The 144,179-nt window shown below is 41.8% G+C and overlaps 1 long non-coding RNA gene and 1 other non-coding gene across 2 annotated transcripts; both read right to left on the reverse strand.

Annotated features, from left to right (window-relative positions):
* Positions 1-15,517: 15,517 nt before the first annotated feature.
* Positions 15,518-105,299, reverse strand: LOC114811115. Its single transcript, XR_003758818.2, has 3 exons — positions 105,197-105,299; positions 55,032-55,107; positions 15,518-15,636 (listed from the first exon to the last, which is right to left on the reverse strand). It is a non-coding gene; the product is annotated as an uncharacterized LOC114811115 (long non-coding RNA).
* On the reverse strand, positions 84,253-84,390 carry LOC114811742. The gene has a single exon (XR_003759438.1). It is a non-coding gene; the product is annotated as a small nucleolar RNA SNORA7 (small nucleolar RNA).
* Positions 105,300-144,179: the final 38,880 nt, after the last annotated feature.

Genomic DNA, 144,179 nt, shown 5'->3' on the forward strand with positions numbered 1-144,179 from the left:
ACCACTTATCTGCTGTGTGACCTTGGGCAAACCACTTAACAGTTACTTTACCTGTAAAATGAGGATTAAGACTGTGTTCCCTATTTGGAACAAGGACTGTTTCTGATCCAATTATATTGTATCTACCCTAATGCTTAGTACACTGACTGGCACACTTTAAGCACTTTAAAAATACCATAAAAAAGAGCTGCAGATAGGCTGGGGGGAGGTTTCTGTAGCTCTGTATATTGAATGCGCCCCCCCCCCCCACCCAGAACCTATCCCTCCTGACTGGGGGCAATCAAAAGCTCAGTTCCTAGTTCTTATCTTCTCTATTTTCACCTCTCTGTTTAGAGTTGCCTTCCTTGGGAATCCTTTATGGACCTGGCCTACCTGGTTTTTCAGGACATCCTCCATAATAATTGGTGTAGGTATTAGTTAAGCACTTACTATGTGCCAAGCACTCTACTAAGAACTAAAATAGATACACAACAATCAGGTTAGACAAAGACCCTTTTCCACATGGGCCTCACAGTCTAAATAGGAGGGATCAGTATTCAATGCCCATTTTACAGATGAGGTAACTGAGTTCAAAAAAATTAGGTGAATTTTCAAAGGAAACACAGCAGACAAATGGCTGATCTGGGATTAGAACCCAGGTCCTTTGACTCCCAGATGCTTGCACTTTCCACTATGCAATGCTGCTTCTTATTGAGGAAATGACTTCCATATTAAGGAGGTCATTTATATGAACAACCATCCATTTGCTGTCCAACCACCTACCAGTAAATGCATGGTATAAAACTGAAAAGAGAGCTTCTTTGGGAAACCCACACAGCAGGTCTGAGGTGGTTCAGACATCAGTTACCCTAGCAGTGAACACAGAATTTATTATTATAATTAATTTTCATGCATCCTTCCCCCTTCTAGGTTGCAATCTGCCCTTGGGCAGGGATCATGAATACTAACTACTGAACTTCACTCTCCCAAGCACTTAGTATAGTGCTCTACACACAGAAAGCACTCAATAACTACAAATGATTCAACGCCTGCAAAAAATATAGTTTCATTCTTGGAAATGAATACTTGTCAGAGCTGAAAAGGCACTGTATTAAACACTGTATTAAGTACTTGGGAGAATAAAATAGTGACATCATCCCTGTAATCAAGGAGTTTATGACCTTGCAGGGGAGATAGACACTTTAATACATTTCAGGTAGGAAGAAACTAGAGAAGCAGCGTGGCTCAGTGGAAACAGCCTGGGCTTGGGAATCAGAGGTCATGGGTTCAAATCCCGGCTCAGCTTTTTGTCAGCTGTGTGACTTTGGGCAAGTCACTTGACTTCTCTGGGCCTCAGTTACCTCATCTGTAAAAAGGGGATTAAGACTGTGAGCCCCATGTGGGACAACCTGATCACCTTGTATCTTCTCCAGCGCTTAGAACAGTGCTTTGCACATAATAAGTGCTTAACAAATGCCATTATTATTATTATTATTATTATTATTAAGAAACAATATAAGAGATATGTAGATAGTGCTATGGGGAGGACCCAAGTGCCAGAGTCCCTAGGCAAAGCACAAGATCTGAGATGGTGTTTGGGGGAAATAGAATGGGAAGATTAAAGATCAACCTGGAAGGTCTCTAGAAGGAGATGTGATTTCAGAAAGGCACTGAAGGTGGGGCGAGCATAAGTCTTTCATCTTTGAAGGGAATAGGTTGCAGACAGAAGTGAAGGACAGTTGGATTAGGATTAGGCAAGATTAGGCACAGGCTGTGATATACACCCTCTCCCCCAGGGACATTGGATTTAGTGTTATCTGGAAGAAAAGGATGTCCAAAAAAAAAATCTCAAGCCTCTGGTGTTTTCCTACTTTCCTAACCCAGAGCCCTGCCAATAGAAGGGACAGTAACCTAGTCTGAAAAAGCTGACAGGAAGCAAAGGGAGCTCTCCTCACTTTTCCATAACCTCCATCCCCACTCCATCCTCACTTCCACAGCGGGGCCCAGGCAAAGTGGCGGCATAACAAAAAACAAAAACAAAAAGGCGGCAAACTCCAGCACTTAGTACAATGTCTGGACATAGTAAGCCCTTAACAAATAACACCAAAAATAGGAGCCAGTTAAAAGGTAGATTAAAAAAGACTTCATTTTCCTACATTCTTCAAGAAAAGATGAGGAGTTCCCTATAGCCCATAGGGAAAAGGGCTAGTACCTCATGGCTCCTAGAAGAAAGATATCAGTATCCAGTAGCACCCTGAAAATAGGTGTCAGTGTTCTGAATTGCACATGTCCTGAACAGGAGAAGTGTCAAGCAGCCTTGAAAAATAAATTTTCTTCCGACAAAATTTTAATATAGGTTGGATCCATTAAAATATTTCTACCCTACTCAGATTGTTCCTTCACATTGGAAGAATGAGTAGAGGAAAGGACCAACCATCCTGTCCAATTGTTGGGATTTGCCTCACACCGAATCTGCCAAGAGCAATGACAATTAGTGCCAATCACCTCAAGGAAGAAAGGAAACTCAAAGGCAGAGGCAACTGTAGAGTTGAACAAGCAGGATGAATTAGTAAGTCAAGGCCAGCTCCTAGTCGACAGATTTCCACTCACTCACATCATTAAAACCCATTCACAAACTATGGAGAGGTTGCATGACTATTGTGCTGTATAATTTTAGAGTCTGTATTATGAAAATTCAGTAGTTTCTGAAGCAGAGTAAAGCCAGTCCTAATCATTCCAAACAACAAAAGAAACATTGGAGAACGGAGAGTAAAGCAGAAACAAGAGAAGTTTGAGAGGGAGTAATATCCTTAACTCCATTTTTTGGTAAATTTGGTAAATTTGAAGTTTCTTTTGGACATTTTTTGCAAAGAGCTCCTGCATCAGATAAACATTCCAAGCACTTAGTACAGTGATCTGCACACAGTAAGTGCTCAATAAATACTATTGAATGAATGAATGAATGAATGAATGAACTCCTTGGGAAAATTCCTAAAGAAAAAACTGATTTAATCCAAAAAGACAGACATTAATATGAATACATGAATTGCATATATGTATTCATTCAATAGTATTTATTGAGCGCTTACTATGTGCAGACCACTGTACTAAGTGCTTGGAATGTACAATTGGACAACAGATAGAGACAATTCCAGCCTACTGACAGGTTTAAAGTCTGATCGGGGGAGATAGACAAAAACAAGACAACTTAATCATGATAAATAGAATCAAGGGGATGTACACCTCATTAACAAAATAAATAGGGTAATAAAAATATATACAAATGAGCACAATGCTGAGAGGAGGGGAAGGGAGAGGGGGAGGAGCAGAAGGAAAGGGGGGAAAAGGGGCTTAGCTGAGGGGAAGTGAAGGGGGAGCAGAGAGGGAACAGAGGGAGTAGAGAGAAAATGGGAAGCTCAGTCTGGGAAGGCCTCTTGGAGGAGGTGAGCTCTCAGTAGGGCTTTGAAGAAGGGAAGAGAGTTTGGCGGAGGTGAGGAGGGAGGGCATTCCAGGACAACGGGAGGACGTGGGCCAGGGGTCGACGGTGTGATAGGCGAGAATAGGGGATGGTGAGGGGGTGGGCGGCAGAGGAGCGGAGCGTTCAGGGTGAGCAGTAGAAAGAGAGAAGGGAGGAGAAGTAGGAGGGGGCAAGGGGATGGAGAGCCTTGAAGCCCAGAGTGAGAAGTTTTTGTTTCATGCAGAGGTTGATGGGCAACCACTGGAGGATTTTAAGGAAGGGAGTGACATGTCCAGAGCGTTTTTGCAGGAAGATGATCTGGGCAGCGGAATGAAGAATAGACTGGAGTGGGGAGAGACAGGAGGAAGGGAGTTCAGAGACAAGGCCGACACAATAATCCAGTCGGGATATATATGAGAGCTTGTACCAGTAAGGTAGCCGTTAGGGTGGGGAGGAAAGGGCGGATCTTGGTGATATTGTAAAGGTGAGACCGGCAGGCACTGGTGATGGATTGGATGTGTGGGGTGAATGAGAGAGCTGAGTCAAAGATGACACCAAGGTTTCAGGCTTGAGAGACCGGAAGGATGGTCGTACCATCCACAGTGACAGAGAAGTCAGGAAGAGGACAGGGCTTGGGAGGGAAGATTAGGAGTTCAGTTCTGGACATGTTGAGTTTTAGGTGGCAGGCAGACATCCAGGGGGAGACGTCCTGGAGGCAGGAGGAGATACAAGCCTGAAGGGAGGGGGAGAGAACAAGGGAGAAGATGTAGATTTCGCTGTGGGAGCGAATGAGTTCACCAAGGGAGTGAGTGTAGTTGGAGAACAGAAGAGGGTCAAGAACTGACCCTTGAGGAACCCCAACAGTTAAAGGATGGGAGGGTGAGGAGGAGCCCGTGAAGGAGACCAAGAATGAACAGCCAGAAAGATAAGAGGAGAACCAGGAGAGGACGGAGTCCGTGAAGCCAAGGTGAGATAAGGTGTGGAGGAGAAGGGGATGGTCGACAATGTCAAAGGCAGCTGAGAGGTTGAGAAGGATTAGGATAGAGTAGGAGCCATTGGATTTGGGAAGAAGGAGATCATGGGTGACTTTTGAGAGAGCAGTCTTGGTAGACTGGAGGGGAAGGAAGCCAGATTGGAGGGGGTCCAGGAGAGAGTTGGAATTGAGGAATTCAAGGCAGCAAGTGTAGACGACTCGTTCTAGGAGTTTGGAAAGGAAGAGTAGGAGAGATAGGATGATAGCTGGAAGGGGAAGTGTGGTCGAGAGAGGGGTTTTTTAGGATGGGGGAGGTATATGTATGTAAGTGCTGAGGAAATGAGGTGGGGTGAATAAATGGTGCAAATCTAGGTATAAGGGCAAAGGAGTAGGAGAAGAGAAAATGAGGCCTCAAGATGGGGAGGCCTCTTGGAGGAGATGTGCTTTGACTAAGACTTTGAGGGTGGGAATAGTGACCGTCTATCGGATACGAAGGGGGAGGAAGTTCCAGGCCAAAGGCTGGATATAGGCGAGGGATCAGTGGAGAGAAAGACTAAATTAAGGCACAGTGAGTGGGTTGGCTTTAAAGGAGTAAAGTGTGCTGGCTGGGTTGTAGTAGGATATCATCCCAGCTTGTACACTGTGCCCCTCTAGGTCAAGTTTACTCACTGTGGCCCAATCTCATCCGTCTCACCACTTACACTTTTCGCATGTCCTCCCTCTAGCCTGGAACTCCCTCCCTCCCAATATAAATGTCCTCCCTCTAGCCTGGAACTCCCTCCTTCTCCATATAAACCAGACCACAATGCTCCCAACTTTCAAAGCTTTATTAATGACACCTCCTCCAGGAGGCCTTCCCAGATTAAACCTCTCTTTCTCAGCTCCCTCTCCCTTCTACATCATTTATGCACTTAGAACGGTGACATTTGCACAATTTGATATTCACCCTACCCTCAGCCCCACAGCACAGATGTATATATCTATAATAATATAAATCATTTATTTAATTAATGTCCATCTCACCCTCTAGATTGTATCTCATCTGAGCAAGTAACTTTTCTATGAGCTGTGTTTTTGTGCTGTTTTTGTTTTTGTAAATGTTGTTTATTAATTTCTTACTATGTGCCAGGCACTGTACTATGTGTAAGGTAGGTAAAAGATAATTATGTTGGACACAATCCACTTTTTACATGGCGCACACAGTCTTAATCTCCACTTTTCAGATGATGTAACTGAGGAACAAAGAAATTAAGTCACTTGCCCAAGTTCACACAGTAGACAAAAGTAAGAGATGGGATTACAATGCAGGTTCTCTGCCTCCCAGGACTATATTCTTTCTACTAGGTCTTGCAGTTTGTTTTATTATGCTCTAAGTGATTTGCACACAGTAAGCACTAAATAAACACAAATGATGATGATGATGAAGAAATCACAGAGGTAAGGTAGGAGGGGGCAAGGTGATTGAGTGTTTTAAAGCCAATGGTAAGAAGTTTCTGTTTGACGTGGAAATAAATGGGCAACCAGTGAAGGTTCTTGAGAAGTGTGCAAACTTGGACTGAACCCTTTTGTAGAAAAATGACCCAGGCAGCAAAGTGAAATATGGACTGAAGTGGAGAAAGACAGGAAGCAAGGAGGTCAGCAAGGAGGCTGATGTAGTAGTCAAGGTGGTATGGGATAAGTGCTTAGATTAATGTGGAAGCAGTTTGAATAGAGAGTAAAGGGTGGAGTTTCACAACATTGTGAAGGTTGACTGGGCAGGATTTGGTGACAGATTAAATATGTTCATTGAATGAAAGAGATGGATCGAGGCTAGTGCCAAGGTTATGGGCTTGTGAGACAGGGTGGTGGTGTGTACAGTAATGGGAAAGTCAAGGGGAGGGCAGGGTTTGTGTGGAAAGATGAGGAGTACTATTTTGGACATGTTAAGTTTGGGGTGCTGGGGAGAACATCCAAATAGAGATGACCTGTATGCAGAAGGAAATGCAAGACTGTGGAGAAAGAGAAAGGTCAGGATTGGAGATGTAGATTTGGAAATCATCCATATTGAGATGGAAGTTGAAGCCATGGGAGCATATGAATTATCTAAGAGATTGGGTGTAGAGGGCGAATAGGTGGAAACTCTAAATTGGGCCTCGAGAGTCTTCCACCTTTCTGGGGGGCAGGAGACCGAGGAGGAGCCTGTGAAAGTACCTGAGAGTGAGTGGCCAGGCAGATAGTGGGAGAACCAGATTAGGACAGTGTAAGTGAAGACAAGACCATTGGATTTGACAAGAAGGAGGTAATTGGTGACCTCTGAGAGGGCAGTTTTGGTGAAGCGAAGGGGGCAGAAGTCAGATTGGAGAGGTCAAGGGGATAACTGGAGAGTGGAAGTGGAGAGAGTGGGTGTACACAACTCACTTGAGGAGTTATGGAAAGGAATGGTAGGAGGGAGATGGGGTGATAACTGGAGGGAATCTCGAGGTCAAGGAAGGGTATTTTTTTAAGGATAGATGATACATGAGCTGGTTTGAAAGCGATGGGCAAGGAGCCATTGGAGAGTGAATAGCTGAAGATGGCAGTCAGGGAGGGAAGAAGCGAGGGAGCAAGTGTGACCCTCTTTCCACTAGACAATGTGGCTTCTCAGGGTTCCAATAAACCCTAGGGATGAGAGTTCAGTAATAATAATAATAATAATGATTTTACGAGATGTTCTTCCCCTTGACGCTGTTTAGTGCCATTGTTCTTGTCTGTCCGTCTCCCCCGATTAGACTGTAAGCCCGTCAAACGGCAGGGACTGTCTCTATCTGTTGCCGACTTGTTCATCCCAAGCGCTTAGTACAGTGCTCTGCACATAGTAAGCACTCAATAAATACTATTGAATGAATGAATAATGATGGTACTTGTTAAACACTACTATGTGTTAGGCGCTGTACTAAATGCTGAGGTTTAGTCCCTGTCCCATGTGGGGCTCACAGTCTCAACCCCATTTCACAGATAAGGAAACAGAGGCACAGAGAAGTAAAGTGACTTGCCTAAAGTCATACAGCAGATAAGTGGCAGAGCTGGGATTGGAACTCATAACATTCTGACTCCCAGGCCTGTGCCCTATCCACTATGCCATGATCTCAAGACACCCGGGATAGCAGTTTGGCCAGGTGGAAAGAACACACAAACATGGGAGCCAGAGAAACAGGCTTTTAATCTTGACTCCTCCACTTACTTGATGCATGACCTTGGGTGACTCACTTAACTTCTCTGTGCCTCAGTTTTTTCAAATGTAAAATGGGGATTCCAGGCACATTCTCATTCCTACTTAGGCCATGAGCCCAGCTCAGGCTTGGCTGGAAACTTCAGTCCTGGTCCACTGGCTCAGGGCCTAGAGACCCAGAGTTAGGAGCTCTCCTACCTCACCTCCCTACTTTCCTACTACAACCCAACCCGCAACTCGCCCCTCTGGAGGACAGAGAGGGGACATTTGGATGGGGCACAAAAAGTGTCATATCACCACTGCTCTGGAGGACAGGAACGAGATTGGGAGGTGGGGACTGAGCTGTTGGGGAAGAAGAAGGAGGAGGGGCAATCATGGAATGACTTTCCTTCCTCTTCCATGCCTCCACCACCCTTGTTGTTTTATTTAGGCAATGGAGGACGTCACAAGATAAAAAGGCTGCTTATTGGTGGGAGGCTAGGTGCAGACCCTCCCCCAGCACTGGGGCTCCCGGTGGGCACGGGTCACTGAGCTCAGAGTGCCCTGACACAGCAGTGGACTGAGGTCACCCATCCAGAACAGGAGGAAAGAGGGGCCCTAGGAGAAGGGCGCCCCAGCCTTCTGTTGGCTCTAGAAGACTTGGCTTCTAAACCCGGCTCTGCCACTTGTCTGCTGTGTGACCTTGGGCAAGACATTTCACTTCTCTGGGCCTCAGTTACCTCATCTGTAAAATGGGGATTAAGAATATGAGCTGCATCTGAGACAGGGACTGTGTTCAACCTGATTACCTTGGATCTACCCCAGTGCTTAGAACAGTGCTTGGCATGTAGTAAGCACTTAACAAATACCTTCATCATTATTATTATTATTAGATCATCTGGAAGGAATTTACCTGATAGTCTGCAGTTCAAAATGATGCTTCTTGGAATTAACCCCAACTGTTTTTGATTACTTTTGGATCACAGAGTTTATTTAATTTCCTCTTGGAAAGTGAAGAGGAGTGCTTATATAATTGGATCCTCCAAATGGAAGACTATCTGTCTCTACTCCTGTGGAGCCATGGACAGCAAGGATCTGGCCAGCTCCAGCAACAGCAGAGGACAGATGCAACCATAAGGGTCTCCAAGCCTGGAGATGGAGGTGATGGCTACCTTATTTGAACATGGTTCTTTATTAAAGCTAGGTCAATTCTGGCCAGTTAGAATCAAGCCATTTCCTTCCTCCATATCCAGGAGGCACACTGTGGCAATCTTGGAAGGAAATACAGTAGAACAAGACCAACCAAAATTTTGCCTTCCTGACCCCTAGTTTTCTTCAGGGAATTGGGTGGTCTTTTTTGACCTAGCCAAATTTGCAGATATTCTATAAATGGCCACCCAGCTTGTGGGAGTAACATTTTTTAATCAATGGACCATGTCTCTGAATTTAAAATAGAAAAGTACTCTCTTTTTAGAGTAGGGTTTAGTCAACAGGGCAATATTGAAATTACTCTCTAGATGATGACCAGTTAATTGTCACTGTCAAGGTCTACATCCAAAAATAAGTGGGAGCTTTTAAAATACAGACTCTTATTGTCAGAGCTATTGCAACCATTCCAAATGGCCTCAGAATTCATTTCTTTATCGGGATAATGAAATCTTGTGCTGGAGAATTCAAACTTAGAATAAATGTCCTAAAGGAAAATTCCAGATTTGAAGATTAAATCTCAAAAACAAACAAAACCTCATTTACGAAATATAATAATAACCATGAACAATTTATTAGTCATTCTTTTCTTGCTGTCTTGTAGAGGACAACTGATTCTACTATCCCTGGAGTCATTAGACTGTAAGCAGATGAAATAAACCTTTAAGTTTCTTTAAAGAAACAGTATCACACATTTTGCCAAGGATTTTGCACAACTTGTTTATAATGGATGATACACACACACACACACACACACAAAATGGTTATTGTAGTTTCTTTGAGAAAGAGACATAATTTATGATAGTGGATTCTTTTTAACTTTTTAACAATTCCAGAAACATAACTTCCTGGTTGGGTGTTTCAAATTACTTCAGCCCCAAGACACTCAGAGATGCTAATGGAAAGTACCAGTACTTTCTGGCCTAGTTATTCCTCTGTTATCTAGGAAAGGTACCCAGAAGGGCCATAAAATAATCAGGTGGGAGGTGGGATGTGAAAAATGTGACCTCTTCAGTCTGGAAGGGAGTGAGGGCAACAAGATTGGAGTTTATGGTGAAATGAAGACTGAGATCAGGATAAACACCAAATTTTTATGTCCCTAATCCCATAACAGTGGGGTAAGGGGCATCCATTAAAGTTTGAAGGTGGTAGGTTCAAAACAAACAAAAAGGAAATTATTAAGTATAGAAAATGAATAACCACCAAACGTTGGGCGGGCAGTAAGTATAACTGTTACAGACTGAAAACTCTTCTGGTTGTAATAGTACTACTAGTAGGAGTATTAATTAAGTGCTTACTCTTTGCAGAGCACTGTACTAAATGTTGGGAATAAATATACAGCTGGAAATCAAACATGTCCCTCTTCCTCATGGGGTTCACAGTCAGAGTTTAAGTGGGATAAAATGATTGGAGACAGACACAAAAGGAGTGATGAAATGTTAAAACACAATACAAAGATGTAGACAAAATAAGCCCCACGTCTGGAAGGAATTTGAGAGTAAGAGGGTACAAGCCAGGAGCAGGGATTCTTCTGGACAAGAATAGTGCCTATTAATTCTGTTGTATTGTGATTTCCCAAATGTGTGGTACAGTGCATTGCACCCAGTCAGTGCTCAATAAATATGATTGATTGAGGTGAACAGATTCAAGGAGAGTTTGGAAAAAAAAAATGGGTGAAACATCTTTAACACACTTCCTCTGAGCTGTCCGTGGCTAGTCAGAGACTGAAGGATGAGCAGGGAGGACATACGGTGTGAGCCAGTAATAACACTGCTTATGCTTTTATGGATGACAGTCTAAGCATCTGCAACCCTAAAGTCGTGGACCCAAGACACTCTCTCCCCTTTTAGGGGTAAACTATCTCCCTGAAATTTGGCAAGTGCTGCATGGAGTCATATGTCTCATATCCTTCAGGTGTAGCCACTACCTGGATCAAGTTTCTGTGAGAAGTCTCAATCTCTGGGCCCTTCAAACCCACCAGCTAAAGACTCCAAAATGGGCAGAGTCAGGATTATCAAAGGTATAATATTTGTACCTCACTAGGAAACAACAAGGTGTAGTGGATAGAGAACGAGCCTGAGAGTCAGAAGGTTGTGGGTTCTAATCCTGCTTCCTCCACTTGCCTGCTGTGTGACCTTGGCTAAGTCACTTCACTTCTCTATGCCTCAGTTACTTCATCTATAAAATGGGGATTAAGACTGTGAGTCCCATGTGGGACATGGACTGAATCTAACCCGATTTGCTTATATCCACCCTAGTGCTTAGTAGAGTGTCTGCACACAGTAAGCATTTAACAAAACCAGAATTATTATTATTACTATTAGTTTTTGTTCATGTTTATTATCTCAGTATCATCTTTACAAGATCCCTATGAGTTAGGGAGAGGCAGATATCATTATATATGAGTAAACTGAGGACTGGAGAAGTTAAAGAACTTCCTTCCTTATGGGACTCCAGGAGTAGTGTGGTGTTGAGAACCCAGACTTCCTAATTTGAAGAGGTGTGGTCTTTCCACTTCGCCACACTGCATGATTGGGGCAGTTATACATGCTTATGTGGGTGGCTCCTACCAATTTTCCCATGGCCATTTCCCTAAATGGCATTCCAAGCCACACATTGGAACTTCATGTATAGGTGTGTATATGACTAACCAGGGAGTCCCCTCTCAGGATCACATCTGGAGAGTTTCCAGTACTCTACCAGTCTCAGCTACGGGAGGGAGAGTCAAACAGAGGCATACCCATTCCATTTCTAGCTTGGGCAGTGGCTAGTGAGTGGAAGGCTATAATGATAGTATTTGTTAAGCACTTACTATGTGTGAAGCATTGTTCTAAGCACTGGGTGGGGATACAAGGTGTTCGGGTGTTCAGGTGTTCAGGTGTTCCCCTTGACGCTGTTTAGTGCCATTGTTCTTGTCTGTCCGTCTCCCCCGATTAGACTGTAAGCCCGTCAAACGGCAGGGACTGTCTCTATCTGTTGCCGACTTGTTCATCCCAAGCGCTTAGTACAGTGCTCTGCACATAGTAAGCGCTCAATAAATACTATTGAATGAAAGGTTGTCCCACAGGGGGCTCAAAGTCTTAATCCCCATTTTGCAGAATAGGTAACTGAGACACAGAGAAGTTAAGTGACTTGCCTAAAGTCACACAGCTGATAAAGCAGCGTGGCTCAGTGGAAAGAGCCTGGGCTAGGGAGTCAGAGGTCACGGGTTCGAATCCCGGCTCAGCCACTTGTCAGCTGTGTGACAGTGGGCAAGTCACTTAACTTTTCTGTGCCTCAGTTACCTCATCTGTAAAATGGGGATTAAGACTGTGAGCCCTATGTGGGACAACCTGATTACCCTGTATCTACCCCAGCACTTAGAACAGTGCTCTGTATGTAGTAAGCGCTTACCAAATACCAACATTATTAAGTGGCGGAGCCAGGATGAGAACTCATGACCTCTGACTCCCAAGTCTGTGCTCTTTCTACTGAACCATGCTGCTACAAATCAAAACTCACCTGTGCTGGGTGGCAGTAGCATCGGAGAGAGTCACGGGCAAAAACTCAAGTTAACTGTATGGAAGAAGACAAGGATAAACCACTTCTGTATTTTTACCAAGAAAACTCAAGGGATACACAACCAGAACGACTGCAGATAAAGTTGGGGACATTCTGGGAGAGATGTGTCCCTGGAGTCTTTATGGGTCAGAAACAATTCTATGGCATAAGTCAACCAAGGAGGAAAGAAATAACGATATCCTTCCACAAGCCATTTAAGTGTGATTAAAATGGTAGAATCCCGAAGGCAGCCTCCCCAAGTATGAGTTGCCCTTCTGAAACAAATAAAAAGACACAAGAATAACAGGCTCTATACTTGGACATGGTCCCACACTGGTAGTTCTGTCTGTGCAAGGATTTAACAGCTTTAGTTTGGCCAAATATAAAGAACATTTAAACCTTGTAATACCAAGAGTGGGGAAATAGGCTCAATTGCTGAACCCAGGCAAAGTCAAAGATTAGGGCTCAGATCTGGCTTTTAACATTGGTCATTCCAGACATCTGTTCCAGATTGTACTCTAGCCATTTTTTTCCTGAAAAGCAATGAGCTTTTTTGCTTAGAATCCCCTGTGATTTAAATATTTGAAGATTTATGTAGTTAATTGCATTGAGTACTACTAATAACAATTACTATATAAGTTAGCATTTGGAATATCAGATGTAGTAGTTAAAATCCATATCTGCATCATTAAGAGAATTATACAAGGCCAAATTTTAGCTTAAAAGTGCTTTCTTACTCAATTCCCTTAAGCATATTTAGGTAACAGCAATGATAGCCGGTATCAGTACAAATGGAAATTTGAAATGTTCCCAATTTACATTTTCCTAAATAGGGGATGATAACCTGGGATTTTACCATTTAAATGTGTTTCAATTTTTTAAAGTGAGATTCCTAATTCTAATGATATGAATACTTGCTGTAACTGTGACCCTGAACCAGCATCCTTTTGCATTAAGCAGAAACTCCTGATCACTGGCTTTAAGGCACTCAATCAGCTCTCTCCCTCCTACTTATCCTCATTGCTCTGCCACTACAAGCTAGATTGCTTGCTTCACTCCTTTCCAGCCAAGCTACTTACTGTGCCTAGTTCTCATCTCTTGTACCAAAAACCTTTTGCTCTCACCCTTCCCTTTGCCTGGAATTCCTTCTCCCTTCACATCTGGGAGGCTGCTGCATTTTTCCATCTTCAAGATCCTTAGAAGATGCTGCCTTGGGATCTGGGTGAAACTTAAGTGACCCTTCTAAGATTCAATAAACCTTCCTTATCTAACATTCACAAGTAGGCTTTTCTGGTGAACTGTCCCAGGGTCGATTGTTATTCCAGATTTCTGGAGTGAGGGCTCAAGCTATGAACTGAGAGGACCCTATAGAGGTAGGGGTCAGTCCTTCCCAGGAGTCAATGAGATGGAAAAAGAGTAATCGATAAATTAAAGATGATTAATGACAAGTAATGTATTATTCTCGAGAGGGGAAGTAGTAATAGCATTTATTAAGTGTTTACTATGTGCATAGCACTGTAGTAATCACTGGGAGAGAATACAGGTGAAAATCAGACATGGTTCTCTTGTCACATAGGGGGCCTCATAATCTAAGAGGATTCACAAGGTACTTCATCACACTCTTTTCAGTGGGTGACAGTAGAGGTGAGTGAAAATCAAATGGAAATGAAAGCCAGCCGGTTTGGATTCCAGTACTGTCTATGCTACCATCCTACTATGTGATCTTGGGTAGGGTGTTTTAGCCTCTTTGTTTCTCAGGTTCCTTTATTGTAAAGCAAGGATATAAATGTCTGTCCCTTCCTCACTGGGATGTTGTAAGCATAAAATGAGAGATTTTGCAGGAGAGTGCTTTGGAAAAATAAAAGTGCTCTACAAATTCAAGATATTATTATAACTACCCGAGGAGGTTTCATGTTGTCATGGGAATTAATCGTGGTAAATGCTTTCAAGGCTAGAACTTTGACATGATATTTTATAAGCTAGTCAGAAGCCAGAGTTGCGGAGACCCTGACTGTGTCCCCAACAGCTGGCTTATTTTGATAGATGATTGACAGATAGATATTATTGTAAGTAATGCTTTAAACTACCACTTTTTGTTTATGAAAATTGATTCAAGCCAAATGAATTCCAGTTATAGTTAACCTTTTGATCTCACCTCTCTGTGAAGGAAACCTCTTTATAAATAAGATTAGCAAAAGTTAATTTAATAATTTCACAGTAGCTTAAATTTAATACTGGCAGTATGGATGAGCAAACCAATTTTAAAACAAGCATGCAGGTCAACACAGCACATTCTGCTCTAATAACTGTTATTAGTAGAAATGGTTTTTATGTATTTTAGAACTTTCAAAACCACCGATCTATTTTACTCTCTGTGGGGTCACCTACTCTGTAAACCCCTGTTAACACATTTAAAGTTGTTTGCCTGCACAGAATCTTAAAATAGGTTTTAGCCTAGGCAATCTGGACCATCCCGACCTCCAAGAGACCAGAGATTGCCCCATTTCATACTTATTAAGGTTCAGACATTGGTCATGGACACATAAAAGAAGATTTCCCACCCAGTAATCTCAGAGAATTCTGAAAATGTATCCATTTGTGTCTGAGGAGCTCTGTTGACTTGGCAAGTCACAACCTTGCTGGGCCTCAATTCCTCAGCAATTGGAAGTGTTCTGCGATTTGAAATGGGGATAATAATACTTGATACTGCTTCCCTCCCAAGGATGCTATGAGGATAAAATGAAACTGCAGCTCTGAAAATTATTTGGAAAAAAGTGCTATAGCAATATAATCTGCCATCCCCATTACAGTGTAAACTCCTTATCCGGGGTCTGTGATTTGCATAAGAAACATTTGATTGGATTGCGAATGTGACTAGGCATCCTATCAAATCTACTGATCCCTTGCATAAGGGGTTGAACTATGACCTGACATGGTGTCACATCCCCTGTGATTGACATCTGCCAGTCATATGATCAATCGATGGTCTTTATTGACTTACAGTGTGCAGAGCACTTGAGAAATTACAATAAAAAACACAACAGAGTTGGTGCAGTCTGATGCCAGCCTGGCACCCACCATCCACCCACATCTCCTGCAACCAGCTCACTCCCCAGCTATTCTGGAGACTCCACCCACTCCCCCCCGACCCCGACCTGGCATAGTGACTTCTTTGACCCCCTCCAACCACACAGCCCCTCCCAGATTTGGAGCATCTCCTCGGTCAGCTCCCCACACATGTCCCTGGCGGGCAGTCTACTCCCCAGTCATGTTCCGGTGATGCTCTATCCTCTGGTCCAGCCAGAAGAAAGGGACCTAGGAGAGAGAAGAAAGGCATAATCAAAAGGGCAGAGGATTCCCATTAATTAATTCCTAAACAATGGAAAATGGGAGAAGAACCTAATTCCAGTATTCTTAAATTATCTTCCCAGCCCATCCTTCCTCCCCCTACTCCATCTTTATTTCAGTGTGGGACCACCCCTGAGCAGCACATCCAATATGGAGGGAGGTCTCCTGGTTTCCCAGTTGGCCTGGGTTCCTTCCTCTGGAGCAGAAAGTCCCACCTCCCTCTTCCTCAGTGCCTCCCCTAGACTGGAAGATCAGGTAACCACGTAATTTAAAGTATGATGACAACTGATGAAAAGATGATATAAACTACTTATTTATCACCTAATCTCAAAGGATTTTGCCCAATTAACATGTTATAACACAAAATGTACCAATCTATTGTAGAACCCTTGGGGGAAAGGAATGTCACTCCTAGTTCTATAATTCCAAAGCATCTAGGACAGGACATTGCATCAAGTGGGTACTCAATAAATTCTTATTCATTCAATTGTATTTATTGAGCACTTACTGTGTGCAGAGCACTGTACTAAGCTCTAGGAAAGAACAAGGGAAGAGCAATAATAATAATAACTGAAGCAGTAACAATCACAAGTCTTCCTTGAGCAGTAATTGAAGGGTGCAGTTTGCACCTTGTGTAAAAAACTTGTTAAACTTAATGTCCTTCTGCATATATATCGCTTCTTGTGATCCAACCAGCAAGACAGATAGGCTGTTCGAAAAGAGCAAATATTGACACACCAGCAGGGGCCCCAGGCAAGACATTTCCTAAGAACTGAACACAAAGGAACTGTAATTGATAGTTTAGGATAATTATGCTGAAGAAGCTCAATGTAAAGTCAACAAGTAAAGTCAACAAGTACAGTATAAAGGCTGGGGGAAATTGCCTGTTGCTGCTGCTTGCCCTTATTCCAAGGGATGACAGAGACAGCTAGGGCTGGGGGAGACCTTTACACCTAGGATCTCTGCTCTGATCTGGGCCCATACTCTGACTGGTGACCTTATTAAGAAGTCACACTGCTTCTTAAATTTGCCACTGCTTCTCCCATCAAATGTGGAAATTCAAATGAACCAAATAGAGCCAATTATTATCTCAGCAAGAAAAGTGATCCACACGCACAGACAGACATGTATACACCCAACACACACACACACGCAGGTGCACAAACGTGAACATAGTCAGTCAATCATATTTATTGAGTACTTACTATGTGCAGAACACTGTACCAAGTGTTTGGGAAAGTATGGTACAACAATAACTGAAACATTCCCTGCCCACAATGAGTTTACAGTATAGAGGATAGATAGATTATCTACTGATAGTGAAAGTGGCTGAAAAGCATCCTCCTTTGTTGTTAAGTAATGATAGATACTTAGTGCATCTGTGGCTTTATCTCATGTTGAGCCTGTTTTGGTTTCTGACTCTGTCTGTTTGCATCTTGAGGCTTTTCTCCCGAAGAGCTATTTCTCTCCTAATTTCTGCCCTTCCCCTTTGTCTGTTGTTATAATTATCATGCAGCAGATGGGTTGTGAGGTGGTTTGTGAGGTGGTTTTGTCAGAGGCTATGCTTCACCATGCCCTTGTATTCTTTTCTGCCCTCCAGATTGGGTATACATCTTTCATGTCCACATACAGCACCTAGTTCATCATCCTGTTGTCATCTGTTCCCCTCATGTCCACCCCAGGCAAGTTGTATTGCTGGCTGCCTTTTTTCTAATACTGGTGCATCTCAGGACCTCGTTGTTGGTAATCTGGTCCTGCCATTGAATGGTGATGATGATTCATAAATGACACTAATGAAATTGATCCAGGAGCTGGCACTATCTCCTGTAGTTGGCCTAAGTCTCACAGTCATATAGAAGTTAGACCCCAACACAGCCTCGTAGACCGTTGGTTTGTATGGAATTTGATGCCACACTTGCTGGCTCACCCCCAGCTCAAATACCCTCATCCACTTTTGTTAAAAGAACTACTTCTTCTTAAATAAGGACCCCCATAACCTCCTCCAAATCATCTTCTATCAATTGGTGGTATTTGTTGAGCACCTACTGTGTATGGAGCATTGTAATACACTTGAAAGAGAAATTGGAGTTTGTAGAAAGGATTCTTGCCTTCAAGGAGTTTACAGTCTAGTGGGAAAGACAGACACAAGTAAAAAATGGCTTGGGAGTCAGAGGACAGGAGTTCTAATCCCAGCTCTGCCACTTATCTGCTGTGTTACCTTGGATAAGTCACTTACCTTTTCTGTGCCTCAGTTACCTTATCTGTAAAATGGGGATTAAGACCGTGAGCTCCACGTAGGACAACCTGATTACCTTGTATCTACCCCAGTGCTTAGAATGGTGCTTGGCACATAGTAAGTACATAACAAATACTATAATCATTATTATTATTATTATTAAATTTGGGGTAGAGCAAAGTAATTTACATAATGCACTTATGTATATAGGTGCTACAGGTGGGTTGTGTGTGCATAAGTCCACTGTACACTGGTAAGGAGGAGAAACCATCCAGGAAGCACCTCTTTTTTATGTTATTTGTTAATGACTTACCATGTGCCAGGCACTGTTCTAAGTGCTGGGCAGGTACAAGGTAATCAGGTTGGAAAAAGTCCGTGTTCCACATGGGGCTCAACTCTTAATCCCCATTTTACAGATGAGTTAACTGAAGCACAGAGATGAGAAGGTACTTGCCCAAGGCCACCCAGCAGGCAAGTGGCAGAGCCGGGCTTAGAACCTATGTCCTTCTGACTCCCAGGCCCATGCTCTATTCACTAAGCCACACTGCTTCTCTTGGGCTAGAAAGATTAATATGGAAAGAGGAAGGTTTTAAGCAGCCACAGCAGCTGCAGCCATCAAGCAATCAGTCAGTCAGTCAAACATATTTATTGAGTGTTTACTGTGTGCGGAGCACAGAGAGCTATAGGGAGCCCTGCTGATGGTCAATTAGTCAATCATATTTACTGAGTGCTTAGTGTGTGCAGAGCACTGTACTAAGCACTTGGGAGAGTACAGTATAACAATATAACAGACAATATAACAGATAAACAGGAGAAGTAGCATGGCTCAGTGGAAAGAGCAGGGGCTTTGGAGTCAGAGGTCATGAGTTCGAATCCCAGCTCTGCCACTTGTCAGCTGTGTGACTGTGGGCAAGTCACTTAACTTCTCTGGGCCTCAATTACCTCATCTGTAAAATGGGGATTAAGACTGTGAGCCCCATGTGGGACAACCTGATTCCCCTATGTCTACCCCAGCGCTTAGAACAGTGCTGTGCACATAGTAAGCGCTTAAGAAATACCAACATTATTATTATTATTATTAAATCCTCTGCCCAGGGAAGTCCAAAAACCCAGACTCACTCAAAAAGTAGCTGTCCCTCTGCTAACAATTGAAGACTCCACAGAGATATAGAATCAAGCAATATTTAAGCACCTGAATTATAAGATGTTTAGACTGAAAGCTCCTCTCTGTCAGGGATCAAGTATACCAACTGTATTGTATCCTCAAGTACTGAGTACAGTGATCTGCACAAGAAGATGATTAATAAATATGACTGATTGTGTGTTGTGAAGTTACACTAATACTTGCAGGGAAGAACATAGACATTGAGGAGAATCTGTGTTATCACATATCATTTGAAGAACAATTCTACACCACTAAGAAAGAAGTTTAGTTAGAATTCCTCACAGTATTAAAAACTTCACTGGTAAGTCAAATTTACTAAAACAGTATACATTTCAATATTTCAAATATTTTAATAGTAGTTTTTATTTCAATAGCACCTACACAGAGGACATGCATCACTGTTCTGTATTTCCCTGGTTTTTTGCTTGAAAATAACCTGTGAACAAAAAAGAAATCCCTCATTATTTTCACTATTCTCCTCTATACTCTTGTTGGGCTGTAGCCATTTATCAAAAATAAAATTTAGAAGAAGCAAGAAACAAAAAAAAATGATCCTTGTCATGTTCTTCAGAAAGGTAAAACATAGCTTTTGGTTCTACATGTACATGGTTCCCAAAGCATCTAAAATATATTGTGTATGTTCAAAGTTAGCCAACCACTGCAGCTTCTGACTAGGAAATGGGTAGAGGCTGATGAAAGTGGCTTCATTTCACTTCCCTAGAATCCACTAGAGTATATGCTCCTTGAGGACAGAGAACATTTTTCTTAGGTCTCTCGAGAATTTAATGCAATGCTTCATATTAAGGACACGGTCTAAATGCCATTTATTGAGTTTTTCCTACACCTACTGGGTTTGGATCAGAAATGGCTGGTCTGGGCTTTCTATGGGAAGGAATTCCAGGATCACTCAAAGGGTCTGGTCATCACTGACTCCAGAGGGTGAATAACCAATGTCTGCCCAGCAGTGGTGATTTTTCAGGACTTTTTTTTAAAATGGCATTTACTAAGATATTACTATGTGTCAAACACTCTTCTTAACTCTGGGGTAGGTGGGGTTAATTAGGTTGGACATATCCCTGAACCACGTGGGGCTCACAGTCTGAGTAGGAGGGAGAACAGGAGTCCCTATTTTGTTGTCCAGGAACCTAAGGCAAGGAGTTAAGTTACCTGCCCAAGGTCTCACAGCAAGCAATTGGCAGAGATGGGATTAGAATTCAGGTCCTTCTGAATTCCAGGCTTGAGCTCTTTCCACCAGGCCACGCTGCTAATAATGCATTGCTCAAACAAAACTATTCTAAGCTTCCTAACTACACCTTTTTCACTGAATATAAATCATTTTAATCAATGAATCACTTAATCAGTGGCATTTATTGAGCACTTACTGAGCACAGAGCTCTGTACTAAGCGCTTGGGAGAGTTCACTACAACATAGTCTGTAGACAAGCTCTCTTCCTACAAGGAGCTCACAGGCTTGTGAAAAGTTGTAGAAGGAGAGGTAAAGAGGGTAATGAGGATAATGACCCTGTGACTAAGTTTAAAATGTGTTTACTTTTTTGGAGAGTAGTTGGGAAGTTCTTGCTTCTATTAATCTGATTCATGTGTGCAGAGCCAGAAGGGATAAAAATGTAACAAACTTTGACTCAGGTTATGGAACCCTTTACAAAATTATTCTCATCTGCCAACAAAAACATTGCAACAGAGGTTTTCTGAGCCACAGTGTAAATTTTGTGTCTGAATTCAGTAAATTAAGTCTGAAAAAATTTGGCCACAGCCACCAGAAGCTCGCTTCTGTGAAAGCTGCAAGGGATAAGAGGAAACAATACATTAATGGGAAGGAGGGAGGGAACTATGGAGTACAGGTATGAGTCCCAGAGATCCCAAAGGCAGGTTTGAGGATAATCAGTAGGAAAAATAGAGCAGTACAGATTCTAGAGAGTCAGGCCTAAATTTAACATCCTGACAAACACACCCTCCTCCTCATATATAGAGGAAGACACCCTCTGTGCAGTATTGTAGTAAAACAGCATTTAAAAATAACACATCTGGTGTTCAAACTAATTTAGGCTGGTTATGCCTATTTCAACTCAATTTAGTGAAGTTTTATTAATTATTCACTGACTGAGAATAATAGGATATAAAGGACATCAAGCTTCATCCCATGGTGTTACCGTTTTTCAATTCAGACTCAAGGTTTCATGTGGTTATTTAAATACTGCTTCAAGAATCTTCTCCCTTGTTTGAGAGTGACACTACAATATCCTGCCTCACCATCAAACTATCTTATCTGCCTTACTCTTCTCCCTTCTCTCAGCCCTTCTCCTCTCTGCCTACATCTCTGCAGCGTGGCTCAGTGAAAGAGCATGGGCTTGGGAGTCTGAGGTCGTGGGTTCTAATCCTGGCTCCACCGCTTGTCAGCTGTATGACTTTGGGCAAGTCACTTAACTTCTCTGTGCCTCAGTTACCTCATCTGTAAAATGGGGATTAAGACTTGAGCCCTGTGTGGGACAACCTGATCACCTTGTATCCGCCCCAGCGCAGAACAGTGCTTCACACATAGTAAGCGCTTAACAAATGCCATCATTAATCATCAGTTAATCTCTGAATTTTTCTATTGGTCTATTGGTCTGTAGACTATAAACTCTTTTTGGGCAGGAATCAACTCTACCAACTTTATAACACTGCACTCTCCCAAGAGCTTAGTGCTGTTTTCTGCACACAGTAAGCACTCAATAAATACCATTGTTTGTTTGATTGATTATAGTTTCCCCCTTCTGTTTCACTGTCTCTCCTATTATTGTTCTTCATCTGTTTGTCCTACTCTGTCCCTCTCCCTTTTAGTTAGTTTTGGTATGTTTTAAGCATTTACTATGTTCCAAGCACTGTGTTAAGTACCCTGGGGTTTATACAGGATAATCAGGCCAGATTACTACTACTAATAATAATGATTGTGGTATTAATCAGACCAGATGTAGTACATTTCCCAGAATAGAATCACAATTTAAGAGATGGAATGAGCAGGCACTATCTCCCCATTTTACAGATGAGGCACATAAGAATGAAGCAACTCGGCCAAGGTCCCACAGCAGGCCAATAATACATTATAGACCTGAAACCTGGTCTCATAGCTCTTTGTTCCAATCATTTCTCACTAGAGCACAATTCTTTACAATCCAGTTTCCTCCCACTTGCACTCCACTGAGACCTCCTTCTCCAAGGTCACCAAATACCACCTCCTTACCAATCATAGGGACTCTACCATGTCCTAATCCTCCTCAACCTCCTGGTTGATTTAGACCACATGGACCACTCCCTTCTCCTGGAAACAAGTTCTCATGCTGGTTTTTCTGGCCCAGCCCTCTCCTGGTTCTCCTCTGACCCCTAGTCATGTCCTTCACAGTCATTTTCTCTGCCTCCTCTGCCTCCCACTCCCAACTGTGGGAGTCCTTCCAAGCACACTCTTTTATTCACTATCTATATCCATTTTTTCGGGGAGTTCATATCTCTCTCCTGTTCCCCTCCATGGGGAAAGGGATTTTTTGAAATTTTTCTCAAAGGCTTAATCTTAATGTTCTGAAAGCAGCCTGTGAAATTAAGGCTGAAATGACTGCAGTGAAGTTGACAACGGGATAGTGGGCAGCACTATCAGCAAGTAGCTGTCAGCTACCTTATGAGAATAGAAATGTGTGCAGGTATCGCCTCTTTTCAGTAGCATTTTGGATGCAGAAGCAGTTCTGCTGGAATCAGGGCAGCAGCATCAAACAGAAAAGAAGAGATTAATTTGGGCTGGGAGGGAGTTTGAACACTCCTCTAATCATGCTAACCACTACTCAGGCTTGGATCTGGTAACTTAGTCATCTATTCCAAGCCCACCTTCTTGTTTTCTTTTTAGAGGTATCTGCCAGATACATATTCTTAACTTTGGCTCCAGACTCTAAGGCTTCCAGTCAGATGCAGTATTGCTTTGCATTAATATATGCATGTTCATGCTGCATTTTTAATCTCTGTAGGCTTGTTAACTATTTCCCCATGTCCTTCACTGCCACTTTAGTAACTGAAAAAAATGAGGAAAACCATCAGGAAACTGGAATCCAGGAATGGAGATGGAGATGAAATCTATATGCTCAGCAATACTTTTAAGTCTTGAAATTGAATTTCCTGGAAAGTAGCTCTGCAGCAGTCCAATACATTAAGGTATTTTCACTGTAAAATTCTGAACTTCCATACTTGGTTTGTAAAATAGACTAGTCTTAGTTTTGGAATTGAAGTATTATAATCTACTCACTGTGCCTCACTCATCTCTTACTCTACCATCCTCTTCCTGGGGCTATCTTTATATTCTGTTGTTCATTCTATTTTAAATAATGGTCTATTATGCAAAGTACAGAATATCATATATAGGTTGTAATAATTCATTCATTGATAGATTAATTTGTTAACAATTTACTATGTGCCAAGCACTTTTCTAAGCACTGGGATAGATAATCAGGTTGGACACAGTGCCTGTTCTATAAGGGGCTCAAAGAGGTAGGTAGGAATATCCATTTTATAGATGAGGAAATTGAGGCACAGAGAAGTTAAGTGACTTGTCTAGGGTCACATGGCAGGTAAGTGCATATATTAAAATGTATGTACGCATTATATATAATCTTATACACTATTCATTAGTTTAGACATACCTGGATAGTCTATCACTTCGTCTTTCCTGAAATTCATTTTAAAATTTGCCTCCATGATTGTATTGTCGGCTCCTCAAGGGTAGAGAACAAATTTATCAATCTTACTTTATTCTCCATTGCTTACTACAGTGTTAATATATAGAGAATATTCAGAATATTTGTCAAAAGAGGGAAGAAAAGGATTTAGCCAATCTCATATTCACTGCACAGTGCTTCTACAAAGGCCAAATGATAGTTGAAAATACTTCTATTTAGTTGCTTAGGTCATTAACAAAAATGAGTACCTGTGTAGAATCCTAACCACTAATGATTGCTTCTCCTTTTTCATAAAACTTTCTGAGGTCTTCCAGATATAGCCACTGCTTTCAACTGAGCCACTGAGGTCCTCTGACAGCACTGCCACTTGAAGCACCTTCCGCTTTGTGGCAACTCATTCATTCTCAAAATAATTCACTTATCTACAACGTGATAGCATGCTTTTTTTCTCATTCATATTCTATTAATTATTCTAGTCTTTGAAAATAGGTATTTTGATATTTTTAATTTGGAAAGATTTAGAAATTAATCTGTCTCCATTTAAAATACCTGAATTTTTTCAAGAACTATTGCCACTATCAATCAGTCGGTGTGGGCAGGGCACTATACTAAGCACTGGGAAAGGGCAATACAACAGAATTAGTAGATATAGTCTTTTCCCTCAAAGACTTCGGGGACTATGGACTAATTGCAAGGTACTAATTTTATAATAATATTTATGGTATTAATTAAGCACTCATTATGTGTCAGGCATTGCTCTAAGCACTAGATACAAGTTAATCAGATTGGACACAGTCCCTATCCCATAAGGGGCTTACATACCAATTAGAAGGGAGAGCAGATATTGAATCCTGGTTTTACAGTGAAGAAATGGAGGCACAGAAAAATTAAATCATTTGCCCAAGGTTACAGAGCAGACACGTGATGGAGCCAGGATTAGAATCCAGGTCCTCTGACCCCAAGGACAGTGCTCTTTCCACGAGGTCATGCTGTTTCCCAATTATAGAAAGTCATACCTTATGGCTTTTAGTAGCAATAGCAATAACATTTATTGAGCAACCACTTGGTGCAGTGCACTGAACTAGGTGCTTGGGAAGCACAGAATAAATATATGACAAACTCCCTGTCCACAAGGAGTTTATACTTTAATAATAATGATAGTATTTGTTATGCACTTAATATGTGTCAAGCACTGTTCTAAGTGCTTGGGTAGATACAAGCTAAAAAGGTTGGACACAGTCCATGTCCCACAGTCTTTATCTCCATTTTATAGATGAGGTAACTGAGGCACAGAGAATTCAAGTGACTTGCCCAAGGTCACACAGCAGTCAAGTGGCAGAACTAGAATTAGAATCCAGGTCCTTCTGACTCCCAGGCCTGTTCTCTGTTCCACTTGGACACACTGGAGATACACATAAAAGCACTTACAGCTAGATGACTCAAAGTAAATATAATAAATTAATTAAGCAGTCCTATACGCATGAGTGCTAAGCAGGGTATGAATAGTCCTAAAGTTTGCTGAATTGATCGTATGGCTTAAGTGTTGAGAAATTAATAGGGGAAAACTTGAGAGAGAAAGGATTTGAAGGTGGGACTTTTTTCCAAACAATATTTGAAATTCTATAGATTCACATATTTCTTTGAAACTACTTAAATTTCTTTTCATGCAATACTGCTCTTATTACGCCACTCATAAAGCATAAAATATTACATGGATCAAGATCTTGGAGATTAGTATGGTAAAATCTGGGAATGTTACTTAAAGAATAACTGTCTATTGAAGGGTAGGGAGAGTGTTGGAAAACACTCAAGGAGAAAAATTTAAAACTCACAAAATGAAATTAATTAGTTAACTTAGTTAAATAATTTCCAAGCTTCCATTCTATTAGAGTAACCTCTTTTTCTAATTTCAGTATACTTATCTGGTCAGTGTTCTGCTCCCATAAGTCTACCAACTCTGCTGAATTGAACTCCCCCAAGGATTTAGTACAGTGCTCTGCACTCACTCATTCATTCATTCAATCATATATATTGATCACTTACTGTGTGCAGTAAGCGTACATTGTAAGTGCTCAATAAATACCATTTATCCCATCACTATAAACAACATTTCTTTGCCTAACAGGTCCATAACCTTGGCCTTGTCCTTGACTCATCTCTCTCATTCAACCCACATATTTGATGTCATCAAATTCTGTCAGTTCATCATTCAAAACATCGCTAAAATCACCCTTTCGTCTCTATCCTAACTGTTATCATATTAATCCAAGCACTTATCCTATCCCACCTTGATTACTGCTTCAGCCTCCTCATTGACCTCTCTTCCTCCTGTCTCTTCTCACTTCAGCCATAACTCTTCTACCTGGATCATTTATCTACAAAACCACTCTGTCCACATTTCCCTGTTCCTCTAGAACTTCCTGTGATTACCTTTCCACCTCTACATCAAACAGAAACTGGTTTTAAAGAACTCAATCACCTTGCCCCCTCCTACCGTATCTCCCTGCTTTCTTACTACAACCAAACCTGTACACTTCACTCCTCTAATACTAAGCTAAAGACTGTACCTCTATCTCATCTATCTCAGCACTGACCTCTAGTCTTCATCCTACCTCTGGCATGGGACAGCCCTCCTCTTCACAACCAACAAACATTCACTTTCCACATTTGAAACATTATTAAAAGCACATCTACTCCAAGAGGCCTTCCCCGACTAACCCCTCAATGTCCCCTTCTCCCACTCCCTTCAGCACTGCCCTTGCACTTGGATTTGCATCCTTTATTCTCTCCTCCCTGAGCCCCACATCATCTATGTACATATCTATAATTTATTCATTTATATTAACATCTGTCTCACCCTCTAGAATGTAAACTTGTCTACCAACTCTGTTATATTGTATTCTCCCAAGTGCTTAGTACAGTTCTCTGCACACAGTAAGTGCTCAATAAATACCATTGATTGATAGTTTCATTTTATCTTTAAAAGGTTTCTTCTTTTTAACCTGGTCATGGTTTTCCTAGTTCAACTCATTTTAAAGCAGCTATCTGGGTTAATCATTTTGAAAAACAGTGTTGCCTAGTGGAAAGACCACAGGGCCTGGAAGCCAGAAGTCCTGTGTTCTAATCCCAGCTCTGCTACTTGCTTGCTATGTGACTTTGGGCAAGTCACAACTTGTTGGTGCCTCAGTTTCCTCACCTGTAGGATGGGGCTTAAATACCTATTCTTCTTCCTAGCTAGACTGTGAGCCCCACTTGGGACAGGAACCATGTCCAGCCTGATTATCTTGTATCTAACTAAGGCTGGGCACATGGCAAGAGCTTGACAAATGATGTGTTTATGATTTTCCTTCCATATCCTACCCAGTGAAGGAGTGATCATCTCTTGTGACCGTGTAGTGTCATGAATGGCATTAATGAAATCACTCATGGGAGATAGAGTCCCCTTCTAAGTGTCCAACTCTCATAGCCATAAACTATGTTGAACACTACCACTGTAGTATAGACATCCCTTTTCCCTATTCATCCTCCCTTCCCAGCCCCACAGCACTTATGTACATATCTGTAATTCATTCGTATTAATGTCTGCCTGCCTCTCTAGACTGTAAGCTCACTGTGGGAAGGGAATCTGTCTGGTTATTGTTATACTGTTCTCACCCAAACTCTTAATACTGTGCTCTGCACACAATAAGCGCTCAGTAAATACAAATGGCTGACTGACTGAACCTTGTTGTCATGTTGATGTCACATTCTGCCTGTCAGTCCCCAAAGAGCCATATTAATCCTCTTGATTTTGGTTTTATACCTCTCCCTCTATCGCTGTGCTACCGAGCAGCATGCTACTGAAGTACTGGGATTCAGAGACATAATTCTGCTCCATGTCACCAATAGAACTTTCTGGTTATATGGTTTTCCATATGGAGATTGCAACATCGACTTTGAGTTTTTTCCCCAGGTTTATTATCACTCCTGTGGTAAGTGTCCAATACACACAGCCATGGAAAATTCACCTGAATTGTATTGATGGTATTTGTTAAGTGCTTATTATGAGCCAAGCACGGTTCTAAGCACTGAGCACTGTTCTGAGCACTGGCACTGTTCTAAGCACTGATATCTTCTTGGGTCTCACCAAGCATTCTGTTTTCTGGTGTTTGAATATCATTTCCAGTGATGAGAAAGCACTGAAAGCTATTTTCATGGAGGATACAAGTGAGGAACAGAATATTGTGTTTGATTGGTCAATATTTGTTTCATTTGCTCCCAAAAGCCACGTTGTAGTTTCACCATTTTGAAGCATTGATGTTACCCAAAATGTACCATTTTGAACTCTTCCTGGTTTGGGAAAAAAATCAAGAAATATCAATGTTTCCTCCACCTGGGTAAGACTCAAACACACTTGCTGTCATTTTTTGTTTCACATAGCATTATGCTGAATTAGTTATAAATTAATCAAGTATACCTTTTAAACCACTCCCATCATATGACCCAGATTATAGTCTTATTGCAAGATGCTTTCATTGTTTTTCCTGCTGCCTGGATCATTTTTCTCAAAATCCGTCAGTCCATGTCTCCCTACACCTTGAGAAGATCAGTGATTGCCTATCCACCTCCGTATCCTTACCATCCATTTTTAAGCACTCAATCCAGCTCACCCCATCCTTCTTCACCTCACTGATCTTCTACTACAGACCAGCTGGCACACTTTGCATCCCTAGTGCCAACTTGCTCACTGTACCTCAATCTCATCTATCTTGTCACAGACTCCCTGCCCACAACCTCCCACTGACCTGAAACTCCTTCCCCATCCACATAAAACAGACCACCACTCTGTCCACCTTAAAATCACCTTTCATTCAATCATATTTATTAAGTACTTGATGTGTGCAGAGAACTGTACTAAGTGCTTGGGAAGGTACGATACAGCAATAAACAGTGGCAATCCCTGACCACAAAGAGCGCACAGTCTAGAGGTCTATTCTTGATTAAACTCTATTTTCCACTAATAATTGTAATAATAATAATGATAATGTTGGTATTTGTTAAGTGCTTACTATGTGCCGAGCACTGTTCTAAGTGCTGGACGGGGATTCAAGGTGATCAGGTTGTCCCACGTGAGGCTCACAGTCTTAATCCCCATTTTACAGATGAGGTCACTGAGGAACCGAGAAGTGAAGTGACTTTCCCAAGGTCACCCAGTTGACAGGTGGCGGAGCCGGAATTAGAACCCACGACCTCTGACTCCTAAGCCCAGGCTCTTTCCAATGAGCCATGCTGCTTCTCCACTCCCTCTCCCTTCTGCATCACCTAACCCCTTGAATCTGTACCCTTTAAACACTTGATATTCACCCCATCCTCAGCTCTATAACACTTATGTACATACACATCCATAATTAATTTATTTATATTTATGTCTGTCTCCCCCTCTAGGCTGTAAGCTTGTTGTGGGCTGGGAACATATATACCAACTCTGTTGAAATGTACTGTACCAAGTGCTTAGCACAGTACTCTGTGCATGGTAAGTGTTCAGTAGATACGACTGATTTGCCGATTGATTAATCAGTAACATTTCCAGACCCAGATAACGTCTGAGGGGAGTTGCTGTAACTTCTCCCAGATGGATGCAGCAGAACACACCGGCTCTTTAAAAAAAAAAATCAAATATAGCTATGAAGATTATGTCTTCTGAATGGAATTTTGATAATTGGGTTTGCCATATTGATTATATTCCTGAAACTCTGAAATTTCCTGACAGCCTTTGATTACAGTGTTATCTATTTAAGAACATAATCAAATTACAGGCAGGTAGTCTCTCGGAATATACGTTTAGAGGAATATTGAGTAATGAAAAAACCCATCTGAGTCTCTAGGCAGTTAAAACTAGTTTCCCTTGTCAGTTGTAAAGAGATATTGTTCTGTGGCACTGAGACCATTAAGAGCCATTAAGGCTAACGACTTCAGTCACCATTTGGAGAAAAATCCTTGTGGTGAAATTGCTTCCAAATTAAAAAATCCACCTACTGTAAATGTACTGATAATGTGCAGCTACATACAAAAGGTATCTGAAGTAATTAGCAGCTCAACTTTCAGCTAGTTTAAAATGGAGGGTTAAAATGACCGAATTTAAGATTGTTATCAAATGGCATTTAATCTGGCCCAGTTCTGTAAATGCCACTAAGGAGAAGGGGATCCTTCGTCATGTGCAGGCACAGCATACTAATTAACTTGAAACTGGAGTCTGGTACAGGCAGAGTAAGAAACTCAGAAACAACCATTTGTTCGTATGTCATCTATGGAAACACTGAAAAAAAGGCACGGTGCCTTTTGAAAGATCAAAAGGCTAAAAATCTTCACTCCAGCATCTGAAATGACTCCAAAGTAAGAATCAATAGAATAAAAAAAATGGATTGAAGCCCTTGGAACAGAAAAGGGATGGGTAAAATGGGATTTTATTCTTGGACCAAATATTTATGCCCTTTCAAGAGTTATCAAATAAATATGTTCTGTGGTAGGAGATCAAACCGCAGAGTCAGTGACAATGTGACATACAAGAATTATTTTTCCCATTCCTCATTTCTAAAGAAATTACAAAACTGAATATAAAAATCATTCTGAGACCTCTGAAAGCAAAGTTCAGAGCTTCTAGAGGGAAAACTATGGCTGTGAAAGTAACTTTTTTACAGCCTATGTCAAGACTGTACCAGGCCACTGCCTCTGGCTCTGCCCATGTCTTTACCTGTATCTGTGCCAAGGCCTGTATCTGTGCTTTATCTACTTAATAAATTATGAGGAGGGTATCTAGTCTATGAATATACCAACAACAGTGATGGCGAAGGAAGAAAAGGAAGTAATTTCTCCTGGCTAAAATTATCTATTTAGTGTGGCTTAGTGGAGAGAACATAGGCCTGGGAGTCAGAGGATCTCTGTTCTAATTCTGGCTCTGCCATTTGCCTGCTGTGTGACCTTGGGGAAGTCACTTAACTTCTCTGCCTCAATTTCCTCACCTGTAAAAGAAGGATTCAATACCTATCCTCCTTCCTACTTAAAATGTGTGTCCATTTGGGATAACCTGATTAACTTGTATCAACCTCAGAACTTAGAACAGTGCTTGACACATAGGAGGCACTTAAATACCACAATTATTTTCTATTGAACCTTGACAACCATTATCCTCATATTACGTCACATTAAGTATGTGTTATATTGATGGTGAAACTATCTTCAATACTGTTTCTTAAACAACTATCAGTGCTTAATTATTTGTTTAGTGCACAAACCACCAACACTTCTCAGTTCTTCTGCACAAGTTCTCAAATCCTGAAGTATCAGTACTGAGGCTCATTTGTTGTTTACAAAGGTAGACTCTATTTTTATATTCCATATTAAGAAAATAATTACTGAGCATCTACTGTATGCAGTCCCTCTCAGAGTCACACCTGGAGAGTGTCCAGTGTTCTACCAGTCTCAGCGATGAGACAGAGAGTCAAGCAGAGGCCTAACCATTCCATTCCTAGCTTGGGCAGTGGCTAGCGAGTAGAAGGCAATCTGCTACAAGTCTAAACTCATCCATGCTTGGCAGCAGCGGTATGGGAGAGAGTCAAGGGTGGAGAGTTTACTGCGCATAAAGAGGCAGTGGTCAACCACTTCCATATTTTTACCAAGAAAACTCTATAAATACACTACCAGAACAGATGCAGAGGGAGAGTAGGGCGTCCTGGGAGAGATGTATCCGTGGTGTCGTACGAGTTGGAAAAGACTCAATGTCATAAGACAAGACTATACGCAGAATACTATTCCAGGGATTTGGATTACTAAAATATAAAACCTCTTTTTTTTCTACTGTGATCAAGAGATCATTGGTATTTACTGAGCACTTATTCTGTACAGAACACTCTACTCAGTGCTTGGGAAGCACTTGATCCCTGCCCTCAAAAGAGCTTAAAATTTTATTCTGCAAAGCAGATACTAAAAATAAGTAACAGGGATGGGGAAACAATATTTAGAGTCTTCAAATATTGAGGGCAATTGGCACTCAATATATGCTGTTGATGACAAACTGGTTATTTTCTATTCTTCCCACATAGTATCATCACAGCATTGATTTTGTGTCTTCTCTATGCTGATTAGTATACTTGGGGAACTTAAGTGAAAGAAACAGCATGACCTAGTGAATCGATCACAGGCCTGGGAGCCAAAAGATCTACTTTCTAATTGCAGCTCCACCACTTGTCTGCTGTGTGACCTTGGACAAGTTACCTAACTTCTCTGTGCCTCAGTTACTTCATCTGAGGATTAAGACTGAGACCCCCATGGGGGATATGGTTTGTGTCCAACCTGATTAGCTTGTATCTACTGCAGTGCTTAGTACATTGCCTGGCACATAGTAAGTGCTTAACAAATCTCATTTTTTTAAAAAAAGTAAAAGGCCGTGAATCCCAAGTTCTTAGAACAGTACTCTGAACATAGTAAATGGTTAATAAATACTGATGGTGATGATGATGATGAAGATGAAGAATCTATCTTGCAAATAGATCTTGTCTCTATGATTCTGTATGCCTAATTTGTACAAGAGGGATAAGATGATACCTACTTGCCCTTGCCACTTAGATATAAGTCCCATGTCTAAATTATCTGTATCCCTGCATTTAGCACTGTGCTTTAGCCCAAAGGAAGTACTTAATGATACCAAAATTATTATAGTTGAAATCAGGCCAGTATTTTAAATCTTGCAAACCCTTAATCTGTCAGAATATTGAACTAGATTTGGAAGAAATATGCCAAATCTGGCAGGTGTAATGATGACCTAAAGCATAGGAAGATACATCATTTATTACTTTCAATTGTATTAGAGATTTGTTTTGTCTCAAAAAGCTGCTTCTGACACAGACTGTCCTTCGAGGAACGTGACTAAATTAGTTAATTTCAAGATGTGTGGAGTAATTTCTGAATCGACAGAGGAACACATTTAAAATGATTAAGAATATCATCCATTCATCCAGTCAGTTTTAATTCTGTATTTATATATTGACAATACCTGATTTTTGTATTTTTTTTCTTGAAAATTTAAAATGAGGGTCAACAGTAATATATTGAACTCCTTATCTTCTCATCAAAACATTGTCCTCCCCCTGTCTTTCCCATCACCATAGACAATACCACTATCCTCCCTATCTCCCAAGTTTGTAACCTTGGCATTGTCCTCGACTCATTCCATCCACATATTCAATCTGTCATCAAATTCTGTCAGTTCTATCTTTACAACATTGCTAAAATCCAACCTTTCCTCTCCATCCAAACAGCTACCACACTGATCCAAGCACTTATCCTATCCTGCCTTGACTACTGCATTTGCCTTTTCACTGACCTTTCTGTCTCTTGTCTCTTCCGACTCCAATCTGCACTTTACTCTGTTGCATGGATCATTTTTCTAAAAAAAATTCACTCCATGGCTCCCCACTCCTCAAGAACCTCCAATGGTTGCCGTCTGCATCGGATAGAAAATCTTTACCATTGGCTTTAAAATACTCAGTCATCTTGCCTCTTCCTACCTTACCTCCCTGATTTCTTACTTCAACCTAGCATGCACACTTAACACTCCTAGAACCAGATTACTCAGTGTGCCCTGATCTTGTCTACCTTGCTACTGACACCCTTCCCACATCATCCCCCTAGTCTGGAATTCCCTCCCTCTCCATATGTGCCAGCTCAGCACTCTTCTCATCTTCAAAGCATGACTATCATCACATCTTCTCCCAATGGTCTTCTCTGATTAAGCACTCTTTTCCCCAGTTCCTTCTCCCTTCCGCATTGTCCGTGAACTTGGAATATTTTTTATGGTATTTGTAAGTGCTTACTATGTGCCAGACACTGTACTAAGCTTTACAGTAGGTTGGACCCAGTCCATGTACCATGTGGGCCTCCTAGTCTTAATCCCCATTTTACAGATGAGGTAACTGAGACACAGAAAAGTTAAGTGGTGACCAAGAACACACAGTTGATAAGTGGCAAAGCCAGGATTAGAATTCATGTCCTTCTGACTTCAAGGCCCATGCTCTATCCACTAGGCCACATTGCTTATCTCTTTGTGACCTTTGGACATTTGATATTTGCCCCACCTTCAGTCCCACACCACTAATGTACATATCTTTAAATTTAAAATTGCATATTATAATTCATTTATATTAATATTTGTCTCCCCCTCTGGACTGTAAGCTTCTTATAGGCAGGGAACATGTCTGCCATCTCTGCTATATTTTACTCTCCCAAGTGCTGTGCTCTGCACAAAGTTAGTGCTCCATAAATGCTTATACATGCACATATATACATATTTATATATTTACATATTTACTTACTATGTGTCTCATATAATATATATGTATATAGATATACAAATATCTATATGTATATATGCTGTGGTGGGTGAAATACACTCTGTTCTTCTCTTGAACGAGTGAATAAATAGGCAGGGCTGCTATGATTAAGAAAGAATGGTTTCATATGCCACAGTCAGCTTCTGCATGCTAGGTGAGGACACAGGAAATTGATTAATCATTTCTCCTTACTGCTGATGAATAAAATTCATTTTTTAAAAATCATCTACAGTCTTCCTTGCGAGATAAAATATTTGCAACTGTCTTTTAACTGGACATTCAAATCGTTCTTTATTTTGAGGTTAAAAAACTAGCCCCTCAAATTTTCTATTTATTTATAGAATATGCATGAGACAACCAAAGGGCAGTTCTTATACCCAAAATTAGGGAAGTTTGGTTAATCATTTCAACCTTCTCAACAACCACTGCTTAAGAAATTGCTGAGGGAAAGCAGAGGAACAGCTGTACAATGGGAAGTATACATTTAGGAGAGGAAAAGCTTAGTAATTCTCTGTGAATAAATATGTTTACAAAGTCAGATCAAACAATCAATCACATTGAATGAGCGCTTACTTCATGCAGAGAACTGTACTAAACACTTGAAGAGTATAGTATATTTCATTCATTCATTCAATAGTATTTATTGAGCGCTAACTATGTGCATAGCACTGTACGAAGCACTTAGAATGTACAATTCGGCAACAGATAGACATAATCCCTGCCCAATGACGAGCTCACAGTCTAAACAGGGAAGACAGACAACAAAGCTAAACAGTACAAAACAAAAACAAGACAACATCATCAAGATAAATAGAATCAAGGAGATATACACCTCATTAACAAAATAAATAGGTTAATAAATAATATATTCAAATGAGCACAGTGTTGAGGGGAGGAGAAGAGGGAAGAGTGGGGAATGGGGGAAGGGGATTTGATAGACACAATCGCTGCCCTCAAAACAGGTCCTCCCTATGATCTGGAACCCCTTCCCTGTTCAAGTCCAACAGACCACCACTCTCCCCACCTGCAAAACTCTGCTGAAATCATCTCTCTTTCAAGAGGATTTTTCTAACTGGGCCCCATTTGTCCTATTCACTCTCCCTTCTATGGTGCTTATCGTTTGGATCTGTATCTCTCAAGCACTTGATTCTATGCACTGGAATCTGTATCTCTCAAGCATTTGATTCCAACTTTACCACCAGCATCACAGCACATAACGTTCACATCCTATACTCTACCATTCCCCTATTTGTAAATTACTTTAATGTCTATCTTCCCCTGGAGACTGTGAGCTTCCTGACTGCAGGGAACAGTCTCCCCTCCCCTCAGCACTGTGCTCGACCACTCAATTGTATATATTTTCATTACTCTATTTATTTTGTTAATGAGATGTACATCACCTGGATTCTACTTATTGCTATTGTTTTAATGAGATGTTCATCCCCTTGATTCTATTTATTGCTATTGTTTTTGTCTGTCTGTTCCCCCGATTAGACTGTAAGCCCGTCAAAGGGCAGGGACTGTATCTGTGGCCAATTTGTACATTCCAAGTGCTTAGTACAATGCTCTGCACATAGTAAGCGCTCAATAAATACGAATGAATGAATGAATGAATGAATGAATGAATGAATGAATGAACAAGTCTACCAATTCTACTGATTTGTTCTCTTCCAAATAGTAGTACAGTGCTGGGAGCACACTAAGTACTCAGTAAATACCACTGATTGAAGACACGACTGATTGCGATGTTTATTAAAAACCCAGTTTCATTTTCTGTTTCTTCAATTTTAGTTTAAATTACGCAAACAGGAGAAGCAGTGTTGACGACACCCAGTTATATCCATCTGGGACCAAAATATTTAATCCCTGTCCACTGAGAGGGAGGCAGACCTTCCAATAAATAGCTATTGTCTTCTCCATACAAACATCTTCTCATGCCAGTTTGATTGGAAATTGGACTGTCGGCAATTTAAATTAGTTGAGTTGATGAACTATGTTTTACTAAGATTAAATATGAGATTAGGTTATGGACCGTGTTGCTGAAATATCTGCTGGATGGCAATGATTCGCACCACTGATGCAATTAAAGTAGCTAAGCCCAAGGCTTTGTAACCCACAGTATACATTCATTTTCACGTCTATGATAGATTGGGAGACAGACATCTATGCTGCCAGAGTCTAAAGTCACAGTTCGAGAGAGTTAAGGAAAAGAGAATAATGGCACTGTGTGGTCATTTAGGCTATGACATTTCATTTCCTAGTTATTTTGTTCACCTGATGATTAAGATTCGGTGACCCCAGGATTAGGAGAGTAAAATGAGGAGAAACATTCAAATTCTACCTATATTATGAACCAACATAAGGGTGATAACAAGCTATTCTGCATTTGGATCTCCTATTTTCAATTACATTGTGTTTTCATAAATCCATCTCAAGAATTTACATTTGCAAGGGACTTAAAACAAACCCCAACTGCCACTGTATTGTCATGACTGAGTAGTGACAGTATTCTTAGGATGTAATTGCATATGGTGATTATTTGATTGACTTGTGCTAATGAGGCTGATAAAACCAATGGATGGTCACACACCTTTCTACATATTGTGCATGTAAAGAAAATCAATTAATCCAGCCATCCATCAATAGCATTTATTGAATGCTTATTCTTTGCAGCCACTGTACTAACTACTTGGGAAAGCACAATATAACAGAGTCGGTAGACATGTTCCCTGCCCACAAGAAGCTTACAGTCTAGAACATCCTTTCTTCGATGGAGTTCTTGATACTGGGTCAGGTATCATTTTGTCTCTTTCTTGAGGTCATGACCCTTAAGCAAACCTTGTTAACGTTATCACTCCGTTTCTAATTTATATGTACCAGAGTAATCTGTCTTCTTCTGACTTTTCTCATTTGTCTGTGGCTATGCCATTTCATTTGAAGTACTTACATAACTATTTATCAGAGTTGGGAGTGGACTAATGTAACCTCATGACCACATTAAAGATATTAACAACTTCTTACTAACTAACTTGGGAAGATATGGTATGGGACAAATATCCATCTCAAGAATTTACATTTGCAAGGGGCTTAAAACAAACCCAAATTGCCACTGTACTGCCATGACTAAGTAGTGACAGTATGAAAGATCTTTATCCATTACACTGTTATACTATCATTAATGAGGTCATCCCACGTCAATAAATGTAGGCGTAAAGCCAATCATAATTAATACTCATTATTTCATTAAGTAGGTGCCTATTATGTGTTAAGTAATAGGGTATATATGAAAAAAATTAGATCAGACCCATTGTCTACTACACATGGAGGTCACAATCTACGAAGTAGAGAGGAGAGTAGGTATTTTATCTCCATTGCATAGGTAAAGGGAATTGAGGTACACAGAGGATAAACATAATAAGTTTGATAATGATAATAATGATATTTATCAAATGCTTACTATATACCATACACTGACCAAGGCCTGGGGTAGATATAAGATATTCACATCAGACACAGTCCCAGTCCCACATGGTGCTTACAATCTAAGGGCGTAGGAAAACAGCTTTTAATTCCTATTTTCTTGATGAGGAAACTGAGGCACAGATAATCAGGCCAGACTCTGTTCCTACTTTACATGGGGATTTCTTGCTTTTGGCAGCCACATTCATTAGCTCACTAAACTTTTATGTAGCTTGAAACATTGAAACAGTGACAACTTTGAAGCTCAGGTGACTCCCCTTAAATTTCCTGATCATCTGGAAGGGTGCAGGGAAAATGATGATTGGAAATAAAAATGTGGGGGAGCTCGAAGCTCATGGAGTAAGGATGTACAGGGTTTCCTGTCACCATTGCTTAGATTTTACCTTTGATCCCCCATGGGGATACCTATCATGAGCCTGGGGTAGGAACTGGGTCATTCAGGATATATAATACTGGCCATTTTACAAGGAAAGCATTATCTATCCCTATTCATTCATTCAGTTGTATTTATTGAGAGCTTACTGTGAGCAGAACACTGTACTAAGTACTTGGAAAGTAGAATTTGGCAACAAATAAAGACAATTCCTACCCAACAATGGTCCTATGAACACTAATAATACTAATAATGTTAATGATGGTATTTGTTAAGCATTTGCTATGTGGCAAGCACTGTTCTATGCACTGGGGTAGATACAAGTTAATCAGGTTGGACACAGTCCCTGTCCCACAAGGGGTTCACAGCCTTAATCCCCATTTTACACTTCAGAACAATTAGTTCCAACAACCTGGCCATTTAAGCTCTGTTTCATTCCTGACCAGTTCTTATTTAGCAATTGTTTTCATCCCAGGTGAGTTGTTCCTCTTCTAGCAAAACTGAATGGAGAGTTGAGGATATCGTAGAGTACCAAAGTCCTGATGGGCAGGGAATGTCCTTCTATTGTATCTTTCCGAGTGTTGAGTATAATGCATTGTATTCAGAATGTGCTCCAAAAAACCCTACAATTACTACTATTCTGTAGCATTTCAGAGAAACAGTATGGCCTACTGGAAAAAGCATGGGGGGAGGGGTGGTGGGCATCGGAGGACTTGGATTCTAATCCAACTCCTTCATTTGCCTCTATGTGACCCTGGGAAAGTCACTTCACTTCTCCATGCCCCAGTTTCCTCATTTGTATAATTGGGATTCAATACCGAATCTTACCTACTGAGACTGTGAGCCCCATGTGGGACAATGACTTGGCTCCAAAATGATTAACTTGTATCTACCCCAGGACTTAGAACAGTGCTTTAAATATAGTAGGCACTTAAGAAATGCCAACATTATTACTTCAGGATTTTTTAAATGCTAATAATTCTTAATCTGAATGAATCCCAGTCACTGGGGAAATGCCCATACTTCCACTTTATTTTGTCTGATGCAGTTGAATTCTAAATTGTGTGTAAATTCTCATTTCTCATTAGGGTTGGTCTGCAGTCTCTCTATCAATGGAACTTTGAACACGGGGTTATTATTCATTTCATTTCCCTGCCAGATGGAAACATATTAATTTTGCTCTTTCTACAACATCTTAGCTTTCTGGTTGAAACTAAATATTAATATTTCATAGCCTATTGGTTGACACTTCCCAGGCGAGAGAAATCAATTATTTCATCAAGCTTTACTGATAGTTTGTATAATACACTCCTTCCTGGGGAAGCATAAAAATGGACTCTCTGCTTCACCTAGGAATGGATGTGCCCTCAGATAGGATGCTTCAAATTGGCATATTTTACCAGAAAATTAGATAATATACTGTATCGAGTATAAATATCCTACAAGATTCTACTGATGTCAGGTAAGGTTTAAATAGTATTTTATTGCTACAGCTTCAAGCTACATTGCACGTGTACAGTATAAATAGAATGTAAAATGCCACTGATGTCAGGGGAGGTTTAAATTGTAAGTTTTATTTTATTTCAAGATACATTACATATATGGAATGTGACCAGCATGAAGAATCCTGACCCAATTCTATGGCAGCCACCAACTCTATAAAATACCAAAAGTGTGGGGAAACTTCTTTCCAAGCAACTGTCTGAGGAGGAGTTTAAAATCTTGGAAGTTTGTTGAATTCAGATTTAACTGGTGCCTTCTCAACATCACCATATTAGAGTAACAGGAAGGGGGAGTATCTCAGCTGCTCTGGGATTTACTTTTCACCTTTATAGAGAGACTACGGGAACCACTTAGCCTTTTTCTTACATTCTCAGCTTTGCTTTTTCTTCTCTATCTCCTCTTAGTTTTCTTGTCACATCCACCCAAAAAACCACCTCTAGTTCTTATGTACATATTTATAGCCATCCTCAATACTGGTATATACAGATCTTCCATTGTAAATTCGATAATTCCAATTCCACACTTCATTTTATTTCTTTCCCATTAGAGCATGAACGTCTTGTGAATGGGGAATATGTCTTATGTTTCTGCTTTTATTTCCTGAGTGCTTAGTATGGTCTGTTGCACACAGTGAAAGCTCAAAGAAATACCAACTACTACTATTAATAATAATAATTAATAATTGAGGTACTGGTTAAGCACTTGTTGTGTGCCAGACACTGTACTAAGCACTGGGTTGGATACAACCAAATCAGGTTGGACACAGTCCCTGAGTCCCATGGAGCTCAAAGTCCCATTCCCCCTTTTATAAATGAGGGAACTTAGGCACAGAGCATTGAAGTGATTTGCCCAAGGTCACACAGTATACAAGTGGTGGAGTCAGGATTAGAACACACAGCCATCTGATTCCCAGGCCTGTGCTCTATCCACTATGCCATGCTGCTCCATTACTGTTACTACTACTACTTGTCTGGTTCCCCATCAGGCCTACCTCACTCTCCAGTCTATGCTATAGGCGTATGCTGCCCAGAAGACTCATAAGAAGACAGAAAGGGACTGTTAAAATCCCCAGACTGTCTATCTCTGCCTTCACCCTTCTTCCACTCCTCCTCTGAATACCTCATCCCCTCTCCACTCTGCTCAAGAACTGACATGCTCCTCTCAGAGCCAAGCAGACCAACATGATTAATCACAGAGAAAATGGACAGAAAGGAAACGAGATACTTCCCCACAAACAGTTGAGCAACACTCAACAGTGAAAATCAATGAAGTGAAAATTGTCTGACCAAATAGACCGTGAGGGGAATTGGGCAAGAAGAATCAGAGATGGGCAAAAATCCCATTAAACTGAACAATGTTGATAGCCCAAAACTTGCTCTTCTAGGACTTTCCAGATCTGTCCACTTCCCTTTGCTCGTGTAGTTTCCACCTAAACAGACTAACTTAGTGTGCAGTTTTTGAGTAGTTAGGTCATCAACAATAGCATGTCCATCATCCCAGACCCACAGACCCAGGATGCAAAACAAAAGAACTGGAGGAGGAAAAGCAGAAATCATACTGGTTTTTCATTACAATTAAAAACAGAATCCATAATGCTGGAACGGTAATCCTTACAGGCCCTTGACTCTCCCCACCTTGCTGTCTCTAGAAGAGTGGTAAAATGTGGTGAGGATGGACCAGATTAGGATCCAATGTTGCAGGTTAACAGGTGTTCAGGCCCTTTCCCCTCAAGACTGGTTCACTCTTGGACAGCTTCACTCTCTGGCAGCTTAGTGAAGTGCAGATGATAAATGTAGTTCACGCGGTATCCAAGGGGAAAGAGGGTCTTCTGTTTCTCTTGTCAGGAGTAGATCCCAAGTGCACTGTGATTCATTTCCTTGTACACAATAAATGGTGGATAGTCAGTGGCATCGCCTGCCACTGCAGCCGGAAGTGTTGTTCGATGCGTAGTGGTTCCGGATGCTGATCCATCACCGCTCCCCGGCAGCAGAGCGTTTACTCAGAGCACGCTTAATGAAAGGGCTCACGATAATGCGGAAGATAAGGCATTTTGCTACCACCAATTGATCCTTGCTCTCACCGGTGATTTGTCTTCAGCTGGGTTTATGGCACTTTTCCCAGCTGCAGGCTAAAATGTCAAGAGATTTTCGTTTTCTGCTTAGAAGGTCTGGGGTGTAATGACTAGCCGTTTAGAGACGGTCTCATCTGAAAATATTCGTGGATGATTTCATTGTGTTCCAAGAGAAATTTAAGATGGCATCAGTCCTCAAAGCAAAGAAATGAGGTAGATGCGGTAAATATTTCTTTATTAAGTAAGATTTTCCAATTAGTAGCGTCATCAGCAGGATCATGCGCTCACTGATAATTGTCTATTTCTACCTCATATCATCTGTTAGACAGGGCAGCTGCAAGCCAGTTGGAGAAATAAAAATCTGGGCGGTTACCACTGTAGAGATCATCTCTAGCAATCCCAGCCTCATTTTCCAACCCAGCAGGGAACACTCAGCTATGTCTGCGGTGATAAGTCAGCAGGGCTGCCTTGAAGCTTCCCTCTGCTGTCTCCTGACCATCCCAATAATCCACATGATTAATGACTCCTGGCCAGTGAAGTTGGAGGCCCTGCCCTCCCCCTGCCCTCCACCGCTTGCCGGCCTTGCCCCGAGGGACTACCCTGACATCATCCCCATCCCCTGGCCCCACAGTAGGATAAGGAGGCCAAGCTGGCAGGGAATTAAATTCCTGGAGATTCTCTCCATCAATTAGGTCAGCGTGCTGAATTCAGGCTTCTGGGGACGGACTCAGACAGAAGAAATGGAACTTGGATCCTCTGTCACCTACTGCAGCTGCACAGTCAAGGCCAGGGGGCTTATACTTGGAATGATTGAGGCAAAAATGGAGAATTTTACTGAAACCTTTGGCTAGGAAAACCAGGACTGTCATATGAAGGTATGATTTGCTGGAAACACAGATGTTCAACTCTCAGACTAACTCAAACCATTCGGAGGAAATCAGAGATGGGCAAATATCCCATTAATTTGATCATTTTTTTAGCCAAGAACTTGCTAGCCTAAAAGCTTCTGAATTTGCCCCCTAGTGACACTAAACCCACCCCTGAAATAAAAGCAGTTGCCTATTGTCTCTAACATATGTGCTTCCATAGCCACAACCTGGCACATAGTACTTAAAAAATACTGTAATTATTAATTATTTTACAGATGAGGGAACTGAGGTATGGAGAAGTGAAGTGACTTGCTCAAGGTCACAGAGCAGACAAGTGGCAGAGCCAGGGTTAGAACCAAGGTCTTTCTTGTTCCCAGGCCCATGTTCTATCCACTATGCCAAAAAGGAAACTTCTATAAAGGTTTAGATAGACATATCACAGGAGTGCCCACATCAGTCAAGCTGACTGTCATGGAGATTTCAAAATTTGAGTTGGATGCAATGCCCAAACATCACTGGATTGGCAAAATAAATAGCAGTGGTCCACAGCATGGCCTAGTGGATAGAGCACAGGAAATCAAATGGACCTGAGTTCTAATTCCAACTCTGCTACTTCTCTGCCCTGTGACCTTGGGTAAATCGCTTCACTTCTCTGTGCCTCCATGATTTCATCTGCAAAATGGGGATTTATTCTGTGAGCCCCAGGTGTCCAACCTGATTGTCTGTATCTACCCTAGTTCTTAGTACAGTGCCTAGCACATAGTAAATGCTTAACAAATACTATAAACAATTAAACTTTACTCAATGATATTTTGGCAATATTGTGATTACCAAACATTAGCTTCCACCTAACAAATAAAATCCATCCTGGAGGCAACCAGAACCTGAGCGGGGACCTCTGCTTGCAGATCTACTATTCGCAAGCACAGAGGACAAGATCATGACAGTATGTCAAGTATGAGAGGAGTAAAGAGAGCAGCCCCAAGACATCTATATAGTTTTATCAGCTATCAACTATCTTCACTAAGGCATGTCAGACAAATTCCCAATGCCAGCCTAATGCAAGGCTTCATAGTAGGTCCTGCCCTGTTCAGTTAATTCTAAAAAACCTTTCCAGACCAACAGATTCCAGCCATCATTAAAATTCCTCAAGTGACTGAAGTAGGGTTTTGCTGAATTCATAAGGCCTTCAGTCACTCCATTTCAGCTCACCATTCGGCAGTTGTTGGAATATCTTACTGTCTTCCATTCTACTCTCACACCACATTGAGGCAACTTCAATATTAGTGGACTATTCCAGGAGTTCATGGTTTTCATCTTGCCCCTTGCCCTTTGAATGTTCTCAGCTTCACATCCCAAGCCCCCTGCCCTGCCCCCAACCTCCTCCAGGAAGAAATGTGGAATTAAGCCTCCTTCTTCCTCACCAGATTCCTTCAGATATTTAATACCACGCATGTCCCTGTTTTTCATTTACTGTTGATGAATTTATCCACTGGATTCAGAATTTATAACTACTCTCACATACTAACTATTGTGAACTCATTAGATCAAGTCCCTCTGCCTTCCCCTTTAGATTGCAAACCCTCCACGGACAAGGATCAGACCCTATATTTTTGTAAGACTCCCAAGGGATTTAGCATTCAGTCAATTTGCCTGGAGTTGATGGTGAAAGAAATACTGTAAACTTCAGTCTATGATATATCAAAAAGCAGTGTGTGGCCATAAAGAGGCAAGAAACAGACTGACTAGCCAATAAACCGCACCCAAGGGTTTTACTCAAATAAATTCACAATCATTCTTTTGTGGGCAAAAATTGATCACCAGTGAATAGTATAGTTCATTTCAGCACCTCTCCTTGGTCTCCTCATCTCCAGAGGAAGCTAAAGCATATATTGATTTATTTACCCTGATGGTAAAAAAAAAACCAAAAAACAACAAATTGACTTTTGTTACTCATTTGGAAGGAATTGAATAGCAAAAGATGACAGTCCTGGGCAGTTCTAATATGAATTATCATCCTCATGTTCTAGGTTGGGAAATGATTATTTTCCTGTGAACCAATTGGAAAAATGCCCAAATGAGAGGGTTGCTCTTTTTAAGCAATGGCCTGCATTTCCTGGTAGATTGTCTCATCATCATCTGAAATAGGATGTTTTCAAGGGTGAACAAATAACATCTGAAACATAACCTAATTCAGTGAGGTTTCATAGGGCGGGTCTCTTACTTGTTCTGAGCTCTACCAGTCTAAAAAAAACCAAACAGTTTAACCCAAAATGAAATACATTTTTAACATAACAGTGCTGCATTGATTATTCTGCTCAGATCAACAAACATGCAGCTGCGAGGAATCTAATTAAAATTTGATAAATAGAATTATTGAAAGCAGCTGAAATCCTGCTCTGCCTCTCACTTCATATGTGCAGAGTCTTATTACTCATTGTTGTGGCTGGTATTTCTCATGTCACAAACTAAGTGGATAAAGGTCCGTAGAAAACCAATAGCTGCTATATTAATCAAGTAAGGCTATTAGTTGGCTATCTGAGCATGAATCAGAGGTTTCTTGGGAATCCACAACAGTGACAGAAGGGTTGGAAGAAGCGAGGCAAGGGGAAGCACAGAGGTGAGAGAATATGCAGGTGACGCCCCCTCAATGCCTGAGTGAGTCCATAGTTTGCACACCTCCCACTAATTAGTCAATCAATTAACTAATTAATAATGTTGTTATTTGTTAAGCGCTTACTATGTGCAGAGCACTGTTCTAAGTGCTGAGGTAGATACAGGGTAATCAGGTTGTCCCACGTGAGACTCACAGTTGATCCCCATCTTACAGATGAGGGAACTGAGGCACAGAGAAGTTAAGTGACTTGCCCACAGTCACACAGCTGACAGGTGGCAGAGTCGGGATTCGAACCCATGAACTCTGACTCCCAAGCCCGGGCTCTTTCCACTGAGCCACGCTGCTTCTCTCTCTATATGATTAATCAGTCATATATATTGCGCACTTATTGTGTGCATAGCACTGTACTGAACGCTTGGTAAAGTAAAATATAACAGTATTGGTAGACATATTCTCTGCCCACAATAAGCTTACAATCTAGAGTGTCCAGAGCATGGGCCTGGGAGTCAGAAGGACTTGGGTTCTAATCCTGACTCTGACACTTGTCTGCTGTGTGACCTTGGGCAAGTCATATAACTTCTCTGTGCCTCAGCTACCTCATCTGTAATGGGGATTAAGACTGTGAGCTCCATGTAGGACAGAGACTGTGTCCAACATGATGAACTTGCACCTACCCCAGCACTTAGAATCGTGCATGATACCTAGTAGGCACTCAACAAATACCATCATTTTTATTATCATTATTATAAAGTGTCAAATAAAGGAGGACTGGTCACTCTCTGTAGAAGAAACAGTTAGGTGGAAGTTGTACAGGAATGTCCAGAAGCATTTTACAGAAATAAGTAAAAGTCTGAGTAGTACATCTAAAGGGACCTAAACTGCCATGATGTTGTAGACACATGCAATCAGATTCATGACTGTCAAAGCAAACTGTAACAGAAGGAAGAAGTCAGACCATGTGATGGAAAACAATGGGAGGGTTATAACCAAAGCAAAGGAGAAACTTGGAGATTTGCCTTGGAGAAAACGCATCAACACCCTGTGAGAATCACATTAGAAAACAATGATAATAGCAACTCTGGTATCTGTTAAGCCCTTACAATGTGCCAAGCCCTCTCCTAACCACTGGGGTAGAAACAAGAAAATCAGGACTGACACAGTACATGCTCCACATGAGGCTCACAGTCTAAGAGGGAGAGAGAACAGGTAATGGATTCCCATTTAATAGATGAGGAAACTGAGATACAGAGGAATTCACTTTCTTGCCCAAGGTCAAACACCAGGCATGTGGCAAAACAGGGTTAAGAATTCAAGTCTTGTGACCCACAAACACATTATCTTCTCACTAAGACTTGCCGTTTCTCAAAATTAGCATGACCTAGAGGACCCAGAATCAGGAGATCTGGGTTATAACCTCAGTCAAGCCGTAAACCTGCTGGTGACCTTGGGCAGTCGCTTATCCTCTCTGTGGCCTCAGTTTTCTCAACTGTCAAATGTGGAGAAGATGCCAGCTTTCCCTCCTTAGACAGTGAGTCCCATGCAGTGTAGGGACTGGTTGCAATCTGACCATCTCATATATAAATAACCTATATCTAGCTAATATGGACTATTATTTATAGCTATCTATATCTATGTATATATCCTAGAACATCTCATTGTACTTAATACCTAGTAAGCAAATATTGAATTATTATTAATGGCTCTATGAGGATGCTTAGACTTTGTAATGTAAAAGCCATAAGAACAATAGATTTTTTGCCCCCTTTTTTCAACCCTCCCTCTGCCCTACAGTATTAATATGATTATTATTTACCTATGTCTTGTCTTATGCTGTCAGGTTGTCTCTGACCCTTAGTGACTCTGTGGACACATCTCCCAGAACACCCCACCTCCATCTGCGATTTTTCTGGTAGTATATCCATAGAATTTTCTTCATAAAAAACTCTCCAGAAACAACCCTGAGAGGGTAGTACTTATGAACATATTCATAATTTGTTCTTATCAATGTCTGTCTCCCCCTCTAGACTGTAAGCTTATTGTGAGCAGGGAACTTTTCTACCAAATCTGTCAGACTATACTCTCCCAAGTACTTAGTACAGTGGTTTGCAGACAGTAAACACTCAATAAATAGGATTGATTAATAGAGCTCAGTATTTGTTTTCAAGTGTTGAAGTTTTGAGTTGTTAGCTATCATTGAGGCACTTGAGTTATCTTTCCCCTCAAGGTAGCTATTATGTTTTGGGATGGTTAAGGTTTAAAAAGCTCAACTGTGGATCTGGTCAGGAACTCCAACAGTTCCAGCTAGCTGGATTAGTATCTGATATCGGTCATTCTCAAAGGGAGAAAGTGGCCAATAAAGTGATCACTAAAATGTCCTAGATAAGTGTTATAGAGAGTCTGGGACTCTGGCCAGTAAAGTTTGGACTCAGACCCAAGTATGTTTGGGCATGCGGCCACCTAAGTGCTAAATTACTCATTATCATCATGGGTTTTTTCCAGCAGGCCCTCTCCCTTCTAGGGACTTCTTGATGCTTTACCTTGTCTCTTGGGCACCATTTGGCTGAGAGAAAGAGAGTTCTAGGCAGAAGAATCTTAGAGCTGAAAGAGAAACCCAGGTCCTTCCTCCACTTCTTCTGTGCCCCATTTCTCCTCTCCAAATCCACTTTTTGATACTTTGGAATCTATTAAGGAGATGAAAAAACCTGTTTCTACTACAGTGGAGAGCATAACATCATGGAGTAATCTTGGGTGATCTTAAAGCACGCCTAAGGATTAGGTCATTTTTAGTCCATTCTTTCATTCATTCATTCAATCATATTTATTAAGCACTTACTATGTGCATAGCACTGAACTAAGTGCTTGGAATGTAAAATTTGGCAACAGATAGAGACAATCCCTGCCCAACAACAGGCTCACAGTCTAAAAGGGGGAGACAGACAACAAAACAAAAAAGTAGTCAGGCATCAATAGCATCAAGATAAACAGAAGCATAGATATATACACATTGTTAATAAAATAGAGTAATAAATAATATATACAAATAGGCACAAGTGCTGTGGGGAGGGGAAGGGGGAAGAGCAGAGGGAGCGAGTAGGGGGAATGGGGAGGGGAGGAGGGGCAGAGGGAAAGGGAGGGCTCAGTCTGGGAAGGCCTCCTGGAGGAGGTGAGCTCTCAGTAGGGCTTTAAAGAGGGTAAGAGAGTTAGTTTGGCAGATATGAGGAGGGAGGGCATTCTAGGTCAGTGGTAGGATGTGGGCCAGGGATTGATGGCGAGACAGGCAAGAACGAGGCACCATGAGGGGGTTAGCGGCAGAGGAGCAGAGCGCATAGGGTGGACTGTAAAAGGAGAGAGGGAAGAGGAGGTAGAAGGAGGCCAGCTCATTCTTTGCAGCCTTCTTTGTGAATGCTCAAGGAACCTGGAAGTTGCTGACAGAAGATGATTCTGATGTTCCAGGAAATACCTGCAGGAGCTCAACTGGCTAAAACATCAACAAAAATCCTTGAATTACTTCTAGAAACACTATCTAACCTTAGATTTTTCTGAAATGATTCTATTCTGGTTCTCCTCCTAACCAAATATTCTCAGTCTCTTTAGCTAGCTCTTCTTCTGCCTCTTACACCCTCACTAGCAGGATCCTTCAAGGCTCAGGTCTGAGTTCCCTTCTCTTCTCAATTAACAGCCACTACCTTGGGGAGATCATCTGTTCCTACAACTTGAACTTTCACATTATGCAGATGACTCCCATATCTACCTTGCTAGACCAACCCCCCCCATCTCAAGATCACACCTGGAGAGTCTCCATTTCATTCATTCAGTAGTATTTATTGAGCGCTTACTATGTGCAGAGCACTGTACTAAGTGCTTGGAATGAACAAGTCGGCAACAGATAGAGACAGTCCCTGCCGTTTGACGAGCTTACAGTCTAATCGGGGGAGACGGACAGACAAGAACAATGGCAATAAATAGAGTCAAGGGGAAGAACATCTCATAAAAACAATGGCAACTAAATAGAATCAAGGCGATGTACATTTCATTAACAAAATAAATAGGGTAATGAAAATATATACAGTTGAGCAGACGAGTACAGTGCTGAGGGGGTGGGGAGGGCGGGGGGAGGAGCAGAGGGAAAGGGGGAAAAGAGGGTTTAGCTGCGGAGAGGTGAAGGGGGGGTGGTAGAGGGAGTAGAGGGAGAAGAGGAGCTCAGTCTGGGAACGCCTCTTGGAGGAGGTGAGTTTTAAGTAGGGTTTTGAAGAGGGGAAGAGAATCAGTTTGGCACAGGTGAGGAGGGAGGGCGTTCCAGGGCCGTGGGAGGACGTGGCCCAGGGGTCTATGGCGGGATAGGTGAGACCGAGGGACGGTGAGGAGGTGGGCGGCAGAGGAGCGGAGAGCGTGGGGTGGGCGGTAGAAAGAGAGAAGGGAGGAGAGGTAAGAAGGGGCAAGGTGATGGAGAGCCTCGAAGCCTAGAGTGAGGAGTTTTTGTTTGGAGCGGAGGTTGATAGGCAACCACTGGAGTTGTTTAAGAAGGGGAGTGACATGCCCAGATCGTTTCTGCAGGAAGATGAGCCGGGCAGCGGAGTGAAGAATAGACTGGAGCGGGGCAAGAGAGGAGGAAGGGAGGTCAGAGAGAAGGCTGACACAGTAGTCTAGCCGGGATATAATGAGAGCCCGTAGCAGTAAGGTAGCCATTTGGGTGGAGAGGAAAGGGCGGATCTTGGCGATATTGTAAAGGTGAAACCGGCAGGTCTTGGTAACGGATAGGATGTGTGGGGTGAATGAGAGAGACGAGTCAAGGATGACACCGAGATTGCGGGCCTGAGAGACGGGGAAGATGGTCGTGCCATCCACGGTGATAGAGAAGTCTGGGAGAGGACCGGGTTTGGGAGGGAAAATGAGGAGCTCAGTCTTGCTCATGTTGAGTTTTAGGTGGCGGGCCAACATCCAGGTGCAGACATCCTGGAGGCAGGAGGAGCTGCGAGCCTGAAGGGAGGGGGAGAGGACAGGGGCGGAGATGTAGATCTGCGTGTCATCTGCGTAGAGATGGTAGTCAAAGCCGTGAGACCGAATGAGTTCACCAAGGGAGTGAGTGTAAATGGAGAACAGAAGAGGGCCAAGAACTGACCCTTGAGGAACTCCAACAGTTAAAGGATGGGAGGGGGAGGAGGCGCCAGCGAAGGAGACCGAGAATGACTGGCCAGAGAGGTAAGAGGAGAACCAGGAGGGGACGGAGTCCGTGAAGCCAAGGTGAGATAAGGTATGGAGGAGGAGGGGATGGTCGCCAATACTGTACCAAACTCCTCTCCTGGAGGGAGAGTCAAGCAGAGGCATATCCATTCCATTCCTAGCTTGGGCAGTGGCTAGCGAGTGGAAGGCAATCTGCTACAAATCAAAACTTACCTGTGCTGGGCAGCAGCAGCATGGAAAAGAGTTGCAGGCAGAGATTCAAATTTACTGAGCAGAAGAAGGCAATGGTATACCATTTCTGCATTTTTACCAAGGAAACCCTATGGATATACTACCAGAATGATTGTAGATGGAGGGTGGGGCATTCAGGGAGAGATGTGTCCATGAAGTCTCTATGGGTCGGAGACAACTCGATAGCATAAGACAAGACAACAAACTCAAACTCTCTCCTCCTCTATTACCTTACATTTAGTGCTCTGCACCTAGTAAGTACTCAATAAATTCCATTTCTTGATTTCCACCTAACTCCAGGACATAACTATTTTGATATGTCACTGGTACCTCAAACTCAATATGTTGAAAGCTGAACTCACCATCTTCCTCCTCGAAACGCCTCCTCCACCTCATTTTCCTGTCACAGTTGATATCATCATCCTCCCCATATCACAAACCCAAAAATTTGGCTTTATTTTTTTACTTGCCCCTTTTTTGAAGCCCATAGTCAACCTTGTCTCCAAATCCTCCAGTAGTTTCTTTACAATATTTCCAAAATCTATCCCTTCTGATCCATCCAAACTGTTACCACAGTCTTTTAGGTATTTGTCACATCCTCCATCTACTACCTCATCAACTTCTTCGCTGACTTCCCTGCCTCCAGCTACCTAGCTCACTTTCCTAAAACTCACTTTCCTAAAATGTTCATCTGCACACTTCTTCTACCCTTCAGAAACCTCCAATGGTTCCCTAACCATTTCTGCATCAAGCAGAAACATCTGACTATCAGATACAATAATAATAATAATAATCATAATGGTACTTGTTAAGTGCTTAGTATGTGCCAAGCTCTGTTCTAAGCACTGGAATAGATATAAGTTGGATAATTGGTATGAAGGAAACAAAAGTTATGTACTACTCTAAACCTGAAAAACTCTGAAAAATCCTATTCTCAAAGATCTCCATGAATGACACCAGGCTGGAGGATGTCACTGAATTCTGTTACCTAGGCAGCCCGTTGCCCAGGAGAGTAGAGACGGTATAGCATCAGCTTGGCATCAAGCTTCTGCTCACTCTGTAGATCTACAGAACAATTGTAAAGTAATTGCAGAAGTTATCATAGAATCTCACTACTGTCCATTGTTGGTAGATTACAAGAACACATGTTTAACAGTGTTCTTCAGAGTTCAGTCCAGAAAGTCTGGCTTCAACTTTTCATAGCAACTGAATTGTTTAAATTCTTATCAGAGAACTGATGTCATATCTTTCAGACAGCATCAGATAACAATTGGCCACAGAAGACATGATCTCTGCTGAACATCAAATACAAGAGCAGTGCAGAAAACAAAATCAAGAATTTTGAACACAAAATATTGTGTTCAAAGACCTTACGGACATTAGACCCAATGGGGAGACCTGCTCACTGTCAAATAGAAAAACAATTCAATAACTCTGAAAAATACCCCACTCTGTCGTGGCTGGAAAGAAATTGGAGGAAATGTGTCTCATTCTTTCCAAGAATGGAATCTCTTTCCATTCAATTATTTCCCTTCTTGTATTAAGTTCTGATCTTGCTTCAGTGGAAAGATCACTGGACTCCAGGCTGAGTTCAGCCTATTGGGGCCAGACCATCAACACTGAAGGATCAGGACAGAAGAATCCACTAAGCCACATGGCAAGGGGCCACCAGAAATCCTGAGAAGTAATTCTGTTATTGTCAACAGAAGACCTCCTATTAGCATTTTCGTTAGATGGATGAAAAGGCTTGGAAGAAAAAAAAAATTAATCTCTCTTTACAAGTTGTGCCCAAGTTACAGTCAAGATGTAGGTAACTGTCTTAGAAGGTGTAGTTTAACAGTAAAAACCATGAGTGCTGCATTTCTCAACATTTGGCAGAAACATGACAAGTCTATAGCAAAAAAAAGATAAAAATGTCAATAACAAAAATGCCAGGAATAAGAAATGGTTGTATCTCCTCCATACTTCCTTAAATATGTAGACATGAATTATATATGGACACACGCATGTATGCCTATCCTTTTTAAAGATGATTCTACTGTCAGTGAAATTCTATCTATGTAAATGGATGGATGGAAAAATTCTAGTTCACACTGCAGGATGTAAATAATGCTCTTCACATCACTGATGATTTGCTGCTTGCAGAACCTATTACTATTTTCAAATCTGCCTCCGGGACTCCTGATCTGCCCAAAGTCTCTGATCCTCTCTCCTGATTTAGAGTAATCACATGTGCTTCATTAGGAGGGATAGTCATCTGCAAATCAATCAATCCATAGTAGTTACTGAGCATTTACTTTGTGAAGAGCAATGTACTAAGGCTTGGAAAAGTGCATTATAAGGATAGTCAGATTCCCTGCCCACAGTAAGCTTACAGTCTAGAGGGGGAGGCAGACATTGATATAAATTATTGATAGGTACATAAATGCTGTGGGGGTAAAGGGGTGGTGAATAAAGGGAGCAAAAGAGGATGACAGAAGGGAGTGGAAGAAAAGGGAATGAGGGCTTAGACAAGTAAAGTGTATTGGAGGAGATGTGCCATAAATAAGACTTTGAAGGTGGGGAGACTAATTTTCCATTGCATATGAAGAGGTAGGGTGTTCAAGGCTAGAGGCAGGACATGGGCAAGTGGTCAGCGACAAGATAGATGAGATTGAGGTACAGTGGGTAGGTTGGCAATAGAGGAGCAAAATGTGTGGGGTGGGAGAGTAACTATGAAAGGTAAAAAGGGGCGAGGTTATTGAATGTTTTACAGTTGATGGTAAGGAGTTTCTGTTTGATGTAAAGGTAGATGGGAAACTCCTGGAGGTATTTGAGCAGTGGGGAAACTTGGATGGAATATATTTGTAGAAAAATAATCCAGGCAGCAGAGTGAAATATGGACTGGAGTGGGGAGAGACAAGAGGCAAGGAGGTCAGCAAAGAAACTGATATAATAATCAAGGTGGGTAGGTTGAGGGCTTGGATTAACTTGATAACAGTTTGGATAGGGAGGAAAGGGTGGATTTCAGCAATAATGTGATGGTAAAACCAACAGGATTTAGTGGTAGACTGAGTATGTGGGTTGAATGAGAAGGGAGTCAAGGATAATGCCAAGGCGACAGGCTTGTGAGGAAGGAAGGGTAGTGGTGTTGTCTAAAATGATAGCAAAGTCAGGGGGAGGACAAGGTTTGGGTGGAAAGATAAGAACTTCCGTTCTGGACATGTTAAGCTTGAGGTGATGGCAAGACATCCAAGTAGAGGTATCTTGAAGACAGGATGAACTGTGAGACTGCAGAGAGGGAGAGAAATCAGGGCTGGAGAAGTAGATTTGGGAATCAACCACATAAAGATGGTAGTTGAAGCCATGGGACTTAATGAGTTCTCCAAGGGTGTGGGTATAGATGGAAAATAGAAGGGGACCCAAAACTGAACTTTGAGGGACACCCACATTTAGGGGGAGGGAGACAGAGGAGTAGTCCGTGAAAAGGACTGAGAATGAGTGGCCAGAGGGACAGAAGGAGAGCCAGCAGAGGACAGTGTCAGTGAATCCATGGTTGGATAATGTTTCCAGGACAAGGGGTTGGAAAATAGTGTCAAAGGCAACTGAGAGGTCAAGGAGAATAGAATGGAGTAGTGGCCATTGGATTTTGCAAGAAGGAGATCAGTGGTGACTTTTGAGAGGGCAGTTTCTGTGGAATAAAGGGGATGGAAGCCAGATTGGAGGGAAACAAGGAGCTAATTTGAGGAGAGGAACATGGGATAGCAGACACAGACAATTTTCTCAAGGAGTTTGGAGAGGAATTTTAGGAGGAAGATAGGGTGATAATTAGAGGGAGCTATCGGGCCAAGGGAGGGTTTTTTTTTAAGATTGGAGAAAAATGAACATGTTTGAAAGCAGTGGGAAAGAAGCCATTAGAGAGGGAAGAGTTGAAGATGGCCATCAGAGAGGGAAGAAGGTGAGGGGGCAGGTACTTTGATAAAGTGTGAAGGGCTAGGATCAGATGCACAGGTGGAGGGAATGGATTAGGACCGGGAGCCCTATATAGGACTGGGCTTGTGTCTGACCTGATTACCTTGTAACTATCCTGGCGCTTAGTACAGTGCCTGGCACATAGCAAGCATTTAACAAATACCACAGTTATTATTAATATTGTTAATCCCAGCTCTGCCCCTTGCCTGCCGTGCAAACTTGGGCAGATCATTTGGCTTCTCTGTGCCTCAGTTGCATCATCAACAAACAGGGAGTCAATACTTGTTCTCCCTCCCCCTTAGCCTGGGACCCCCATGTGGGACGAGGACTGGGACTGCATTATATCAACCCCAGTGCTTGGCACACAGTCAGTGGTCATAATAATAATGTGGTTGCCCAGTGCCACAGTGCGTTCATTCATTCATTCTCTTCCCTTTTTCCTCTCAACTTTCCTCCCTCCAGAAGTCAGAAATCTGGCTAAAGCCACAGCACAACTTTATTCTCTCTTCCTCCCCGATACGCTCCGCACTGATTGGGAGGATAAGGGGCTCGAGAGAAGATACAATCCCAGGAGCTGAGGGCCAGAGAGTCATGTCAGAGGATGAGTACCTGGTGGGATGGGCTGCTCAGCTCGGATCTTGCCCAGAAAGGTTCCATCCTTCAGCTGATCGTTCCAACGCTGCACCTGCAGGGACAATGAGAAATGAAGGAGCTCACGTACCTCTCTCTATTTAATATGTATCAAGCACTGTTCTAGCGCTGAGGTAGATGCAACGTAATCAGGTTGTCCCATATAGGGCTCACAGTCTTCATCCCCAATTTGCAGATGAGGTAACTGAGGCACAGAGAACTTAAAGTGACTTGCCCAGGGTCACACAGCTGACAAGCGGCAGATCCAAGATTTATTGAGCACTTCCTATGTTTAGGGCCCTGTACTAAGCACTTGGGAGACTACAATATAGCAGACATGTTCCCTGCCCACTAAGAGCTTAGAGTCTAGAGGGGGAGACTGCATTGTATTCACTCTTGCCAAACTAACTTTCCTCCCCTCTTCAAAGCCCTACTAAGAGCTCACCTCCTCCAAGAGGCCTTCCCAGACTGAGCCCCCCTTTCCCTCTGCTCCCCCTCCCTCCCACCCTCTGCTCTTCCCCCTTCCCCTCAGCACTGTGCTCATTTGTATATATTATTTACTACCCTATTTATTTTGTTAATGAGGAGTATATCTCCTTGAGTCTATTTATCTTGATGATGTTGTCTTGTTTTGTTTTGTTCTGTTTTGCTTTGCTGTCTGTCTCCCCGGTTTAGACTGTGAGCCCGTCATTGGGCAGGGATTGCCTCTATCTGTTGCCGAATTGTACATTCCAAGTGCTTAGTACAGTGCTCTGCACATAGTAAGCACTCAATAAATACTAGAATGAATGAATGAATGAATGAATTTTGAGTGAAGGCAGAAGGTCTCTGCTTGCTGGGAAAGATTGGAAAGTTGAAGAAGGGGCAGGAAAAGGCAGGGACTGGAGAGGAGCAGGAGAGATTTTAGGGATATCACACTTAATAGTTTCAATTTTCTCAATAAAGTAGGTAATCAGTTTACTGGGGGCAAGCGATGGGGGAGGCAAGGGGACGGAGGTTTGAGGAGGAAGTTAAACATCTGGAACAACTGGTGAGGTCAATGGGCTAAGGGTGTCAATAAGGATGGACAAATAATTTTGTGGAAAAGAGGAAAGGGCAGAATTTAAACATGCAAGGATGAGTTTGAGGTAAACAAAGTTGGCCTGATATCTACATTTCCAACAGCAGTACTCTGTATCTTGTGCACAGGAGTGAAGGAAACAAAATGTGGAGTTGATCCAGGGTTGTGTGTTAGTGGTATGAGATTGACCAAGGGATGGTGGAAGGGGTAGTCATCATAAATTAGGGACAGGAGGAGTGGTGCACACCTCTTGAGAGTTTTCTGGCAGGAATCACAGGGCCCCACCTTTAGCAGCCCTCTAAAAGCCCCTGGAGTGGTGGTAATAGCTTGAAGGTATGGTTGAAGAAGAGTAGAAAAGTCTTCTGCTCCTCCTCTTTGGCGGTGGTATCAGCAGGCACCATTGTTGCCACTGACAGAATCACTCAAGCAGAATTTTTCCACCATGGCCTGCCACTTAAAAGATATAGTATGGACAAAATGATGCACATCTCGTCCTGGAAACTTCTATGACTTTTTTTCTAATGGCATTTCTTAAGCACCTACTTTATTCCAGGCACTGTATTAAGCAGTGGGATAGATATAAGCTAATCAGGTTGGACACAGTCCATACCCCACATGGGGCTCAAAGTTTTCATCCTCATTTTACAGATGATGTAACTGCGGCACAGAGGAAGTGAAGTGACTTGCCCATGGTCACACAGGAGACAAGTGGTGGATCTGGGATTAGAACCCAGGTCCACTGATTCCTGGGCCCGTGATCTTTTCACTAGGCCATGCTGTTTCTCATGATGATCAGGATGGGCCAGTTAACTCAGGACAATAACTACTGCTCGTGTCTCTACCACCACCTGTGATCACTGCTGCTTTCAGTTCTAGGAATACTTCCACCACCACCACCACCATTAACAGTGGATAGAGGTGGAAAGTAGAAGTGGATGGCAGCAGAGAGATTACAATGATCTTATTTGGCTCCATGGACTGGAACCAACATGATATCATATTGCTCCAGCTACATGCGTTCTCAGTCTTCTTTTCATTTTTAGTCCAGTAATGAATCCAGTGTTGGGTCTATACCAACACTGAGAGAAGCAGCGTGGCTCAGTGGAAAGAGCCCGGGCTTTGGAGTCAGAGGTCATGAGTTCAAATCCCGGCTCTGCCGCTTGCCAGCTGTGTGACTGTGGTCAAGTCGCTTCACTTCTCTGTGCCTCAGTTACCTCATCTGTAAAATGGGGATGAAGTCTGTGAGCCCCACGTGGGACAACCTGATTCCCCTGTGTCTACCCCAGCGCTTAGAACAGTGCTCTGCACATAGTAAGCGCTTAACAAGTACCATCATTATTATTATTATTATTACCATTGGAACTGGCACCTTGCAGTTTTCCAGAAACCAAAACAAGTACTGAGGTAAGTACAAACAGTTTTTCTATAGCAGAAGAATCACATTCCTTCTCCAGTGAGCATTTAGAGAAACGTATCTTAATGTTCAGCTGGTCTGACATCTTGGGCATGTCTAAAGACAGTTTATTTGATAATGCTGTATGCCAAGCACAAAGCACAAACTGGCTCACGTCACAAGACCAATCCCTATTTCCCCAGTCACGTTCTAGCCATGAAAGTGGGCAGTGAAAACATGTTTCACAGTAGAACTGAATGTGCCTACATTTAAACTATGAGGATATTCAACTCCGTTTTGAGCATGGTTAGGCTATAAGGCCTGTCTTGCCCTCTTCCTTCTAGTTATTTCTGCTTCCACATATTTCCCCCACTATCACGACCAAGCAAAGCATTTGTGGTAACCACCTCCTTCCCTCCTGCCATCAAGAGGGTCTGTTCCCAGCATGCTCTGTGCTTGTCAGGCTGGGGATAAAAGCTGCTGACACACTCTGGTCATCCCCCAAATCAGACAGCATGCCATGTTGCCTTCCTGAGAACAGCACCAGATCTATTCCACGTCACTGAGAAGACTCCATCCTAGCCTGCCTCCCTCCACCCCAGCAGGAAAGAGAAAAACACCAGCAGCTTAGGCATTCATGAGACCTCGGGAAAGCTAGCAACTACAGGATCAATTTACTGCAGCAATGTGTACGCCATGGACTCCGGGCTACAAGGACCCTGAAATTTTCCTTGAGCCACAGCACCCTATCTGTTTTGTTTTATTATTTGTATTTGTCTTTGTGTTGTGTTTTAGTGTTTCATTACTCCTTATGTGTTTGTCTCCAGTCTCTTCTCCTTACTTATACTCTTAGACAATGAGCCATCCAAGGGACAGGGACCATATCTAATTTCTACTGTTCCAACTCCTAGTACAGTGATCTGCACACACTACGTACTTAACAAATACTACTACTACTATTCCTCCGAAGCTCCTTATTGTCCTTGATTAAAACTTCAGAAACACATTCCTGGTCTCTTTTCCAATTCCCTCTTCCTCTTTCCCTCATATGAGACTACAACTTCCTGTTCTTGATATGGCAAGTCAGCTAATATGCTTTTCTAAGCAAGAGCATGAATTTAATAAAACCCATTCGCATTCTCTTACATTAAAATCATTCTTTCTGTTTGAGAGTTGTTCGCTACTAGAATTGATATCGATCATTGTTACAGAAGTCTAGATACAGCAGTGTTAAAGGTGTTAATATCATCACCCATTTTAGTCTTCCCATTATACCTCATATTTTAGGAGGAAAAGTCTCACCTGAATGCTGATTGTTTAAACTTTTTATTCCTCACCATACAATATATGTTTCTACCAATACAACTATTACTCCCCCTTACTCTTCCTTCAAAAATTATACTGAATTGACTGTGTTTTACACAGTATGTTTTACAATTACAATAGGATCTCAATCTAACCACTGAAATAATTTCTTTCAACTTTATGTCTACTCCATTTCTCTACCAATAAAATTTAGCATTCTATTCGCTTTCATATCAGCTGGGTGTTTGATTGAAAGCTCTAAGGATTTTTCTAAAATGCATTCCTAATCTCTTCCTGGGTAACATTCTAAACAATCTGTCTACTGCTCAGTCACTTTGTGCATTTCATTTTTACCTCTGAGACTTGCTATTGTGCTGTATCTTATTTGAACTAAGTTTATCCTTTGTTCATTCAGGTTCTTCAATGTTGTAAAAGCTTCAGTAAACACAGGCAAGCACAGCACACACACTGACACCTTTCTTTTCACACCGTATCTACAGTGAGAGAAGATCTTTGTTCTGTTAAATAGGAATCAGGAAAATCTCTTTCATTTCATCTTAGACCAGTTCTAGCCCTATTCCTTGTGGGTTTAATATACCAGACCCCCTGCTTTTTTGTAAATAGACAACAAAAATAGTTCTTTTTTTAAAGCTTAAGCTTATAACTAGAAAATGTGGACATCTATTTTGTTTTAGAAGCATGTATCCAGCTCCTTCCAGTGGCCCTGGACTCAGAGCAGAGAGTGAACTAAAACTGTCCTCCCCTTATTAACACTGTTCTGGCCTTCCTCAAAATGGTCTCTTCCTTTCATATAGCCTCACCTCTGGGAAAACTGCCTTGTCCATTGCTCTGGAATATTCAGCAAAAAAATGACTAATAAGGAAGAGAAAGCATTCATATTATACTTCACTAAACTTCCTTACTACTATTATTACTATTAATAATAATGTTGGTATTTGTTAAGCGCTTACTATGTGCAGAGCACTGTTCTAAGCGCTGGGGTAAACACAGGGGAATCAGGTTGTCCCACGCGGGGCTCACAGTCTTAATCCCCATTTTACAGATGAGGGAACTGAGGCACAGAGAAGTTAAGTGACTTGCCCACAGTCACACAGCTGACAAGTGGCAGAGCTTGTGAGTGGCAGAGTGGCAGAGCAGTACTATTACTACCACCACCAATTCCACCACTACTTCTAATACTATTAATCAGTCAATCAATCAATCAATCACTGGTATTTATTGAGTGCCTACTGTGAACTGAGCACTGTACTAAGCACTTGGGACAGTAAAATGCAACAGAGTTTGTAGACATGTTACCTGCTCACCATACTACTACTAATAGTGATAATGCTAAACATAATTGCGGTATTTGTTCAACGCTTGCTGGTGCCAGGATCTTTTCTAAGCACAGGAATAGATACAGGATAATCAGGGCACAATCAGATCCTGTCCCACATAGGGATCCCAGTCTGTGATAACAATGAATAACGATTGTGATATTTTTAAAGTGGTTACTATATGTCAAGCATTGTTCTAGAGACTGGGGAAGGTACAAGATAACCAGGTCAGACACATTCCCTGTACCCCATAGGTCTCTCAATCCAAGTAGGAGCACCCATTTTACAGATGAGGTACCTGAGGCAGAGAGAAGTGAAGGGACTTTTCCAAGGTCACACAACATACAAGTGGCAGAGTCAGAATTAGAACCCAGTTCCTTCTGAATCCCAGGCACCTGCTCTATCCACAAGGCCGTGCTGCTACACCTGGACAGGAGCTATTCGGAGGTAGATCACAGATCCATTAGGCAGAACATCAGGTATGCAGCCTCAAAATCTCAGGCATTACCTTACATTTTTCACCCCCAAAGCAAAAAGTAGCCACTTCCTTTGGAATTCACTGACTAGAAATCCAGAAGTCACCCCCCGGTGACAGACTTCGTGGAAAGAGCAGGGGCCTGGGAGTCAGAGGATATGGGTTCTAATCCTGACCTCACCACTTGCCTGCTGTGTGATCTTGGGCAAGTGACTTAACTTCTCTGTGCCTCAATTACCTCATCTGTAAAATGGGGATTAAGACTGCGAGCCCCACATGGGACAACCTGATTACTTTGTTTCTACCCCAGCGCTTAGGACAGTGCTTGGCACACAGTAAGTGCTTAACAAATACCATAATTATTATAGAGAAGGAATGTGGCTTCCTGGAAAAAGCACAGGCTTGGGAGTCAGAGGTCATGGACTCTAATCCTGGCTCTGGTACTTGTCAGCTCTGTGACTTTGGGTAAGTCACTTGGCTTCTCTGTGCCTCAGTTACCTCATCTGTAAAATGGGGATTAAGACTGTGAACCCCATGTGGTATACCTAATTAACTGGTATCTACCCCAGAGCTAAGAACAGTGCTTGGCACATAGTAAAACCTTAACGAATACCATAATTATTATTATTATTACCAGCACCATTAAAATATAGGCAGCATTTATACAAATAGTTTTTCCTCATGTAAAATGAAACAGCATGGCATAGTGGATAGAGTACGGGCCTGGGAGTCAGAAGGTCATGGGTTCTATAATCCTGCTCCGCCACTTGTCTGTTGTGTGTCCTTGGGCAATTCTCTTAACTTCTCTGTACCTCAGTTACCTCATCTGTAAAATGGAGACTGAGACTATGAGCCACGTGGGACAGGGACTGTTTCCAAGTCGATTTGCTTGTGTCCACCCCAGTACTTGGTACAGTGCCTTGCATATAGTAAGCACTTAACAAATATCATAATTATTATTTTTATGGAAACCTAAGTGCTTGTAAACCTTACCAATGAAAGGAGCACAGGCCTGGGAGTCAGAAGAGCTGTGTTCTAATGCCAACTGTGCTTCAATCATCATTCACATTTACTGAGCATTTACAGAGTACAGAGCATCTTCCTTTTGTATAAGGGTGATATTTAACTTACCATTCTTGATCACATAGTCTCTCGGCTCATAGGACATTAGCACTGAGACATGTGACATGCATATCTAGAATCCCTGTGTATATGCACAGTTCTATGTTATATTGTATTCTCCGAAGCTCTTGGTATAGCGCTCTGCCCAATAGGTGACCAATAAATACCCTTGATTGATTTATCAATCTGCGCCCATGACCTCCTTATAGCCAGTCCTATTCCTCCTCAATCTGTCCGCTACTTTTTATATTATGGAGCATTCTCTTCTCTTTGAAACACTCTCAGGACTCACTTTTGCTGATACAGTAGTAACCTGGTTCTCCTACCTCTCTGACTGCTCCTTCTCAGTCTTATTTGCTGGCTCCTCCACTGTCTCTCATCCTCTTGGTGTGGGCATTCCCCAGGGCTCTGGCCAGTGTCTTCTACTTTTCTCACTCTGCACCCTCTCATTCAATCACATGACTTAAGCTAGCAATCCTTTGCAGTGATTCCCAAATTTATCTCCTCAGCCCACTTATCTGTCTTGATATCCTAAATCTCCTCTCATTTCCAGGACACCTCCTCTTGGATGTTCTGTCAGCACCTCAACATGTCTAAAGCAAAACTCCTCATCATTCTCTCTAAATTGATTCCTCCCCCTAACTTTCCTATATCAGCTAACAACAGTACACTACTTACTTTCTGCCTCAGAAGCCTGAAACCTTGTTGTTTTCCTGACTCTTCACTCTCGCTCAGTTCTTACAGCCAATTATTGCCAGCCAATCAGTGGCATTTATTTAATGCTTACTGTGTGCAGAGTACTGTACTAAGAGCTTGGAAGAATAGACTATAACAGCTGGTAGATGGGTTTCCTGACCACAATGAGTTTGCAGTATAGCCAGAGCCTGACATTTTTTTTCCCCTGAAACATGCTCTGGATGCCCACGTCCTCTCTATCCAAACTGCTCCTAGCCTGCCACAAGCTCCAGTCTTACCATGGCTAAACTCTGATGGTGTAAAAGCTTCCAACCTGCCCCTGCAACCAATATTACATGCTGTTGCAAGGAAATCTTCCTGAAGCTTTGCTCGGACCATATCACTCCACTCCTCAAAATTCCCCACTGGTTTCCTGCGTCAGTTCATGTCAAACAAAACCTCCTCCTAAGTGACTTCATGGGCTCTGCCATACTACCCCACTTTACCTATCTGCTCCCTTCACACAGTATTTCCAAACTCACTGTCTTCATTCCTCCTAAGCCGATCTTCCAGCACTTCCTCACACTTGACACTCCTGCCTCTATCCCCTTGCTCACTCTACTCCTCTATTTGGAATTCTGTCTCACCCCGTATCCGATAGACTTCAGCTCTCCCCACATTCAAATTCTTCCTAAAAATTTCACCTCCTCCATCAAGCTTTCCCTGTTTTATTTCACAGCATCCTGATCCATATCCTAACATATCAAAAGAGAAGCAGTGTGGCTTAATGGACAGAGCATGGGTCTAGAAGTCAGAAAGATCTGGGTTCTAATCTTGCCTCTGCCACATGTCTGGTGTGTGACCTTGAGCAAATCACTTCATTTTCTCTGTGTTTCAGTTACCTCATCTGTAAAGTGGTGATTGAGGCTGTGATCCCCATGTGGAACAGAGACTGTGACCAACCTCATTTGCTCGTAGCCACCCCAGGGGTTTAGTACAGTGCATGGAATTTAATACATTCTTAGCAAATACCACAATTATTATTATCATTATTATTATTATTCTCTGGGCCTCATTTACCTTATCTGTAAAATGGGGATTAAGTCTGAGCCCTATGTGGGACAGGGACTGTGTCTGAGCTGACTGACTCATATCTACCCCAGTACATAGAACAGTGCTTGGCACATAGTAAACGCTTAACAGGTACCATAATTATTACTTTTATTATCTTCATCCTGCTCTAACACTGTCCTGAATTTCTCCCTTTATTCATCCCACCTCCCAGCCCCACAGCACTTATGTACAGATCTGTAATTTATTCATTTATATTTTTCATATTATGCCTGTATCCCCCTCTATACTGTAAGCTCATTGTGGGGAGGGAATGTGTCTATGGTTATAGTGTACTCTCCCAAGTGCTGATTCGAATGCTCTGCACATAGTAAGCACTCAATAAATATGATTAAAAAATGAATGGATATTTACAAACTTACATCCTCCTTAGCACTAACGTGCAGATATTCGCTCAATTAATTTACTGTGGCCGCTCACCACTGTGGTGAATAGTTTTAGTTTACCTCTTCCATTAGAGTATAAACTATTCATCTTCAAGGGAAATGTCACTTTGTTATTTTGTATTCCACAAAGATCTACTACAGTGTATCACATCAAGTGAATGCTCAAAAAATGCTATTACTACTGTTACTACTATTACATTCTATTTGGAATTCTATTTGGACTATTCAGATTGATTTGCATGACTACTGTTATCTTCTTTTGTCAGTTTCATCTTCCATCAGTCTTCTTCAGGAGCAAATTTGACGAGTGGGAAAATTCATGTTTCTTTCACTTTCCCTCTCCTTGAAGCCCATATCACCCACCTCTACCACCCACTGCAGTGTCTATTACAGTCATCTACCATCCCCAAGCCCTTCTCCACCTTTCTGAATCCTTTTGATCCTTTTTCCACAATTCTTCTCTCTTTCTTCACCCCTACAGTGATCCTTGGGGACTTCAATATCCACATGGACATCCCCAAAAACCCTTCCACTGCCTGCTTCCTCTCACTCCTCAACTCCACTGACCACCTGCTCCACCTCAAATCACCCACTCACCAATCTGAACACATAAGTGATCTCATCATTTCTAGTCAATCTCTACCCTCATCAACTCAAAAATCCTTCTATTTGATCACAACCTCCTCACCTGCCTTCTCTCCTACTTGCTTCCATCCCTCAAATTAGTCCTGATCCAAAATAGAGATATCTCATCTTTTGACCCCTTATAATTTTCTAAAGTCATCACATCCCATTTGGTCTCCAAACCCAAGTAACCTTCTTTTAATACATAAATTGTTGCCTTCAACCTTATCCTCTCCACTGAATTCAACTCTCTTACTCTCCTGTCCCTAGGTCATGGGTTCTAATCCCAGCTCCACCACTTGTCAGCTGTATGACTTTGGGCAAGTCATTTAACTTCTCTGTGCCTCAGTTCCCTCATCTGTAAAATGGGGATTATGACTGTGAGCCCCACGTGGGACAACCTGATCACCTTGTATCCCCCCAGTGCTTAGAACAGTGCTTTGCACATAGTAAGGACTTAAGAAATACCATTATCATTATTATTATTATTATACCAACAACTTGCAACCCTGGATCAACTCTACAGAATGCTTCCTTTGTTCCTGTGTGTGAGCTGCAGAAAGCTGCTAATAGAAATCAAGACACTTGGCTGACCTCGTCCATCTCAACTTTATTCTCACTTGCTCTCTCCTTCACTCTGCAATATGACTTCTCCATCCTTATTGCCTTCCATGACCATTGCATGTGCCAGTTGTTTCAGACACATAACTCCCTCTTCAAAACTCATCCTCCCACAATCTCTTGCCTCTAATGACCAAGCCACGTACCTTACTGATGAAACTGAACCCATCAGATCTGATCTCCCTAAAATCTCCCTTGCTCCTTTCCAGTCCTTCCCTCCTCCTGACCCTTCTTCACCTCTCCCATCTTTTCCAACAGTATCTCAAGGAGATCTCCCGCCTCCTCTCAAAATCTCACCTCAACCTGCACCTCCAACCCCAATCTTTCTCACTTTATCCAAACTCTTGCCTCTTTCCATTTTCCCTCGACTGCCATCTTCGACCATTCACTTTCCAATGGCTTGTTCCCCATTGCTTTCAAACTTGTTCATGTATACCCTACCCTAAAAATAATCCTCCTTTGACTCGACAGCCCTCTCCAGTTATCACCCCACCTCCCTCCTCCCATTCCTCTTGAAACTCCTTGAGGAAGTTGTCTACACTTGCCCCACTGCCTCCACTTCCTCTCCAACTCTCTTCTTGACCCCCTCCAATCTGGCTTCTGCCCCCTTCATTTCATAGAAACTGCCTTCTTAATGGTTACCAATGTTCTCTTTCTTGGCAAATCCAATGTCCAGACTTCCATCCTAATCCTCCTTGACTTCTCTGTTGCCTGTGACACTGTCAACCAGGGCCTTTTCCTGGAAACATTAACCAAACTCAGCTTCACTGACATTCTCCTCCTATCTTTCTGGCCACTCTTTTTCAGTCTCTAACAATAATAATAATAATAGTAATGTTGGTATTTGTTAAGTGCTTACTATGTGCCGAGCACTGTTCTAAGCGCTGGGGTAGACACGGGCAATCAGATTGTCCCACGTGGGGCTCACAGTCTTAATCCCCATTTCACAGATGAGGCAACTGAGGCACAGAGAAGTTAAGTGACTTGCCCACAGTCACACAGCTGACAGGTGGCCGAGCAGGGATTCGAACCCATGACCTCTGACTCCAAAGCCCGTGCTCTTTCCACTGAGCCACGCTGCTTCTCCAGTATTTGTTAAGCACTTACTATGTGCAGAGCACTGTTCTAAGTGCTGGGGTAGACATAGGGGAATCAAGTTGTCCCACGTGGGGCTCACAGTTTTAATCCCCATTTTACAGATGAGGTAACTGAGGCACAGAGAAGGGAAGTGACTTGCCCACAATCACACATCTGACAAGCGGCAGAGCTGGGATTCGAACTCATGACCCCTGACTCGAAACCCCGTGCTCTTTCCACTGAGCCACGGTATTTCCTCTGCTTCACACCCTCTACCTTTGGGTGTCCCTCAGAGTTCAGTTCTGGATCCTTTCTATTCTACATCTACACCCACTGCCTTGGAGAACTTATTTGCTCCCCTGTCTTCACCTATCATCTCTACATGGGTGACTCCTTTTCTACCTATCTTTTATCTGCTGCTACCACATCAACATCTCTAGCTTTGACCTCAGTCCTTCTGTGCAGTCTCTCACATTCTCCAATCTTTAGGACATCTCTACTTGAATGTCCCACTAGCACTTCACATCTAACATGCCCAAAACAATACTCCTCATCTTCCCACCCAAACTCTCTCCTCCCCATGTCTTTCCCATCACTATGGACAACATTATCCTTCCTCTCTCACATTCCCAGAACCATAATATTAACCTCGATTCATCTATCTAATTCAACTCATATATTCAATATGTCACCAAATTATTTAAGCTGAATCCTCACAACGTCATTAAAATCACCCTTTCTTCTATATCCATAATGCTACCACACTGATCCAAGCAATGATCATATCCTTCCTTGACTTTCCATCAGCCTCCTCACTGACCTCCCTGCCTCCGGTTTCTCTGCACTCCAGTAATTTTTTCTACCTGGTGTCTGGATCATTTTTCTAAAAAAGAAAAAAATTCAGGTCTCCCCACTCCTCAAAAATGTCCAATGGTTTCCCATGCACCTCTACATCAAATAGAAACTCCTTACCATTGGCTTCAAAGCACTCAAACAGCTTTCCCCTCCATATCTCTCCATGCTGATTTCCTACTACATCCCACCCCACACACTCTGTTCCTCTAGTGCCAACCTATTCATTGTACCTTGACCCTTATTGTCTCACCATTGACCCATTACCCACATTCTCCCTTTGACCTGGAACTCCCACCCACTTCCTATCTGATAGACCACCACTCTCCCCACCTTCAAAGCCCTTTTAAAATCACATTTCCCCCAAGAGGACTTCCCAGACTAATACCTCATTTTCTCTACTCCCTCTCCCTCTAAGTTCCCTATGGATTTGGATCTGTACTTTTTTATTATTTGATATTCACATTATACTGATCCCCACAGCACTTATGTGCATGTCCATAATTTATTTAAACATCTGTCTCCTGCTTTAAACTGAAAGCTCCTCATGAACAGGGAATGTGTCTAACAACTCTGTTTTATTGAATGTTCCTCAATGCTAAGTACAGTGCTCTGCCTGCAGGAAGCCCTCAGTAAATACCATTTATTGACTGTTTCTGCCAATATTTTTACATGTGGAATTTTCAAATAACTGAACAACAACTATGTCAGGCATTTCATACATTACATATACTCTAAGCAATTGTTCCCTTTGGATAGCTGTCTCATTGGCTTATAATAATGATGGTGTTTGTTAAGTGCTTACTATGTGCCAAGCACTGTTCTAGGCTTATTAATGCTGTCACTCAACAACACTAATGTACAGTACTCAGGTCCTGTTTTTTTATCCAATCTGGACCAGTTTTATAATTGAAAGTGCAACACCATATAAGATGATGCAGGAAGTGCAAAAGAAGCAGAGTGAATTTGTAATCATAAGAAATTATGAAAACAAAAATGTCATCCAGAATGGATCTTTAGAGAACTATTGATCTCTGCCCATAAGGAGCTTCACATATAGATGTGTAGTACGGATGTAGAGAAAAAAAGTTGAGGTGTGACATGGTACATTTCAAACATGAGGTTTGATGGCACTTGGTATTCAATCCATCCTCAGCCCCACTCCACTTAAGTATATATCCCTAATTTATTTCTTTACATTAATGTTTGTCCCTCATTCTGGGCTCTGAGCTCCATCTGGGCAGGGAATATGTCTAGCACCACTGTTGTATTGTACTCCCCCTGAGAGCTTAGTTTAATGCTCTGCACACAAGTGAATGCTTAATAAATACCCCTGATTGAGTAACTGATGCTGAAGAGGGCAACCATCACAAGGTTCATTTAAGTTTCCTGTTGCCCCTGTTGGGGACAGAATACTGTCCATTGACCACTGACATGACCCAGGAACAGTACTGCTTGTAGTCCTGTTCTCTTATGTAAGATGGCACAAATGTTCAGAAAGAAGCCCTTCTGGTGGTTGGCATTGATAGTATTGCCAGTATGCTTGATTTCTATAATTTCAAAGATGCTCTCTCAGCTATCTCAAAGCTTTCTTAAAAGACTTACTGAAAGCACATCTCCTCCTCGAGGCCTTCCCTGATTAAGCCCTCATTTCCTCTTAATAATAACAATAATTATGGTACTTGTTAAGTGTTTACTGTGTGCCAAGCTCTGTTCTAAGCACTGGGATAGGTACAAGTTAATCAGATTGGATACAGTCCCTGTTCCACATGGAGGTCACACTCTTTTACATTTTCTAGATGAGGTAACTGAGGTAAAGAGAAATTAAATGACTTGCCCAAGGTGACATAGCAGACAGGTGGCAGAGCTGGGATTAGAATCCAGGTTCTTCTGACTCCTAGGCCCATGCTTTATCCAATAGCAGCATGGCTCAGTGGAAAAGAACATGGGCTTGGGAGTCAGAGGTCATGGGTTTGAATCCCAGCTCTGCCACTTGTCAGCTGTGTGACTTTGGGCAAGTCACTTAACTTCTCTGTGCTTCAGTTACCTCATCTAGAAAATGGGGATTAAGACTGTGTGCCTCACGTGGGGCAACCTGATTACCCTGTATCTACCTTAGCGCTTAGAATGGTGCTCTGCACATAGTAAATGCTTAACAAATACCAACATTATTATTATTATTATTAATAGGGCATGCTGATTTTCTTCACCCACTCCTTTCTGTGTTATCTTTGCACTTGGATTTGCACCCTTTATTCATCCCCTCTCCCAGCCCCACAGCTCTTATGTACACATCTGTAATTTATTTGTTTAGTTTAATGTCTGTCTCCCCCTCTAGACTGAAAGATCCTTATGGCCAGGGAAATTGTTTACCAAGTCTATTATATTGTATGTACTCTTCCAAGCCCTTAGTATAGTACTCTGCACAGAGTAAGTACTCAATAAATATCATTGAATGATTTCTCTTTTGTTTTGTTGAGGGACGAGGGAGAGGGATGGAAGGGGCAAAATGTCTTTTTTCAGTTGAATCGGATTAAGTCAGTATCAAAGAAAGCCAGCCAGAAGATGGCAAGCTTTTTTTTTAGATAGTGCAATTAAGTGAATTTCTGTCATTATCATTACATAAAACTCAGAACCGTTAAGTCCAGATTTCATTTAGGCAAAGCCACTCTGACTTTATAGTGTGGCTGGGAACCAACCAGAACTGGCTTCTTGCTACAACAAAGACTATACTTACTTACTTGGACAATGAGCCCCCACGTGGGACAGGAACTGTGTCCAACCTCATTAACTTGTATCTACCCCAGCAATGGCATGGCCTAGTGGACAGAGCATGGGCCTAGGAGACAGAGGAGCTGGGTTCTAAGCCCAGCTCTGTCACTTATTTGATGCGTGACTTTGGGCAAGTCACTTAACTTCTCTGTGCCTCGGTTACCTCATCTGCAAAATGGGGATTAGGACTGAGTCCTATGTAGGACATGGACATGGATCCTGGGTCTACCCCAGTGCTTAATTCAGTGCCTGGCACAAAAGAAGCACTTAGAAAATGTCAGTTAAGAAAGTACCATAATTATTATTATTATTACAACCAAATCAACTAGATTTCCTGGGTCCCAGGCTGGAAGCCACCTAGCATCTCACAGCTGGGTTTTTTGCCCATCAGTGTCAGCAGCCATATCAGGAGATAGTGAAGGCAGGCAACCAGGGGAATCTTTAAGCTTTCATATACTGCTAAAACTTATTTTTAAATACAATTAACTTCCTACGTAAACTCTGCATCATCTCTCATTATATAACTAAGTCTAAAAGTTTCCTTATATATTTCCTTAGTTTACACTGATAAGCACTGATTTCACTTTTTCCTGCTAATATCACTATCGGTACTTCATATACACCGAAAATGATATCTCCCCTAGCTATCCGTTTGTCAGAGCCATCCAAAGAGGGATGGGCAAGAGGAAGATATTTCCAAATGATCTAGGAAACAGACATTAATTCATCCTGGTTGGATTTAAATCTGCCCTACTAGTAAAGGTACAATGGTACACTGGAGAGAATTACTTTGACTGAAGTCAGACCAGAACTCAAATCCCATTCTGAACTCTGCCACGGCTCTTTGAAGTACCTGGGGCAAGCTACTTATGTGTAGAAAAGTTCATTATCCTCTCTAGAAATGAGGGTAATTCAGCAGGTCCCCTGCCCCCTGCACAGTGAAGGGAGGAGGATTAATGAGCGAGCCCAGCATGGTGAGGGCCTTGGAGAATAGCAGGAGGGAAAGCAAAGTGTTGAATTTAACTTGGGCCGAGGGCAAGTCTCAGCAACTCGATGTCTCTGCTTCCTCACCTGTAAAATGGGGGCATCTGGATCATTTGTCTTTTATGGTTGACCTATTCCATGTGTCATTCTGTTGCCTGGATAATTTTTCTAAATATGAGTTCTGCACACATCTCCTCACTCCTCACAAAACTCCAGTGGATGCTCAGCCATCTCCGCATTAAATGGAAACTCTTCTCCATCAGTGTTAAAGCACTTAATTAGCTCTCTCCCTCCTACCCAACAGCACTAATCTCCTACTAACACTGCACCCCACACATTTTACTCACACTTCGCTCTTCTAACACCAACCTACTAATCTCAATCTTATCTCTCTCACCACCAACCTTAGCTCATGTCCTTCTTCTTGCCTGGAACTCCCTCCCCCATCTTAACAGGCAGACCACCATCCTCCCCTCTTCAAAACTCTACTAAAATCATATCATAAATCCAGGAAGCCTTCCCTTACTAACTCCTCATCTCCCCACCCTATTCTCTCTCCTTTCTGTGTCACCTATGCATTTAGGTTCTACCCACTAAGCACCATGTACTGTACTGTACAGTATGCCCGCTACCCTGTATTGTACTTTCCAAGCGCTTAGTACAGTGCTCTGCACAAAGTAAAATTAAGTTACTCATCCAATTCCAAAACACTTATGTCCTTATACTCTGTTACTTCCCCTATCTGTAATTTATCTTAAAGTTTGTTTCCTCCACTAGGCTGCTTCCCAAGCTTTGCACACAGTAAGTACTCAATAAATACCATTGACTGAATAATTGAATGGTTGCCCAAGTACCCAAGTACCGTATAGAGTATTATTATGCAAATTCTTTTGTAGACTTGTAAATCCACAGCAGAACCCTGAATTGTGTGAGGAAACCATCAAGGCATAGCTATCCAATGAATTTACTCATATTCATCCTCAAATGACTGTGACTTAGGATGTCATATTGCAGATGTATTCTGGGATGTATAGTCAGATGATGGTTACCATAGTAATATGAATTCCATTTCAGAGAGTATGAAGGGAGGCAGATGGAGAATGGCTAGTTTGGGTCATTACTATGGAATTTTCTAAAAGCAAACTGAAAACTACCAAGATGACACTGTATTCAGAATATCAGAAGCCAGGTCTTTGTTTTTTTCCCAGCCTAGGCTACTAATTACATAGCAACCTGGAATCAAAAATAGTTATGGAAAATTTAGGTATTTCAGGGCTGAAATATATAAAACAATCCTTGCCCCCACCCCTTCTCCCTATAAAATATTAAATTTCTCTAGATTTCAGGTTTTCCAGTGACCTGTGAAAACATCATTTCAGTGGTAACAAGACATTTATTTTAAGATATTGGTGAACCTCTGAACTTCTAAGAATGGCCATCTTGTCCTAAGTGCTGATAATGATATCATTCTATTGATAGACACTTACTCTAGGTGTCTCAGGTATGTCTGTTTTTCTCAAAATGTAAGAATAATAGAGTGGATGTAGCACCCAGTAGACTCCTAGGAGCACTAAAATTTGTCTCAGGGGAACCCAGAGGCATGTAACAAAGACACATTGGGTAATGATGAATTCAAATAAAATATTGACTATTAATTTTTGAGTAAAGTTTCCAGAGTTATGTATTCTTACTACGTTTAAAAAATTCACATACGGACCTTGGCTTAATATACATTTTGTTTACCTATCAACCTCTGCAATCTTTGGCTTCTGCCAATTTCTTGTTAACATACTGCCAAATCCGGGAATATACTTAGAGGGCATGGGATTTGCTACTCAGAAATAACTCCCAATAGGTGTCCTCTTGTTTCAATACAATTATACAATTCCACAGCAACCTAATTGCATTCCAGTGGCTTCACAAAACACATTGACGTCCTCCTTTCCCTTTTCTTAAAGCCAAATTGACTCAGCAATGAAACAAGGGCACTCGGCAGGGAGACCTTAATGTTCTTTCATTATTCCTAAGTTTCTTTTTACCTGAAAGTAAAAGAAAGTTAACCTGGGGTGAAAAGCCAGAACCCTATTTTCCCTTCTCTGTCTCCCTCAGCACCTGACAGCTGACTTTGAAAGCAGGTCTGAGGATGAAAGGCAAGACAGGAATCAGTCCCTAAGACGTCAAAGAAGCAAAAACCTCAGTAATCAATCAATCATATTTACTGAGCATTTACTTTGTACAGAGCTTTCCCTCAGCCCTCCCCAACCCAGCTCCTTCCATCCCAAAGCAGACCAAAAAGTTGTTCTTTCCTCTGTCTGGCAACAATACTTCTCCAGCAATCAATCATTGGTATTTACTAAGCATTTATTGTGTGCAGAGCACTGTACTAAGTACTTGGGAGAGTACAGTACAACAGAGTTAGTAGACACATTCCCTCCCCACAAGAGGCTTTCAAACTAGAAGGAGGAGAATGACATTAAAATAATTATATATATATATATATATATATATATATATATATATATATATATATATATATATACAGAAGTGCTGTGGGGTTGAGGATGGTCTAAATAAAGGGTAAAATCAATTGATCATATTTATTAAGTGTTTACTGTGTACAGGCCACTGTACTAAGAGTCTAGGAGCTTACAAAATAATTTAACACACACATTTTCTGCCCACAATGACCTTACAGTCTAGAGGTGGAGATAGACATTAATATGAATAAACAATTTATGGAGAGTACCTAAGTGCTGTGGGGCTGGGTCGGGGGTGGTGAATAGAGAGAGCAAGTCAGGGTGACCCAGAAGGGCAGGAGGAAGTGGAAGAAAAGGAAAAGAGAGCTTAATCAGGGAAGACCTCTTGGAGGAGATGTGCCTTCAATAAGGCTTTGAACTAGGGAAGAGTAATTGTCTGACAGATAAAAGAAGGAGGGTATTCCAAGCAAGAAGCCAGGTATAAATCCAAATGTAATCCAAGGTAGTCTCTCATTTATTTTAAAATGGTTTATAAAATAATTATCTAGGTATCAATGGTGGAGAACAAAGAAGCGAAAGCTGCTTTGTGATCTTCTGAAATTTAATTCCTTAATGCTCCAGATTCTCAAGATACTTTTTTCTCTCTCAATCTAACTCACAGTGGAATGCTCCTTTTCACATTACCACACTTACTACCTTCAGTATCTGGCACCGTTCTTATTTCTCTTCTTTAGTGAAGTGATCTTCCCGAAATCTTAGTTCTAAGGGAGCCTCCCCATTTCTAATTGCCCTCTGCCAGATTGGTCTATCTTTGCCCGCTGTCTCCCCACCTGCATTTGATTCTACTAGATAATTTCAGGTTTAAAATCCTCATATCTTTTCGGCCTCTCTTCAGTCCACTCTGTTTAGAGTTTTCCCCAGTTCAACTCACAATATAGCCTTTGTTTGGATATCCTGCTGTCATCCATTCTCTTCACACAACCTGACCAGTGAAGGTGGATACATTAAGCAGGGCTTTGATGCTGGTGGACTGACCACATCCCAGCATCCCTTGGTGAGCCTGTCTTGCCAATTCATTTTAAATTTGTGGATCCTCTAAACCATAAGCTCATTTTGGACATGGATCATGTCTACCAACTCTGTTATATAGTTATATTGTACTCTCCCAAGCACTTAATGATAATAATGATAATAGTGGTATTTGTTAAAACGCATACTATGTACCAAGCACTGTTCTAAGCACTGGGGTATATACAAGGTAATCAGTTTGTCCTATGTGGGGCTCACAGTCTTAATTCCCATTTGACGATGAGGTAACTGAGGCACATAGAAGTTAGGTGGCTTGTCCAAGGTCATAAAGCAGACAAGTGGTGCAGCCTGGGATTAGAACCCATGTCCTCTGACTCCCAAGCCTGTGCTCTTGCCACTAAGACACACTGTTAATACAGTGTTCTGCACACAGTAAGCACTCAATACATTAATTCATTGTCAGTCATATTTATTGAGCACTTACTGTGTGCAGAGCACTGTACTAAATGCTTGGAAAGTACAATTTGGCAACACATAGAGACAATTCCTACCCAACAACAGGCTCACAGTCTAGAAACAGGGAGACAGTTAACAAAACAAGGAGACAGACATCAATAGCAACAAAATAAATGGAATTATAGATATATACACATCATTAATGAAATAAATAGAATAATAAATATATACTAATATACATTAGTGTTGTGGGGTGGGGAAGGGGGTAGAGCAGAGGGAGGGAGTAGGGGCAATGGGGAGGGGAGGAGAGGCAGAGGAAAAGGGAGGCTCAGTCTGGGAAGGCCTCCTGGAGAAAGTGAGCTCTCAGTAGGACTTTTAAAGGGGGAAGAGAGATAGTTTGGTGGATGTGAGGAGGGCGGGCATTCCAGGCCAGAGATAGGACATGGGCCAGGGGTCAACGGGGGATAGGCAAGAATGAGGCACATTAAGGAGGTTAGCGGCAGAGGAGTGGAATGTGCGGGCTGGGCTGTAGAAGGAGAGAAGGGAGATGAGGAGGAGGGGGCAAGGGGATGGACAGCTTTGAAGCCAAGCATGAGGAGTTTTTGCTTCATGTGAAGGTTGATAGGCAACCACTGGAGATTTTTGAGAAGGGGGGTGACATGCCCTGAGTGTTTCTGTAGAATACATACCACTCATTGATTGCTCTGGAAGTCAGTTACCACATGGTGCCTGAGATGAGTGGTAAAGAAGGCTAATGACTTGGAGAGTTGATCAGACCAGATATTCATTGCTGTTACTGAAAAACAAGCCAAGATTCTACCTTGGAAAAGTGAACTTTCCTTTTCAGCTTTTGTGACAGTGGAACAATCTCCTGATGTATTAGTATTTCCTCAGGATACAAATTTATTTTATGGTTTTAAGTCATGTTCTCCTGTCACTCAGGCTGGCGGCAATAAGCTCCTAATGGTAAAGTTGAATGATAGTCATCAATGAACAACCATAACATGAATTTTCCCTCATTCTTTTCTTTTGTCTATTCCATTCTGAGCTGCCATGATTTCAGTACCCAAGTCTAAAGAGGTCCAATTTACTCCTAAGGCATACTGATTCACTATTGTAATATATGATTTACATAATTTAGATGATAAGTGATACAAATCTACTATTGGGCTAAAATTTCCAGAAGGAAAACGGCAAGTAAAGCAAAATCATTCCCACTATCTTTTGAACATATAAACTTTCTAACCAGACCTACATTTGCTACTGAGAACAACATTCTAAAAGAGGAATTTTAGGCCTCATTGAAAAATATTTTTTTCTTAACTCTTACTTCTTCCTCAAATACAAGATATGTAAAAACTGAAAGTTTGATATATTTTGAATGCTCAAAATAAAAATGACACTTATTTTAAATCTTTGTTTTTCTCTCATTTGCATATACAATTTGAAAGCTGAATATTACATATGTTTAATAAAGATAAAAACAATAAAAACTGCACTCTTCACTGACTTATAGCTGTTTATTTTCTCTAAATAGAGCTGAAGATGCAAATATGTTTAAAATCTAAAAGAAATCATTGTTTTAGACAATATATTTTAACTGCTAACTGAAGAGATAAAACAATCAGTCTGTGTGTTGACTCACCCTCTAGTAATTTCTATATTTTCATATCCAATCTGGGTGACAGAAACCAGAAAGGAATAACAAATGTTTTATGGAGAGAACAAATGAAATGAAAAGTCAACTCTAAAAAAACAAACAGGGAAATTGAATGGGTGGGGGCACAGCCACTCTAATCAGGCAAAAGTTTTCAAATTTGAAAGAAAAAAATCATATTTTTAAAATGAAAATTGCTAACCATCTGTTAGTCATGGTGTCTAATTAAGCTGACCTGCAGGTATCTCAGTGATGTTGCATTACAACCCTTTTGCACTGAAGTAAGCAGTATAAATGAGCTTTTATACATGACTTTGCCAGTAAAATCTCCAGGGGGTGAGTGCTTTGGGAGTCTGTGGCAGCTGTCACTGTCAGAGCAGCATAAAAGAGCAAAGGGAGTAGGAGGTAAGCGTGGGAACAGGGGAAAGAAACCCTGAAATTTTCTAGCAAGTGCCTTAAGGGTTGTTGTTTAAATTTAGAGGAAAAAAAACCTAAAAAACTATGACTCCAAATCTCAACTTTAATTAAATAAAACTTAAAAGACTTCCAGGCTTTGAATTAATATCTTCAGAGAGGTGAAAAAACTCCAGAGAAAAGATGGTTTCACCAAGGAAAAAAATGCCAGAGAGAATCTAAAGCCACTCGTGAGATGGGAACGAGTAGGATTCCAGTGGACTAGGGAACTCTAAAATGAAGAAGCTGGCACTGTCTAAGCAGGGACAAGGCCAGGATCCTGTCTCCAATGAAAAGTGTCCAAGAGCATAGATTAATTTAGGCATCCAAAAGAGCCAGTCTGTTTTTACAATGTGTCTCTGGTGAAGGATTATGTTTGACCTGGGCACCACCTGCTCAGCCCCTTTGAAGAGAAGCAGAAAAGGGGCTGTTTCAAACGGCGGGCATCTCACTAACTGAGTCACCTACTTTTTTAACTTCTTTGACATCCCGGCAGTCTCGTTTCTGACATGGACTGTTAGACTCCTAAGTAAAAACTAGATTGCACAAAATATAAAAATAAAAGAAGTGTAATTCCGAACAATTTCAAAAACTGCCTAAAACAAGACTAATTCTGTTATGCCCATTCATCATTTGGGAATACACCCCCAAATCTCAGAATCAATTGTTAAATCTCTTCACACTGATGGCTGGGTTCCAAAGACCTTTTGAGTGGTATTAATTCACTTTAGAAATCAAACAAGCTTAATAACCACTGCTCTCAGACTTAAGCAGTAATTCAGAGATTTTTGTTCTCTTTTTATGAACAGATTAAGAAAAATATTGTTTTTGTAATTCATAAGAAATACAATTAAGTCTGACACATAATGAGCAATGATGCCCCCCAAATGAATCAATTTCTGTATAACCCATTACAGGTTGACTTGAATCCATTTTGAATGTAGAATGATGCAGGGATGTAATTTTTACAACCAAAAAATCGATAATTGGCACTATGGGAATATTCTCTAAGGCTCTGCAGCCAATCTACATGAAGCTGTGTACCACCTAAATCACTGGTCTGAAGTTTACACCAGGGATCAAAAAATCCAAAGAGATTTGAGAAGTAAACCAAGTCAGATCCCCAATCCAAAGTGTGACCCTCAAAGGAAATGCCATCTATGAACAAGAGGAGGAGTGAAAATATGCTGGCAAGGGCTTTTGAGGAGGAGGGTCCTAGTCCTGTGCCTAGCCAGACCTGGTGGAAAAACATGAGAATTCCCATTGGCCCGACTGGATTTTGGAGCATCTATCATTAAAGTAGAGATGCTGAACTCTATTCTCTGCTTTCTCTGATGCAGAGGCTGGAGCGTGCATAGACACACACACCCCTTCTGAAACTCTGGGTTGTACAAGTCCCGCTTTGAGATCTTGGCTTTCCACTAGAAAATTATTTCAGCCATGGTTATCAGAACTTTTATAGGACTAACCTCCAGTGATTGGCCAGAATAAATTCCACCTTTTATTACTTTAGAAATCAATGAGGATAGAAAGGTTCACGTTTGTATTCCTCATCCAGTGAATGTCATGAAGCTCTAACACTGATCCCAGATAGAGAAGGGATTAGCATTGGTGGACCATGGGAAGACTGACTAACCCCTCTGTTTGACCAGGACTTTACTAGGAAGGCAAGGGGCTACTCAACTTCACTAAGACCACCTATAATAATATGGTGAGGGGCTAGGGACAAGGGATTCCCTTTACAATAAGCATGAATTATTCAGTGGTGTTTCCCAGTGTAATGAAGAGGAAGAATGGAGAAATGAACTGCTCAGTCAATGAAGCACCCTCTTCCCTGATAAGAAAGGGTTTACATTCCTTCTCTTTATCTTCCAATCCTGTGGTCAAGATTGATTTAACACTGGTTTAGAGACAGAGAAAAACTTTGTGTCAGCCATCTTTCCATGATGCTGGTATTTGTTAAGCACTTACTATATGCAGAGCACTGTTCTAAGCACTGGGGTAGGTACAGGGTAATCAGGTTGTCCCACTTGAGGCTCACAGTCTTCATCCCCATTTTCCAGATGAGGTAACTGAGGCACAGAGAAGTTAAGTGACTTGCCCACAGTCACACCGCTGACAAGTGGAGGAGCCGGGATTCGAACCTATGACCTCTGACTCCCAAGCCCGTTCTCTTTCCACTGAACCATGCTGCTTCTCTGCCATCTTTTTCTTCTTCTATGCCATCTTCCCATAGAAACTTTCACCAGTTCTGTTAAGTCAAGCAGTAACTATCCCCTTGACGATCACCTGAAGGGTTTGATTTCATGCTCCCCAGACAACCAGCAAAATCATCTTTCCCAAAACCCCCTCATATTCTATCCGGATAAGATATGGACTGTCAGAATAACATTCCCTATTTCCCTGCTGGTTTTCTATCTAACATGCGGGGTTAAAACTCAGGTTATGAGAGAACTAAGAAGAAGCACTGCCTATTGGAAAGAGCATGGGCCTGGGAGTCAGAAGATCTGGGTTCTAATCGCAGTTCCGCCACTTGCCTGTTGTGTGACCTTGGGCACCTCCATGTGACTCAGTTTCCTCATATGCAAAATGGTGATGCAATACCTGTTCTCCTTATTTAGACTGTGAGCTCCATATGAGACTGATTGCTTTGTATCTACACCAATGTTTATTACAGTGCTTGACACATAGTAAGCCCTTAATACCAGTTATTATTCTTGCTGCTCCAAGAAATAGAAAGGATAAAAAATGCAGGAAGGACATTTATCAATAATAATAATCCAAAAGCATTTGAGCTTTTAGGGAATGCCTCCTTTGGGTAACAAAGTATGCTAATATATACACTAGTAAATGATTGTGCTCACAATCTATATTATTCTTATTTTACGGATGATGAAACTGAGACACAGAGAGGTTAAATGACCTACCCAAGGTATTTTTTACACAGTGGTCCAGTAGACAAACTGGGACTCAAAAGTGGGTTCTCTGACTCACAGTTCCATGTTGTCTCCTATGATCCAAACCTACGGACTTTAGAGTTCCCTGTACATCCCACATTTCACAGGCATCAAGAATGAAAGGAGAGAAAAGAGTATTCCAGATAGAGTTATGCACTTACTTCAAGTTATTCACTTAGTGCAAGTGCTTAGTACAGTGCTCTGCACATAGTAACACTCAATAAATAAAATTGAATAAATACAACTGAATAAATACAACTGAATGAATGCACACTTTATACACTCCTTCTATATTCCCCATCAGGGGTGCATTCTTCAGTCTGTTTCACTCCTTAAGAATGGGCTTTTGGGGGAGGTTAGTCTTTCTGAGACTTCTGTCATTGACTTCTGTCAAACCAGCCAGCAGTTTCAGAAATTATAAGCTACTGTAGCCTATGTTTCTTAACTGGGTAAAAGTCAGAAGCCATGTTTTCAACCTTTCTAGGTTGCATTTCTTGTTTCAGTTGAGCACAGAAGAATTGGGTAATGTTTTGGATGCTCTCTTGAGGACAGGGAGGTTTAGCTAGGGTGTGCTCTTTTGCTGTCTTCTGATTAGAGAAGCAGCATGGCTTAGTGGATAGAGTGCAGGCCTGGGAGTCAGAAAAAAAAATTGATGGTATTTGTTTAGCGCTTACTATGTGAGAAGCACTGTTCTAAGTGCTGGGGTGGATACAAGGTGATCAGGTTGTCCCAAGTGGGGCTCACAGTCTTAATCCCCATTTTAGAGATGAGGTAACTGAGGCACAAAGAAGTTAAGTGACTTGCCCAAAGTCACACATCTGACAAGTGGCAGAATGGGGATTAGAACCCATGACCTCTGGGTTCTAACTCCCAAGCCCATGCTCCTTCCACTGAGCCACACTTCTTCTCTGCTCATGGGTTCTAATCTTCACTCCAGCTCTTGTCTGCTGTGACCTTGGGCAAATCACTTCACTTATCTGTGTCTCAGTTATCTCATCCATAAAATGGGGATTGAGACAGTGAGCCCCGTATGGAGCAGGCAATGTTTGTCCTAGTTGATTTGCTTGTATCCACCCCAGAACTTAGTAAAGTGCCTGGCACATAGTAAGTGCTTAATAAGTACCATTATTATTATTACTATTATTAGCTCAGAAATTTGTCCGTTTGACAGCAGCATAGTTGGAAATATTCTGAGTTCTCCCTCTGTCTCTTGTCTGTCAGGGAAGCAGGGCCTGTTCTGAGGCCTCTATTGTCCCTACCTTCTGGAAACAAGAGGAGGCAGGGCTGAGAGTGTAGAGAATTCTCAGACAATCTGCTTCATTCAGGAAGATGTACTGGCATCATCATTTCTGGGCCGGCTTAGGGATGGGACTTGAGCCATGGAGCCTCTAATATTGCTTTTGCACTCATAACTGTGGAATCACTAGGTCAGGGAAATAGCTTTAGGGTGGTTCTTGTGGGAACGGCATTTTCAAATAAAAGATTATTTCCTCCAAATACCCTAGCTAATGTAGCTATGTTCAACAATTATAAACTAAGCTCTTTTTCAGCTATAGCATACTCATTCAAATTATTCAATATAACTGCTTCCTTGGGGAGAGTTTCTATCCCTGTTCAACTTTCATAAACAAGAGCATTTAAATGAAAACTAAGGATTTGAATAGGACGTAACACTGATGCTAATATGGACTCTCCAAAAATAAAAAATTTTTTGATATATGATCTCAAAAAAAGTACTGAGCAACCATGCCAATCAAGGCCATACCACCCAGGCGACAGGAGGGTATGAATTATAATCAAAACTAATGCTGTGTCCTCGGAACTACAATGGAATAGCGAAGCAAGAATACTTCAGGCTACTGAGTTCACAGCCATCCAAGGTATCATCACTTGAAATGATGGTTAATATGAGAGCAGCTGATGAAAATCCTGTAGGATGGTGAATATTTTAGAGCCTGATGGTTGAACCTAAATAACAGAGAATCTTTCAAGGTTGTTACATTTCACTGACCCTTTTAAGGGAAAAAAAGATTTTAGAAGTAAAACTGAAGCATATCTGAAATTTTCTATGCAGTCCTCTAAAATTAGTTATGTGGAAAAGTAATAGTTTTGTTACTATACAGTCTCTTACATCAAAAGGAGAGCAACCCCAACCACAAAATGTCCGGAACCAGAACAGCTGTTTCACATGCTCAAATATGCATATGTATGTATAAAAGTAGAGAAAAGGTCCCTCGTAATGTGAGGCTCAATACCACAGCAAAGTGAGCTTGAAATTAGCTTAAAAAATCACCCTGACTAGATTTGCAAAGAACCACAACTTGAAAACCCTTCTATTCAGATGAATTGCTTGTGTACTAATTGAAAGATTGAAAAATTTCTTCCCCTGAATATTTTAGGAGGTTGATGAGTAATGATAATAATAATGATGGCATTTGTTAAGTGCAAAGCACTGTTCTAAGCACTGGGGAGGATACAATGTGATCAGGTTGTCTACATGGAGTACTTTGCTCCATATTATCTTTTTCTTTCAATGCTTCGTTAGATCATTGCTTACAAAATAAAAGTTTGGTGAACACTCTCCAATTCATAAATAAAAGAACCATGCAGATTTTGAACAGTGAAGACATTTCAGTATTCATAGACTGTCTTGGGAATTGGGGTAGGATGGTAAGAAAATGAATAGAGAGTTAGACTCTAACAAGCTACCACTAGGAGTCAGTGAGCCTAGAGGCTAAGAAAGATAGGAGGATCAGGAGAGGACATTGCCTGAAGCCAAGGTTGGATAGTGTTTCAGGGAGAAGGGGAATGGTCCACAGTGTTAAAGGCAGTTTAAGGGGTTGAGGAGGATTAGGTTGCAGTAGAGGTTATTGGAGTAGAGAAGCAGCGTGGCTCAGCACAAAGAGCCTGGGCTTGGGAGTCAGAGGTCATGGGTTCTAATCCAGATTCCGCCACTTGTCAGCTGTATGACTTTGGGTAAGTCACTTAACTTCTCTGGGCCTCAGTTACCTCATCTGAGGATGTAGACTGTGAGTCCCACATGAGACGACCTCATCACCTTGTATCCTCCCTATTAGAACAGTGCTTTGCAAATAGTAAGCGCTTAACAAATACCAACATTATTATTATTATTATTGGATTTTGAAAGAAAAAGGTCCCTGGTGACCTTATGGGGAGCAAAGGGGAAGGAAGCCAGATAGTAGAGGGTGAAGGAGAGAAATGGAAGAGATTCAAGGAGAATTGGAAGCAGACTGGATAAAGAGTCACACAAGGAGTTTGGAAAGCAATGATAGGAGGGAAATGAAGAAATATGTGAAGGGTGCCATTGGGTCAAGGGAGGGTTTTTTTTAGGTTAAGGGATACATAGGTATGTTTGAAAATGGTGGAGAAGGAGCCACTGGCAGTTGAGTGGTTGAAGATGGCAGTCAGGGAGGGAAGAAGGGAGAGGGTGGGTGTTTTAATTAGATTCAAGGGGATGGGATTGGAGGTGCAGGTGGAAGGAGAAGATTAATAGGATGAAAGCTCATTGTCGTCAGGAAATGTGTCTGCTCTAATGTTGTGTTGTACTCTCCTGAGCACTTAGCAGAGTGCCTTACACACAGAAGAAGAAGTACAGCTGATTGAACCCCTTGAGATATTGCTGGGAAGGAAGGAAGGAAGATCTGAGGAGGGGACAGGAGGAGGTTAGGAGTGGAGAGGTACTAGGGAGATTTTAGTGGGACCATACCTGATGGTTTCAATTTTATCTATCAAATAGGTGGTGAGGCTCTTAAGGGCAAGAGACAGGGGAGGTGGGTGTTTGAGAAGGGTGTTAAACGTCTGAATGAGCCGGTCTGGACAATGGCCATGGAAGTTAATATGGCTTAAAAAGCACAGTTGCTGGATACATGAGAAGATGAGTTTGAACTGGGCTAGGTCAGTCTTGTGTCTGGACTTCCACCAGGAGAGCTCTGCAGTCATGCCCAAGAGCAGAGGAAGTGTACTGTGAAGATTAGCTTAGGCTGCGGGTTTGTATAAGTTTGGCAGAAGGAGGGTAACTGAGGGAGTTTACTTCAGTGGGTAGGGAGGAGTTGAGGACACTGGGGATAGTTGTATCTAACTCAGTAGGAAAGCCGTCAAATATATAGTTTCTAAAGGTCTTAGACTGACAGGTCGACTCCAACCTGTAGTGACTCCACAGACACATCTCTCCCAGAACGCCCCACTCTCCATCTGCAATAGTTCTGGTAGTGTATCCATAGAGTTTTCTTGATAAAAATACAAAAGTGGTTTACCATTGCCTTCTTCGCACAGTAAACTTGAGTGTCCGCTGTCGATTCTCTCCCATGCCGCTGATGCATAGCACAGGCGGGTTCTGACTTGTAGCAAACTGCCTTCCACTCTCTAGCCTCAGCCCAACCTAGGAATGGAATGGATTTGCCTCTGCTTGACTCTCCCTCCCGCAGCCGAGACTGGTAGAGTACTGGAGGCTCTCCAGGTGCGATCCTGAGAGGAGACTTCCAAGGGTATTAGTGCTAAATTCACTCATTCAGAGGTTAACTCATTGCAGCAGAATGCTATATTACATTCTCCCAAGCGCTTAGTACAGTGCTCTGAACTCAGTAAGCACTCAATTAATATGCTTGATTGACTGATTGCAGGTAAATGCACAATGCAACTCCTAGTGATCTGACAGTAACTGCTCATCCAGGGGTGAGTTAAACTTAGGCTCAGTTCATGGAGTTACACAGAAAAAAAAACCCTCACCCTGTATTAGATCCTGATCCATCATCAACCTCAGAAGCCCTATTTGTTAAATGTTCCCAGGCATCCAAAAACAATTCCAGGTCCCAGGCATTCCAAAAAAGAAGCAGGCCTAAAGATTGGAGGAGAGTAAGAAAAATCCTGGAGCTTAATCATCGGCTTTTACCACTGCCCTCCTTCTTCCCTAAATCATATTGCATGGATAGTACCTCAGGGTTCTCACTTGCCAGCATATTCCCTTTTCAGTCACTAGAGTCTGTAAATCCAATCTCCTCTCATACTAAATGTATTTTCCCAGATTAGGCTCTACCTTTCGGTGGCAGTTAACTTCTTTACTTTTCCTCTCTTGCAGTATGAGCAAAACAAATGCACATTACATCGGGGCTTGTTTCAATAATAGATAGCTTTGAAACCTCAGAAGGATTGAAGTCTGGGAGTAGCAGGTGAGCATATCCCACCAGCCCAGTTCACACGATGTGTTGTCCATAGACTATTTATATTTGAAATGCTCTATTAGTTTATATTTTCTATTTAACATGTTCAAGAGGAATTGGAAATTTTACATTTGTGATTAAAATAGAAAGCTCAGAAACATATCAAAAATGATTGGAAAGCCAAACTATTTAGCTAAAACTGCCTTTCTAAAAAAAACAAAACCCATAAAGCAAGATGTACACTTCTTAATAAAACATGAATGAGTGTTATAAATTGGATAGACCATGGCCTAGATAAAATGTACTTCCCCTCCTTGACTCCCTTTGAATTTTAAATATGAATGATAAAGTTCATACAAAATTGTATTAAATGCATTGAAATTCACATCCCTAAAATGTATAAAATGTGTTTACAAATACATAACATGATAATAAATGCTTCCAAATGGTCCTTCACTAACTCTATTATTAATAAGTATAGATAAGAGGTGCTTTCCCTCCTTGACTCTCTATGAATCTTATATATTAATGATAAAGTTTATACATTTTATTAAATGCACTGAAATCCACATAATCAAAATGTATACAATATGTTTATTGTATATATATTGTATAGATATTATATATAGATATAATGAACACTTCCATGTAGTTCTTCTCTAACCATTCTCAATAATGAGTGGCTGCATGAATTAATCACTGGTCTCATTGCTAGGCCCCAAGTTTATATCTACACTAATAAGATAGGCTAAAAAATGACTCTCATATGAATTCCGGAGAGAGCCATGGTAAAATGACTTTCGTAATCTCAGTTGTGATCTGTGTGCATGTCTTTTCCCCATACCAACGCAATAAATAGTCCTTGTTTAGATGACAAGATTAAGTGCGTGTGCAGATGAAAATGATGCTTTTGTCCAGAGCGCCATTTCTGTACTGTCAAGCAGCCTGCACAAGCTTGCACTGAGAATAGAGAATCTATGAGCACAAACTCTTGATAATCTGTAACAGGTTGACATTCACTATAAGTCACTAGAAAAACACTCTAGATTTAAGATGAAAAAAAAACTAAAGAAACTTGACACAACATTTCGAAGTTCACTGCTAACATATTGGACTCTACTCTCTCACTTTGCACCTCTCCCACTCTTTGCTCCTCGCAATTCATCTAGAGAAGCAGCACAGCTAGAGAAGAAGCATAGCTCAGTGGAAAGAACCCAGGCTTGGGAGTCAGAGGTCATGGGTTCGAATTCCAACTCTGCCACTTGTCAACTGTGTGACTGTGGGCAAGTCACTTAACTTCTCTGTGCCTCAGTTAGCTCATCTGTAAAATGGGGATTAAGACTGTGAGCCCTACTTGGGACAACCTGATTACCCTATATCTACTCCAGCACTTAGAATAGTGCTCTGCTCATAGTAAATAATAATAATAATGTTGGTATTTGTTAAGCACTTACTATGTGCAGAGCACTGTTCTAAGCGCTGGGGTAGATACAGGGTAATCAGGTTGTCCCATGTGAGGCTCACAGTTAGTCCCCATTTTACAGATTAGATAACTGAGGCACAGAGAAGTTAAGTGACTTGCCCACAGTCACACCCCTGATAAGTGGCCAAGTCAGGATTTGAACACATGACCTCTGACTCCCAAGCCCATGCTCTTTCCACTGAGCCACGCTGCTTCTCCAAGTACACTTGCACTTACATAGTAACCACTTAACAAATACCAACATTATCATCATTATTATTAATTGTGCCTTGTTTGCCACTTTCCTGAACTCACCCCATTGCTCAAATCCTTTCCACTGTGTGAAACTCCCTCTTCAATCACATCTGCCCAATTATATCCTCTACATCCCTTCTGACTTTCAAAGTCCTCCTAAAAAAGCACATCACCAAAAAGTTATTAATAATAATAATAATGATTGTGGCATTTGTTAAGCACCTACTACGTGCCAGGCACTGTACTAAGTGCTAGGGTAGATACAAGAACATCGGGTTGGATACCATCCCTGACCCATGTGGGGCTCACATTCTCCATCACCATTTTACAGATGATGTAACCGAGGCACTGAGAAGTGAAGTGACTTGACCAAGGTCACACAGCAGACAAGAGGCACAGATGGGATTAGAACCCATGACCTTCAGAATCCCGGGCCATGCTCTATCCTCTAGGCCATGCTACTTCTCACTCCCCCGTGCTACTTCTCACTCCCTCCATCTTACTGGTCAGACTACCCCATCAGCCACTTCTGTTCTCTGGTGTGGCTGTTGTTTATTACTGTTAAATTAATTTATTACTGTTAAATTAATCTAATTCAATTGTTTATGTTTGTCATCTCCCTCAGTGCTCATACTATTTTAACCTGCTGTGTATTTGGCAATTTGTGTCCATTTATGTCACCCCCATAAAGCTGCAAAATCCTCAAAGGCAAGGACTGTCACTTCCTTTCAATATATGTTCTCAGGCACTTAGGATAGTTTTCTGCACAACAAAGGCAAGGATTAAATATTATTGATGCTGATGAGTGTCATCAGTCATACTAAAAAAGTCAGCAAATATTAGCCTAGACAGAAGCCAAGAAGTATTAGTAATCATTATAGGACTCTGCTAATGTGCCAAACACTGCATAGAAGCTGTTCACCGTGGGAAGCAGGTGGTCTCATGGAAATAGCATGGGTCTGAGAGTTAGAGGACATGTCTTCTAATCTTGGCTTCTCAAAATAATCGTTGTATCAACTTGGTCAAGTCACTTCACTTCTCTGTGCCTCCATTCCCTTATCTGCAGAATAGGGATTTGATACTTGTTCTCTCTCCTACCTAGACTTTGAGCTCCATCTGTGACCTGATTATCTTGTATCTACCCCAGTGCTTAATACAGTGCTTGTGCCAGAGTAAATGCGTATAACAATACCACAATTATTATAAATAAAGATCTATACTTACTGCCCAATTTAAACAGGAGTGAAACATTACTTCCTTCCTTAGATCACATCACATCTCCCCAACAACCCTAGAGTGTCTCCCAACTTTAAGGCTCTTCGATGGCTGTCTTGCTAAACCTAGTGGACCTTCTCTCTTCAGTCAGCCCAAGCTATCTATCTCATCATTCTCTACAAAAAACTTTCCTTTCTCAAGCCATTTTCCTCAACAGCTTTCAGTGCTTAGAACGGCACCTGGCACATAGTAAGCACTTAGACAATAACATAAAAAAAAATTCCTTCTAGTCTCCACTGCCCTTCCTCCTATTCCCACACTTTCCAACTACATTCTATTTTCAAGCATCGTGTGCTTGTGCCACGTCGCTGGATAATGGGAGAAGCTCAGTGCTGCTTCTGCTATACTTGATATTACAGGTTTCACTGGGGACCAGCACAACAAGGGCCTGCAAGAGAAGCAAGCAGCATGGACTAGTGGAAATAGCACAAACCTGGGAGTCAGAAGGTCCTGGATTTTAATCCCGGTTCCACCACTTGTCTACTGTCTGACCTTGGGTAAATCACTTACCTTCTCTGTACCTCCATTACCTCATCTGTAAAATGGGGATTAAGAAAGAGAGCTCCATGAGGGACAGGGACTGTGTCCAACCTGGTCAACTTGAATCCACCCCAGTGCTTAGAACAGTGTTTGGCACAGAGTAAACACTTATCAAGTATCATAATAATAATAATTATTATTATTTTTAGAAAAGCAGCATGGTTTAATGGATAGAATACAGATCTGGGAGTGAGAAGGGGCTGCGTTCTAATTCCAGCTCTGTCACTTGTTTTTTGTGTTACCTTGGGCAAATGACAACTTCTCTGAGCCTCAGTTACATCATCTGTAACGTGGGGATTAAGACTGAGAGCCCCAAGTGGGACATGGACTGCATCCAAACTGATTAGCTTGTATCTGCCCCATTGTTTAGTATAGTGCCTGGCTCACAGTAAGCTCTTAAATACCACAAAAAAATGCACTTGGATCTGTATTCTTTAAGCATTTGATATTCATCCCACCCTAGGGCACATAGTATTTACGTGTGTGCCCATATTTTATTTTAATATTTGCTTTCTCAGACTGGTCAGCTACTGGTGGGCAGGGAATGTGTCTTCCAATTTCATCATATGGCACTCTCCCAACCACGAAGAACACTCTCTGCTCAATAAAACCACCAATTAATAATTTGCTCTCTTAAATCAAGTGTTTTTTCAATGTACTTATTTCAGTTTTTATATTATGGATTTAAATTTCTTTCAGTTAAACAAGGAAGAAATATGTGCATTTCTGATGAACCATATGTTCTCTGGGCAGGAAATGGGCCTACCAAATTTGTTGTAATGTACTCTCCCAAAAGCTTAATATAGTGCTCTGCACAAAGTAAGTGCTCAATAAATAGCACTGATTGAAACAGGAGAGTCTAAACCTGAGAGTGCTCCAGTCAACCCCTGCAAACTCACTTCTATTTCCATGGTGTCCGAGGACTCCCCATTCTTTAAATATTTTCAGCTGCCCCTCCCTCTTTTTACTTATCTTCATCATCGTCAGTATTTATTGAACATCTCCAGAGTACTGAACTAGGTTCTTGGGGAAACACTAAGTGGAACTGAAAGAAGTCCCTACCCTTCAGGGCCTTAAAATCTAGTGGACAAAGGATTCCTACAAGATACCTCTCGCTGGCTATGTCATGCCTCTCTCCCACCGTGCCTCACGTTGGTCTTGTGTTGCCAAATCAATGACTAGGTAAGAAGGTAGTTCTACCTACTCAGACTGTGAGCCATTTGTGGGGCCTGATTATCTTGTATCTATCCCAGCGCTTAGTGCAGTGCTTAACACACAGTAAGAACTTAACAAATACCATGATTATTATTATTATCATTGTTATTACATCTATTCTCTCCTCTCCCTCCCCTGGCATATGTATCCAGCAAATCAAGTGTACCCCTGGATTACATATTCTAATCTTTCAAGATACACAAATATGTTTTTTAAAGTGGCCTTTGTTATTGTTGGTTGTTTATTTGGTAGTTATAGATCTTTATTTACTAGGCACTGCACCTGGGTAGATGTAAGGTAATCAGTTTGGACACAGTCCATGTTCCACATGGGGCTCACAGTCTCAATCCCCAATGTACAGATGAGATGACCAAGGCACAGAAAAGTTAAATGATTTGCCCAAAGTTACACAGCAAACAAGTGGTGGAGCCAGAATTAGAATGCAGGTCCTCTGAGTTCCAGGCCTGGGGTCTTTGCACTAGGCCATGCTACTTCAAAATAACCACCCCCTTTCAAAATTGTCTATTCTTTTACCACAATTCCTATCTCAGACTGGGTTTAGTTACGTTTTCCTCTTCCAAATAGATCTACACTGATCTGTACATGGTGAATATTTGAGTGTTTCGTGGCAATGACTACAAGGTGCAGGAGCTCAGGATGTTCCTTTTATCGTCAGGTTAAGGATTACCAAATCTGCTCAGATAAATTTTTTCTTTCAACAAGAAAAAAAGGGACTCACATTCAAAACTTCTACAATCCTAACAAAATTTGAACAAAATAATTGGGAAATACAATTTGATTAAATGAGTTGTGTTATATTTTTTGTTTTGTATTTTTTCCTAGCCCCTGATTCTTGATAATCAGAAAATAAGTCTTCAAAGCGAGGAACGTTTCCTCAACCCATTCTCTCTAAATCAATTGCCATTTCAACCTTCCCCTGGGCTCATCTTGCCCACTGACAGTTCTATTCATACAGCATGAAAGAAAGAATTAAGACATCCTAATATTTCAAAGAATAAAAATGGTACTGGAATTGTCTGGATAATTGGGGTCAATCTTCTTTTTTGCTTCTGAATTATTTGTTCATTAGTCTCTTCAGAAAATAATTCAGGCCCACATTTCACTTTTGATATCTCTCTGGATATTTAATATAAAATACCTAAACCACTTCAGCTCTGTACAGATAATTGAGGCTAACACGTATCAGCCCTTGCAAACATTCATTCTCTGGTATGAAGGACAGATAAATATAGGCTAAAAAAAATTGGTATTTATTAAGCTCTTACTTTGCTCCACACACTCTTCTAACTTAACTTGTGGATAGATACAAGTTAACCCAGCTAATTCTCACAGCCTTCTGGGACGTTCCAGATGTAGACTGTCAGCTAGTTGTGGGCAGGGTTTGGGTCTTTCATAATGTTGTGTTTCGTTTAGTACAGTGCTTAGCACTTTAGTCTACACACAGTAAACACTCAATAAACACGATTCATTGATTGACTGCTTGATTAACTTTGGGTCATTTCCACCCTTGGGTTCAATTCTACTGCAAAAGCCCTAGTTCGTTCATTCATTCATTCAATCATATTTACCGAGCACTTACTTTGTGCAAAGCACTGTACTAAGCACTTGGGAAAGTACAATACAACAATAAACAGTGACATTCCCTGCCCACAATGAATTTACAGTCTAGAGGACTGTCTAGTTTCTGTAGCATGGCTTAGATGACTAGCTGAGAATAAGAAGTTGATTACTATAAGGTAACAGGTGCTTCCTTATCAATGGCATATCAGTAATCTATTGCTCTTTGAAATGATGTAATTGCTTCAGCCTATCAAATCTGGATCAGAACTGGAATTATAATCTGTGCCCAAATATGTGAAGTGGAGAATCAAGAAATGAACTGGTAAAGTGTTTTTGTGCAGAAAGAATGGCTTAAATTATCTAGTAAAAATAAATGCATTCAAAATTGTTCTTTTTAACTTTAGAATTACTTTTTTTGTCCTGGATCCCAAATAATTACCTTAACTCTCTAATTGTTTCTACAGATAGACTCTTAGTACCATAGACTGATTCCTTAGAGAAGGAGCCGAGTACTGGGAATCTAGGATCCGGATTTTAAACCCAGGCCTGCAAGTAGAGAGATGCCTGCTGTGGCACTGCCATCAGTGGGAAAGGTTTCTCAATCAATCAGTTAAGCAACCATATTTATTGAACACTTACTGTGTGCAGAGCACTTTACTAAGCACTTGGGAGAGTAGAGTAAAACAGAGTTGATAAACACATGCCCTGCCCACAATAAGCTTACAGTGTAAAGGAGGAGACAGATATTACTATGAATAAATGCATTTTGGATATGTATCTAAGCGTTGTGGGGCTGAGGGTGGGATGAATAAAGGGAACAAATCCAAGTGCAAGGGTGACGTGGAAGAGAGTGGGAGAAGAGAAAGTGAGGGCTTAGTCGGGGAAGGCCTCCTGGGGGAGGTGTGCTTTCAATAAGGTTTTGACGGTGGGCAGAGTGATCGTGTGTTGGATAATAATAATGATGGTATTTGTTAAGCGCGTACTATGTGTCAAGCACTTTCTATGCGCTGAATATGAAGGGGGAGAGCACCCCAGGCCAGAGTCGGAATGTGAACGAGAGGTCAGTGGCCAGATAGACAAGACTGAAGTGTAGTGAGTAGGTTGGTGTTGGGAATGTGAAGTGTGCGGGCTGGGTTGAGTAAGAGAACAGTGAGGTAAGGCAGAAGAGGGCAAGGTGAGTGAGTGTTTTAAAGCCAATGGAAAGGAGTTTCTTACTGAAGAAACATAATAGAACATTTTCTGAGATTGAGAGGTCCAGAAGGAATCCTGGAAAACGGCTAATGTAGGTGACGAAGACTACAGTGGCTATCAAGGCAACCTCCTGTTTCATGATGCTACAGGACAACATCACTTATTCCATAATTGCCTCATGTATATAAGTATCCTTTTGCCATATTTCACAACATGCTACCACTTTCTGCCTGCCAACTTGCTTTTCACATTTGATCAATTAATCAGTCAATCAATGGTATTTATTGAAAACTCATTGTTTGCAGAGCACTCTACTAAGTATTTGCAAGAGTATAATACAACAGATTCCTTATTGGGAAGACAATTGGCAGTGATAAGAGAGTTAAGTTGTGCTGTGCAAATATTAGCAGTGTAATCTATTCCTAGTGCAGATATATTATATACACGTACGCAAATATACATATGTAGTTAGTCCTGCAATAACATATGTTTTCATTGCACTATTGAAAAATTAAGGAATGTTTTTTTCCACAGCATACTTATGTCAGGATAAAACATAACCCAGTGTAAGAAGAAACAGATGCTTGCTTGAAACATGGGTCAAGTCATCAGTACTTCCATTCATATGGGCTTTCATTACAAATTCAAATATAACAAAATGGCAAGGCTGGGGAATGTTTTTCCAGCAGCGTGAGTCTGTCTTGGAATAACACAAAGTCCAAGTTTGCACAAATACATTCAGTATGGGGCAAATTGTTTGCATATAAGTATGTACCATTGGTCAAGATGAACTTGGCTGTGTGCTCCGTAGGCACTTTGATATTTATCCCAGGCCCACAATACTTATGCAACTATCCTTATAGCATAATATTTACTTCTCTACTTATACTCCTCTATTACCCCTACACCTAATCTATTTTATGTCTGTCTCTCCCTGGAGACCGCAACCTCCTTGCAGGCAGATATTGATTCTACAAGACAATATAGTAAAGTAACAATGAGTGGAAAAGGTGTAAAAACATTCAGCTGGCTGTAAATATTACAATAATATAGGCATTTGCATTGCAAAATATCAGCCATAGTGATATTTTTCAGTCATCTATACCATAACTCATTAAATTTTGTCAAACAAAAACTCCTTACCACCAGCTTTAAAGCTTCTAATCAGCTCACCCTGTCCTACCTTACCTCACTGATTTCCTACTACAACCCAACCCACACACTTCGCTCCTCTAATGACAACTGACTCACTGTACAACAACCTTGTCTATCTTACCATGGACCTATTGCCCATATCCACCCTCTGGCGTGGAACTCCTTTCCCCTTTCTTAAGACAAACCACCACTCCTCCCACCTTCAAAGCCTGACTAAAATCACATTTCCTCCAAGAGACCTTACCTGACTAACCCCTCATTCTCAGTCCTCTCTTTCCCTACTTCACTGCCTAGGCAATTCGATCTGCGCCCTTTAAGCATTTGATAGTCACCCCACTCTCAGCCTCACAACACTTATTCACATTTCTTTAATTTATTTGACTGTCTGTCTCCTTTTCTAGACTATGAGCTCCTTATGGGCAGGAACATGTCCACTAACTCCATTACATTGTACTCTCCCATTGCACTGTATTAAGTGCTCTGTACAGCGTAAGTGTTCAATGCATACTATCGTTTCCTTTCTTGCTTGATTCCATTATTATTCAATCAATTATTCAATCAGTCAATATTTACTGAGCATTTACTATGTGCAGAGCACTGTACTATGCACTTGCCAGAGCTGTTGGGAGAACTAAGTCCAGAAACTTTAAAGTTTCTTTCTTTTACTGGTGGAGGTTTCTATATTCTGTTATTTACTGTAAGCTTGTTGTGGGCAGTGGATGTGTCTGTTTATTGTTGTACTGTATTTTCCCAAGGGCTTAGTACAATACTCTGCACACAGTAAGTGCTCAATAAATACACTTGAATGAATGAATGGACCATTTTACCACCTGTCTTCCCCTCCTGAACTGTCCTATGAGCAGGAATCAGGTATACCAACTCGACTGTACTTTCCTAAGCCCTTAGTTCACTGCTCTGCAAAACAAAATCACTCAGTAAATACCATTACTGGATTGATTGATCCAGTTTCCTGCCTGCCCACCGTTGCTAGGTTGCTAAGACTTATTGTCTCAATTCAGGAGAAGACTGTGGATCTGGACTTCATTGGTAATCCTGCCCTGCTATTTGAGGTTGAGTATGATTCATCATTGATGTTGATTAAAATGTACAAGAACCCCTATGAGCTTTATTGAGTCACTCCGTGGGATTTACTAAGTGCTTAATGTTTACGGAGCACTGTAGTAAGTGCTTAAGAGGGTACAATACAAAAGAGTTGGTAGACAGGATCACTGTGCTCAAGAAGCTTGCAATCTAGTTGAGTAATTTTCCGTGGAAAGATCGGGACTCAAGCCAATCAGAAGGTTGGAAAGACCAATACAGCAATGTAGACAATCAATTTGGTAACCACCTTGGATTCCAACTGTGACAATTGAAGACAAAAGAATATACTGGTCTTTTTTATTTGATTTTCCATTTCTGTGCATAGACCTGCCTGTACTATTAGATCCTATGATACCCTCCAAGCTCTCACTAATGATAAATCATTAGTCATCAGTTTTGTTCTTCTCATCAGGAAGATGGAAGGAAACCACATGGAGCAGATGGAAGGAAGTCCCATGGCAGAGATGGCATGGCAAAGGGGTGATCTCAGTGGGATAAGGTTAAAAATTACTGTTCAAGCTTGGCTTCCAGAGCTAGCCTGGTGGAATTTGAGGGCAGAAGGTACAGGGGAATGAGGAGTCCCAGGGGATCTGCATCTCACTTGCATCTCACCCCTCTTCCTGTGTGTTCAAATTCCTGTTTCTTTGTATGGATTTCACCCACACTCCCTTCCTCCTATTCATATAGTGGCTAAAGCACTGGCCTGGAAGTCAGAAAGACCTACGTTCTAATCCCGGTTCCACCACGTCTGCTATGTGACCTTGGGCAAGTCATTTAACTTCTCTGGGTCTCAGTTAGCTCATCTGTAAATAGGGATTAAGAGTGTGAACCCCATATGGGACAGGGATTGTGTCCAACCTGATTAATTTGTATCTATTCCAGGGTTTAGAACAGTACTTGATACTTTGTAAGCAATTAACAAAGTACCATAATTATTATTCTCTTCCAATGCTCCACCAACACTTTCACCCTTTCATTTTTTTCTCCCCCTTCCCCCTCCCCTCCTCCTCCTCTTCTCTCTCTCTCTCCTTTCCTCACTCTTGCCATCCCATTTTCCTTAATCCCAGCTCTGCCACTTGTTTACTGTGAGACCTTGGGCAAGTCATTTGCTTCTCTCTGCCTCAATCAATCAATAATATTTACTGAACATTTACTGGGTGCAGAACACTATGCTAAGCACTTGGGAGAGTACAATATAACAGAGTTGGTAGACACATTCCCTGCCCACAATGAGCTTACAGTCTAGAGAGGGAGACAGCATTGTAAATGGATAAATTATGGATATGTACCTAAGTGCTACGGGGCTGGGGGTGGGATGAAGAAAGAAAAGCAAATATAAGTGCATGAGTTATGCAGAAGGGTGAAAGAAGACATGAGGGCTTAATCAGGGGAAGCTTCTTGGAGGAGATATGCTTTGAATAAGGGTTTGATGGTGGGGAGATTTATTGTTGAAGATGAAGGGAGAAGGTGTTCTCAGCCAGAGGGTGTTCTCAGCCAGAGGCAGGACTTGAGCAAGGGGTTGACACCAAGATAACTGGGACTGAGGTACGGTTAGTAGGTTGGCATTAGAGGAGTGAAATGTGTGGGCTGCACTGTAGTAGGAAATCAACTTGGTACGATTGGAAGGGACAAAGAGACTGAGTGTTCTAAAGTTGTGATAAGGATTGAATGACCTCAGCTCTTTCCATGTTCACAGCTCACCTAAAATCTCACCTTCTCCAGCATGCCTTCCCAACTCTTACCAACCCCACAGCCACCTCTAACACTTATGTGTTTATTTATACTCTTTCTCAACCCTTTTATATATATGCAAATTCAACTGTACAGTAATTTTTGTATGGTATTTGTGAAGTGTCAAACACTGTCCCAAGAACCAGGATAGTTACAAGTCAATCAGGGTGGACACAGTCTCTGCCCTGCAAGGGGCTCACAGTCAAAGTAAGAGCCAGGAGGATTTAATCCCCATTTTACAGTTGAGGAAACTGAAGCACAGAGAACTAAAGTGACTTGCCCAAGATTACACAGCAGGCAACTGGATTAAGCAGAATTAGAGCCTTGATCCTCTGACTCCCAAGTCCGTGCTCTTTCCACTGGATCACACTGCTTCTCTAAATCCTAAATAATTATGATTTCACTTTTGGCAAATGATTCTACATCTGTTTCTCCCTTTTAGAGTGCAAACTCCTAAAAGCAGGGAACTTTCCTTGTGCTTGTCTTTTATTTTCCCAAGTGCTTAGTCCAGTGTAGTTCATCCACTTGTGTTCCAGTAGGCAATCTATAAAAATCATTACTAGTACTACAATCAATCAAATGAATTTATTGAGTACTTTCCCAATATGTCCTTTGGAGAGTACAGTGCTACAGAATTGGTAGACATGTTCCCTGCCCCAAATGAGCTTTCTATATCGACAAGAAAAGCAACAAGGCCTAAGGTACAGAGCATGAAACAGAGAATCAGGTGAATTATGTTCAAGTTCCAGTTTCTAGCACTGATCCACGGTGTGACCTTATACAAGTCATTCAACTTCTCTGGGCCATAGTTTCTTCATCTGTGAATTGGGATAAGATTGAACATGGTGCCCATGTGGAACAGGAACTTAGTCTGGTGTTAAGCAGATAGTAAGTGCTTAATAAATGCCATAATTTTTAATGATATTTTCAAGTGTTGTCTACATGCCAAGCACTATATTAAGTGCTGGATAGATACAGGTAATCAGGTTGGGCACCATCCAAATCACAGTCTTAATTCCCATTTTTCAGATGAAGTAACTGAGGCAGAGAGAAGTTAAGTGACTTGTCCAAGGTCACACAGCAGATGAGCAGTGCAACTGGGACTAGAACCCAGATCCTTCTGACTGCCAGGCACATTCTCTATCAACTAGACCACGCTGAGGTTAGCATAATTATCATTGCTATGAGACATTTTGAAAGAACACAATCTCTAAACATGGTAGAGGAGCTAAATCCCTAATCCTCCCTCATTTTACATACTTGAAGGAGTTCCAAAGTTCCTGTCTTCTTATCTTTCTTAGCATAATAAAAACTTAACTACAAAGTGCAACTTACATTGCAGCAAAAAGAAGTTGAAGGCATTTGAAAATTACAATAACTCCCTTTCCTTAATGTGATTTCTCCTAGGAGTTCAAATAGCTTGATAGACATTAAATGAGCTTTATAACTCCTGCCTAGATATATAGGTGTGAATGTGGAGAGTGCACTATAAATGCAGAGATTGATGTGTCCTGTCCCATCCAAGAAATAGTCCGAGAACTGAGGTTTGGAGAGGTTAAATGCTTGTCCAAGTTTTCAGCATATTGACTCATTTGTCCAAATGTGATCAGATAATGAACGTTGAAACTATTGAAAGAATAAATGTAGACTCTGTTTTTCCATTATTTTAGAATAAAAATCTAAATATGTTGTATTTGTATTCTTCCATTCACAGTTACACCTCATGAAGTTAATTTTGGTAGTTGCAAACAGTAAATTTGAAGCAATTTTTATTACCAACAAAATTGATGAGTACCATGTGATGAATGCTAAATGATGGGGAACACAAGATGGGGACGACATGACAAGGACCCGATATCCTCATTAGCTATGACTTCTAGCTGTATTACAGGTAAGTTTTTTGTCCAGATTTTTTCTTAACTCATACCATCCTTCTCCTCTCCCTTACCATCCTCTAGACTCTCTGACTTCTGAAGGGACCCTATTTACTCACCCCAGACTCCTCTCATCTTTTCTTCTAAATTTGTCCCATCTACCCCAGACCCTGTCTCCAATCTACCCTTACCCCACTGATTCTATTCCAGTCTATATCTACTTTTATGAATTGTGGTCTATTAAGTGCTTAGTACAGTGCTCTGCACACTGTGCGTGCTCAATAAATACCACTGATTGATAACTGTGCCTCAATCTCCTATCACTATCAACCCCTTACTCATATCCTCCATCCTGCCTAGAATTCCCTCCATATCCAACAGATTACCACACTCCCCATTCCCAAAACATTACTAAAATCCTATCTCCTCCCTGACTAACCTCTCCTTTCCCCACCCTATTTTCTCTACCTCTGCTTCACATAGGAACTTGTGGTCCTACAATAGCACTTCTATACTTTGATAATCACTGCCCCATCCACTCTGCCCCAGATCACTTAAGTACCTATCTTTTTACTCTGTTTCTTCTCCTATATGTAACTGATTATATTGTTAAGTTGGTCAGGCAACCATATTCATTGAGCACTAACTGTGTGCAGAGCACTGTACTAAGCACTTGGGAGAGTACAGTATAACAACATAACTGATACATTCCCTGTCCATGACAAGCTTGTCTACCCAATTAGATTCTAAGCTCCTTCTGGGCAGGGATCTGTATACTAACTGCATTGTACACTCCCAAGTATTTAGTACAGTGCTCTGCACACAGTAAGCACTCAGTAAGTATCATTGATTTTTCAAAATAAATTAAATCACCATCATCATCCAATATTTAATAAACCCTCACAGGTGCCTAGCATTCCCCTAGGGACCAGTGGCATGAAGAAATTAATGTAATATTCAACTTACTCTCAGACACTGACTCAGACACTAGGGAAATCTGGTTCATTTGCTGTGGATCAATTCTGCTCTAATTTAGACACTCACACATATTTCCCCTGATGTCTATAAGTGGTGTGAATTGTGGGTCTGAAGTAAAATTGATCTCTAAAGAGCCTAACCGTTATGATCAAAGACTATGTGTTTTAGTGTATAGGTATTTTTTTTCCAGTTTTATGGGCAGAGAAATTGTGAGCCATGGTATGACTGTGGTTTATTCACTGTGAATGTAAAAGAAAGACAACGTTAGCAGAAAGAGCCAATCTTCCCTCAGTTTTTGTTCCTTCTTTCTTTCTGCTTGTCCTTTCTGTCTCTGGTATCCTTCCTTGGTGTCTCCTCCATTGAAGTAACCTACCTCTTTGTTTGTTTTTCAGATCTTTCATTTGTTTGTTTTGTTTTATAATGGTACTTGCTAAGCATTTACTATGTACAGGCACTTTACTAAGCTCTGGGGTAGATAGAGGATAAGCAGATAAGCAGATTGGACACAGACCCTGTGCCACATGGAACTCAGTCTAAATTGAAAGGAGGAAGATTTAGACTGTAAGCTCCATGTGGGCAGGGAACAAGTCTATCACCTCTGTCATATTGCACTCTCCCAAGCCCTGCACACAGTAAGCACCCAACATGTATGACTGATTGGTTGATTTAATCCCCATTTTACAGATGAGGTAACTGATGCACAGAGAAGATAAGTGACTTTCCCAAGGTCTTACAGTAGACAAGTGGAAGAGCCAGGATTAAAATCCAGGTCTTCTGACTCCAAAGCCCCATACTCTTTCCCCTAGGCCAAGCTGTTTCCCTGCCTTTTTGTGTTAAACCATCAGAGAACCCTTTCTTGTAACTGTGGGGAACAGCAGGTAAACAAAATCTGGGGGTTTAAACAAAATCTGGGGGTCCTAGTCTGCCTCATTTTTAAAGGCCTATCGGTTTCTCTCAGACAAGCTAGTGGACCTGCATTGATGTAGAAAAATAGCAACTCCTCAGTAGAGTTTGGGGAAGAGAGAGACAAAGAGACAAATACAGAGTAGTCAGATGTAGTGCATTGTAGATTCTACTGAATTGAGCATCATAATTTAAACTGCCCTGCAGCAGGTGATTCCATTATCACCATTCTAATAATAATAATAAAAATTATGGTATTTGTTAAGCCCTTACTATATATTCCCAGCACTGTTCTATGAGCTGCAGTAGATACAAGGTAATCAGGTTGTCCCACGTGGGGCTCACAACCTTAATCCCCATTTTACAGATGAAGTAAGTGAAACACAGAGAAGTTAAGTGGCTTGCCCAACGTCACAAAGCAGGTAAGTGGCAGAGGTGGAATTAGAACCCATGTCCTCTTACTCCCAGGCCTGTGCTCTTTCCACTAAACCATGATGTTTCTATCTAGACTGTAAACTCGTATTGGGCAGGGAACATGTCTGCTAATTCTGTTGTGTGAGTCAGAGGACCTGAGTTCTAATTCCAGCTCCGCTACTTGTCTGCTGAATGACCTTGGGCAAGTCTGTGCCTCACTTTCCTCTTCTGTAAAATAAGAATTAAGACTGTGAACCCCATGTGGGACAGAGACTGTGCCTAACCCGGTTATCTTGTATCTATCCTGGCTCTTAGTACAGTGCCTGGCATTTAGTAAACCCATAACAAATTCCACAATAAATACATTGATTGATTGCTTGACTGATGAATGAATAGCATCAGTTTCCCATAATTTTTATATATTTTTCCCAGTAATATGGAGCCTTCCAGGGCCACTGTACAACTTGGAGGCCAGCTAGTACCTGTGGTGGCGAGTTCTGAGGAATTCTGCCAGCAACCCAGCATTCAACAAAACCTGCTCTATGGGAAGCAGTGAGAAGCAACATAGTGTAGTGGAAAGAGCACAGGCCTGGGAGTCAGAAGGTCATGGGTTCTAATCCCGGCTCTACCACCTGTCGGCTGTGTGACCTTGGGCAACTGACTTCACTTCACTATGCCTCAATTACCTCATCTATAGACTGGGGATTGAGACTGTGAGCCTCATGTGGGACAGAGCCTGTGTCCAACCTCATATACTGGTATCTACCCCTGTGCTTAGCAGAGCTTGACACACAGTAAGCACTTAACAAATACCACAATTATTATTAGCATTATTAAGGGGGCATTGGGGAGCACCAGGGAGACTACTGGTCCAAGCCTCTTCCCTATCCAGTATTGCTAGTATGTCCAACAGCAACACAGACAAAGGTGGTGCTTGGGTGCCATTGGAGGCTAGGTTTAGACTTCATTCATGCCTTGCTCAGCACTGAACAGACCCCAGCTGTCACCAAACTGTAAAAGAGGTGGTGGGAAGCATGATGTAATAGCAGTAGTAATAATAGCATGTATTAATCACCTACTGAGAACAAAGCACAACAGGAAGCAGCATGGTCTAGTGGAAAAAGCACGGGCCTGTGCGTCAGAGGACCTGGGTTCTAATCACAACTTTTCTAATTGCTCTGCCAAGTGCTAGCTATGTGACACCTTGGGCAAGTCACTTAACTTCTCTGGGCCTCAGTTTCCTCAAGTGTAAAATGGGGATTTGATACCTGTTCTCCCTCCCACCTAAGACTGTGAGCACCATGTGGACAAGGACTGTGTCTGACCTAACTGACATATAGCAGCGTGGCTCACTGGAAAGAGCACGGGCTTTGGAGTCAGAGGTCATGGGTTCGAACCCCGGCTCTGCCACTTGTCAGCTGTGTGACTTTGGGCAAGTCACTTAACTTCTCGGTGCCTCAGTTACCTCATCTGTAAAATGGGGATGAAGACTGTGAGCCCCACGTGGGACAACCTGATTCCCCTATGTCTACCCCAGCGCTTAGAACAGTGCTCGGCACATAGTAAGCACTTAACAAATACCAACATTATTATTATTATTATTATTATTAAAAGTGTTTGACACATAGTAAGTGCTTAACAAGTACCATAAAACAAACAAAAGCACTATACAAAGCACTGAAAAAAACACATGGGTGAGAATTAGTACATTAGACATGGCTTCTGACCAGGAAAGAGAGGGCTAGAGACAGATATGTAAAGAAAAACAGTGAGATCACAAAATAACATAAAAGAAAAGGACAGGGATGATAATACTACTACTACTACTACTAATAATAATATTTGTTCAACACTTACTATGTGCTAAACATAGTACTAAGCACTGGAGTAGATAATATATAATCAGGTCAGACATGGTCTCCCTGTCTCATAAGGGAAGCAGCATGGCCTAGTGGCAAGAACATGGGCTTGGAAGTCAAGGGTTGTGCATTCTAAATCCACCTCTGCCACTTGTCTGCTGTGTGACCTTAGGCAAGTCACCTCACATCTCTGTACTCAGTTACTTTATCTGTAAAGTGGGAATTAAGAATGTGAGCCTCCTTTGGGACAGGGACTGTCTCCAACCCCATTACCTTGTATCTACCTTAGCATGTAGAACAGTGCTTGGCATATAGTAAGCCCTTAACTAATACCATAAAAATTATTATTATTATTATTTTATGGGGCTCCTAGTCTAAGTGGGAGAAAAAATTTTGAATCCCCATTTCAGAGTTGAGGAAACTGACACACAGAGAAGTGAAGTGACTTGCCCAAGGTCACATTGTAGACAAGTAGCAGAGCCAGGATTAGAAGGATGTTAGCTCTTTGCATCTAAAATTAAAGTTGTAGAATGTGAATTCCCAGGGTTAAAGGGAATATTATTTTAGAAACTGATTGGGGGGGGCAGTTTTTTATGGGGGTATTTATTATTACACTAGCATTTGTTGCATTTGGGTTTTTTTTACCTGCACAGGGATCCAAGGAGGTGGGTTCCCGTTCTTCTGTAAAAGGGAAGGTGATGAACAGAGTCTGTGCTGCCTAGGCCTTGGTTCCTCAAAGGCTTACCACCATTATGAACTATGACCATTGTATTTGGCTAAGTCCTCCAATATGACTGAATAAACTCTCACAATACATTGCCACCTCTCCATTGTTTAAGTGGTTTTAACTGATATAGTTTATCAGCTTATCACTGGGAGACAAAAAGGGATTAGATCCAGGGAAGAAGGAGGTGAGATATTTGGTGAACCTCACTTCTACTGAAACCTCTTTGTCCCATTCCACTGACACCCCTCTCCCGGACCCCCCCTCAACCTCCTCTGGATCACCCCCTGACGGCTCTCAGAGGGCAGTGGTGGTGACACGATCCCCTGGGAGTCTCCCTCTGCCTTATCTCTGACTCCCAGAAGTCAGTCAATTAATCATATTTCTTGAGTACTTACTCTGTGGAGGGCACTATACTGAGCGCTTGGGAGAGTACAATATAATAACATAGAGACATTCCCTGCCCACAACGAGTTTACTGTAGAGAGGGAGTGGCAGTGCCATTATGACACCCCAGACATGAATGTGGGAGATGGGAGATGAGTTTGGTGGTGCAACAGAGTGTGGTGGGGCAACAGGGTAGGGGGCGGGAAAAGATATTGACTTTGATTTTTCAGAACCATCCTCTCTGTCTCTCTCTCAGTCTCTGTGTTCCACTATAATAATAATGTTGGTATTTGTTAAGTGCTTACTACATGCAGAGCACTGTTCTAAGCACTGGGGTAGATACAGGGGAATGAGGTTGTCCCACGGGAGGCTTACAGTCTTCATCCCCATTTTACAGGTGAGGGAACTGAGGCACAGAGAAGTGAAGTGACTTGCCCACAGTCACACAGCTGACAAGGGGCAGAGTTGGGATTCGAACCCATGACCGCTGACTCCCAAGCCCGGGCTCTTTAATAATGTTGGTATTTGTTAAGCACTTACTATGTGCCGAGCACTGTTCTAAGCACTGGTGTAGATACAGGGGTAATCAGGTTGTCCCACGTGAGGCTTGCAGTCTTAATCCCCATTTTACAGATGAGGAAACTGAGGCATGGAGAAGTAAAGGAACTTGCCCACAGTCACACAGCTGAGAGCCACACTGCTTCTCTATGATTTCAGTCCAAGTGAAGACTGGTACTCTTCCAGTCAATCAGATCCTGTCTGCAGGAACCAATCAGAGGACATCGTTCATGAGCATGGCATAAAAACAAAAATACCCTTCAGTTTGATTGAAGATGATCAGAAATGGGTTCCTAAGGACAACTGTAATTCAAACACATCTCAGGTGATGTACACCTGTATTAGATACCCTAAACAGCAAAAGGTCGTATCAGGATACCACCCTGATAGACTATGGAAAGGGAACCAAAAGCCAGAGGATATATTAAAACTTCAGTTATGGTGCTATTCAGAGCTTCACAACTCTGGATTCCCAGACCAACATCAAAGAGGAGATTATGCTTTCTTCTCCAGTTTCATAGTCAGCTTCTTTATAAGCTGACAGTTCCAGGACACTTTTTCACTGGGAAAAAAAAAATACCCAAACCCTGTTAGGGAATTAAAACAAATGATATTCTTCAGGGAAGAAGTCTACTCTAACAGTCAAATTGAATGTCTTTCCAAAGTCCTTACAAAAAACTTCTACTCTGCTGAAAGAGGATGCTATTCATCACAAATGAAAAATGACAATAAGGTGTTTGTAAAAGCTGCCGTCCGGCAAAACACTTTTAAAGTAATAAGGCCCTAACCCCATTAAAAATGTCCATGCTTCTTTTTGAGACTTTTGATCTCAGACTATATAGGCTCCTTCAGATGATGGAATTGCTGTCTTGAGCACTTCCTTTCAGTCCGTGGGTAAAGAGTGTCATATTGATGACTCACCACCATCTATACTGTTGTTGACCTCTCCATGCACCAAATGAATAGCAGCCCCGGTCATATACACGTCAAGCTGAAGAAGCAGGAGAACAGTTCTCTGGAGCCGGGATAACTATATTAAGACAGACAAGGACAAGACAGTGACATGATTTCAGTGCGTTCAAATAACAGCAGAAGGATAGCATAGAAAAGAGATGTTGTTTGTTTTCTCAAAAGGATATATTTGGGAATAAATGAAAAAACTGAAAGAATATAACCAGAGGTAGAGAACAGCAACATAACGAGGGCCTTACTGGACAATATGCTGATGCATACGTAGTGTAACTGGAAATTAGGGGATTGAAATTCCTCACTAGTGATGATCTTTCTAGTTGAGAGTTATAAACTAGCAATGTAATTTAATGTAATTTATTTATTTATATTAACATCTGTTTCCCCTTCCAGATTGCAAGCTCATTGTGAGCAGGGAATGGTCTGTTTGTTATTTTATTATACTTTCCCAAGAGCTAAATATAGTGTTTGTTCACATTAAGGGCTCAAAAAATACAATGGAATGAATGAATGAATAGGATTGGTGACCTAATGTTTACAATTTCAGAGCCCCATTTGCACTATGATGACCCAAGCCTTGAGTCAGTACCAAATGGCTTAGGTATCCTTTCAGTCCAGAGAAGACTCTGGTGGTTCAGACCTCTTGGTGCCAAGCTGACCTAGAGCAGAATATGGATCCCCAATCTCTCCCATAGGAAATGGGCAAGGAGGCTTTTAAAAATAATAATTATGGTATTTGTTAAGCTCTTACTATATGCCAAGCACTGTTCTAATTGCTGTCTTCCTCCCTCCACTGTCCCTTCCTCGCAAACTTTACAACCAGCTTCCTCATTCAAGTTTTCATCACCAGCAGGCTAGATTACCTTTAGACACCTCATCACTGATCTCTCTGCTTCCAGCCTCTCCCATCTTCAGTGTATCTCACAGGCCACTCTTCAAATCACCTAAACTCAATGTGGGCAAGGAATGTGTCTGTTTGTTGTTGCATTTTACTCTCCCAAGAACTTAGTACAATGCTCTGCACGCAGTAAGAGCTCAATAAATACGACTGGATGAATTTTTCTAAAAACTGAATGGGAGTCCACCAGTTCTCTCCTCAAAAATCTCCGATGGCTCCATTGCTCCTCCTATGAAATGGAAGCACAGACCAGTGACTTAGTATTCTCCATTAACTGGCTTTCTCTTACCTATCCACTCTCTTCCATTACCAGACACTAGCTAATGTTCTGCATTTTCACTGTTGATCCACCTCTGCATTTCAGCTCTCAGTTCAAGCAATTGCAAGCTAAATCTTGCCATTTCCTTTTTCACAGAATTTCTCAGATCTGCCCCTTTCTCTCCCCACAAAGGGGTTCCACCCTTGTACAAGATCTTGTTGGATGCAGACTACTGAATCAGCCTCCTCACTGGCCTCCTTGCCTCTTTTCATTTTGGGGGTATAAACCACTCTCCTGAATGGATCATGATCTTGGAGTGTCCTTGGCACCTTATCATGTATTTCACTATACTCGTCTGTCCTTTGCCAAATCTTTGACATATTATGCTTCTAATAAGAAGAAGAAGAAGAAAAAAAATAGTATCTGTTAACTACTTACTATGTGCCAAGAACTGCACTGAGCACTGGATTGGTCCAAGATAATCAGATTCCACATGGGTCTCATAGTCTGTATAGGAGGCAGAGAGATCTTTCAATTTCCTTCTAAAAGTCATCCTCTCCAGTAATTGATTGATAATAATAATACTAGTAATGATAGTATTTGAGCATTTACTATGTGCCAAGCACTGTTCTAAGTGCTGGGGAAGATAGAAGGTAAACAGGTTGCCCCACGTGGGGATCACAGTCTTAATCCCCATTTTACAGATGAGGGAACTGAGGCACACAGAAGTTACTTGACTTGTCCACAGTCACACAGCTGACAGGTGGTGGAGCCAAGATTAGAATCTATGACCTCTGACTCCCAAGCCCTTGGTCTTTCCACTAAGCCATGCTGCTTCTCTATTGATATATCCACTTTGTCATTTAATTATTAATTATTTAATTATCATTTAATTACTTATTCACAGGTAACTGTCAATTATTCTGTCCACTACCACTTGGGAGAGTACAATAGAATGATAAACAAACACATTCCCTGCCCACAGTGAGCTTACAGTCTGGATGGGGAGATAGACATTAATAATAAATTACAGTCTTCTGAGGCAGGGGTGGGGGGTTCTGTTGGAGCAATACAGTGATAGAAGGAGAAAGAGAGGAGATGTTGTTCAAGTTTGGCTCCACAGGCACTGGTTTGCACTAAATGGCCCTAAACGTGTTGAAGTGTGTGGACTTCCTGGATCATTGTTTCTCTATGTAATCACAATGAACCAGTCATAGGAATTTTAATTAGCTTTATCCTTATCTTCTACAGAATCCTCAACCCAAATCTTTAGAATCTAAAACTCTTCGTATCTCCCTGCCATTAAAGCATGATTTAAAAACCAAATGTGCACAGTGTCTGCCTTGCTTCCTATAAGTCTGGAAGTGCTTTGCCTAAACAGAGCTGTGATTTATTTTGTTGTTTTTAGTTTCAATTGCCACGATGATTCTGAATTAAAATATGCTGCATGCTCCAAGGCAAAATGGAGTCTGAAATGAAAAAAAAAACTACTCACTGTTACCACTAGCATGCGATGAAATTTGAATCATATTTTAAGCTTAATCAAAAATCAAAATAAAAGAAAACAATAGAAACTGAATAGGCTTTGGAGCGACCAAATCCACCTGATTTTTTTCTCCTTATATTTCTCGGTGATACATGTCAACACTTAGGTTAGTAACAACCAGAAAGTCAGGAACAGAACTTAAGAAGTTATGTCCAACACAAAAATCCTTCTACTAAAGATTGATTCAAAAAGTGCACCACTTCAGGGAACAGCTCTATCATAATCTGAGAAGCAACGTGACCTAGTGGAAAGAGCACAGGACTGAGATTCATGACACCTCATTTCTAATCCCGGTTCTGCCACTTGCCTGCTGTGTATTTTGGGCAAGTCATTTTAGGAAAATGGTTTAGCTTAGCAGGGTAGCTGTGTGGCCCAGTAGATAAACCACAGGCCTGGGAGCCAGAGAACCTGGGTTCTAATCCCAGCTCTGCCACTTGCCTTCTGTGTGATCTTGGGCAAGTCATTTAACTTGCATCTGCCTCAGTTTTTGTTAACTGCCAAATGGGGACTCAATACCTGTTCTCCCTCCCAAATTAGAATGTGAGCCCTCTATGGGGAAGGGACTTTGTCTGACCTGATTAATTTGTATCTACCCCAGCTCATAGAACAGTGCTTGACACACATTAAGTTCTTAACAAATACCATTAAAACAAAACAAAACAAAAACAGAATTTCCCTGTGCTTCTGTTTCCTCATCTGTAAAATGGAGATTCAAGACCATTTCCTCTTAGTCTGTGAGCCTCCTTGAGGAGTGGAGATTAGATCTGATCTGATTGTACTGTATCTAACCCAGTTATTAGCACAATTAAGCATATACTAAGCAGTCACAAAATACCACTATTATTATTTTCTATCATCATCATCAGTGGTATTTATTAAACACTTACCTTGTGCAGAGCATTGTACTCAATGCTTGGGAGGGTACACTAGCACATAGTTGGAAGACATGATCCCTGCCCACGATGAGTTATTAATACTATTCCATCATAAAAATGAAATGAAATTACATCTTTAAGAAAAATCCCAATTCATCAAAATGCAGAAATTACAGAGTGTACATTTAAATGAAATAAAAATAAAATATTACTGTTCACTTCCTAGATACAATCATTAAATGTTTAAAAGTTTACCTTGCTGAGTTCACTTGTTTTCCTATATAACCTATCTGTTTCTCCTCATCTGATTCTGCAGTTCGTTTCATAAACCCAATTTAAAAATCTAAGCTTGAATCTTCATAGCTGTTAGTAGTATAGTAATAATTTTTGTTAAGGACACTAGGCTGAACTCGGTGCCAAGCAGTAGAAAAAGTATTTGGATGAGAATTAAACATGGTCCTCGATGCTCAAAGAACTTTAAAGCTAATAATCACAGTATGGAGAAGAAGGTGGAGGTAAATAAAGAGAAACAGCATGGCTTGGTGGATAGAGCACAGGCCTGGGAATCAGAAGAACTTGGGTTCTAATCCCAGCTCTGTTGCGTGCCCTTGGGCAAGACCATTTAATTTCTCTGGGCCTTAGTTACCTCATCTGTAAAAGGGGGATTAATAGGAGAGCCCCATTTGAGACAGGGACTGTGTCTAACCTGATTTAGTTGTATCTACCTGAGAGCTTAGAACAGTGCTTGGCACACAGTAAGTGCTTAACAGGTACCACATTCATTATCATTATTATGATTATAAAGAAAGATGAAACAAAAACTACTCAAAAACAAAATTATGAGGGACTCGGGCACAAATAGAACAGTAGGGCGTTGTGGCAAGAGGAACAGAGTTTACAGCTCCTCATGGCTCAGTACCTAACCAAACCAACAAAATTGCTACCACAGCCTTCGTAACAGTCTATCGAGTGAGACGGCAATGCTGCTGCTTTTGCCAACTGGTGAAGAAGGACCAGGCGTGTAAGCTCAGAGTTTCACCGGCTCTTTCCAACCATCGGTAAGAAGCCCCATGCTCTGTGTGGGTCTGGAAGGACAGCAGCAGAGATCCACATAGTATCGAGTCCATGTTTAGACTGGGGTCCCTGCGGCTATTTGATTCCAATCAGGCCTTGCTGGCTCCATCTTCAGAATCCCCCAGAAGAAGCCCACTGCCCTGAAGGAATTTACAGATCTGTTTCAGGAACTGGAGAGGTTGCAGAGGCTTATAATCAAAGACTGTCTGGAGCAGTGGGGAGCTTGTGGATTCTTCCATGTAAGAACTGTATTTAGCTACATTGCTCAACATTGTTAGCATGCATTATTAATTCTATAATTTTATATTTCACTATTATTGTTCTATGTAAATATTTCTCAGCCATTTAGATTGAGAACGCACTGTGGGGATTGGATCTTATCACTGTACCTGCTAATTACTCCAGGTTAGGTAGAGCACATAGCAGATTGGAAACAATCAATAAAGGTCACTGGCATTACTAAGACTACTTTGATATCACACCTTCTGGAAGATTATCAAGTCAAAAATGACAATCGTAAAGTAATTTTAGGGAAGTGGTTTTGATACATATTGAGTACTTGCTTTATGGTGGAGTTTGTTTTGAGGGGAGAGGTTTTTTATTTTTCTATTTTTTAATGGATTTTGTTTTGCTAGGCATTGCACTAACTGCTGGGTTAGATACAAGCTAATTAGTTTAGACACAGTCCTTGTCCCACATGGGGCTCACAGTCTTAGTCCTCATCTTACAGATGAGACAATGAGACCCAGAGAAGTGAAGTGACTTGTCCAAAATCACACTACAGACACTTGGTGGAGCTTGGATTAGAACCCAGATCCTCTGACTCTCCACCCCGTGCTCCTTCTACCAGGCCATGCTGCTTCTCACTGTTCTAAGTTCAGGGGTGTGGATCTCTGCTGTTGTCCTTCCAGACACGCACAGAGCACGGGGTTTCTCACCAATGGTTGGAAAGACCTGGTGAAACTCTGAGTTTATATGTCTGGTTCTTCTTCACCAGTTGCCAATAAATGAACTCATTCAGTGTTGTATCACAAGATGATCTTGTTGAGGGAGGGTATACATTTAGAAAAGAGAAATAAACTACAGACAAATTACAAGGAGTAGGAGCATTACAAAATAAGAACCAAAACAAAAATAATGGAAAAATAGCTCAATGAGCAAACAGAATAAGGCAGAGCTTGGACAAAGACATCCCAAAGAAGTAGGTACATTTTTGTAACCAAAACATGTGCCGTAGAGTTTCATAGTCACTTGTTTTCACAAATATTTAATCAATGGTGCATTATTCGCATGGCTGAGATCGCTATAATATATGGTATTCCCCATAAAGAAATGTTAACAAATTTGAGTTTACTCAGCCGAGAAAAGAGAAGACTTAAGAAAAGAGATGACTGAACTCTGACCTACTCCCTTCAAATACCTTGCAATGAATGATGGCCAGTCACACAAGCCACTGGACTTAAGCTGGGGAATCAAGGTCAGATTTCTCGAAAAATGTCCTTTTCGGGGACTTGGAAAACAGAGGTATGAATTTCTTTCCCTGAAGAGTTTTAAGATGAATGAGATCTCCATCAATCTTGGAGATAAGGAGATGGGCAAGATCAGGATGGGAATTCTCAGCAGTGAGATGAGTCAATCAATAAATCAGTGTTATTCACCGAGTACTTATTGGGTGCAGAGCACTGTGCTAAGCATTTAGGAACATGCAATACAAGTTTGTAGTTTCCCTTTTTTCTTAGAAGTAGGGATTATGATGGCATCTTTGAAATCCAGTTCACTTCCTCAGTATCCCATAGGGTTTTTTTTGTTTACTTTATTTTTGTTTTGAATTTTTTAATGGTACTTGTTAAGCACTTACTATATGTCAGGCACTATACTAACTGCCGGAAAAGATACAATCGAATGAGGTTGGACATCGTCCCTGTCCCACGTGGGGCTCTTAATGCACAAATTACAGATGAGATAACTGAGGCACAGAGAAGTTAAGCAACTTGCTCAAGGTCACGTACAGCAGACAAGTAGCAGATCCAGTATTAAAACCCAGGTCCTTCTGACTCCCAGGCCCATGCTCTTTCCACAAGGCAACACTGCTTCTTTGAGTTCACAAGTAGTGCTTATTACAGTGCTATGCACACAGTAAGCACTCAATAAATATGATTGATTGAATGAATGAATAAATGAATGAATGAATAGGAATTGGCTGCCCTGGGACTAATCACTGATTGGAGTATTTACCATCTCCAAAACCTTCCCCCACCTGTAAGCCTATCGATTTTCTGTTATGAAGAAATCTAGTTTCACTTTGCATGTACCAAGCTGATCAAGCAACGATAGTCACTGAAAGCTTACTGTGTATCAAGCACTGTACTAAGCACTTGGCAAAACCTAGACAGTGGAAGTGTCAGGGCTCCAAGAAACAGGGACAGTGGCAACTTGGTAACCAAACTCTGTATGATGCCTTCCTTTTCATATCAACTATGTACTATTCCCAAGCCATGTTGTTAAAAAATATAGCTCTGGGAATTGGGATTCCAGTTTCAGTTCTGCTTGTAGCTGGCAGACTGGGAAGAGAACCTCACTTATACTTGCCTTGAGCTGCAATTTTGTCCACCTACTCAGTCACTGTCCTTCATGATTGTGCAGGTACATGATGGACAGAGAAGAGAAGAATGTGAATAACACTGCTCAAAACATTAATACTGTAATCAATTCCTCTGCAGGTTCTCAGTCTTCATGTCTTAGAGCAGAGGTGCTGTTCCTGCCAGGTGACTCCATTATCAAACTATCTCCAGCACTAGCTGGAGCTTTTTCTTAACAGAGACCCACCAGGCAAAGATAAGGCAGGGTGCCCAGCAGAATGGTTTAGTGGAATCTCTGGGGTCATGCAGATTTCTCGATAATATGGTAACTGGTCATAGCCAATTACTGGGTCTATTCTGCCTGGAAGATTTAACCCAGTGGCTCCAGCCAGCTGGCCTGGTGGTTTCTGGTGGATTTTCCATCCTTATTCTCCCACCGCCCAACTCATCTGTCAGGCCCATGTCTCTCTCCTTCTCTATCTCTCTCTCTGTCTCCCACTCGCCCTGGTGAAGGCACATCTTCTCCAAGAGGCCTTCCCTGACTAAATCCTCCTTTCCTCTTCTCCCACTCCCTTCTGCATTGTCCTGACTTGCTCCCTTCATTCCTCCCCCCTCTCAGCCCCACAGCACTTATGTACATATCTGTCATTTATTTCTTTATATTAAAGTCTGTCTCCCCCTCTAGATTATAAGCTCACTGTGGGCAATTAATGTGTCCATTTATTGTTATATTACATTTTCCCTAGTGCATAGTATAGTGCTCTGCACAAAGTAAGTGCTCAATAAATATGATTAAATGAATGATTAAGAAAATACAAAATAAAGAAATGGAATGAATCTAGCTTTTTGACACTTGCATTCTGATAGGAGAGCCTGTCAAAATAGTAAACTCCTCTACTAAACTATAAGATTCTTAAGGGCAGAGATTACGTCTACCAACTCTACTGCACTGCACTCTTCCATACTTTTTTTTGAAATATCTCTAACACCAGTTTTGCCCACATCCTGGCTCTTGCTCATGTTCTGCCCCCAACCTACATGTTGCCTCTTTCCTGTTTCTGCCTCTTGACTGTAAGCTCATTGTGGGCAGGGAATATTCACTTAGTACAGTGCTCTGAATACAGTAAGCACTTAATAAATGTGATTGACTGACTGACTGCCTCTAGCCTGGACTATGCTCCCTCTTCATATCTGACAGGTGATCACTCTTTCCACTTTCAAAGCCTTATTAAAAGTGTATCTCCTCCATTCATTCAATCATATTTAGTGAGCACTTCCTGTGTGCTGAGCACTGTACTAAGCACTTGGAAGAGTACCATATAACAATAATAAACTCTCTCTAAGGTCACCCATGACCTCCTTCTTGCCAAATCCAATGGCTCCTACTCCATTCTAATCCTCCTTGACCTCTTTGCTGCCTTTGACACTGTCGACCATCCCCTCCTCCTCCATACCTTATCTCACCTTGGCTTTACGGACTCTGTCCTCTCCTGGTTCTCCTCTTACCTCTCTGGCCGGTCATTCTCGGTCTCCTTCGCTGGAGCCTCCTCCCCCTCCCATCCTTTAACTGTTGGAGTTCCTCAAGGGTCAGTTCTTGGCCCTCTTCTGTTCTCCATTTACACTCACTCCCTCGGTGAACTCATTCGCTCTCACGGCTTTGACTACCATCTCTACGCAGATGACACGCAGATCTACATCTCCGCCCCGTCCTCTCCCCCTCCCTTCAGGCTCGCATCTCCTGCCTCCAGGACGTCTCCACCTGGATGTTGGCCGGCCACCTAAAACTCAACATGAGCAAGACTGAGCTCCTCATCTTCCCTCCCAAACCCGGTCCTCTCCCAGACTTCTCTATCACCGTGGATGGCACGACCATCCTTCCCGTCTCTCAGGCCCGCGATCTCGGTGTCATCCTTGACTCGGCCCTCTCGTTCACCCCACACATCCTATCCGTTACCAAGACCTGCCGGTTTCACCTCTACAATATCGCCAAGATCCACCCTTTCTTCTCCACCCAAACGGCTACCTTACTGTTACGGGCTCTCGTTATATCCCGGCTAGACTACTGTGTCAGCCTTCTCTCTGACCTCCCTTCCTCCTCTCTCGCCCCGCTCCGGTCTATTCTTCACTCCGCTGCCCGGCTCATCTTCCTGCAGAAACGATCTGGGCATGTCACTCCCCTTCTTAAACAACTCCAGTGGTTGCCTATCAACCTCCGCTCCAAACAAAAACTCCTCACTCTAGGCTTCAAGGCTCTCCATCACCTTGCCCCTTCCTACCTCTCCTCCCTTCTCTCTTTCTACCGCCCACCCCGCACGCTCCGCTCCTCTGCCGCCCACCTCCTCACCATCCCTCGGTCTCGCCTATCCCGCCGTCGACCCCTGGGTCACGTCCTCCCGCGGTCCCGGAACGCCCTCCCTCCTCACCTCCGCCAAACTGATTCTCTTTCCCTCTTCAAAACCCTACTTAAAACTCACCTCCTCCTAGAGGCGTTCCCAGACTGAGCTCCTCTTCTCCCTCTACTCCCTCTGCCATCCCCCCTTTACCTCTCCGCAGCTAAAGCCTCATTTTCCCCTTTTCCCTCTGCTCCTCCACCTCTCCCTTCCCATCCCCACAGCACTGTATTCGTCCGCTCAACTGTATATATTTTTGTTACCCTATTTATTTTGTTAATGAATTGTACATCGCCTTGATTCTATTTAGTTGCCATTGTTTTTACGAGATGTTCTTCCCCTTGACTCTGTTTATTGCCATTGTTCTTGTCTGTCCGTCTCCCTCGATTAGACTGTAAGCCCGTCAAATGGCAGGGACTGTATCTGTTGCCGACTTGTTCATCCCAAGCGTTTAGTACAGTGCTCTGCACATAGTAAGCGCTCAATAAATACTATTGAACAAATGAATAAACAGATACATTCCCTTCCCACAACGAGTTTACAGCCTAGAGGGGGCCGGCCTTCCCCAACTAGGCCCTCATAATCCCTGTATTGGCAATATAGGCCTTTCCTGTGCTTCCCATTACTGCAATCTTTCTAGGTGCACTGCTGCATTACCAAACTTGGCCAAAGTGACATGGTGAGATAGATAAAGCAGAAGGAAAACCCAGATTCCTCTCTTAGAGCCACCTCTCCAACTCCCTGCCTCTGGGATCCTCCCAGAAACTGATCAGAAGGGCTCAGGCTTTGGGTTATACACAGCAACTTTTTAAAATTGTACTTGTTAACCACTTACCATGTGTTAAGCAATGTTTTAAGCAGTGGGAAGATATAACATAATCACTTTGGACACAGTCCTTTTCCCACTTGGGGCTTCCAGTCTCAATGGAAAGGAGAACGGGTAATGAAATAGCACTTTTTAAATAGCATCAACCATTCACCTATTGATTCCTATCCAATACTTCCCATTTCCCACACAAATGGCAAGAGGTTATGAAAAGCTCTAAAACCAACAGGAACATTTTCAATTAAAACCTAAACATTTCTATGAAGAGCAAAATGATAAAATTCCCTATGAGACTACAGTAATAGGATTAATAGAAAGGGGCTAATTCTCCATCTTTTTCCTAAATTGAATTTTTAAAGTACATAATGGACAGAACAAGTAATATTTTACCTCTAATTGGTGTATTTTCAAGAGAAATTCCACAGCTCTTTAAATATCAAGTAAAATCCTTATAATCCCACAGAAGCAGGCTGGCATTAAGACGTCCATTTTACAAATGGATAAACTTTAGATATAAAGGAATGAAATAGCTTTCTTAAAGTAAAGTTTTACTTTTTCCTCCACAACTAAGTGGACTAGTTTAAGAGACAGAAATAGATCTCAAAAGTTCTGGCATCCAGTTCTGGGCCTAGAGGAATCATGAATCATGAAAATTTCCTTTTAGATAAAAGCTAGAAAGTGCTGCAAGCCAATGTCCATTTTTCTTCAATCCTTAATGTGAAAAATGAGGAAATGAATGCATTTCAAAAGATTTGCCTACTTAGAGTTATGTACAAAGAATGTCTATCCAATAAAAATTTGCAATAAAATATTTCAGATATTTGAAAGAAGGGGTTAAAAGGGGTGATAGCGCTCTAGATGAAGCAAAACAGCACTCATTTCTTATTGGATTTTATAGGTTCATCTGACTTCATTAGACTTTTTTTTCTCCCCTATTATTACCAAGACAGAAAAATGGCAGGTGAACATAGAAATTAATCCATTAGAGCGAACATGCTTCTATTTCAAAGTATGTTAATTTCCTTTCTACTTGGTCAAGTTTAATTTGTCACCAAACACAAAATGGGATAATTGTGCCAGTGTTTAAGTTCTTTTACGTAGTCAAGGTTTTTCTCAAATTATAAAATGGCATTTGAATTCCACTGACACCACTTAATGCTTTACAAGGTAACACATGTTGAAACTAGGCTCCCAGCATGTTGAATTAAATCAAAATATGAATACAACTCAGCATTGAAATTCACCCATTATTTTTCAAATAGATTGTATTGTGAAGTTATATTTTTATCAGTTATATATGTATATATATATAGAGAGAGAGAGAGAGAGAGAATTAATCAATTCTGTTATTTATTTAGTGCTTACTAGATACTGAGCCCTGCACTAAATGCTGGGATCGATACAAGATGATCAAATCAGACACAGTCAGCCCCTTAAGGGACTCACAGTTTAAGAAGTAAGAAGAACAGATTCCTTATCTCCACTTTACAGATGAGGAATCTGAAGTACAGAGTTTAAGTATCTTGCCTATGGTTCAAGGCAAAAGAGGAAGGGTAAAGACAGAAACAGAGACAGAAAGACGGGCAGATGGACAAGCAGACAGAAAGTTAGTTATTCTGCTCCACTCAAGCACTTATCCTCATTCTAAATGTCACTGGCTCATGGACGCCAACTGCTTGTGCGGACCCTGAGGGTTCTGTGACCAATCATTATTATTAATAACAGTAATAAAGATAGTAATAATAATTATAACAATGTTTTTTCTGAGATGCTTATTATGTGCCAAGCCCTGCACTAAGCACTGGGATAGACACAATATAGACAGATGGGACACAGTCTTTTTCCCACACGGGGTTTATACTCTAAAAGGGAGGGAGAGCAGGTAATTAGTTGGTCCAAAGAGCCCTTTCCTCCTGACTCGTCGCACTCAATCAAAACACTCTTCTAGGTCTTAGCAGCTGGGGGAAGCCTTCTCAACTCATGCACAAGAGACCGATCCTGCTAGCACTACTTTTTGTTTTGGCTCAAAATATAACTGTTCCAAAATTTGCCATTAGTTGAGTTTGTGTGTCAGTTTTTAACTTGTGATATTTTACCATTGATATACATTTTATTTACAGTTAATACTTTCTGTCCTCAGCTATCTGAAAGATGGCTATGTGCCTCTGTGTTCTAAGGTAGAAAGCTGAATGTAATAGGCCATAACCTCAGACAGGTGACAATTTTCAATATTGACAATATCAGTGAAAATGAAATTTGGTAAGTGAAGTAAACTTTCTTCTCAACTCATTAAGGGTTATGGAATTTAACCCTTAAATTCAAATCAATTCCTAAACCCAGGATTTTAATGAAAGTTCAGGTTCAGGCTACTCCAAATTGCAGATGAAAAAATATCCTTTAGCTTCAGTTTTTGGTCAAAATAATTTTCCCAGAAATGACTGGCTAATTGAGGGCAAGGTGTATTACAGGTCATGAATCATCTGGAGATATATCCAGGTAAGATCCATCCAGAGTCAGGACACAAAATAGGTGATAAATGAGCTCACAAAAGTAAAATTCAGGAGAATGCCCGGTCAAATATTTAAAACAAGAATATTCTTTTGGATTAAGTGACTATAGCTGTGGCACTGAGCCATGCAGAAATAGGACAGTATCTCTAAATAGCTGCTACAATCAGTAGTAGAAATGAGAACTAGAATAGTAGCGTTTCTGTGGATAACAACTGATGTGCAATATCGCATGAGTTCCTGAGGTTCTTTTGTATATTCCCCTGGGATGTTATAGGTTCTATGAATTTTTTTTAATGGTATTTGTTAAGTGCTTACTATGTGCCAGGGACTGTTTTAAGCATTGCAGTAGATACAAGCTAATTAAGTTGGACACAGTCCATGTCCCACAAAGGGCTCACAGTCTTAATCACCTTTTTCTTAATCCCCTTTCTACAGATGTGGTAGCTGAGGCACAGAGAAGTTAAGTGAATTATCCAAGGTCACACAACAGACAAGTGGCAGAGCTGAGATTAGAATCCAGGTCCTCTGACTCCCAGGATGGTGCTTTTCCCACTAGGCCAGACTACTTCTCACATTTTGCTCATTTTGAAATGTTGGAAAAGTTTGAAAGGAAACAAAATGTGAGAGAAAAGCCATTCATTAAGACAAAATTCTCTTTTCCATCCTGCCTTATATGAAGGGACATAAGTAGCATTTATTTTCAGGAAGGAAATCAAGGCCAGGAATCTCAGGAAAGGAATAATAATAAATTGATAATAATTGTGATATTTTAAAGTGCTTACTCCCTAAATGCCAAGCATTGAAACTAAGCCCTGGGTCTTGTCTTATGCTGTCAAGTCAACTCAGACCCATAGCGACACCATGGACACATCTCTCCCAGAATGCCCCACCTCCATCTGCCATTGTTCTGGTAGAGTATCCATAGAGTTCTCTTGTTAAAAATACAGAAGTGGTTTTCTATTGCCTCCTTCTGCATAGTAAATTGAGTTTCCACCTTCATCTCTCTCCTATGCCACTGCTTCCCAGTACAGGGGAGTCTTGACTTGTAGCAGACTGCTTTCCACTCACTAGCCACTGGCCAAGCTAGGAATGGAATCAGTATGTCTCTGCTTGACTCTCCCTCCCGTAGTCGAGACTGGTAGAGTACTGGAAGCTCTCAAAGGGTGACCCTGAGAGGGTAAGTCCTGGGTAATTAAATAGTCAGGTTGCACACAATTCCTGCCCAACATGGGACTCACTTTCTAAAGGAGAGGGAGAACAGGTTCTGAATCCCCATTTTACCAATCTGATTTTAGTCCTACTGGCATGGGCAACCACTCATACTGTCTCTTCCCTCCCAGACAAATTCCCACTGAGACATGGAGAATAAGACAGTAGCCAGATGGTATGCTGCATAATGAGAAGTACACCAAAGGGTTTTACATATACACATATTTTACCTAGCCTATTATTCCTCCTACTTGGAATTTATTTAAATGTCTGTCTCCCCAGCTAGACAGTAAGCTCTTTGAGAGCAGAAATTGTGTCAGCTAACTCCTCTTTTATGGTATTTATTAAGCCCTTCCTATATGCCAGGGACTGTACTAAGTGCTGAGGTAGATACAAGCTAATCAGGTTGGGCACATGTCCTCTCCCTCAGAGGACTCACAATCTTAATCCCCATTTTAAAGGTGAGATAACTGAGGCACAGAGAAGTTAAGTGACTTGCCTACAGTCACAGAGCGGACAGGTGGTGGGGCCAGATTAGAATCTTGGTCCTTCTGACTGCCAGGACTCTGATATACCCACCAGGGTAGGCTGCTCCCTTTTACTCTCCCAAGTATTTAGTACAGTATTTTGCACAGATGTATCTGTTTATGGTTGCATTGTACTCTCCAAAGTCCTTCATACAGTTATCTGCACAGAGTAAGCATGCAAAAACTACAATTGAGTAGCACTCAATAAATGTTATTGATAATGATGAGGATGATGATGATGAGTACAAAATTACTGTTCTCTAAGTTAAACAATACAGGATAATAGGAGTTTTACAACATTAAGATTAAAACAAACATAAGAAAACACTTAACAGAAAAGGTGATGTTATCAGTGGCTGAGAGGCCACTGGCCACATGACTTGTTAGCTGCAGAATAATAACAACAGGTTGCCCTACTGATATTTTGGTAGTGATGGCAGATGTTCATCTCTGGAACCGCAACTGGAGAAGGTTCCCGGGCACTAGCATCAATACCAACATCTCACATATTCTGGCACATTATCAAAAAAAGTGAGGAATCATTACTGCTTACAACGACAGGTTCAATCAATCATATTTATTGAATGTTTACTGTGTGCAGAGCAGTGTACTAAGAGCTTGAGAGAGTAAAATATAATAGACTTGGTAGGCAAGCTCTCTGCCCACAAGAAACTTACAGTCTAGAGGGGAATCAGGAGAGTCATTTCTTTTAAGAAGAGATGCTTGGAGGAATTTCCTCTGAGAAGAGTTTAATGCATTCTTTAGCATACTGTTAGGAAAAGACAGGAGGAAATATGCTCAGCATGCAGGACTCTCTGATGGACTGGAAACTCAGGAGAGGAGTCTGGGAAGCATTTGGGACCTTGGATTTCTTATGCTATAAAAGGCATAAGGCTTTGCTTCAAAAGTGTCTACCAGATTATGCTGGGATGGTGCAGACATGGGAAGACCATTCATTCATTTAGTTGTATTTATTGACCACTAGTGTGTGCAGAACCTTGTACTAAGCGCTTGGAAAGTACAATTCAGCAATAGTGACAATTCCTGCCCACACCAGGCTTACAGTCCAGAAGCTTTAATACAATCTGCCAATCACACAATGTTATTTATTGAGCACTTGCTATGTGCCTAGTACTGCACTAAGGACTTGGAAGAGTAAAATTCAGCTGAGTTGAGTCCCTGTCCATCAGGAGTTTACAACTGAGAGGGGCACATAGACTATAAAAAAATTATGAATATGGGCATATGTGCTGTGTGGTTGCGGATGGCGTGACTAGCAAGTGCCAAAAGGGGACAGAACCAAGTGCATAAGCAATGAGAAGCAGCTTGGCCTGGTGGATAGAGTACGGGCCTGGAAAGTCAGAGGGACCTGGGTTCTAATCCCAGCTCTACCACTTGTCTGTTGCGTGACCTTGGCTAAGACCCTTCACTTCTCTGGGCCTCAGTTACCTCAACTATGAAATGAGGCTGGGAGCCCCAGGTGGGACATGGACTGTATCCAACCTATTTAACTTGGTCTACCACAGTCCTTGATACAGTACTTGCCGCAGAGTAAATGTTTAAGAAATGGCATAAGAAATGCAGAAGAAAGAGGGAGCAGAGGAAATGGGCACTTTGGGAGGGTCTCTTGGAGAAAGTGTGATTTTCATAAGATTTTGATGGTAGAGAGAAGGAGTAGAGAAAGGAAGTGGCATGCCTCATGGCAGACCACCAGCTCAATAAGCTCATGGCTCTCTACCATAAACAATAATCCTGCTGTGTGGTTCTGTCAGTAATGGTTACCTAGTGGGACAGTCCTGATAGCTGAGTAGGTCAGTGGAATTTGTAATTACGGGAAGTTATGCAAGCTGAAGCTATCAACAGGTTCAAGAGAGGTTTCCATAAATTCAGAGCTGAGAAGGTTACAATTGGCTGTTGGCAAGGAAAAGTCCCTGGAATCCAGAATTGAAAAATGTGCCCATCCCATCTCTGTCTCCTTAGATCATGTTTATACCAGAAGCTGATATTATCGCAAGGAGAATTTCCATTTTAGCAAGAATCCTTTAGGGGGCCCACTAGATGCCCAGGCCTCACACTCCATCATGGAGGAGCAAAGCAAGGGTGAGAAGCATTTGTTAAGCACTTACTATGTGCTAGGCACTGTACTTAGCCCTGAGGTGGATACAAGCAAATCGGGTTAGACACAGTCCCTGTCCCAAGTGGGGCTGACAGTCTCAATCCCCATTTTACAGATGAGGTAACTGAGGCACAAAGAAGTGAAGTGACTTGCCCAAGGTCACACAGCAGGCAAGTGGCAGAGCTGGGACTAGAATAATAAAGATAATAATGGTGGTATTTGTTGTGTTAACTATGTGCAAAGCACTGTTCTAAGCCCTGGGAGGATACAAGGTGATCAGGTTGTCCCATGTGGGGCTCACAGTTTTTAATCCCCATTTTACAGACGAGGTAACTGAGGCACAGAGAAGTTAAGTGACTTGTCCAAAGTCACATAGCTGGCAAGCAACAGGACTGGGTTTCGAACCCATGACCTCTGACTCCCAAGCCTGGGTTCTTTCCACTGAGCCATGCTGCTTCTCTGTCTAGAACCCATGACCTTCTGACTCCCAGGCCCGAGCTCTATCCACTACGCCTTACTGCTTCTCTCAGATCACTTATCTTCTATGTGATCTTGGCCAAGCCATTTCACTTCTCTGTGTCTCAGTTTCCTCATCTGTAAAACGAGGATTAAGACTTGAGCTCCAGGTGGGACAAGGACTGTGTCCAATCTGTTTAGCTCATGTGTACCCCAGCGTTTAGTATGTTCCTGATACATAGTAAGCACTTAACAAATAACATTAAAAAAAAGAGTCTTGTCTCAGAATCTGTCCCAGGAACCTTGCCATCAGCCAGGTTAACCAAATTGACCCAGAGCACCACAGACTTTATCATCCTTCCTCTCTATCTGTACCCCGACATTAGCATTCAGACTCCTTGTATTTGGGTATGCTGGGGAGGACCCCACCTTGTGAGCAACCCTGAAGTTAAACTGTAAGCCCCCCTAGATGATAAGCTCATTGTGGACATGAAATCTGTCTCTTTATTGTTATATTGTACTCTCCCGAGCACTTAGTACAAGATTCTGCCCACAGTAAACTCTCAATAAATGCAATTGAATGAATGAATGAATGATTACCAATTTATTTCACAACCAATCAAGAGGCACCACTGAGGAAGTCATTTCCCTTAAGTTGCTTCCTTCTCTTCAATCAATCAATCAATGAGACATATTTATTGAGCATTTACTGTGTGCACAACACTGTACTAAGCACTTGGGAGAGTACAATGTAGAAGCTCTAAGTACAAGCCCAATTTTCAAGGCAAACTGGATTGAACTGTGAAAAAACTACTGATAAAAAGTCACATTTCATTGACTTAGAAACAAGACAGAAACAGCATTAGCCATTGAGTTGCAGGCAATACCCATTTGGATATTTTTTTCAGAGGGTTGCACAGGTCATTTGTGACATGCATGACCCCTTTCACAAGGTTGAAATGAGACTGCAACTGCCTGGGATATTAAGCAGCAGGTGGAAATTGCACAGATGTTTTGGGGTTTTTTTCCTTTGAATAGCAGACTTGTTGGCCTGTAGTAGACACAATCTCAATATGCTCTCTGGCCTCCAACTTGGACATACATTGCCACCAATCACACTGTGCCTTCACTCCAATTCCCTTAGGTTAACAAGCTGAAAGTTCCCCTTGGGTGGTAATGGTGCTCCTCTCTGGACCTTTCCTTTACTAATGAAGATGACATCAGCTGTGGTGGAAGAATGTGGAGAAGGGAGTAGGATGAACTGGCTTCTAAGTGAGAGTTGCTTGAGCATTCTGAAAAGCAGGATGTGCAGTTTATTCAGGCAAGAGAGTATCATAAATCAAAGAAATAATCTTCCATACTTTGTCTCCAATACATTTTTTGATTTTGCTGACTCATTCCTCCCTTTACCCAGGATTTAATTTGTCCAGGGGTTTCCCAGATCCCAGCTCTGGGACTTGTGGACGGACCCCCAGGACACAGTCTAGAGTTCCAGCACCTTTTTGTTACTTTGTGGGTGTTAATTATCCTGCTATTCTGCTCTTGATTTTTGTCCTTCTCAAACCCCTTGAGATTTTGAGCCTGCTATGCACCTGGTATCACACCTGAATTTCACCAGCTGATTCCTGGAACATAGCCAGCTCGCCTCACTGAGGCAACAGTGCTCACCAAAATGCAGAATCACTGAGTGAACATGTTCATTGAAAGGGCAAGAGCAAAAACCCAATAAACTCCTGTATGATGAAGTAAAACGGAGCACATATAACAAGTGAGGGAAGACCAAATGTTTAAAAGGTGGAATGAACCTCTAGTTCAACTCAGTAACACACTGATCGCACTACTGGGAGACAAAAGCAACAAACGGATCAACATGGAGCTCAGCAATCAGGAGTTCAATCAATCAACCAGTGGTATTTATGGAGCACTTGTGTGCAGAGCATTGTACTAAGACCTTGGGAGAGACCATTTTAACAGAGTTGATAGACACCTTTCACAGTACTGGGGACTGAGAGGCAACATAGAAAATAGTTACAGGCCTTCAAGTAGTAAATACCCTCCTCCTCCATCCCCTCCTCCTCCATACCTTATCTCACCTTGGCTTCACGGACTCTGTCCTCTCCTGGTTCTCCTCTTACCTCTCTGGCCGATCATTCTCGGTCTCCTACGCTGGAGCCTCCTCCCCCTCCCATCCTTTAACTGTTGGAGTTCCTCAAGGGTCAGTTCTTGGCCCTCTTCTGTTCTCCATTTACACTCACTCCCTCGGTGAACTCATCCGCTCTCACGGCTTTGACTACCATCTCTACGCAGATGACACGCAGATCTACATCTCCGCCCCTGTCCTCTCCCCCTCCCTTCAGGCTCGCATCTCCTCCTGCCTCCGGGACGTCTCCACCTGGATGTCGGCCCGCCACCTAAAACTCAACATGAGCAAGACTGAGCTCCTCATCTTCCCTCCCAAACCCGGTCCTCTCCCAGACTTCTCTATCACCGTGGATGGCACGACCATCCTTCCCGTCCCGCAGGCCCGCAATCTCGGTGTCATCCTTGACTCGTCCCTCTCGTTCACCCCACACATCCTATCCGTTACCGAGACCTGCCGGTTTCACCTCTACAATATCGCCAAGATCCGCCCTTTCCTCTCCACCCAAACGGCTACCTTACTATTACGGGCTCTCGTTATATCCCGGCTAGACTACTGTGTCAGCCTTCTCTCTGACCTCCCTTCCTCCTCTCTCGCCCCGCTCCGGTCTATTCTTCACTCCGCTGCCCGGCTCATCTTCCTGCAGAAACGATCTGGACATGTCACTCCCCTTCTTAAACAACTCCAGTGGTTGCCTATCGACCTCCACTCCAAACAAAAACTCCTCACTCTAGGCTTCAAGGCTCTCCATCACCTTGCCCCTTCCTACCTCTCCTCCCTTCTCTCTTTCTACCGCCCACCCCGCACGCTCCGCTCCTCTGCTGCCCACCTCCTCGCCGTCCCTCGGTCTCGCCTATCCCGCCGTCGACCCCTGGGTCAGGTCCTCCCACGGTCCTGGAACGCCCTCCCTCCTCACCTCCGCCAAACTGATTCTCTTTCCCTCTTCAAAACCTTACTTAAAAATCACCTCCTCCAAGAGGCATTCCCAGACTGAGCTCCTCTTCCCCCTCTACTCCCTCTGCCATCCCCCCTTTACCTCTCCGCAGCTAAAGCCTCATTTTCCCCTTTTCCCTCTGCTCCTCCACCTCTCCCTTCCCATCCCCACAGCACTGTATTCGTCCGCTCAACTGTATATATTTTCGTTACCCTATTTATTTTGTTAATGAATTGTACATCGCCTTGATTCTATTTAGTTGCCATCGGTTTTTACGAGATGTTCTTCCTCTTGACACTGTTTAGTGCCATTGTTCTCGTCTGTCCGTCTCCCCCGATTAGACTGTAAGCCCGTCAAATGGCAGGGACTGTCTCTATCTGTTGCCGACTTGTTCATCCCAAGCGCTTAGTACAGTGCTCTGCACATAGTAAGCGCTCAATAAATACTATTGAATGAATGAATAAATACATTATGGCAGCAAATGGCAATTTTCATGTGGATTGGGAGTCATGCAAGTATCTTTCACTACACCTGCATACATGGGGGGTTTCTACAAATGGATTCAAAAACCTTACAAAGAAGGAAAACTATTTTGACTGCTTCTATTTCAAGTGTCTGGTCTTTCTACCTCACTGACTTCTTTCAGGTTCCCACTCAATTTCAGATGCATTATGGAGTAGTGGGTAGAGAATGGGCCAGGGAGTCAGAACACCGGGGTACTAACTCAGGCTCTGCCACTTGTCTGCTGTGTAACCTTGAGTAAGTCACTTAACTTCTCTGTGCCTCAGCTTTCTCAATCGTAAAATAGGTATTAAATACACTCACTCCCACATAGAATATGAGGTCCATGTGGGACAGGGTCTAACGCATTATAATTCTACATACATACATACCTATCCCCATGCTTAGTACAGCATTTAGCACTTAATAAGCACTTAACAAGTACCATAATTGTCATTATTATTTCCCCGCAATGCTGGAGGGGAAAGTGATAGAGCTACTTCATTCACCTCTTCTTCCCCTTCCCCAGACACATGGTTCTTAAAGACCAATTATTGAGATCATTCCTAACCCACACTGTAAAGTCTCAGAAAGTAAATCTTAAAAAGAAAATGTGAATCGATCAATCTTATTTATTGAGCACTTACTGTATGCAGAGCACTGTATTAAGCGCTTGGGAGAGTACAACAGAATTGGTTGACATATTCGCTGCCTACAACAAGCTTACAGTCTAGAGGTAACATAAGCAGTGTTTACCAGCACACAAGACATAATGAGATTAGAAACCCAAACTTTGGGGAAGCTAATGTTCATCGCTTGGTTGGTAGGGGAAAACATCTTTCAGGCGTTTAATCTTTAATAAGTATATAAGCAGTGCCATTAGTGGGTGAGTCCATTGTCCTATTCAGCTCAGTATTCTCTCTCTGACGGTGGCAACACAATGCTTAGAGGAACCAACCTTATAATGGTTGCCTTCCTTTATAACCAGCCTAAAGCTGAATTAATATGCCATCTGTGCAGGAAACATGTCAACCAGCTCTGTGGCATTGTACTCTCCCAAGCACTTAGTATAATGCACTGTATGCAATGAGCACCCAGTAAATACCACTGATTGATCTAGCATCTTATCGTTCCTTCCTTTCTCCTTAAACTCCTTCTGGACCGCTCATCTATGGATTTTTCTAGTTCCCTCTCAGTGTACTGGTATTTTTAGTCTGAAAACATCCTGAGATAACAGATCCCATATGCTTACCAATCTCTGGATGCAGAAGTGTTTTCTTTGTTTCTTTTAAGCCTACCACCTGACTTCCTAGTTGGGATATCACTCTCCTTTGCATTGCTGCCAACCTCCTTAGCCAAAAAGTGGAATTATTAGCTCACAGGGACCTGCCCTTTAAGAGCACTCTATGTATATGCGGGCAGTATTGGTAAGAGGCTTTGCATTAAATACTGAGACTCACACCATCAACCTGGTTTTAATACAAGGTCAGCATTGTGAGCCTCCATGTGCAACATTCTTGCCAGAACATTGAAAGCTTCCCAATAGTTTAGAATGATTTATTAACCTGTATTGGGAGCTACTCAATTGCAAGAATTGTATTTGCCATTTCATTTACACAGGTTATTCGGGTTTGATTAAAAGCCTCTATATGAACAACTGGATGTACACAAAGTAAAGTAAACCTTTGGGCCTCTTTTTAACCAAAGATTTTTTTTTTTTTGGTCGGAATTATCAGGGCAACAGAGCCAACTGTCCACTTACATTGACCTATATCGATGATGGTGTTGGTTGTCAGGTACTGCCCAGAGATGTAAATATGGCTGAGAAAATCAATGCAGGATCAAACATCCTTCCACATTATTTACAAGTAAAGAAAGATCTCTGTTGCTCTAGTGGGTTTGCTACATATTTGACTGTTTCTGTTTCCAACTCCACCTCCTTACATCATGATCCTCATTAAGACTTTAAGAGTACCTCCCTTTCCACAGTGTCTTCCACCAGGCTTGTCTGTCTGCCATGGCTGTCTCCAAATGGTTTATTCCTCTGTTGCACTGTTTGAGAGTTTGTTTCATCGCGTCTTTAAATATTCTTTCTGCCCTCTGGGTTTCTTTGTGTGCATCCCCTTTCTTTCCATACAGCTGCTGTTTTGGATTTACTGCTGTCATCCATTAATAATAAAAATAATAATCATAATATATAATAATTGTGTGGCCTGGTGAATAGCACATGGCCCTGGGAATCAGAAGGACCTGGGTTTTAATCTCGGCTCCACCATTCATTTACTTGTGACCTTGGGCAAAGTCACTTCACTTATCTAGGCCTCATTTATCTCACCTGAAAAATGGGGATTAAGACTGTGAGCCCTATGTGGGACAGGGACTGTGTCCAACCTGATTAACCTGCATCTACCCCAGCACTTAGTACCGTGCCTGGCACATAATAAGAGCTTAATCAATACCACTTAAAAAAAAATTCCAGGGGCCCAGGCAGCTTACAGTCTAGAGGGGGAGACAGGCATTAAAATAAATTACAGACAGGAATAATGGCAGGATATTAGGATGTTTACATAAGTGCTGTGGTGCTTATTTGTGATATTTATTAAGCACTTATTGTGTGTCAAGCACTGTACTAAGAGCTGGGGTAGGTACAAGATAATTGGGTGGCACACAGTGCCTGTCCCACATAGGGCTCACAGTCTTAATCCCCATTTTACAGATTAGGGAACTGAAGAACAGAGAAATGAAATGACTTAGCCAAGGACATGCAGCAAAGTGGCAGAGCTGGTATTGGTACCAAGGTCATTCTGAATTCTCCTCACATGCCCAACCCAGGTATATTGTGCTGCTCTAAGCATGACTGGGATAGTAGTGGGTGGACTGTGTTTTGGGACTTGAGGTCAGCTGGTATTGCCATTTGATGATGACCATCGTTCACAGACAATATTGATGAAGCTGCTCTAAGAGTTGGGAATATTTGCCATAGAGGACAGTAGTCACCACAGCAGCCCTGTATGTACCTCTCCTACCTCACCTTGTTGATCTCCTATAACAATCCCAGCTGCCCACTTTGCTTCTCTAATGCCAATCTATTGGCTGTATCTTGATCTCATCCATCTCACAGCAGGTGCCTTGCCCACATTCACCCTCTGGTCTGGAACTGTCTTCTCTTGGAATTCCCTCACCCTTCAGATATGACAGACAACAACTCTCCCCACCCTCAAGGCCATCCTAAAATTACATCTCCTCCAAGAGGCCTTCCATGACTAAGCCCTCACTTCCCCTACTCCCTCTCCCTTCTGCATCACCTTTGCACTTAGATCTGTACCTTTTAAGCACTTAATATGCATGCCACTCTCAGCACCACAGCACTTATGTAAACATCCTAATATCCTGCCATTATTCCTGTCTGTAATTTATTTTAATGCCTGTCTCCCCCTCTAGACTGTAAGCTGCCTGGGCCCCTGGAATTTTTTTTTAAGTGGTATTGATTAAGCTCTTATTATGTGCCAGGCACAGTACTAAGTGCTGGGGTAGATGCAGGTTAATCAGGTTGGACACAGTCCCTGTCCCACATAGGGCTCACAGTTTTAATCCCCATTTTTCAGGTGAGATAAATGAGGCCTAGATAAGTGAAGTGACTTTGCCCAAGGTCACAAGTAAATAAGTGGTGGAGCCGAGATTAAAACCCAGGTCCTGCTGATTCCCAGGGCCATGTGCTATTCACCAGGCCACACTGCCTCCTTTATAGCTTGTGGGTAAGGATTGTGTCTACCAACTCTATTGTACTGTACTCTCTGAAGCACTTAGTGCAGTGCTCTGCACTCAATAAGCATTCAATAAATATGTTTGATTGAGAGACCAACTCCGTACGAAGCCTGATTTCTTTTGTCACCACACTGTCTTGAAGTTTTCAGAAGCCCATGTGACCTTTTTATTCTGTTTTCTGTGTCTTTCTCTCTCTGTGCATCAGTGGACAGTGTACCACCTAGATAGCCTAATTCAGTAACTGTTCCAAGTTTCCTGTTCCTTAGTTAGAGCTAATACATCCATGATGGGGCTGAAGATCTTAGAATGCTAATTGGTTGAGCTCAAGAAGAGTGACTTTTTTTTGTCATCCTTCTGTATGGCAGCTAGCACAACTCCATGACCTTAACAAATGTTCTTCTGAGTCAGAAAACTCAAATTATGGAGTGATAGCAGCTGATAAAGGAAATCAGCTGTCCACAAGGAGCTACTAATTGGTATCCTGTCACTTGCTTTCTGAGTTTAGCATTTCCTACCCTAGTACCACAAGAAATTTCACTGGCTGGGCATTCAAGCAAAACACATGCTGTCATTAAAACTAAGCCATGTCGTGAAAAAGATCTGCCTAAATTATTTTATTTTCTTCAGTGCAGGTGTTGAATGTGTCAAGCTGTCTTCTTATATTGGGAGATTAAGTTTCTGCAAATTCTTTTATCACAAATATGTGCAGTCATTAGCAAAGTCTGAGGTAACAGGCATGTTGGTTCTGTCCAGGGTAGGAAAAAAACTAAATAAATGAAGGCACTGTGCTTTCCTTTGTGCTTTTATTGGCTTAGCCTAATCAGTCATAATTCAGTGTGATCTTCCCCAAGTTGCCCTGCCACGACAGGATCCATAAGCCCACCTGTCTAATAGTGACTCTTGGAAAAGGATGATGAGCAGAATTATAAAAGACCACAATGGCTGGACCTAAATTTATTTCTGAATACAGAACTTTTTAATTGTCCACCATGAGAGGTGTTACCCCTAAGGCTGACATAAAAGGAACCTTTGAGAAAATGTGACAGCAGGTTGAGTATATTTGTTTTTCAAGTGGTCTCACCTATTACCTGACCAAAATGATGCTATGTGTTGATAATTCTCAGGTTTATTTTATATTTTGATTCGTGTGGTCTTCAGCACTGATGCCCTAGCCCATGTGCAGAACTCACATCATCTTTAATAGAAATAAATACACCAAAGTGTAAAAGACATTTATGTGGTCTTCGCAAAGTGATATGAACTAGAAATGCAATACACCTTTGGCATTATCAAAGAATTCACTGTCATGCTACTATTCATGAGGCCTTTCATTACAATCAAATCCCCCAAAATGACTCAGCATAATTTTGCCAAATAGAAATCTTTGTTGCTCACAAATCTTAATGAAATCTTAAAGTTAAAATGGACAATTTCAGAAGGAGATTCGTTTCCAACATGGAATGCTTTAAGCCTATTTATATGCTATTTGCATCATTGGCTAAATAGATTCCTTCTCTCTGTTGTAACCTGACAACAATAACTTCCCTTGACTACTATCTCTTTTTTGAAATATTTTGAAAATGACTTAATTCCATTTAGATCTGCAGGAGGGATCCACAGTAAAAAGTGGATTTTAATTAAGTGAGTTTCCAAAGGCAGTTTCAGTGGCTGAATGTACATGTGTTGATTTATTGCCTGATCTGTTTTGCATAGACCTCTGGGTGGGATCTGTGTGTTTCCTTTTTCATTCCTTTCCTTATCTAACTCCTCTCTGTGTAAATTGTGTCTAGAAAAAGGGGTAGTTTTGATGATAAAGCAGTGACATAATCCACTGAGTATTCATTCTCCCACCATATTCTCAGTGTAAATTGCTTATTAATTCTTGATAGACTAAACCATCACTTCCTTTATGTGTCTTAGCTAGAACTGAATAAAATAAGCTACTTTGAAACTGTTGTTTTTGTATTATATTATTTCATCTTCCTTATTCTGTCTCCTGACAAACTCTTCTCTTTCCATTTCTTAGACCGTGAGTCCCTCAAAAGACAGGGCCATTTTTAACAATAATGGTATTTGTTAAGTGCTTACTATGTGTTGGACACTGTACTAAGTGCTGGGGTGAATACAAGCAAATTAGGTTGAACACAGTCCCTGTCCCACACAGGGCTCACAGTCTCAATCACCATTTTGTAGATGAAGGAACTGAGGCCCAGAGAAGTGAAGTGACAACCCCAAGGTCAAATAGATGTGGCAGAGTCAGGATTTGAATTCACGACCTTCTGAATCCCAGGCCTGTGCTCTATGCACTACTCCATTCTGTTTCTCACTATGCCATATCTAATTCCTACCTGTGTAATCCTTACCAGAACTTAGTATAGATCTCTGCACACAGTTAGCACTCAATACTATTACTATAAAAACTTGTACTGTGATTACTATTTACTAATACTATGATTATCATCTACATCTGTTTTTCTTATAATACATCCTTTCCCTATTCTACATCACCAAGGGCTGGGGTTTTGAGTTTTTATTCAGACAAAATTCACACTGAGTTTATTTTATCCCCTTTTATTCTTTTTCTTACCTTTCTTTTCATTCATGGTATTTATCATTTAAGGGAGGAACTCAGTATTTAAATTTTAGAAATTTGAATGTTTTTCACAATGTGAAAATGAAACACGTTAAAATTACCAAAGTTGTATTTGTGTTTGCCTGTAGCGAGACCAGTACAACCTCCAAAGCAGAGCAAATTATTAGACTTAATTACAAAAGAAGAAACGTGATTTTCTGGCATGATCTTTATTATCTTCAACTTAAAGTCAAAATGCCATAGGACTTCAAAATGTCATCGTAATCAAAAAAACAAAGAAAGATAGGGAGGGCATCGATTGTGGAAATAACTTAAGTAGCTCACCTCTTTTCATTACCAGCAAAGGCCTAGATAGAAGCCCCTTGGATAGGCTACTTATTTATTATTTGTGCACTTAAAACCCCTTCACTAAACAATGGAGAAAACAACTAGGATATTAATTCAGTCCCGATCCAGGGGTGGGCAAGCACACAGGGAAAGAAATGAAGTAAATCGAGCAGAAACAACAATTCAACAACCACCCAGTTTGCTGCTGGGAAGGAATAGTCCTGCAAAAGACCTGGATCAGTAGCACAGTGCAGTCTGCCACTGCTGCAAAACAATGAATAATAAGGCGTAGGTGTGAATGAGTTATGTGGAAAGGGAAGAGAGCCTACATGTGGCATGCAACCCCCTGGTCTAAACTATCACCACCTTCCTAATGTTTAAAATACCCACCTTCCTGTTATGGCAGGAATAGATCTTGTTTCCAGTAATAGCAGGTGGGTAGGAAGCATTAGCCTCCCTACCCCACCCCAAGGATTTCAGAGCCCCAAATGGCAAGAGAGCTGTGGTCCAGGCAACCAGTGAAGAAAACTGTAAACCAGCACTCCAGTGAGCTTCTGTCCAGAATTCACCACAACAGACACAATTTTTTACATCACCAGAGATACAGAAGAAGTTCAAGAGCAAACCTAGGCCCTCTGTACAGATCTCATGAAAGTATCTCACACCCTAAACATACCTGGACTCTTACAGCTGCTAAAAAATATTGGCTGGCTTGAAACTCATCGGCATCCTTATAATACAGTCCCCAAGAGTACGGTTGGTGACAACTGCCCTGATTGAAGGCAGGGCTATGTAATGGGGCCAAATCTGATCTATCTCATCTTGGTTGTATTGTTAAGGTTAGAAGACCTGGGATCTGTTACCAAAATAGAATTCAGATCCACCAGAAAAGTTTTCAGTTCAACTATGGAAACAAAATAATCTTTAAGACAGTCATCAAGAATTGCTATATGTTGTTGATTCTACTCTGAAAGCAAACACAGGTGGTATATGGCTGATTATAACCACAAACCACTTCATAGAGTCAACTGTAAAAGGTAGCGTGGCCTAGTGGAAAGAGCACAGGCCTGGAAGACAGAGGACCTGGGTTCAAATCCTACTCTTCCAATTGCTAGCTGCATGATCTTGGATGTCACTTAACTTCTCTATGCCTCAGTTTCCTCATTTGTAAATACCTGTTCTCTTCCTTGTGAAGACTGTAAGCCTTAATGTATACAATTCATGTAGGCAGAACATGGACTGTGTCCCTACCCTGTCACTTAGAACAGTATTTGACACATAGGAAGTGCTTAACAAATAGCTTAAAAATATCTAAAAAATCATCCTAAAGAAAACCAGGTTTTAAGGAGTTTTCACCAAGGAATCTCTACAAACACACACGCTAAAATAGGGACAATAAAGCCAAGGAGATTTTATGGACAGTGGTCCTCCTTTTTGGCAAATTCCCCACAGATTTTTGAGCCACCCAATCCCCATTTTACAGATCAGGTAACTGTGGCCCAGAGAAGTGAATTGACCTGCCCAAGGTCACACAGCAGACAAGTGGCAGAACCGGGATTAAAACCCATGACCTTCTAACTCCAGACCCGTGATCTGTCCATTATGCCATGCTGCCTCTTAGTGCTTTATGCATAAAACATTGCTCTAAGCACTTTGGTAAATACAAGTTAATTAGGTCAGTTTCAGTCCCTGTCCCACACTGGGCTCAAAGTCTAGGTAGGAGGGAGAATAATAATGTTGGTATTTGTTAAGCGCTCACTCTGTGCAGAGCACTGTTCTAAGTGCTGGGGTAGATACAGGGTAATCAGTTTGTCCCACATGAGGCTCACAGTCTTCATCCCCATTTTACAGTTGAGGTAACTGAGGCACAGAGAAGTGAAGTGACTTGCCCACAGTCACACGGCTGGCAAGTGGCAGAGCCGGGATTCGAACCCATAACCTCTGACTCCCAAGCCCGTGCTCTTTCCACTGAGCCATGCTGCTTCTCTGCACTGAATCCTCATTTGACAGACAAGAAGTGAAGTGACTTGTTCAAAGCCACTTAGCAGGTAACGGCAGAACCGGTATTAGAACCCTGGTCCTCTAACTCCCAGGCCCATGCTTCCTCTACCAGGCTATGCTTATGCATTATTCTATGCACACATGGCTTAGCTAATTCCCTCTCTCTAACACACACATAAATACATATGAGCATAATAATTGTTTGGGGATTTGAACCCTTAATATCCTCTGCAATGTTGCCACTCAAGGACTCATGCATTTCTACATAGCAGTAGGTAATCAACAGCTTTTTGTTCATTCATTCATTCAATAGTATTTATTGAGCGCTTACTATGTGCAGAGCACTGTACTAAGCGCTTGGGATGAACAAGTAGGCAACAGATAGAGACACTCCCTGCCAATTGACGGGCTTACAGTCTAATCGGGGGAGATGGACAGACAAGAACAATGGCAATAAATAGAGTCAAGGGGAAGAACATCTCGTAAAAACAATGGCAACTAAATAGAATCAAAGCGATGTACAATTCATTAACAAAATAAATAGGGTAATGAAAATATATACAGTTGAGCGGACGAGTACAGTGCTGTGGGGATGGGAAGGGAGAGGTGGAGGAGCAGAGGGAAAAGGGGAAAAAGAGGGTTTAGCTGAGGAGAGGTAAAGGGGGTGTGGCAGAGGTAGTAGAGGGAGAAGAGGAGCTCAGTCTGGGAAGACCTCTTGGAGGAGGTGAGTTTTAAGTAGGGTTTTGAAGAGGGAAAGAGAATCAGTTTGGCGGAGGTGAGCAGGGAGGGCGTTCCAGGACCGCGGGAGGACGTGGCCCAGGGGTCGACGGCGGGATAGGCGAGACCGAGGGACGGTGAGGAGGTGGGCGGCAGAGGAGCGGAGCGTGCGGGGTGGGTGGTAGTAAGAGAGAAGGGAGGAGAGGTAGGAAGAACTACCTCTAAGAACTAAGTTTTTGGAGAACTACCTTCCAGTTTAATGGATAATGATTTAAATTTCTTTTCAGAATGACTGTGTTCATACAGGAAAGCAGAGTGGTCTAACTGAAAAGGTACAGACGTGGGAGTCAGAAGGACCTGGGTTCTAATCCCAGCTCCTCCACGTGTCTACTGTATGATCTTGTGCACATCACTTCACTTCTTTGTGCTTTAGTTACCTCATCTGTGTAAAATGGGGATTAAGACTGTGAGCCCTATGTGGGACGTGGAGTTTGTACTGACTGGCTTGTAACTCCTCCAGCTTTCAGTACAGTACCTGGCACATAGAGAAGCAGTTTGGTCTGTTGGACAGGGGATTTGTTGTGAGCCCCATTGCGGGGCAAGGACTGTGTCTAACTTAATTAGCTTGTATCTACCCCAGCACCTAGGATAGTGCCTGACATAGAGAAGCCGCAAGGCTTGTTGGGTAGAGGATTGTTAGCTCCATGTGAGACAGGGACTGTATCCAACCTAATTAGCTTCATCTACCCCAGTGCTTAGTACAGTGACTGGCACAGAATAAGCACTTTAAAAATATCATTAAAACCAAAAACAAAAAAAACTGCAACTACCATCAAAAAGATTAGAAATATCTAGTATGCATGTTGTGGACACCCTCTTTGCTTTGCATCTCCTCCTTCTCTCCCTTGCAACCTGCCATTTGGCATTTCCACTGGTTGTGAAAATATCAAATGACAAATTGGCAGGGCAGAGAGAGAGGTTATGAGATCCTTCCACAGACAGCAGTGGAAGGTTGGATAGGGGAGAAGATTGAAATTAATGATGAAAACAAAGTGTCAGAACAAATTAGAAATTTCAGTTACCCATGGTCTCCCGATGCCATTACATATCTTTCTGATTTAGCTGATTGGGTCTACAACCAGGGAATAATGAAGTGTTGGCACACGTCTCCTGAACTGGGGTTAGTTAAGACAATCTTTGGTTTGGGATTAGAAATGAGTTTACCAGGTATTTCCTAACCCCTTTGCTTCCCTTTGGAATGGTTGAATCTGGTCTTCCTTACCCTCTAGACCATTTAAGTCTGAGACGACAGGGTTGCCAGCTACCATTTTACTTGTTTTGTTCAACAATAATAATAATAGCGGTATTTTTTAAGTTCTGTGAACCCAGCACTGTAGTAGACATAATACAGTCAAATTAGATCACAGACCTTGTCTCGTATGCAGCTCTTTATCCCTAATTTTACAGATGAGGCACAGAAAATTAAAGGTCAAACAGGAATCAAGTGGTGATAATAGAATTAGAACCAGGACCCCTTTCTCCCAGTCCCAAGCTCTTTTCTGCTAGGCCCCACTGCCCTACACTACTCATTTCAGAAGTTATGCCTGCTCACATCCCTTACTCATCCTTTCATTCCCTACATTTACCCTTCTTTCCACCTTTTTCCTTCACTTTGACAAGAGTTCCTAACAAAGAAAACAGCTGTTGAAGTCAGGTTCTTCCCTTCTTGCCTCATCTTCCTTCAGAGGGTGAACAGCCCAAGGCAGGCAGCAAGAGGAAGAAATAGAAGCAGCGTCAAAGGATCTAGCCTGGATAACTAGCCCTGAAAGATAGAGTTAGCTGTAGCTTCGAGTAACATTTACCGAGCTCTCTTTTAACTCCTGAGCCCAACAAAGCTCCTAGAGCTTTCCACGAGGTACAATTTCAAAAGCTCTACCTGTAATCAGATGCTTCTCAAGGTTATTGCTGTGAAATCCATTTGACACTGCACACCTACCTGGGTCATTTATTCAATTTCTCTGGATGAGAACTCACTTGTAAAAAATGAAAGAAGCATTCAGAGTTACTGAAAAAATTCAGACTCAGACCCTCTGCTCTGGCTAAACTGGCCTTGTGAGGACAAGGAAAAACATTTTCGCACTTCTCAGAAAAAATCTACAAGCCGTGAAAGCTAAAGCTGATTTTGTATTGTGGTTCTTCAAGGTGAAAGTAAGTCCTCAACCAATCTTGACATTAAGTGAAGAAGATGAGACAGAACGAATAATGTCTTTGAACTCCTCATTGATCAGTTACCCCCCACCTCTGCACTTTTATTTTTCTTCCAGTGCTTTATTCCCACTAGATTCATTTTAGTTTCCTGCTGATAAGATTTTTTTTAACCCATGCATTGAGTTTTTCATCACTTGTTTTCAAGGAAAACCATCTTCAGAGAAATGAAACTTGACTGGTTTCGTATTTGCATCAGTACAATTTTTAGATGGGGAGTATGTATCTGTGCTTTCCCTAAATTTTCCTTAAATTTATTCTAAAACCGTTTAAAGTTCAGAATGAATCATCTACATGCAGAAGCATTTGAGGACAGGCTTCTAACCGAGATAAAGCAGATCATTCCTTCCATAATTTGAAAATGTTCTAAACATCAAATCTAGTCTGTGAATCACAAAGGGCACAGAGTGTGTCACCCCATTGAAACCACTAATTTCTGCTGCACTTAAATCAATGGTGGAGGGAGTGGGTCTGTCATGCGGTTTACTGAAAAACAGGATAGAGGTGAGGAGTCCAAGCAAGTCAAATCAACTCTGAACTCTAGGTTACAATGATTAAGTTTCCAAGGGCTGACATACTTTATTTGACGGAGGGTGATATCTTTGACTTTTAGTCATGCAAATATGTTTTCCAAGAGACTATAAAACAAAAACACAGTGCCTGTGTTTCATCCAGAAAGCCACATCCTAAGTAGAGCCATTTTGATGGCAAATAACCTATTTTGTTAGAATGGAGGGAAGTTTTAGGAATGATAGACATCAGAGAAATTGATTGAACTGTTTGTGAAGTGAGATGTATGCAGTAGTCAACTATTTACATAATTCATTGCAATATTTGCAGTTTAATTCTATCTTGAACTTAAACATTAACCTCCTTAGAGGCACTGCCCAGTTTTCATTTCAGAGTCATAGGAAGCAGGAAGATAATACATATCTATTTGTAAGACTACAACCTCATATAGACAATAATGTTTTGGAATTCCTAGTAGGAATCCTCCAAGTAGGACTTGCATTTTCTCTTTTTCTTCTTCTTCTTCAAAGTTACTGAACCACTTCCTGAGTGCTAGGCACTATACTAAGCGCTTGGAATACTACAACAGCAGTAAGATACCTATATCCTGCTTTCATTGAGTTTACCATCTGTATGGTCAGACTCCATGGGAAATGTTTGGGCTAGCACAGTCAAGGTTGACCCCTGCTCCATCCTGCCTCATTAATTGCAGAGCTCCAGCATAGTGCCAACCCCGGATGGGAGGAAGATGGACCTGTCAGAGGAAGGAGGCCCTACAGCCACAACAAGACCGTACGGTGAATGAACGCCAATAACATACCGCCGCGCGAATCTTGGGGCCCCAGAGATATCTGCAAGGGAGCGTCGAGCCAGGTGGCCGATGCCTCCCTCCCCTCTGCCCATACAGGGCCCCCTTTGTTCTTGGCACACCAGAGGGGATATAAGGCAGCGCATGGAGGCGGGGGGGAGGGTGTGGTGTGATCTCTCCAGGTCCACCGGTCGCCACGGACTGTTCTGTGGGTAAGCCCCCGCCGTGTTCCACTCTAAATAAACTATCAACCTGGACTTGTCCACTTCTTTCTTCGGTATTCTGCTATTATCAATATACGGGGGACAGGTAGTCTACACAGGCTCCAGTCCCACCCGGTACATCATTAAATCTGTAAGTCAGAAAAGCAGCATGGCCTACTGGATAGAACTTGGTCCTGGGATTCAGAAGGATCTGGGCAGCTCAGCCACTTGCCTGCTGAGTGAGATTGGGCTAGTCACTTAATTTCTCTGTGCCTCATTTGCTTCATCTATAAAATGGGGATTAAGACTTTTAGCTCCATGTGGGACTTGGACTCTATCTAACCTAATTAGCTTGTATCAACCCAGTGCTTAGTACAGTGCCTGGAACAAAGTAAGCATTAAATAGCATACAAAAGTGATCACTTGATCATGAGAAGAGTGCTGGCAATTTGCAACCTGATCCATTAATTCTCAAACAAATTCTAATAATTTATTTTTCTCATATTGTAAGCATATAGAATTGTCCTTTAGATTCAAAGAGAATGCTAGTGACAATGAGATTTTGCCAGATATGTGAGGGTGTATGAAATGTGTGGCTGACACTTCCTCCCCCACAGTAGGGAAACTACTATGCCAGCCAACAAATAAGCCATTTGAGGCTGGATAAATCTATCGGGTCCAGCAAATGGCACAAGTAGCAGGAATCTTTTGAGGAAGAGCTGCACTGTTTACTCTTACATGTTCTCATATTGCAAAACAAAACCCCAGTGAAGTTTGTAGCCCTGCCATTTTTGTTGCCCTGCACACGTCTAATGTTGGGATAGAGGTTGGTAGGGTTGAAGTGGAATCATGTGAAACAGAGGCTTGGTCCAAAGCAACTTCAGAATGGATTTCTGTTATTATAGAGCCAGGAGCAGAGTCACTGGAAAAGTGCTCCAAGCTATAAAGAGTGTGATCACCTGCACAGTCTGAAAATAGAGGCTACGTGATTTTTTGTACTCTCCTTTTGGTGCCTTTAACTCAGTAATCTCCCAAGTGCTTTTTAAAAACCAATATCCTAGAGGGCACCATCAGCAGTCATGGGGATAGGTCGGCTGGGATCACAGGCTGGGAATGAGCTTCAGTGGATGTCATGTTATCATTTCAGGACAGTGGTCAGGGACAGACAGTGGTGGATACCATCCAAGGGTCTGCTTCAGCTGGGGCCCTAAACCAACTTCGCAAAGTAACTTGGCTAGCTCCTGGGCCAGAGTGTCAGGCTCTTTCCCTGGACCCACAGGTCACCTTTGCAAGCTGTGCTTCGTCTTTAATGTGGGGTCCCTAGCTCCTATGGTTTCCTCATTGATTTTTGCTCTCTCTTTCCCTCACATTTTCTTTTAAAGTCTTTCTTTCTAGGTCTCTGCCAAAAACACTGACTCTCCTCTGGTGTTTGTCTCTCAAGAAGGAGGGAGAGACATTTGTGGTGTTTAAAGCAGCAGAAAGATCACACAGGATCAGGATGCAGAAAACAGCCTTTGGGGTTTGGCAATAAGCCAAGCTCCCTCCTCCTATAAGTCATCCTCTCCCTCCAGACCATAAGCTTGTTGTGGGCAGGGTGAGAAGCAGCGTGGCTCAGTGGAAAGAGCATGGGCTTTGGAGTCAGAGGTCATGGATTCGAATCCCAGCTCTGCCACTTATCAGCTGTGTGACTTTGGGCAAGTCACTTAACTTCTCAGTGCCTCAGTTACCTCATCTGTAAAATGGGGATGAAGACTGTGAGCCCCACATGGGACAACCTGATTCCCCTGTGTCTACCCCAGCGCTTAGAACAGTGCTCGGCACATAGTAAGCGCTTAACAAATACCAACATTATTATTATTATTATTAATGTACCTGTTATATTGTTATAGTGTACTCTTCCAAATGCTTAGTACAGTGCTCTTCACACAATAAGTGCTCAATAAACATGATTGACTCACTGACTATAAGGTGGTCATTGGTAACTTTGGAAAGATCATTCTTAATCAGGGAAGGGGTCAAAAGCCAGACTGCTGAAGGTTAAGAAGGGGATGCTGGTGAGGAAATTAAGGCAGCAAGGGTATATGAACTATTGTAGGAGAGAGGGATAGAAATCAATCAATGATATTTATTGAGCACTTACTATGTGCAGAGTACTGTACTAGGAGCTTGGGAGAGTATAATACATCAGGATTAACCAGACAAATTATGTACCCATAATGAGACTACAGTCTAGAGTGGGAGACAGGCATTAATATGAACACATAAATAGGAGAGGAGAGAGATGTGATAGCTGGAGGGGATGTGGGGCTGAGAGAAGGCTTTTTTAAAATGGGGAAGACTTACACGTGAAAGCAAGCAGAGGAGGATCCCTTGGAGAGAGAGGTTAAAGATGGCAGTGACGGAGGGGAGGAAAGTAAGCACAATTTATATGCCTTCACATTGCATCAGAATATGCGGTTGTTCACAAAACATAGTCTTACCATTAACTCATTTCATGCCAGAAAAATGAAGAAATAGCAAGACTGTTTCACAGTAGGGAAATTTCTTAAAAAAAAAGAAAACAATGAAAAACATTTTAAAAAAATTAAAAGAATTGGGTTAATATGGTCCTAGCTATCACTCAACTGTCTCTCTAGACTGCAAGCTTGATATGGGTAGGAAACATGAGTATCAACTCTTATGCACTGTATTCTCCCAAGTGCTTAGTGCAATGCTCTGCACACAGTAAACAGTAAGAATGATGATTGATTGCCAGGATGGTGCCTGAAATATGATCTCACCAGTAATTGTGACACCTCTGAATCACATTTATGTGTGCTTTCCAAGGAATTGTGACTTTTCAGTACTTTATCGTACAGCACCCCTAAAAACAGTCCAGTGACATCAAAGCAACATTAATCCCCTGAACAGAAGCTACTAACAAATTCATGTGTGTATAGGGACAATAGGGGTATTAGTGAAGGAGGAGATGGAATTGCATCCCCTTATTCTCCACTGAAAATTTTTTTTTGCCAATACAGATTTCACTAATCACCAACTCACTTAAGACTGCTACTGTCAGTATTAGAGAGGAACTCCTGTATTCTAAAATGGAAAATGCAGCTCTCCATATTATCAAATTCAACTCCTATGAGGTTCACTCTCTGCATTGTGCCACTCAAGAGATAAATATTCTGAATGCATTGTGAGGGTTCGTTCTTTTATATTATATTTTCTATCAATGTGCCCTGAAGAGTTACAAACCATTCTGTACTGTCCAGATTGCTTAGGAATGGCTGTTGACAGCAGCAACAGAAACAACAAAAACAAAATCCTTCTCTCCTGCTCTTGAATTTAAGTCTATTTCTGTCCACCTCTTTTTGGTATAAAATAAAGCTATCAAACCATCAGTTTATCCATATGTAGTTTTCATTTCAGCTTCACTCCGTCAGGCAACAGACACTGAAGCAAGCTGCTAATGGCTTCTTTAGCAAAACCTTTGTCCACCTGCAGAGCTAATCTCCAGCTTTAAATTCAGAAGGAGATGTGCTTCATTTGGTATGTGCTCCTTTTTTTGAGCAGTGCGATTGGAAAATAAAACTAATCCTGTTATGGCAGCATGGTTTAATATCTTCTTAGTTTCTAACAGCCTTTTGTAAATCATGTTTCACAGCGGGTTCATTTAATTCTGAAAACTCTTTTAGCCCCTAGGTAGCCAGAATGAGAACACATTGGAATGTGATGTACACCTCTGCTCCATCACTGTGAACTGGGTTTGAGTGCACGTTTGTGTGTGTGCGTGTGTTTATAGGAGGTTCTCTCTTTGTCTAATATAGTTAGTTTCATATGAAATCACCTGCATGGATTAAATTTGACAGCACATGATAGAAATGAATTTATACCCTGAACATTGAAGTATAACCATTTTAATTTTCACTGTTGATACTAGAGCTAATAGAACTCTCCAGATTTCAGGTATGCCTAGCTTTGCCCCTCCCTTTCTCCTTCTCCTGCATCCCGCCCTGCATCTCTCAGGACTTCTACCCCTCCCCCAGGGCCCATTCCATGCCCCTACTCCCTCCGCTTCCAGGCATTCTCACCAGGGCTGGCTCATCTATTCTCCTATTCCTTGGCTATCCTGATAGCTTCAGCCTCTCAGGCTCTTTCTTACTCTACCTTTCACTTTCCCCCTTAACCCTGCTCTTACTTTTGAATCAAACCTCTCTGCAAAATTGTACCTGGGAAATAACTTGGAGACAATCAAAGCCTATTATCCATTCTGGCTCTTACACTGATCCAATTCAATGGGCACTCAATCATTGGTATTTAGTGAACACTTGCCATATACAGAGCACTTTACTAAGTGGCTTAGGAGAATAAACTGAAACAGAGTTAGTAGACATGCTTCCTGCCCACAAGTAGATTACAGTTAAGAGGGAGAGATAGACATAAAAATACAGATTTGTATAAAAGGGATAAGAGGCTGAGGGGCAGGTGAATAACAAGTGCACAGGCAACACAGAAGGGAGGGGGAGTAGGGGCATAGAGGGTTTAATCAGTGTGGGCCTCAGAGGAGATATGATTTTAATAAGACTTTGAATGTGGAGAGATTGGTGGTCTCTTATATATAAAGGGGGAGGGAATTTAGTCTAGAGGAGGTTGTGGGAGAGGGCTTATTGGCAAGATAGACAAGCTCGAGGTAGCAGGAGTAAGTTAAGTTTGCATCAGAGAAAGATAGTGTGCCAACTGGGTTGTAGTAGTAAACCAGAGAGCTAAGACAGGAGGGGAAAAGTTGATTGAATGCTTTAAAAACCGATGGTAAGGAACTTCTGTTTGATTTTGGAGGTGGATGGGCAACCACTGGAGGTTCTTGGGTAGTGATGAGATGTGAACTGAACTGTTTTTTAGAAAATGATCCCAGCAGAAT

Source organism: Ornithorhynchus anatinus, chromosome 4, assembly GCF_004115215.2.
Source record: "Ornithorhynchus anatinus isolate Pmale09 chromosome 4, mOrnAna1.pri.v4, whole genome shotgun sequence".
In the NCBI taxonomy this organism is placed as follows: domain Eukaryota; kingdom Metazoa; phylum Chordata; class Mammalia; order Monotremata; family Ornithorhynchidae; genus Ornithorhynchus; species Ornithorhynchus anatinus.